The sequence below is a fragment of the Engystomops pustulosus genome, chromosome 6 (genome assembly GCF_040894005.1).
Source record: "Engystomops pustulosus chromosome 6, aEngPut4.maternal, whole genome shotgun sequence".
Taxonomy (NCBI): domain Eukaryota; kingdom Metazoa; phylum Chordata; class Amphibia; order Anura; family Leptodactylidae; genus Engystomops; species Engystomops pustulosus.
Window position 1 is genome coordinate 175,345,568 of NC_092416.1, and position 123,948 is coordinate 175,469,515.

General features: G+C 46.6%; 5 protein-coding genes, 1 long non-coding RNA gene, 2 other non-coding genes and 1 pseudogene across 12 annotated transcripts; 4 read left to right on the forward strand and 5 right to left on the reverse strand.

Moving 5' to 3' along the window:
* The first annotated feature begins 796 nt into the window (after window positions 1-796).
* On the forward strand, window positions 797-27,132 carry CDC42EP4 (CDC42 effector protein 4). Its single transcript, XM_072112543.1, has 2 exons — window positions 797-946; window positions 25,053-27,132. The coding sequence occupies exon 2, from the start codon at window positions 25,265-25,267 to the stop codon at window positions 26,195-26,197; it is 933 nt and encodes a 310-aa protein (XP_071968644.1). The 5' UTR covers window positions 797-946; window positions 25,053-25,264; the 3' UTR covers window positions 26,198-27,132.
* An 8,516-nt stretch (window positions 27,133-35,648) lies between these two features.
* Window positions 35,649-44,257, forward strand: CPSF4L (cleavage and polyadenylation specific factor 4 like). Of its 2 annotated transcripts, none has more exons than XM_072112544.1 (9): window positions 35,649-36,540; window positions 36,644-36,785; window positions 37,704-37,814; window positions 37,975-38,127; window positions 40,998-41,093; window positions 42,861-42,954; window positions 43,407-43,449; window positions 43,711-43,911; window positions 44,031-44,257. In XM_072112544.1, the coding sequence occupies exons 2-9, from the start codon at window positions 36,683-36,685 to the stop codon at window positions 44,097-44,099; spliced, it is 870 nt and encodes a 289-aa protein (XP_071968645.1). In that variant the 5' UTR covers window positions 35,649-36,540; window positions 36,644-36,682; the 3' UTR covers window positions 44,100-44,257. The 2 variants fall into 2 exon arrangements, with proteins under 2 accessions (XP_071968645.1, XP_071968646.1); XM_072112545.1 differs by having other exon boundaries at window positions 35,665-36,540; window positions 37,764-37,814.
* Window positions 44,258-47,058: 2,801 nt separating this feature from the next.
* On the reverse strand, window positions 47,059-56,633 carry MTNAP1 (mitochondrial nucleoid associated protein 1). Of its 2 annotated transcripts, XM_072112550.1 has the most exons (6): window positions 56,335-56,630; window positions 56,156-56,224; window positions 51,670-52,605; window positions 51,429-51,575; window positions 50,831-50,947; window positions 47,059-47,352 (listed from the first exon to the last, which is right to left on the reverse strand). In XM_072112550.1, exons 3-6 carry the CDS (start codon window positions 52,580-52,582, stop codon window positions 47,324-47,326), a joined length of 1,206 nt encoding a protein of 401 aa, XP_071968651.1. In that variant the 5' UTR covers window positions 52,583-52,605; window positions 56,156-56,224; window positions 56,335-56,630; the 3' UTR covers window positions 47,059-47,323. The 2 variants fall into 2 exon arrangements, with proteins under 2 accessions (XP_071968651.1, XP_071968652.1); XM_072112551.1 differs by lacking the exon at window positions 50,831-50,947 and having other exon boundaries at window positions 56,335-56,633.
* A 57-nt stretch (window positions 56,634-56,690) lies between these two features.
* On the forward strand, window positions 56,691-61,970 carry VCF1 (VCP nuclear cofactor family member 1). The gene is made up of 4 exons (XM_072112552.1): window positions 56,691-56,775; window positions 59,042-59,189; window positions 60,456-60,549; window positions 61,526-61,970. Exons 1-4 carry the CDS (start codon window positions 56,706-56,708, stop codon window positions 61,721-61,723), a joined length of 510 nt encoding a protein of 169 aa, XP_071968653.1. The 5' UTR covers window positions 56,691-56,705; the 3' UTR covers window positions 61,724-61,970.
* A 2,033-nt stretch (window positions 61,971-64,003) lies between these two features.
* On the reverse strand, window positions 64,004-76,139 carry COG1 (component of oligomeric golgi complex 1). Of its 3 annotated transcripts, XM_072112548.1 has the most exons (15): window positions 75,571-76,139; window positions 75,012-75,244; window positions 74,596-74,777; window positions 73,119-73,289; window positions 72,878-73,034; window positions 71,975-72,185; window positions 70,171-70,941; window positions 68,376-68,522; window positions 68,127-68,288; window positions 67,815-67,939; window positions 67,629-67,737; window positions 67,420-67,529; window positions 66,680-66,755; window positions 66,253-66,304; window positions 64,004-64,203 (listed from the first exon to the last, which is right to left on the reverse strand). In XM_072112548.1, exons 1-14 carry the CDS (start codon window positions 75,871-75,873, stop codon window positions 66,278-66,280), a joined length of 2,784 nt encoding a protein of 927 aa, XP_071968649.1. In that variant the 5' UTR covers window positions 75,874-76,139; the 3' UTR covers window positions 64,004-64,203; window positions 66,253-66,277. The 3 variants fall into 3 exon arrangements, with proteins under 3 accessions (XP_071968649.1, XP_071968648.1, XP_071968650.1); XM_072112547.1 differs by lacking the exon at window positions 66,253-66,304; XM_072112549.1 differs by lacking the exons at window positions 66,253-66,304; window positions 75,571-76,139 and adding an exon at window positions 75,387-75,407.
* Window positions 76,140-79,133: 2,994 nt separating this feature from the next.
* Window positions 79,134-96,769, forward strand: LOC140066185 (uncharacterized). The gene is made up of 3 exons (XR_011848147.1): window positions 79,134-79,550; window positions 89,403-89,525; window positions 96,548-96,769. It is a non-coding gene; the product is annotated as an uncharacterized lncRNA (long non-coding RNA).
* On the reverse strand, window positions 94,694-94,843 carry LOC140066414 (U5 spliceosomal RNA; annotated as a pseudogene).
* A 1,115-nt stretch (window positions 96,770-97,884) lies between the features above and the next one.
* Window positions 97,885-97,999, reverse strand: LOC140066406 (U5 spliceosomal RNA). The gene has a single exon (XR_011848252.1). It is a non-coding gene; the product is annotated as a U5 spliceosomal RNA (small nuclear RNA).
* Window positions 98,000-101,318: 3,319 nt separating this feature from the next.
* On the reverse strand, window positions 101,319-101,433 carry LOC140066412 (U5 spliceosomal RNA). The gene has a single exon (XR_011848257.1). It is a non-coding gene; the product is annotated as a U5 spliceosomal RNA (small nuclear RNA).
* Between the last annotated feature and the right edge of the window lie 22,515 nt (window positions 101,434-123,948).

Sequence of the window (123,948 nt, forward strand, 5' to 3'; positions counted from 1 at the left end):
GCAGTCTGCATGGGCAACGCTGCTGACAGGTGCTTTTTAAAGAGGTCTCTGGACTTTATTATTGACGGTTTATCTACCAATGAATAGTGGGGGTCCGAGCACCCGGACCAAAATCGGCAAAATGAAATGGATAAGCTACAGCACGAGGATGGGACTGCGGAATTATGGAATATTCAGGATTATATAGAGCAATTTGGCAAACTCTGCGTAATCTGTGTGCGCTATATAAATCAAGAATAATTATTATTAAATTATTATTATTGTGTAATCACGGAAATATCGCAAGATTTTAACTCATTATTGTAATGTTCTGTTTCCAATCTTGCAAGAAATTCCAAATGTGAAAATATAGAATGTAATTGTATAATTGTTCACTTCCGATGATAGAATTCTAGAACATATTGTAATATGGACCAGTCTAATGACCGCAGCTCCGGAACCAGATAACTAGGGGGGGATCTGATGCCAAATTTCATTAGCCTAGTGCTTATTTCATTAACTCTTTCCATATTACGGGGTAGCATATAATCTATTTAACCCATTATACAACAGGGGATAATGGAGAGTGCGGCTTCGAGGCATATCCACGCTCTCTGCTAATCATCGGCTAATCCGATACTTTCTGATCTTTTGTTCTAAATCCTAAGTGTCTATTGTCAGCGGGTAAATAGTATTTGTCTATATGGAGACAACTCCTCTAACTCCACTACCAGGTCCTTGTCCAGAAGGGGCGTGGTTCTGCATGGAGTGGGAGTGGTTTTTGAGGGGTGGGTGTGGCCTGCATTGTACTGCAGCCCTTTATGTGAGTGCTGGTACAGTCAGACATACACTGGGGATTTGTGCAGAGACCTGGACTATACGAGCGCTCAGCGCCGGGGCTATACAGTCGTTGGCTTTGGATCTTACATCTCTTTGGGATTAGGAGTGGGATTAGGGATTTTAGAAGGTGAGTGCATGGCATGGACGTCGTCTCGGTCTTGTCTATTGTTCCGGATTTCCCTTTTCTTTGGACTGTAAGCTCTTACGGCTCTCTTTTATCGTGTCCTGGTTGTACGGTGCTGCGGAATATGATGGTGCTATATAAATAAGAATATAATAAGAGGTTTTTGGCCGTGATTAGGGTGCAGTTCTCCGCACACAGCTATGGTCATGGCAGCACCCAGCCCTGCAGTGGTTACTAGTATGGGAGACGTTGGGTGGTACGGCACCGCTTGGATCCCGTCCCAATGCCTCTCTGTGCTTTGGGCTGTGTATGTGTGTGTTCAGAGGGACACAAAGGCCCTGCATCCAAATGACTGCCCCTCATTGTTGGGGGGAGGGGGGTGGTCTCTGTGCCCATTCACTAGGATGAGCTCTCACAGGGCCTTTGTGGTGGGTACCGCATTTACTCCTTACAATGTGGCTGTCACCAGAAACCGGTCGGAGGGGTTAAAGTTCCTCTTGGCACAATAAGGCGGGCTCCCTGACTGTTATGCAGATCCTTACAGAGCCCTTCATTGCATTAGTCTCACACACGTGCTGCTATGTAAAGATGGAAAGAATAGGTCGTTCCATGTCTGGCTGCAGGGGTCTGTGCTTACAGTAGCTAAAAATGGCAAAAAATGCAAGTTTTTGGAGTTTTGGCTGTCTGTCAAGTCCTGGGAAAGCTGAGTGGCTGAAAGTACAGTTCACACACAAACAATTCTCATTGTCCTAACTAATTTCTAGGTATTGTAAGTGAGGCATCGGTCTGGACTGCTCCGCTGCATGACCAGTCAGGAATCTGGAAAAGCTGGATGACTAAAGACCAGAATTTTTACTAGGCTCCTATTTACTTGCTGAATAAGTAGCTAAAAAAGGCCAAAAAATGCAAGTTTTTGGAGTTTTGGCTGTCTGTCAAGTCCTGGGAAAGCTGAGTGACAACCAACATGGCTGAAAGTACAGTTCACACACCAAAAATTCTCATTGTCCTAACATTTGTATAGATATTGTAAGTGAGGCAACGGTCTGGACTGTTCCGCTGCATGACCAGTCAAGAATCTGGAAAAGCTGGGTGACTAAAGACCAGGATTTTACTAGGCTCATATTTACTTGCTGAATAGTGTTATGTACATTGTATGCACATGAGCCACATGTGTATGTAGCCTAACTGTTTGCTGTGCATTGTATCCCAGCTGCGGCTTATGTCTAGAAACAGCTCCACACTTGTCCATAGGTCATATCTGGTATTGCAATATGACTGGAATTATTTTGCTTGTCAGTTTAGGGATTGGGACTCTTTCCAGAGTATATGTAACCCTGAAAACAAAGTGTACAATCCTGATGATTGTTTGGTATTGCAGCCCAGCTCCATTAATGTGTATACAACTAATCTGCAATACCAGGCACGGCCTCTGTGCAATAGAGGAGCTATTTCTGCAAGAAAGTGGCATTGCAAATTGCGTATAATCCCTTTAAGAGAGGGTGTTTACATTGGATTTCATGCTAATAACATAGTGCCCCATATTGGTCCATGTGCCCCCTCCTGCTTTGTGTGTGTACCCCCGATCTCAGATATGATATTAGTTTACATGTAGTATGTCTATGCCAGTAAGTGAGCGTTATGTCCTAGATGTCACGGCTATCACATGTCCTGGGGATGAAATTCCAGTTTTGGCTTCACCCTGCCTCCAATAATTACAAGATCTGTATCTTGTTTCATAGTGTAAGAGATCTCTGCTTGCTGTCAGTGTAGGGAAACATTTTTGTTTACATTCAGAGGTGTGTAAACTATTACTTCTCACAGTTGATACAATTGTATCCAGTCTGGACTTGAGAGTCATACATTGTAGCAATATTACCTGGATAGGGGTTGTCTCAAATTTCCATGTTATCCCCTAGTCACCGGATAGAGAATAACAAGCTGATCATTGGGAAAGGGGGGTCTTAGCCCTAGGAGAACAGGGGTCTCATTCTTCTGAATGAATGGAGCAGCAAGTTGAGCATGCACCCTGCTGCTTCATTCTCTGTCTATGGGAAAGCTGGAGTTAGTGGGTCCCTCTGTTCATATAGCAGAACAGAACCCCTATTACCATAACTGTATCTCAGATATCTGTCAATCAGCAGATTATTCCCAATTTTGAGATGAAATATCAGACAACCCAATCAAAGGAACCTTTATTTTACCCCCCTTAAACTACCAGACCCTCAAGTAGGTATAAAGGTATATGTCCTTTCTAGAATTTCCTCTATTTCCACTTCATGTGAAAATGAGCAGAGAAGAGTCATATTTGGCGTAGATGAGTCACTTTTAGAGGCTGTAGGGAAAGTACCACTTCAGATGGTTCAACTTTCACTTCAATAGGACCTAGAAACATGCTTCCAATGTCATATTAAAGATAAGAATCTCTTCTTTCAGATGAAATCAGGCTTGTTGTGAACTACAGAACTGGAGATACAGATAGTTAAAGAAATACAGTAACTGGATATTTATCTGCAGCTCACATTTCCAACTATTTTTTAACTGTTTTGTAGTTCATACTGAGGTTCTGATCTTTGATGTGGGATCATGTGCATGTATTTAGGTGCTATAGAAGATCTGGGCATCGAAAGTGACATTAACGTATCCGCGTCTGAAAGGCAAAATGTGACTCTTCTCTGCAAATTTTCATAAGATTTTGTTATAGATAAACGGGTGAGATTTCACATATAAGCGGGAATTCTAGAAAGTACATTTCATCCTCTACCTAAAGGGGGCTGTTAGTTTAATGAGGTCAAATCTGATGACAGGTTCGCTCTAAAACTTATGTCTTCTGTTGTATAAAAGTTGTACTTTTATAAGTGTCCCCTGCCTGGAGATGAGCAACCCTCACCCCAGGGGTCATTCCTATTCTCCTATTCATATGCAGCAAGAAGATTAACCCCTAAAGCAGCTGCTCCGGCCCTGCACTGACCTCCTTAGTATGCTAATGGCAAAGCAGGGGACTCCTTGTTCTTCCATTCAGAGTGACTTATGCACTAGGGGGGTCCCTGTATGCCGCAGTACACATAGGTGGGGATGTTGGGGTGCTCTTGCTGAGCTGAGACCAGATGTCTATGGCGAGTTGAACATTGCTCATTGTGCCTCGTATAGGACATAAGTCCTTGTAGCTGGCGGTTGGGTCCCATCTGGGGATCTGCCATCTGTCACCACAGATTATATCTTCTCCTTGTGATGAGAGGAAACAGGATCTGTAACGGCACTTAACAGCACATATGGATGAGGAGCCACATGCTGCTCAAAACTGTACAGATACCCTGTCCCATAGGACCCCCATCATCTATGGACTACGGAGCAATCACGTAAACCCCCAAATAATCGCGCCAAGAATCCATTAAACGGTAACATTCCCATAATCAGGGAACTCTATGGTGTTAGATAATGGGAATATTGGAAAATTCTACATATCAAGATATGAGGGAATTGTCATCTAAGCAATTTTAGATGAAGGATTTCATATATAGAGCGTGTGATTGGCACCACTGGTGAACAGGGTGTATCGTGACTTGTGGTACACTGAAGTGAACCTTGTAACTGGACGGCCTCAGGGCTGCAACGTGTTCACTTTTTTACTCCTTGGCAGGAGATTGCGGGATAAATTGGTTCTATGCAAGAGCGAGCATGATTTCTATTATGTAAATATCACGTGGCGTTACTTAGGGTGATGTCATGTGACCTGTGGAAACCCTTACGGGAAGGGCAAGGAAACGACACTTAAACGCTTAATGTGATGATAGAGAGGGAAACATCAATCCGGGAATTGCTATCGTGCAATTGTCCATGGGTTTTCACTAGAGGGAGATTCACCATGTTCTTCTAGAAGTATTGGTGACACCTCTGATAGAACTTAGAGGGTTAAACATTTCCCAAAAAGTGCCCTGACAATGGTCTTGTTGCAGCTCTGCTGTATAGAGATTAATGGAACTCAGCTGCAATACCAGGCACTACCCATGGTCAGAAATGGCGCTGTTCTGGATGGAAAAAAGTTGTCATATTTTTCAAACTTTGGACAACTCTATTAATACAAAAATCATCCTATAGCACAGAGTTTGTGGGTTGGCTCCACTGATTTCTGGGCCCCCAAAAAAGTAGAAACATGTGAACTCCCATCACAAAAGATGCAAAAAAATCGGAGCTGACCACATTGTAAAAAATCACAAATTCATCTTTTAAGTCTTGGCTAAAATTAGTTCCCAAATGATGACTCTGCTGCTGATGTACCGTCAGGGGAGTTCTCTAAAAATCCAAAATAGTGCGGCTTCCTCAGCGAAAGTCTGGTGGCAATTCACTGTATGAACACCCTATAGGTACCTAGCCTAAAGGATCAGCAGAAGAATCTACCCTACTCTTACTATCCTAATTTAAGTCCTCTGCTTGCTGTCAGTGAATGGGAAGATTCCCATTCCTAGAGTCAAAGAAACAGGTATTGTATCTGGAGATCTGTGTAATCGTACCTTTGTGTATGTTATTAGTAGCAGCAGGACTGTGAAAAAAAATGGATTTTTAGTACAGGATTGTAGCTTTTGGGGACATGACCTCTCACCACTGCTGTGCTCTTATTTCTATGATTTGAGATGTTCCATAGTATGTCCACTCTGATCTGAGTAGGAGCTGTATATGGTTTCTGAATACAAGAGCAGTTACTCAGAGCAGGAGAAAGGCGCCATGAAGAACTAAAATGCAGAGCTAAGAGCACAGCAGTGTGAGGGCTTGCACCAATGCACTACAGAAAAACTACATCCCTGGAATATAAATCTACTTCTCAGTCCTTCTGATCCTAACAAAATACTCAAAGGTATTATTACACGGTTCTGCACAGCTTCTACCAAACACTGGCTGCAGAGAGCACAGCAGTGTGAGGACATACCCCCATTCCTGAAATAAAAGTCCATGTTTTACAGTCCTGCTTCTACTAGCAACACACATAAAAGTATGACTACGGATCTCTCCAGGCTGCAATCTTGGAATATAAATCCATAGATGTCTCTCCAAGCTACAGTCTTGGAATATAAATCCATATTTCACAGTCCTACTGCCACTAACAACATACACAGCAGTATGATTACACCCCCCCCCCCCCCAGGGGCAATACCGAACACTTGCTGCATAGAGCACAGAGCACAGCAGTGTGAGGACCCACCAACTAGTGCTACAATCCTGGAATATTAATCCTTATATCACAGTCCTGATGCTACTAAGAACATACACACAAAGGCATGATTACACATCTCACCAGGGACAATATCTGACACTGTTGACAGAATCCCTTTAAATCATGACCTGAACGTAGAAAAGAATGTTCTCTCTTTTTGGGGCTGATCATGTGTTTTTACTGTTTTCACCCAAATCAACCCCCCTGTCATACTCACAGCTGATAGTTTGCCACAGTTGTATCCAGTCCAGACCAGACCTATGTGACCAAATGCTGGTACATAGTAACATTTGTAGGGCCGATATACTGAGTCTATACATTCTACAGTAAATACAACTGTAGCAAACCCTCAGCTGTGAGTAGTAATAAGTGTCCAGGTTTGTAGTCTCTGGACGTAGGGTGGGGGGTTCAATTCAATGACAATGACATGTTGAAATTTCGATTTTCGGACGTTCCCCAATCTTTCAGGGACTTTCTGATGTGCTTTTCGTGTGAGCCTATGACTCAGTATTAATTCCCCTCTCTACAGAAACTCCCAGGAGCAGCAATTCTAAGTATTACTCTGAGGAGGGACACGGCTGCAGCGACTGCTACTCCCATCGGATACATCTCTAGTAACAGAAAGATAGAAAGCAGCAGGTTCTAAATTTAAGCTCAATTAAAGGAAATGTGTCAATAGTTCTGACTATGTAGACTGCAGCCAGGGTTATGTAGTGTCCCTGGAGATAATCTTAGCTTTATGTATATAGTTAGTAGCAGCAGGACTGTGACATTTAGATTTATATTCCAGCATTGTAGCTTCTCCAAGTCCAGTTGTGGCCTTGCACACTGCTGTGCTCTTTTCTCTCAGTGTTAGGTATTGTACCTGGAGAGATGTGTGATCAGACCTTTATGAATGTTGTTAGTAGCAGCAGGTCTGTGAAATATAGGGGGTTCATTTACTAAGGGCTCTGCGGCTGCACTTTAGTCGGGGTTTCCCGAATTTTTCCACTTTGCGGCAAATTCTGCCGGGATTCTGGTGCAGGCTATCAAATTTTGACGCAATTGCACCAGCTTTCACGCGACAGAAATCGGGGGCGTGGCCATCGGACAACCCGACGAATTCGGAAAAACCACAGAATTTAAAAAACCTCGGTTCTTGTGTTGCAAGATAAAGCACTTACATGCATCCGGAAGAAGCAGGTGAACTCCGACGGACCTCGGCGCAGCAGCGGCACCTACTGGATATCGGGCGCACGACCTTAGTAAATCTAGGCAGAACCCGAATCCACATTGGACAATGCGCCGCGGGATCACGACAGGACCGGGTGAGTAAATGAGCCCCATATAATTATATTCCGGGATTGTAGCTGTGCTCTATGCAGTCAGTGTTAGGTATTGTCCATGGACAGGTCTCCAGGGACAATATCAAAATACTGGCTTCAGAGAGTTGGAACACAGCAGTGTGAGGAAACCGCCACCCTCCCTCCCATCCATATATCACAGTCTCCAAGTGCACTGGGATGAGTCCTCACACTGCTGTGCTCTGAACTGCTTCAAGTCCCTTCACTCCAAATAGTTGGAGAAGTTGGAGAAGCTACAATCATGTAATATGAATCGATATATCACAGTCCTGCTTCTACTAACAACATCCACAAAGGTCTGACTACACATCTCTCCAGGGAAAATACCTCTAATGAGAGAATGCTGTTCCATATCCATTATCACCACCCCCCAGCAGGACTGATGGATTCTTAGCATAGCATTGCTTGTATATGGGGGTCGTCGTACACTGTAGTATGGAACGACACAGCAGCAGCTGTAAGCTCTGTTTTATCGGTTTAATCAAAAATAGAGAAAATTTGGCAAGAAATCTGCAAATTAGTAGACAGTGAATCACTTAGCAACTAAATGTAAAGTCTATTAACCCCTTACTATACGCTGTATAGTATTCCTTATTGCACAAAGTTAACACTTTAGTGTAGAAAAACTTGGGCACCTCGTCCTTTGGTGACGGTGATTACCGGCAGAACTGTGATTGCAGCTCTGGAGCACAGCACGGGGATAAGTGCTACACTGTTACCACTCAAACAAAGAGGCAGGCGTGTAGAACAGCAACAAGAGTGACAACTTTTTAACATTTTTTGTGGCTGTAGTCATAGCCCAGGATGTAGGTGATCCGGTAAGAGGGAGCACAGCACATGGCCAGGGCGTGGGCTCCTCCTTTCCCTTAAATTCGTGTAGCATGAGGTAACATGTCCTCCCAGTAATTACTCCGTGCCCATAAATCTCTCCACACATAACATGTTTACTTTCTGTGCAGCGTACTGGTGACGTGTGAAAGGAACCAGAAGACGCGTTTACCCGTACACACGCCATACACACACATGACACATGGCCCTCACTGAGGAACTCCACATCCCGCTCTGAGATGGAACAAATGAGACTTAGTTGCAAAAAAAATGTAAGATCGCTCTTGTAAAATTCATTATGATCACTGAAAGTGGTTGGCTACTTTCAAGACATGTACATGTACCTGTGTCTCATCCTCCTTTGTTCTCTCCATGCTGCTCTCTGTATATACACAGCTTCCTCTCTCTATATGCTCCAGGCCGTCCTCATGGCGTCTCCCACTGTGTCTCCCTCCTCACTGTCCCTTCTATTCCTCACAGCTCAGACATGTACATGTACCTGTGTCTCTGCCTCCTTTGTTCTCTCCATGCTGCTCTCTGTATATACACAGCTTCCTCTCCCTCACTGCTCTAGGCCGTCCTCATGGCGTCTCCCACTGTGTCTCTCTCCTCGCTGTCCATTCTATTCCTCACAGCTCAGACATGTACATGTACCTGTGCCTCTGCCTCCTTTGTTCTCTCCATGCTGCTCTCTGTATATACACAGCTTCCTCTCTCTATATGCTCTAGGCCGTCCTCATGGCATCTCCCACTGTGTCTCTCCTCACTGTCCCTTCTATTCCTCACAGCTCAGACATGTACATGTACCTGTGTCTCTGCCTTCTATGTTCTCTCCATGCTGCTCTCTGTATATACACAGCTTCCTCTCTCTATATGCTCTAGGCCGTCCTCATGGCGTCTCTCACTGTGTCTCTCCTCACTGTCCCTTCTATTCCTCACAGCTCAGACATGTACATGTACCTGTGTCTCCTCCTCCTTTGTTCTCTCCATGCTGCTCTCTGTATATACACGGCTTCCTCTCTCTATATGCTCTAGGCCGTCCTCATGGCATCTCCCACTGTGTCTCTCCTCACTGTCCCTTCTATTCCTCACAGCTCAGACATGTACATGTACCTGTGTCTCTGCCTCCTTTGTTCTCTCCATGCTGCTCTCTGTATATACACGGCTTCCTCTCTCTATATGCTCTAGGCCAGTGATGGCGAACCTTTTAGAGACCGAGTGGCCAAACTCCAAACCAAAGTCCATGTAATCATTGCAAAGTGCCAACACGTCTATTTAGCCTAAAATCACACCATGCCACTCTATAAAGGACATATAATACTGCTACATGATGACCATTACCAGTACAACAAGATAAATACCACCATACTGATAATAAACAGACCACTAAAGAAAGACCAACATCACCAATTATATCACAAAGCAGGAGCAAATACAGCGGAGAATACTACCCCCATTCAGTGAGGATCACTACCCCCATCCAGTGAGGAACACTACCCCCATCCAGTGAGGATCACTACCCCCATCCAGTGAGGATCACTACCCCCATCCAGTGAGGATCACTACCCCCATCCAGTGAGGAACACTACCCCCATCCAGTGAGGATCACTACCCCCATCCAGTGCGGAACACTACCCCCATCCAGTGAGGATCACTACCCCCATCCAGTGAGGATCACTACCCCCATCCAGTAAGCATCAATACCCCCATCCACTGAGGATCACTACCCCCATCCAGTGAGGATCACTACCCCCATCCAGTGAGGAACACTACCCCCATCCACTGAGGATCACTACCCCCATCCACTGAGGATCACTACCCCCATCCACTGAGGATCACTACCCCCATCCAGTGGCAATATGAAGGATTTTTGAATTCGGGAGGGGGTGTGTAGGGTAATGTGTATGTTGTAGGGTGGGTGCACCGAACAGCAAATCTACATGGAATCAGGCAGGTGAATTTACCATCAAATCACCACATGACATGTCTGTGGCCACACACACATACATACATATATACAATGCCCTTGGTCTGGAGCTCTGGGCACCTGTGCCATGCTGTCAGTGAGGGCAGTGTAGTGCACCCTAGGGTCACTGGCAGCATGGCACAGTGACAGGAGATAAGTGACTGGATAAGGGGCAGTATACATGTGGCCACAGACATGTGTCATACAGGGCAGTTTGGGACACTAAACAATAAGCACCTACAGTTGTTCAGTGTCCCAAAGCTGCCTGCCTGCTGCCTGTGTAATGCACACAGAGCAGCTCCTGCCCTCCTGCTGCACTCCTCTGTACTCACTGTGCGCTGATAATGTAAGCTCCGGCAGTTCCCTCTCACTCTCCTCCTGTTCCCGGGCTGAAGGGGGAGGGGGAGGGAGTGGAGGGGCGGGCACTGACCTGCTGCTGTGTCTCTAGGCAGCACTAATGAGCACAGAGCAGGTCAGACGCAGCCTTCAGTGAAAGAGATCACTGGAGCTCTCGGCGATCGGCAGCTTTTCCTGCCTGCCGGGAGTTCTAATGATTTATATATAGACAGCAGGGGAGATGGTCCGCATGCCCACAGAGAGGGCTCAGCGTGCCCTCTCTGGCACACGTGCCATAGGTTCGCCACCACTGCTCTAGGCCGTCCTCATGGCGTCTCCCACTGTGTCTCTCTCCTCACTGTCCATTCTATTCCTCACAGCTCAGACATGTACATGTATCTGTGTCTCATCCTCCTTTGTTCTCTCCATGCTGCTCTCTGTATATACACAGCTTCCTCTCTCTATATGCTCCAGGCCGTCCTCATGGCGTCTCTCACTGTGTCTCTCCTCACTGTCCCTTCTATTCCTCACAGCTCAGACATGTACATGTACCTGTGTCTCCTCCTCCTTTGTTCTCTCCATGCTGCTCTCTGTATATACACAGCTTCCTCTCCCTCACTGCTCTAGGCCGTCCTCATGGCGTCTCCCACTGTGTCTCTCTCCTCGCTGTCCATTCTATTCCTCACAGCTCAGACATGTACATGTACCTGTGCCTCTGCCTCCTTTGTTCTCTCCATGCTGCTCTCTGTATATACACAGCTTCCTCTCTCTATATGCTCTAGGCCGTCCTCATGGCATCTCCCACTGTGTCTCTCCTCACTGTCCCTTCTATTCCTCACAGCTCAGACATGTACATGTACCTGTGTCTCTGCCTTCTATGTTCTCTCCATGCTGCTCTCTGTATATACACAGCTTCCTCTCTCTATATGCTCCAGGCCGTCCTCATGGCGTCTCCCACTGTGTCTCTCTCCTCACTGTCCCTTCTATTCCTCACAGCTCAGACATGTACATGTACCTGTGTCTCCTCCTCCTTTGTTCTCTCCATGCTGCTCTCTGTATATACACGGCTTCCTCTCTCTATATGCTCTAGGCCAGTGATGGCGAACCTTTTAGAGACCGAGTGGCCAAACTCCAAACCAAAGTCCATGTAATCATTGCAAAGTGCCAACACGTCTATTTAGCCTAAAATCACACCATGCCACTCTATAAAGGACATATAATACTGCTACATGATGACCATTACCAGTACAACAAGATAAATACCACCATACTGATAATAAACAGACCACTAAAGAAAGACCAACATCACCAATTATATCACAAAGCAGGAGCAAATACAGCGGAGAATACTACCCCCATTCAGTGAGGATCACTACCCCCATCCAGTGAGGAACACTACCCCCATCCAGTGAGGATCACTACCCCCATCCAGTGAGGATCACTACCCCCATCCAGTGAGGATCACTACCCCCATCCAGTGAGGAACACTACCCCCATCCAGTGAGGATCACTACCCCCATCCAGTGCGGAACACTACCCCCATCCAGTGAGGATCACTACCCCCATCCAGTGAGGATCACTACCCCCATCCAGTAAGCATCAATACCCCCATCCACTGAGGATCACTACCCCCATCCAGTGAGGATCACTACCCCCATCCAGTGAGGAACACTACCCCCATCCACTGAGGATCACTACCCCCATCCACTGAGGATCACTACCCCCATCCACTGAGGATCACTACCCCCATCCAGTGGCAATATGAAGGATTTTTGAATTCGGGAGGGGGTGTGTAGGGTAATGTGTATGTTGTAGGGTGGGTGCACCGAACAGCAAATCTACATGGAATCAGGCAGGTGAATTTACCATCAAATCACCACATGACATGTCTGTGGCCACACACACATACACATATATACATATACATATATATACTGCCCTTGGTCCTGAGCTCTGGGCACCTGTGCCATGCTGTCAGTGAGGGCAGTGTAGTGCACCCTAGGGTCACTGGCAGCATGGCACAGTGACAGGAGATAAGTGACTGGATAAGGGGCAGTATACATGTGGCCACAGACATGTGTCATACAGGGCAGTTTGGGACACTAAACAATAAGCACCTACAGTTGTTCAGTGTCCCAAAGCTGCCTGCCTGCTGCCTGTGTAATGCACACAGAGCAGCTCCTGCCCTCCTGCTGCACTCCTCTGTACTCACTGTGCGCTGATAATGTAAGCTCCGGCAGTTCCCTCTCACTCTCCTCCTGTTCCCGGGCTGAAGGGGGAGGGGGAGGGAGTGGAGGGGCGGGCACTGACCTGCTGCTGTGTCTCTAGGCAGCACTAATGAGCACAGAGCAGGTCAGACGCAGCCTTCAGTGAAAGAGATCACTGGAGCTCTCGGCGATCGGCAGCTTTTCCTGCCTGCCGGGAGTTCTAATGATTTATATATAGACAGCAGGGGAGATGGTCCGCATGCCCACAGAGAGGGCTCAGCGTGCCCTCTCTGGCACACGTGCCATAGGTTCGCCACCACTGCTCTAGGCCGTCCTCATGGCGTCTCCCACTGTGTCTCTCTCCTCACTGTCCATTCTATTCCTCACAGCTCAGACATGTACATGTATCTGTGTCTCTGCCTCCTTTGTTCTCTCCATGCTGCTCTCTGTATATACACAGCTTCCTCTCTCTATATGCTCTAGGCTGTCCTCATGGCGTCTCCCACTGTGTCTCTCTCCTCACTGTCCATTCTATTCCTCACAGCTCAGACATGTACACGTACCTGTGTCTCTGCCTCCTTTGTTCTCTCCATGCTGCTCTCTGCATATACACAGCTTCCTCTCTCTATATGCTCTAGGCCAGTGATGGCAAACCTTTTGGAGACAGAGTGCCCAAGCTACGACCAAAATCCACTTATATGTTGTAAAGTGCCAACATGACAATTTAAGCAGCAACTTATTGATCCTGCTGTATCACAGGTTTTAATTGTATTGGCATCCTGAGTTCACCAATACAATAGAAGATGACATTTGGATTGTAGCTTCCCTCCAGGGTCCCCTGAAGAGGAAGAATCAGGGGATCCAGACCAGGAGCTCCAATGACAATCCATCTCTATCCACACCTTCTCGCTTCTGTAGTCCAGGCAGCCAAGGATGTGGCTTTAAAATAGTGCTGAGCATGGCACATCCTGGGCTGTATTTGATCACAGGAGAAAGCCTTGAGTACTAACTGGCAAACTCTGTGTTGGGGTGAAGGCCTGGGTGCCCACAGAAAGGGCTCTGAGTGCCACCTCTGGCACCCGTGCCATAGGTTCGCCACCACTGCTCTAGGCCGTCCTCATGGCGTCTCCCACTGTGTCTCTCTCCTCGCTGTCCATTCTATTCCTCACAGCTCAGACATGTACATGTATCTGTGTCTGCCTCCTTTGTTCTCTCCATGCTGCTCTCTGCATATACACAGCTTCCTCTCTCTATATGCTCTAGGCCGTCCTCATGGCGTCTCCCACTGTGTCTCTCTCCTCACTGTCCCTTCTATTCCTCACAGCTCAGACATGTACATGCACCTGTGTCTGCCTCCTTTGTTCTCTCCATGCTGCTCTCTGCATATACACAGCTTCCTCTCTCTATATGCTCTAGGTCATGGCTTCTCCCACTGTTTCTCTCTCCTCACTGTCCATTCTATTCCTTAGAACTCAGCCATGTAAATAAAGAATCATGAAGAGTCCGCACACAGTAGCCAGACTACTGAAACACTTGATGAACATTCTATACTAGCCACAGATTTTTGAGACCATAGATATAGGTGGAGGAGTGCAAGAATATGTCCCAATCTCTATATTTTAGGGGGTTTTCCTGGTTTTTATGCAAAAGACTTGTAAGAGGTGACAGTGGGAAATCCATAAGATGCAGGAGGCACCAGAGACAGGATGAAAATACATGACATAGGAATCACTGTGATTCAGCAGTGTAAATTAGGAGATAAAATGAGTGATATAGAATATAGAATTGCTATTACTTACTGCTGTGAGATAGGACTAGAAGAGTGAGTGCAGAAATGAGACTCCATTTCTCTGTCTAAGCACCATGGGTAAAACTTTTTGCAGGAGTGTTCTGTTAAAGGGATTGTCCATAATTTTTTTTTATTAATAAATGATCAATATCAGATCAGTGGGGGGGACAATATAGAGCAGTCTGCTGATCTGGAGCTATACATGGTCTATACTAGTCACAGGTTTCCAAGAACATAGATCTAGGAAGAGAATAGCATAATTAAAGGAGAAGAATATGTTCTATCCCTATCTTAAAGAGGTTTTCCTGGTTTTTTTTACTGAAAACCTATCCTTCATATACCATTGGAGGGGAGTTAGTGACATTTCTGTTGCCCCAGTAAAGGTCCTCAATGAAAACCATCTGAGAGGCCCTGAAATCCCCTTTAACCCCTTAACGACTTGGTTTTTGTGTTTCCGTATTTTGCTCCCCACCGTTATAAATACATACATTCATGATTTTTCGATGTACAGACTGTTTCAGGGCCTGTATTCTGCATACCAAATTGTATTTTCCAGTGATGGTTTTTAATATTCCATTGCAGTGTACTGGGAAGTGGGAAAAAAAATTCCTTCATTTCACCAGATACCAATAAAATCTCGTTAGTTGCGGAATGAGATGACGTTTTCATTGCTACCATTTTACGTAATGTACAAACTTTTGATCACTTTGAAATGGGGAAAAAGTGTAGTTTCGGACATTTGGGCGCTGTTTTACGTTACGCGGTTCACTGCTGGAAATAACCGGTTTTATATTTTGATAGATCAGGACTTTTGGGACACGGGGATACCTAACATGTTTATGATTTTTTTTTTTTTACATTTTTTATCAGTTCTAGTGAAACTTTTAGTTTTTTTTTTAATTTTTAACTTTTTTTTTTAGGGTTACCGGTTGTTTTTAGACCTCCAAGGGTAATTTAACTCTTGGGGGGTGGTCTTATCATAGCTACCATATACTACACTAGCAAAATGGGCATATACTGCAATACTGCTGTATTGATCTCTAAGCGTCTGCCTCCTTCGGATGCTTGGAAGATGAGGCTGAATGATCGATCTGCACCCCCGATGACCTCATGGGGGGTTGACGATTGAATCAAAGATGGCGGCACACGTTCACTGCCAGGATTTAAATGCCTCTGGTGATTGGTGCCAGCAGGTGTTACCGATGAGTCCTCTCCATACACCCGGACCAACACTGCGCTAAAATAGTAGGACGAGCATCGGGAAAGGGTTATCGGGGTTCACCGGAGATTGAAAAACATGGCAGATTTTTTACAAAAATGTCTCCTCTCCTGACCATGGGTGGTGCAAGGTAAGTCCTATTCATCTCTATACAGCGGAGCTGCAATGCCAGCACAAACCATGGTTAGGTGTGGCGCTGTTTTTGGAAGAAAGCACCCGGAAAGCACCCGGACAACCGCTTTTAACGTCCCTCAATTCCCAGAATATTATAGTGAAAAGATTGGAGTTCTCAGTTTGGGTACATTTTAAGGACAGTCCAAAGTTTTTGGCAAGTTTTAGAATTGTTGGCAAGTCAGAATGTTTTTTTTTTTTAATAAGTGTGGATGGTGGTAATTCAAGACTTTTCGTCACTATAAACTTGACACGAGGGGACGGGAAGTCGCACCCAATTTTTGCTGTGTAATCACAGATACTTTGTATGTTCTCCTAGTCTGATACATGATACATTCCAAATACATGTGATATATTCCGAGGCCTCTTCATCAAACTTTATTTACACAGTGTCAGGCGTGTTACACACTAGCTCCTTGTGATGACGGGCCGTCATTAGGAGTCAGTGGCCTCGGTGGTTTGGGAGATGACTGAAGAGTATAAAGGAGACCATTGACCTCAATCCTAAATATTGAGGCTCCTTCGGAGAGAGTTTGGGTGTGACGTGTGATGTTATTGCTCTGGGGTATTTGACGGACAGGGCTGCAGCACATAGCCCCACTGTATGAAGAACAGAGGCCTCTTATATAAGGCACGGGCCTTCCGAGGACACAGGACGGTACATGAGCCCCGGCAATGTGTTTACCTTTTGCATTTTGATATTTTTGTACCTATGGATGGAAAATAACTTTTTTAGGTCAATTATACTTGTCATAAGTGGAGTTTTAATTTCTAGCATTTTTGCATAATTCAAGAGAATAATATTATATATTTTTTAATTTTAATATTTGAATAAGTTATAATATTTTTAGGTATATTCTTTCCTGCTGCCTCCTGCTTGTAAGAGGTGACAAGGAGGAACCCATAAGCAGCAGGGGAGACATGATGTAATGTAATGTAGAATTGCTATCACTCTGCTGTTAGATAAAACTCAAAGCCGAGCGAGTGCAGGACTTAACTTCTCTGTCTCTGCAATGGCAGAGGCACTATGGAGTTTTCTGTTAAAGGGGACTAAAGAGGACTAAAACCTAACACAGTCTAAAGTTCGGTACACAGAGCTAAGAGCACAGCAGTGTGAGGGTATACTCTCAGTGCACTTGGACAAGCTACAATTCTGGAATTCAAATCCATATTTCACAGTTCTGCTGCTACTAAGAACATTGACAAAGGTATGATCACATACCTTTTCAGGGACCATAACTAATACTGGCTGCAGAGAGAGCTCAGAACACAGAAGTGTGAGAACACGCCTAGTGCACGTGAAGAAGCTACAATCCTGGAATATAAATCCATATTTCACAGGCCTTCTGCTACTAAAGTGATACCCAAAGCTATGATTACGCATCACTACAGAGATAGTACCTAACGCTAGCTGAGGAGAGCACAGAAGTGTGAGCACACACCTCTAGTGCACTTGGAGAAGCTACAATCCTAGAATATAAATCCATATTTCACAGTCCTGCAGCTACTACAGTGATACCCAAAGCTATGATTACGCATCACTACAGAGACAGTACCTCTAGTGCACTTGGAGAAGCTACAATCCTAGAATATGAATCCATATTTCACAGTCCTGCTGCTACTAACGTGATACCCCACGCAATGTTAACACATCTCTCCAGAGACCGTACCTACCACTGGCCGAGGAGAGCACAGAAGTGGACATGCCCCCTAGTGTACTAGGAGAACACCAACATAGGCTGCAGTCTACATGACCACACTTGCTGACAGGTTCCCTTTAAGTTCCATGCACATATCCTTAGTAAATATCTTTTATTATATCAGTTTCTGGCAAAGATTTAATATGACTTCCATTGTTGCTCCTTTAAGATTTTCTGCCCATTTTTTCCTAAAATCCAGGCCAATTTTTCAAAATAGGATAAGACGGAGTGAAAAGATAGTAAAGGGTGGAATGGGCCAGGGTGCCCTGTGTATTACTTTCTATGTTAGTGTTTACCCAGCTTTCCCATCAGCACATATGGATACTATATGGTAAATTAGGTTAAGATGTGTTGGATAGTCTTGGACTGCTGTATGTGTATTGGCTGCAGATGACAGAACTGTCTCTTTAGGAAGGTCTATTTCTGTGTCTGTGAGTCAGGAGAATACTATGCCTTGTTAGGCCGCTCCGCTCCGCTGGAGGAATAGCAGAGCCCGCTGCGTCCTGGAGACAGGAGAATTTTATATGTAATTGCTTGAAGAGTGGCACAAGAGTGTTAAGACTCACGATAGAAGAATTATGCCCAAAGCCAAAATATACTGGATTGGCTGTACAGTGTTCTGATACTTTATCATATTCAGTTGCTCTCCATAATCAAGAACTCTGCTTGCTGTCATTGATGGAAACTTTCCTATTTACTGCAGAATATCAACATCCTTATGAGACAATCGGGATCATTTACTAAGGGTCCGTCGGACGCATTTTTGTCGGGTTTCCTGGCGATTTCCTTTTTTGCCGAATTGCCCAGGGATTTTGGCGCACGCGATCGGATTGTGTCGCATCTGCGCCGGCTTGCACGCAATAGAAATCGGGGGTCGGGCCATCAGACAAACTGCGGAATTTAAAAACGCAATTGAGTCGCAAGATCAAGCACTCACATGCACCGGGAAGAAGAAGGTGAACTCCAGCGGACTTCGGCGGGGAAGCGACACATGCAGGAACTTGGGCGCACGATCTTAGTAAATTGCGCCGTACCCGAATCCTCGTCGGACAACGCACCGCAGGATCGCGACAGGACCGGGTAAGTAAATCTGCCCCAAAATTGTAACCTGGATCTATAATCTACAAGTGGTTATTCATTGTGTGCAAGCAGAGATTTTAGAAAAACAAGAGGAAATTTGCTGAATTTTTTAGTATTTTGTTACTAAGCTGAATTTAATTTGTTTCCGGCACAATTTATACTGTCACTTTACGCTCCGAAACGTTGAGGTTTTTTATAACAGGTAGTGAGTTATAAAAATATTGTCATATCTATGTTACATTTTAATACTATGTTAATAAGTTATAAGGTTCCCTTATTACATGGGACTAGGTTATCTATGACTGGTCAGTGATTAGGATTTCCACCTTTCTGGATCAAAAATTCTACCCATAATAGTAGATAGAACTCTAAAATACCACAGAAGATAGAAGGTCGGACTCTAGAAAGAACAGGGGGTGAAACACAGGACAAATGGCCACATGAGAGGGTTGGACTAAAAACTAGCAGCCGCAATAAGAGACTCAAAAATACCAACCACAAAAGGGGTGGAAAACAAAATAGCCAGAATCAAAAGGTACCATCCCAAATAGAAGTTAAATGAAAGGTACCAGCCCCAATTGGAGGGGACTCAAAGGTCCCCAATAAAAGGGTTTTTTAGGGATTACATTAATAATGACCATAGGACCATAGGCTTCTTCGGATTTGCAGGCCAGTGGCATCACTTTCTCATGGCCAGTTTGTAGTTTGGTCCCATCCAAGTAAATGGGACTGAACTGCAATACCAAGTGGAGCCACTATACAATGTAAGGCTCTTAGTAAACATTGAGGACAAGGTGGTTCAGTGGAGGTGACCATGTCGAACCCCCACTCCTCTGATACCTGCCTCAATGGGAGTAGACTCAAAAATACCAGCCCCAATAGTCGTGGACTCGAAAATACCAGCCCCAATACAGGCCCCAGAAGAAGGACTCAAAATACTGGCCATAATTGGGGGATGAGAAAAATACTAGTCACAAAAGGGAAGGGACCACAACAGACGGTGAGATTAAAATAATCTGGTTAAAAACAGTATGTAAAATAGAGGTGAGACTAGAATCTACTGACATGATAGGGGGTGGAATGCAAAAATACTGATAACAATAGGTCAATAATAAAAATATTGGCTACTTGTAGAAATACCGGCCGGGTGTCAATCTTATATTAGAGATGAGGATGAGCAGAAGGGACAATGACACAGATTAAGGCTACATTCACACGATGTATGCCCGCCGTACCGTAGTATGGCGGGCATACATCGGCGCTGTGGAGAGGAGCAGGGGATGAGCGCAGCTCACCCCCGCCGCTCTCCATAGGAAGTAATGGCGCACGGCGCCGTACTACGGGTAAAGATAGGACAGGTCCTATCTTTTTCTCGGGTACGGAGCGGTACGGTCCCGCACGTGTGCTGCACCGTACCGCTCCCGTAGGGCGCCGTGCACCCATTGCCGTCTATGGAGGACGTATATCGGCCGTATATACGTTCTCCATACGTTAGTGTGAATATAGCCTAAGTCTGAATACGAGCCTACTGCTAAAACAACCGCGCTCACACAGAATGTTCTACAACTAATCTGCCATGTGTGAACTCATCCTGAAAGCGTCTGTGGCCGAGCCTTCTCTACATGTGGCGGTGTATGATGGGATGGTTATTCCGGGTGATGGATTGTGTTCCCTGTGATACTTCCAGTTAGGGAGATGCAGGTAGTGAGTCACTGGTGGGGAATCTCTAGTATAATGTTCTGTGGTGAAGAGTCATCGTCTCCGGCACATCACGTCTCTGCACACGTCATGCATCTAGACTGATCATATTGCAAAGATCATTAATAGTAATAATTCTTTATTTATATAGCGCACACAGATTACGCAGCGCTGCACTAAGTTTGCCAAATCTGTCCCTGTCCCCATGGGGCTCACAATCTAATCAACCTACCAGTGTATTTTGGAGTGTGGGAGGAAACCGGAGGACCCAGAGGAAACCCACACAAACACGGAGCACCTTTGTGCACTAGGGGGCACAATGGCCGCTTTACTACCTTCAAAGACATGGTAGAGGGGGACGGCTAGGAACATCCCTGCAACCCTTAATTTCCATATAAAGGGAACCTATCATGCTGTACAGAAGACAGTGTTTAGGTATCGTCCCTGGAGATATGTGTAATCATACGCTGTGTATAGTGTTAGTAGTAGATTGTAGCAAATGAGGCCTGTCCTCACACTGCTGTGCTCTGTTCTCTCTGCAGCCAGTGTTAGGTATTGTCCCTAGGGAGATGAATAATCATAATTTTGTGTAGGTTGTTAGTAGAAGCAGGACTGTGATATTCCAGTATTGTAGAAAAGGAGTCATGTCCTCACACTGCTGTGCTCGAAGCTCTCTGCAGCCAGTGGTTGAAACATACAGCTAGCTGTTTTTATGGAGCTGGATGTTTCAACCCTTTCAACCCCACATGGCCAATTGGGTGAGCTGGAGAGACCATTTTTACAGTGAATATTAGGGATTGTCCCTGGAGAGATGTGTAATCACACCGTTTTGTATGTTGTTAGTAAAAGCAGGACTGTGATATATGGATTCATATTACATGATTGTAGCTTCTCCAACTGCACTGGGGGCGTGACTGTTGTAGTTTTTACCCAGACTATTTGGAGTGAAGGTACTTGAAGCAGTTCAGAGCACAGCAGTGTGAGGACACATCCCAGTACACCTGGAGAAGCTACAATCCTGGAATATAAATCCATATATCACAGTCCTGCTGCTAATTATAAAATACATAGAGGTCTGATTACACATTTCTCCAGGGACAATGCCTAACACTGGCTGCAGAAAGTACAGAGCACAGAAGTGTGAGGACACACCCCCAGTAGAATCCTGGAATAGAACGCCATATTTCACAGTCCTGCTGCTATTAACAACATACAAAGGCATGATTGCACATCTCTTCAAGGACAATATCCAACACTGGTGGTAGAGAGAACAGAGCACAGCAGTGTGAGGACATGACCCATTTGCTACAATACATACACTGAGCAGGAAGTCTTATTTATTCTGCTTATGTGTTATGTAAATAATTCAGCCTTTTCCCTTTAATCATAATAGATATTTCTATATCTCTTATATAAAGTGCCATGACCCTAGGACAGGTGATTCAGACCCAGTCAGAGCTTCTTCTGATTTACAGGCCAGTGACATCACTTCCTCATGGCCAGTTTGTAGATTTACCCCATCCAAGTAAATGGGACTGAGCTGCAATACCAAGTAGAGCCACTGTACATTGTAAGGCGCTGTGCTTAGTAAACATTGAGGACGAGGCAGTTTGGTGGATCAGTGGAAGTGCCTGTGTAGGACCCCCGCTCCTCTGATATCCATATAACATATATGTGGCTGGTATTAGGACAAGAATAAGCAGCTCAATTTAGGGTTAGCGTCCCTTTAAATCTTGTCCCTGGCGTTTGATATGTAGAATGCACAGTCAGGGTTTCCGAGCAGCTGATATGTAACCAGGTTGGAGGATTGTGCAGGGCAGGCAGATTCCCTCCAGCACTGGACTTCTCCTGCCTAAAAGCCTCGGGTTTAGATATTGGACTTTCCGCTGACAGACCCTTTCGGTTTGTATCACATTATTATGTCCCATTCTTGTGCATAAATCTCTACTTTATGTTAGGGTTTTAGGAAATTTTTATAATCTTTTCAGTTCATCTTCAATATATTATATAATAAAACTTTTCTTAAAGGGAATGATGGAAGATTTCAGCTCTGGAGCTTGCAGAATTGTGTCCACCTAGCAGATACTTACATTGGGGATTACAGTTGTTATGGCGCTTTCTCTTACTAGGCCTGTAATGACTTGTCCTATTATCACAGGTAACTCCAATTCTAGTGAACGGGGTTGAGCTGCAATACCAAGTCCAGCCACTATACAATGTATGGCGCTGTGTTTGGTAGGAAGTGAGCCGATTAGTGTTGTTGCCAATCTGATATTTGGTCGGCATCTGTCACAATAGCTCAGGCTGTTTAGAAGTGTAATTCCTATATTAGGGAGTTGTTATTTAAGCCATCACCTAGTGTAGTTTGCATGTTTCTATGACTATAAGCGCTCCGCTGTAACTGGAGCCCGGGTACAGGTGATCCATTATCTGGACGGCACATCACTGGGGAGGACAGCTTTGTAGGGGATCAGCATTATTGGAGCGATACAAAGCAGTCGCTCAGTGACCCAGCATTTCTATTTACAGCAGCCAAAATGCTTTGTGTGTGAGCGGCAGTGATATTACTGGCATCTACATGACGGGAGGCCGCCCTGGAGAGTCACCTACGGTAATACCTCCATTACTGTCCTCAGGAGGACACAGTCACAGGAGTGGCCCTAGACAGCAGTCTCCTACAGTCAATAATGTGATGGGTGCTACGGATCTGGCTCTGCATTTAGTAATCCTGGAAACAATCCATAATCCGGATGATTCCCTGGTAACGGAAAACTACAGGGTGGATGTCCTGGGCAGCTAATCCTCACGTCCCTGCTATCTTTTTAAAATCTTTATTGCCTTAATATGTAAATATTGTAAAGCGCCTACTGGGGTGTGGGTGTGGCTACTAGGGTGTAACGTTGCGGCTATTCCACGCCCCAGTAGCCTCTTTGCTCCTCCTACCCTGAGATCTTTGGTGCATAGCTCCTCTTAGCTGCGCGCCCTCGTCCGAGAAGCTGGCATTCTGCGCACGTTCAGAAAGCAGGCCAGCGGCCATGCAGCCACTGCGCATACGCAGAACTCCGGCTACTCGGACGAGGGCGTGCCCCCCTTTTGTGTTGCATGAAAGCCGGTGCATAATCTGATCCTGTGTGCCACGAAACCCTTTTAAATACGGTGCAAATCTGTAATCGTGCGAATAGCTGATGTTTGTGTGGTCCGCGGACCCTTAGTAAATGAGTCCCAATGCATTTTGTGAATAGTTTCCGACAAATTTTTTTTGTGTGTGTGGCAAAAAAGAATTCTGTTCGGAAAAAAATGGCAAGATAATTCTGTGTGATAAAATGGATTTTGTAAGTTTTGTGAGTCAAGAAGAATTCTCTGTGACGAAATGTATTTTGTGACTTCTGTTAACTAATATTAAATTAATATTTTGTGACAAAATAAATTCTGTTTGACACAAATCATATTTTGTGCCACGGAATGACATTTTGTCATTAAACATTGATATTTTGTGACACAAAATACATTCTGCACACACACGATTATTTTTGTGTGTTCTGTAAAAATCTAATTGATTTTGTAGACACAAAATAATTGTTTGTGCGATGACAAGGTGCATTTTGTGTGGCCAAATCTTACTTTTTGCGAGCACAAAATTAGATTCAGTGATGACAATTCTGTGTCCATAGGATCACTTCCGTGATCACTAAATTAAGTTTGCGTAACAGAAAGCATTTTGTGCCACAAATTGCACTGTGAACAGACGGCACCCCATGGTTTTGGGGTTATAATATGGCTTGTATAACACGGATACATCATTGCCATCTGAAAAATCCCTTATGTGCCGCAATAAAATCTAAATATTGCAGTAGCGGCAGATAGGAGACACTAGGCTCAGGTTTCACACATCCCCGGTATAGCGCCATGGTGCCGTCACCCACCTCTCCTGTCACTTCCCTCTCTTATAACTAATCAGCGGTGGCTTTGTTTTCTGCACGGTTACCTCTGCTCTCTCTTCTTGTATTAGTTGTGACGGCTGTCACCATTCATTCCCAGATCTGTCTCTAGTGACACACTATAGATAGGAAGCGTTCCCAGTAGCCGCCAAAATCGTATGAGCGCCTGTTCTAGAAAGTGCATGTCATACGGTCACCAAACAACCATAGTAGATGGAGAGATCTCTCTGGCTACTTTTTCTCCGACCCCCCCACGATCAGCAGAAGCAATGATTGAGGTGGAATGGTAGATGCTTTCCAGAAGGGGCTATGGCTATTATTATTTTATTTCTTATTCACATTCTCCAGATCCCCTCCCTCCCCACCACCCGGTCATAACATTCCTTGCCCCCTCCTTATTCTCCAGTCACAACATTCCTTGTTCCCATGTACCAGTCACTTCTATCATTCTTCAGCCTATTGCCCTGCTACCATCTAACCATATAAGACCTTAAAGCCTGAACCAAGCCTGAGTATGTGGAAAATCAATATACATAGAGTTTACGACTATTCCTTGTGAGGAGCATTGCTGTCGTCTTGTGAGAATACATCACAATCTTACATGTTATCTCCTCTTTTGTCTCCTCAGGATCTAATGGATGCTTGAAATCCCCAGTAAGATCACCGCTACGTCTTCAGTTTATTGGTATTGATTGTCAGTCCTCATAAAGTTGCCTTTGGACACCTATAGCCTTGATATTGTAGCATAAAGTTTCCTTTGGACACCTTTACCCTTCATATTGTAGCATCGATCTGTGCAGAACATTGTGAGGAAAGGGTTCTTCTCCAAGATCAGCCAAGATGCCAATCCTGAAGCAGCTAGTCACCAACCCAAATGCATCCAAGAGACGCTCCCGTGCGGACCTCACTGCAGAAATGATAAGCGCCCCACTTGGCGACTTCCGTCATACAATGCACATAGGACGCTCTGGAGATGCTTTTGGGGACACATCATTTCTGAGCAAAGATGAGCAACCAGAACCAGAAGAATCTACCTCCAAGCCAGGTCTATTGTCCCGAACCTTCAGAAGCAGCAAACGTTCCCTATCAGTAACTAGAGGGGATAGGAGAGACATGTTGGGGTCTTTGAGGGACTCAGCCCTTTTTGTGAAGAACGCTGTCTCGTTGCCACAGTTAACTGAAAAAGATTCCGAAAAAGGATCATCGAGCAAAAAGATGCCCAAGAGCCTGTCATCTAGTCCTGTAAAGAAGACGCCGGAAGAGCAGCAACTCATCAATGGGGCCTCTGCGAGAAACCCAATACCAAGCCCTGTACCCCTTTCAGACATCAGCTTGGCGGAGAAAGAATTTGGAGAATTAACAGACCTGCCAGACACAGCCCCGAAAAGCAGCTATGGCATGAAACATGCCGAATCCATCATGTCGTTCCATATCGACCTGGGCCCTTCCATGTTAGGAGATATACTGAGCGTGATGGAAAAGAGTCAATGGGAACAGGATCTTGAGCGGAGCCTTGATGAGCCAGAAGGAAAGAAGACAACCCATCACCAAAGTTCTACATCTACCAGACCAACAAGTTCTTCCTCGTCTATCCCATCCATCCAAGTCCATGATCATGGAAACCTGTCTACATCCAGCAGGAACCACAAGACGCACCCCACCAAAGAGTCCCACACGAAAGCTTCTTCAGGCCTCACAGAGGAGAAACCAAGACGAGGAAGAGACTTTTCATTTATGGATGAAGAGGAGGACGAGGATGAAATAAGGGTGTAGGAAGGACAGGCGGACTATTCATGCATAGAGCAGACTTGATAATCCCTGTTTTGATTTGAGCTTGGTACCACAGGGTTATTCTGGCAATAACCCTATTACCTATGTGCTCTACATCTGCTTCCCATGGAGCCATGAATGGAGTTTATAAGCTATACAAGGCAATAGGCACTCCAGTAACGACTTCACACCAAGGTTATCCATGACCCAAGGGCAGAGTGTGGTGGATCTAAGGATGGGTGGCTGCCCTGAAAGATGCTGCAAGACAAACACAGTGAAGGAGATGTACACTTTCAGACCGAACTCGAAGCATCACTACAAAACCCTGATCCTTTTTTTTTACCCTGGATATGTTCTTATAAGCTTCCACATACCCATCTATCCCAATTTCACAGGTTTTGTATCTCCCGAATCTCCTCTGCTTTGTTGCCTTGTAAGTGGAACCCTAAAACCCAATAGGCGTCTACTGGTCCCATTACAGAGACTAGAGGTCCAGGACATCTGTTTGTGCCTGTAAATTATATTCCAAGTGATATTTGCAGTTATTACACTTCCACAGACTCGCGTGTGGCTGTATATGGTGTCCATGTATATAGACAATCAGATTTATGATGGTTTCCAGCTGCAGGAAGATCTGATTCCAGAATGACTCCGTAATAATAATGCCAAAACACTAGAACTCGATAGTACGATGATCACCGGCCCTAGGATTTACTCCTAGAATTCTTTGCCAATGATTAACCATAATTTTGCCAGTTAAAATGTACAGAAGGAACATCTCCTTAAGTCAGCAGAGATTACTTTTTTTTTCCTGTGGGAATTATTACTAATCTTTAGAGGAACTTCTATCCCTAAAAACTTCTTGTGTATGAGAAGGTATTTTTTTGTATTGTTATTATTTATGGTGCTTGGAGTAAAATAAAACAACACTATGCATCCTCCCGTGTACTTCCACTATGTCTGCCATGCTCCTGATACGTCTATATAGTACAGGCGGTCCCCTACTTAAGGACACCCGACTTAAAGATGGACCCCTCTGCCCCCTGTGACCTCTGGTGACCTCTCTGAATGTTACTATAGTCCCAGGCTGCAATGATCAGCTGTAAGGTGTCTGTAATGAAGCTTTATTCATAATCCTTGGTCCCATTACAGCAAAAAATTTTGAAACTCCAATTGTCACCGGGGCAAAAAAATTTTTTGTCTGGATCTACAATTATAAAATTTACAATTTTGACTTACATACAAATTCAACTTAAGAACAAAACTATGGAACCTATCTTGTATGTAACCCGGGGACTGCCTGTATTGTATATGTACTGTATGTATTACAGGGTTAGGGATGGACAGCAGCCCTGGATGTTGCATGCCTGTGAATTTGGTTGCGTTGTCACACACAAGTTGTCAGAAATCCAATCCGGATGACTAACTTTTTGGAATTTGGCAGGGTAGTCCCTAATTTGCAAACATAGTCCTGGAAATATGGGTAAGGGCTTACAAAAAGTCATGTCAAAGTAGCTGGCTCCATGAAGATTGTGTATAGGGTCAGATGGCTCTGTGTCTGTGCCTATGGCAAAGTTCATGGTTCAGGTGCAACCAAGGATGTAACTTAGGGGGTTGCAGTCATCCCCAGCCCAGGGGCCTTAGCAGGCCGTATTAGGTTTATTTTCAATACAAAGAGAGCAGTAATATGTATGTAATACATTATAATTGAGGGATCTGGTATTAGTAGGACCCAGTAGCTTGAGGCTGCACTTCACACGCTCCGGTTCACTTGCATTTAGAAATGTAAATTGAGCAGTACTGGAAGGGGTTTGGTCCAATCGCATATTTGTTTCAATTGAAATACATGTGACTGGTAACAAGCAGCGCGTGTTTTGCCATGTTTATGTGCAAAACACATGGTGCTCATTACCTATTGCATACAGTTTAATTGAAACACATATAGGATTGGGCCTAACCCCTTCCTGCCCTGGTTGACTTGCTTTTCTAAATGCCCCTATCTAGTCCATCGCCTCTATGTTGTAACCAGCTTTAATATAGTACAACACCACCAATATCTCAAGTAAGATTCATCAGCTCTTCTACATCAACTTCACAACAGCAATCAGTGTGTAGATCACATCACCATATCAAGACAAGAGACCCAGAATCCCAGACTGAGCTTGGATTGCACAGTCTGGAATGTTCTGAGCCTGTCAGCCAATCAATCATCCAGCTTCACCTCAGGATAGATACATTCATCTGTCAAGCACTGCAGAATTAGATGGCACATAAAAAGACATTGCACACAGTATTGCCACTCAGGGTATTAGGTGGCAGCAGATGATTCCGCAGGATAGTTCGGCTAACCAAAAATGAGGATGTTGAATCCTAAAGGGGCACTAAAGAGTAAGTAAGGACCTAGCTGTGGGTCATTACATAAGCAATTGTAGCTTTTTTAAAGTTTGTCTCATTACTCACAACATCAAAGCAAAGGATCCCACTGAATAAATCATCCCAGCCCTCTAAGGGTGATGCTACACATGGCGTTTTTGGTCCATTTTAACGCATGCGCTTTTAAAACCCATCAGTTTTTGCCTGTTTACCATGCGTCAAAAACACATGCGTTAAAACGGACCAAAAAAAAAAAATGCAGTGTAATGGATGTTGTAATATTAGAAGCTGATGCAATGTCAGTATAATTATCACACTTGGATAGATCTGCTCCTGGCTGGTAAGTGCTTGAACATTAGTCAGAAGTGGCCATCATCCTGCGCCATGTGCTCTGTCCGATTCTCTTGCACCGCACTTATCTCCTCCTTCCATCACGTGTTACCATGATACATAGGGGATAACTCTGAGGAGAATGAGTACAAGCCAAAGCAATCCCAGGATAATGAGACCTCATGTTTCTTATAGGAATCTATACTTCTCCTATCAAGGTCTAGCACTTAAAAGGGACATCACACGTTGCTGAGTTTAGTGCAATTCATTGGTGTAACATGAAGCCTCAATGCAAAATTTTGCACTAAGCCCATAAGTAAAATTTGATGTACTGTCTATAGCAGAGGTCTTTATATATGGTAAGGAAAGCTGAGGCCAGTTGTACACAAACCACTATGTTCCATCTCACTTGCTGTGTGTTTCGGGTGTTTACAGGTCGGACCGCAGAACTGCTCAGTGTATCAGTTCTGTTCATTAGTTCTACATTCAGACCTGTAAATCTAGTAGGCACATAGAGCAAGTGTGGATGAACAATTTTCCAACCGGCCTAAGATTTCTGGTCCTGAGGTAACTGCACTTCAAGTGCACCGCTGCTAACCAGTGCTGGCTGTAAGTGCACCGCTGCTATCCAGTGCTAGCTGTAAGTGCACCGCTGCTAACCAGTGCTGGCTGTAAGTGCACCGCTGCTATCCAGTGCTAGCTGTAAGTGCACCGCTGCTAACCAGTGCTGGCTGTAAGTGCACCGCTGCTATCCAGTGCTAGCTGTAAGTGCACCGCTGCTATCCAGTGCTAGCTGTAAGTGCACCGCTGCTAACCAGTGCTGGCTGTAAGTGCACCGCTACTATCCAGTGCTAGCTGTAAGTGCACCGCTGCTAACCAGTGCTAGCTGTAAGCGCTCCCCTGCAAACCAGTGCTAGCTGTAAGTGCTCCCCTGCAAACCAGTGCTAGCTGTAAGTGCTCCCCTGCAAACCAGTGCTAGCTGTAAGTGCTCCCCTGCAAACCAGTGCTAGCTGTAAGTGCTCCCCTGCAAACCAGTGCTAGCTGTAAGTGCTCCCCTGCAAACCAGTGCTAGCTGTAAGTGCTCCCCTGCAAACCAGTGCTAGCTGTAAGTGCTCCCCTGCAAACCAGTGCTAGCTGTAAGTGCTCCCCTGCAAACCAGTGCTAGCTGTAATTGCACCCCTGCTATCCATTGCTAGTTGTGTGTAAGTGCACCCCTGCTAATCAGTGCTAGCTGTAAGTGCTCCCCTGTTATCCAATGCTAGCTGTGAGTAAGTGCACCCCTGCTAACCAGTGCTAGCTGTGAGTAAGTGCACCCCTGCTAACCAGTGCTAGCTGTGAGTAAGTGCACCCCTGCTAACCAGTGCTAGCTGTGAGTAAGTGCACCCCTGCAATCCAATTCTAGCTGTGAGTAAGTGCACCCCTGCTATCCAGTGCTAGCTGTGAGTAAGTGCACCCCTGCTATCCAGTGCTAGCTGTGAGTAAGTGCACCCCTGCTATCCAATGCTAGCTGTGAGTAAGTGCACCCCTGCTAACCAGTGCTAGCTGTGAGTAAATGCACCCCTGCTATCTAGTGCTAGCTGTGAGTAAGTGCACCCCTGCTATCCAGTGCTAGCTGTGAGTAAGTGCACCCCTGCTATCCAGTGCTAGCTGTGAGTAAGTGCACCCCTGCTATCCAGTGCTAGCTGTGAGTAAGTGCACCCCTGCTATCCAGTGCTAGCTGTGAGTAAGTGCACCCCTGCTATCCAGTGCTGGCTGTGAGTAAGTGCACCCCTGCTATCCAGTGCTAGCTGTGAGTAAGTGCACCCCTGCTAACCAGTGCTAGCTGTGAGTAAATTCACCCCTGCTATCTAGTGCTAGCTGTGAGTAAGTGCACCCCTGCTAACCAGTGCTAGCTGTGAGTAAGTGCACCCCTGCTATCCAGGGCTAGCTGTGAGTAAGTGCACCCCTGCTATCCAATGCTAGCTGTGAGTAAGTGCACCCCTGCTATCCAGGGCTAGCTGTGAGTAAGTGCACCCCTGCTATCCAGTGCTAGCTGTGAGTAGGTGCACCCCTGCTATCCAGTGCTAGCTGTGAGTAGGTGCACCCCTGCTATCCAGTGCTAGCTGTGAGTAAGTGCACCCCTGCTATCCAGGGCTAGCTGTGAGTAAGTGCACCCCTGCTATCCAGTGCTAGCTGTGAGTAAGTGCACCCCTGCTATCCAGGGCTAGCTGTGAGTAAGTGCACCCCTGCTATCCAGTGCTAGCTGTGAGTAAGTGCACCCCTGCTATCCAGTGCTAGCTGTGAGTAGGTGCAGCCCTGCTATCCAGTGCTAGCTGTGAGTAGGTGCACCCCTGCTATCCAGTGCTAGCTGTGAGTAGGTACACCCCTGCTATCCAGTGATAGCTGTGAGTAGGTGCACCCCTGCTATCCAGTGCTAGCTGTGAGTAGGTACACCCCTGCTATCCAGTGATAGCTGTGAGTAGGTGCAGACTGAGTAACAGTGAAGACTGAAGTCTCTTCATTGCCTTAGTCAGATCATAATTTGAAGAACTTTCAAAGGGGTTTTCTGGGTTAAAGTTATTGATTACTAATCCTGAGGATAGGTCATCAATATCAGATGGAACCGGTCCCAGAACTAACGCAGAGAAAAGCTTATCGATATGGAAGCTGGATGTCACAACCCCACCAATCTCATATTCATGATATTGATTACCTATTATTAGATCAATGGTGTGCATTTACCAAGACTTACCCCTCACCGCTGTGTAACATGCGCCTAACCTATCACATATTTGGTGCGCAGCTCCCCACAACTGACTCCAGTAGGGGGCAGTAGGGGATCGGAGTCCATTGTAACGAGTTTTCACATAAGAATACTCAATGGATCCACCTTCTCCCCAACCTCCCTCTGCCCCTTTTCTGGAAGTGGAGAGGTTGGTAAAAACTTTTTGAGAAATGGAGTAAAAAAGACACAAAGTTGGGGGATTTGACCTTTTTGTATTCTTTTTTTCTAATCTGAAAGACCCCTATAAGGAGAACAAATGTTCTAGATTAATACCAAATTATAGTTTTTGCTAAAGGGCCCTCCAGATAGATGGTAGGGATAGATAGAGAGATATGAGATAGCGTTAGATATAGGGGCACATTAATCATAGGCTGGCGCTACGTGCGCCACCGTAGGATGGTGCCCCCCACCAAGTGCCAGATGGTGGCTCCGATAAATCCCAACTTGGGACAAGACAGGTCTGACCTGGCATAGAATTACTCCAGGGACTGGGATGGCAGCAACAGGGTTGCCATCAGGGGGGGTTAGTGTGACTGTGTTCAGGGGGCCCCAAGGAGCAGAAGGGGCCCCTAGTCACAGGTGCAGGGAACTCACTGTGCACATAGGGCCAGATCATCCTTCTGTGGGGGGGCCCACAAAATTTACCAGGGAGGGGCACAAGAAATTCATAGAGGCAGCCCTTTGCAACCACCCTGCCCAACCAGCGTAGAGCTTGTGCTCCTGTTTTTAGGTGACAAATCCTCCCCATAAATAGAAGGTACATAGATAGATCAAGTTTTGTGAATCTATGATCTACAATCTATGAAGACTGGAACAAATAAATCCCAAGACGTCATGGCCCTCATTTCTTGATGTAATTGGATTTCCTGGTCGGTTTTACCACAGTATTGCCACATTTCCTGGACACGGGCGCCAGTCCTTCCACTTACCAGTTATTTTTGTTTGTCGAAACATATTTTAGGGTTTTTCTTCTAAATTTATCCTAACAAGGGTCTTAGAAATGTTCAGCAAGGGACAGAGGCCAGCGAGGGTTAACGTGCCAGGCTTGCGTGCCCATTCTTTGCCCTGGGGTAAAGCCTTCTCTTATGTTACTAACACTCTCTGATTTCTCATCGGGCATGAACGGTTACAGGTGGCACGCAGAGCAGCAGAGGTCGGCTCGTCCAATTGTGATTTATTCCTACCTCTCCATACATAATCTGTTAATAGGAGACAGATATCGTTCTATAAGAATCACCGTCTGCTAATTTGATGGTTTTCACCACAGCCAGACCCTCAATAATGACACATGATTGATGGGAGCCAAGAGTCAATCACTGGAAACCCCCTTTAAGTGGGTAAAATGGGATAAAATTATGCTGCTATTCAATCTAATGGTAATTCTCTCTTCTAGACTTTGATACAATGTGTCCTCACAGAGCGCAGAGGGACAGATGTGATCCCGGCTCCTGTCACATGCCGCCCCATACAGGCTACTCTATGGCGGTTATACACTAGGGCTTTGTCTGCCTCCAGGATCATGAGTTGTAGGGGGGAGGAGGAACGGCAGGCCGTGATCCAAACTACCATCACTTCTTCGCAACCAAAAGATGGAAGCAGAGCACCCCCATTTTTTTAAGATAGGAGAGACCTGCACCTATTAGTTATTTATGGCATATCCTGTTGATAACCTATATCTAACTATAGTAACACATAGGTACAGTGGTGATGCTGATGGGACATACCTTCCAGCAACTGGAACAGACCGAAGCAATTAGTAAGGGATCAATGTAGGGATGAAGGACTAGACTACACATGGCTTGTTGGTAGTCTGTTACAATGGAGATGCAGCATATACAAAGAAGCTGGGTTTGTTGAGGCCATATTCACACTTGGCCAGAACGCATTTACATTTAAAAGGACTTAAAACGGACTAAAAATTCCACGTGTGGCATCACCCTGAGGCTACGGTCACATGTTGCTCTATGTTTGCGTTTAACCAGCCTGGTAGTAGGTGCAGGCTGGGAGGTAGCTGTGTCCAATGCTGGAAGCTGCAGCTTTAATCCTAGAAGGCAGCTCTGTGTCAGACACTGAAGGTGAATCTCACACTGTCTATGGTCACTCTATGGCAGTGGTGGCAAACCTTTTAGACGCAGAGTGCCCAAACTACATCCAAAACCCACATATTTTGTCGCAAAGAGACGATGTGACAATTCAAACAGTAACTTATTACTCCCTGCTCTGACACAGGATTAAATTGTATAGGCACCTGAGGACACCAATACAGTAGAAAGAAGGAGAAAAAGCTTTGCTTATCATTGTAGCTTCCTACTAGGGTCCTTGGCTGCCTGGGACTGAAAGAGGCCTTAAGTCCTGTCTGGCAAACTCTGCGCTGGGGTGATGGCGTGGGTGCCCATAGAGAGGGCTCTGAGTGCCACCTCTGGCACCCGTGCCATAGGTTCGCCACCACTGCTCTATGGTGTTCTAGAAGATGTCTGCTCTGGAAGAGAGCTAGACTCCAAGAGGTGTGCTCCTGTCTCAGGAGTTGGGGCCTAAGGGTGAAGACACACGTGGCGTTTTTAGGCCGTTTTTGGGCCGTTTTTACTAAGTGAGTTTTCAGATCGTAAAAAACGCATGCCTTAAAAAACGCACCCGTTTTATTTTAAGAACGCACGTGTTTTTGAAAACACACGCGTTTTTGTCCGATTTTCCGAATTTGCACAATTAAAAACGGACAAAAACGCATGCGTTTTTAGCGCATGTTTTTTTTACGATCTGAAAACGCACTTAGTAAAAACGGCCCAAAAACGGCCTAAAAATGCCACGTGTGTCTTCACCCTAAGAGCTCCTCATGCGGTGGGAGCCAGCACTAAAAAGAGCTTGCCCCTTCCTGTCCAGGGGTTTTGTTATCCTCTGGTCAGATGTTCTTACTCTCCAATCACACTCCAGTTACAAAGGTGGAACATCATTGGATAATAAACATTAAATAGCTTTAACCCTTCCCTGTCCAGGCAGAAACTACAGCTCCTAATTACCTCTAGATGTACCGAATGATACAGGGGGATTATTTGCAAACACTCCTCTGCCATGCACATTGGCAGGGGTGTTGCGTAGGCAAAAAGTGTATTTGGGACAACTCATAGCAATTGACACCAATTTTGTCTTGTCGGCTTTCAACCACTTTCGGCCACGGTTACACAATCCGCTAGGTGTCCGTTCATAACGCGACGCTAGAGCACAGGGGGTGTCCTCGGCCCGAGCGCACATGCGTTACCAGGGAAATGCATGCGATTGATAAGCCGATCGCATGCGTTTCCCTGGAAACGCATGTGCGTTCAGGCCGAGGAGCGCCCCCTGTGTGCTAGCGTAGCATTATGAACGGACGCCTAGCGGATCGTGTGACCGTGGCCTTCCTTACAGATTAATAAGATTACAAAAATAGCACCAAAAACAACAAAACCCACAATAATAGCTATCAACAATAAATTTACCTCACAACATGTACCTCATTTTAGTGAAGCAATTTTTCACGGAAATTCAAGTGCATTTCACACAGAAAATATTGTTTATCTGTCGTCCACTGTCTACTAGGCAGCACAACATGTAGGCCTCATTTATGAGATGTGTTTCAAATCAGCTAATCAGGGATCTGCTTTTATTCTGTAAACTGCAATGGAAATATTAAACAAAATTTATGATTGGTTGCTATGGACAACATGGCCTAGTCAGCTCTGAGGGAACTCTTTTACTTGAGGCATACAAGTCTCAGAGCGGAACTGTTCTGGTTGCCCATGGCAACCAATCAGAGCTCAGCTTTCATTTTCCCACAGCTGTTAATAAAAATAAAGCTGAGCTCTGATTGGTTTCCATGGGTAACTAGAACAGTTTTACCTCAGAAACTTGATGCATTCCACTGGCTTCAGCCTTGATTACATGCTAAGGTTACATTGGGGGACATTTACTTAAAGTGTCGGTGTCTGCATTGGCTTTGTTACCGACCTGCTCTCGGTAAGAAGACACACATTTAATATTGTAGAGCTGTGCAGAGACATTTCTGTCCCCGAGACCATTTTCTGTCCCTGGGACCAAAATCTGTCCCGAGCACCAGAAATGTGTCCAACAGTCCCTGCTAGACCAGTTTTCTTTTGGTCTACTTTCCGCCAGTTTACAGCGCCCAAAAATGGCTGTGACACATATTAATTCTGTCTGAGTTTCCACTCCGCCAAAGCCACGCCCCTTTTCGGAGAAGAGTCGGAGCAGACGGAAAAAGTCATTTTTTCTGGCGCCACCAGCTAATAAATAGGTCTCAGAGCAGAACATGTGGTGAGAGCGCCACAAAACTGGCGGAAACGCCATAGTAAATGTCCCCCATTGCGTTTTAGCAGATGCAGTGGAAAGGCAATGTAACCTTAGCATGTAATCAAGGCTGAAGCCAGTGGAAACGCAACACACAATGCAACGCATCGTGTGAATGCGGCCTGAGAGTAGAAAAAGGTTCAAACCATTGACTGTGCCTATTTCTAAAAGGCATTGATCAGTGCCCCTTTATAGAATTAGAGGGACATCACACGGATGCAATTTTCACAGTCGCATTAAAATGTAATAAATAATACAAAACAGAAACAGCGCCACACCTCTCTGCAGGTTGTGTTTGGTATTGCATCTTAGCTCCATTAAATCACACATAACCCATGGACACGGGTGGCGGAGCAAGCAGCAATGTTTATGTTATCGTGAAACAGCCCATAGCAGGGCATAGGTTCTCCCCAGGCTGGTCAATCAATGGCTGCACATGTGCGGTCACAGGTGTCTATTAGTCATGGAGGGTCAGGCTTGGATACCTGGCTTTCCTTCACCTTCCTCCAGGCATGACCCAATCTTCTTCCAGGGTTGAGGAGAGGTACAGCTTTTCCGTGGGGCTCATTATACACATATAGCACCAATGCCACTAATACGGTGACGTCTCTTCCAGTATTTATACAGATTTTTATGCCGTATTTCAGGACATTATTGGGATTTCCTGTGGTCAGCGAGCTGCAGTCATGCAGGAGGTAATCGCTGGGCTTGAAAAATTCAGTTTTGACTTTGAAAAGGATGTGGAAGGTCAGCGGGGGTCCCAGGTCCTGCCCTTCCAAGGCATGGACAGTAAGTATGACTTACAGCATGGTCAATGCAATGACAACGTGGCTGCTGTGAGGACGTAATGCAGGATGCTCATGAAATATGCAGAAGGAGGGGAAAGCTCTGGTCACAATGTTGTGTATTATTAATAGACCTAAATATGGGAAACACAAGGGGTTAATCTACTGCTAAGTACTTAAAATTACAGGTCACTGCTAAATTGCTTAATACATCTAGAAAGGTTGCACTGGACTACAAAAAGATAGATGCATCTCAGAAAAAAACAGCGCCACCTCTGACTAAAGGTTGTATGTGGTATTGCAGCTTGGCTATAGGGCTGATATATTGCAGTAGATCAGCTGTGCCACTGCCAAAATTATTCTAGAAGTGAAGAAATCAATTGAGATGAAGTAGTCCCCGTCCTGCCCTACATACACTGACAGCTCCTTGGATACCAGGCTTTGTTACTTTACATACCCTGTAGCGGCCCCAAAGTAAAGAATCACTGCCAGAAAAAACCCGCACACATTGACCTATATCTGTCTGGTATCTGTCTATTTAAGATCTGTGAGATCTTCACATCCTACATCTTTATTGCACCGAGTCTCTTATTACAAAATGCTTGTCGTTTTGCGTACACAGCTCCTGTGCAAAATATGTAGGTTAAAGTGGTTTTCCAAGATTAGAAAAGCATTGCTATTTTTCTCTACAAATGACGCCGCATCCGTCCACAGGTGGTGTGTGGTATTGCAGTTCTCTCCTATTTAAAGGAAATCTCCCATCATAATAAACTAGTCGTTTACTCATAGATCCAGGCACATTGACTGTGGGAATCTTCTTATATTTGTTATCCATGGCCTCTTTCCTTCTAAAATCAACTTTTATAATTATGCTAATGATCCTGAGGGGCTACCCTAACCCCTATGTGATCTGGCTTTACAGGCTGTTACACTGTCTCACCCTTTCCTGTATCCAAAAATCCCTCTCTCATGTGTTATGCAGAGTCCGGGGCAGCTGTTTGTGACTTCTTCATACGGGGCATATGCAGGAAAGGTAAGACCGCGCCATGAACCACCCGCTATGTATGATGCAGGTTCATCCCTTGTGCTTGCGCCATATTGGATTAGTGCACCATCTGTACTGATGCCCAGGTCCTCATTATATAAACCGTTTTTTCCATTTCTCGCGTGTCCTGTGTTGTATTTTATCGTAGGTGCCATGTGCCCCTTCCGTCACCTGACCGGGGAGAAGACTGTCGTCTGCAAGCACTGGCTCCGGGGACTGTGCAAGAAAGGCGACCAGTGCGAGTTCCTCCATGAGTATGACATGGGACGGATGCCTGAGTGTTACTTCTATTCAAAATTTGGTGAGGGAATGTGCCGGGCAGTGGCGCAACTAGAAGCTGATGGGCCCCAGTGCAAAGTCTGTGCCAGGCCCCCGTCTATAATGTATGGTTTATAGTAATAGTCTTCTCATATGGGAAAGTGACACCATAAGGGCCCCCTAAGCCTCTTGGGCCAGGGTGCAATCCTCTGCACCCCCTCAAGGTACGCCCCTGGTGCTGGGTCTATTCAAGTGTTTGCTGTATGGAGTCCATTCACTACGTGTTTCAGCAGGGCCACAGCCGTGGCGTCTTGGCAGGAGATAACCATTTAATTAGTAGGCATGTGGCACATACTGCATGACATCCTGTGCATGTATAGCTCAAGGCACCATCAGCAGTGGTTGTACACTAAAATATAACTCATATAGTGCAATAAGCTGTAATGGAATATAATAAAGGCAGTGCCAGCAGAAGCCCGGAATCCAAACCTATCCAAGCCCATGGCCACCCAAACCATCCACCAAATTTTATACTGAGAAGGACGTATACCAATGATATCCTCCTACATCTGTCCCTACTCTCATTACGTATGTACACAAGAGCCATTTCAGGACCTTTGAAGGTCCTCCAGAGGTCCTGAAAGCAGCAGAAGGGACATATCCTCCATTCTCTAAGAAGCTGACTCTAGTATGTGATGTAGTGAGTGACTCTGGACTATAATATTCATACAGCGTGGGACCCATGGCAGTCTTATTTCGACACTTCCAATATAGTATATACCGATTCAGGTTTTTTTAACCCCTTAAGTGCCAAGGCCAATATTGTTTACGCCATCTAAGTGGTTTATTGCAGGGAGGTGACTTTTCTGATGTTACAATGCCTATGAACCTAAAAGGCAGAGTAGAATATAGAGTGTATATAGGTTTTATATGTGTCTATATGTAGCCTGAATTGCATATAGCTGGATTGTGATGAAAGCTTTGCAGGTCTAGGCTTTATACTGGCATTGAGATTCACCAGCTGTATAATGTACGGTATAGTTGGAGCTCTTGAATCTTGTGGCAAATATCAGTCTTATTCCTGGCGTTCCCTAGTTCCCCATGGTCAGGATTGTGTAACTTGCGCTTGGCGGACTAATGTGGCGTCACTATAAACAGATGAATGCCGCCCTCCAGCTAGTAGGGGTTAGTGCCATCCGCCCTGTTCCCCCTGCTGTGTTTGTCTTCGGTTCCACATGGCTGCTCGTATAAGTCCTCTACAATGGAATGTGTCTGTGATGGTAAAACACACCTGGATATATGGTGATGTCACAAGGACAGCTGGAGGAAAGGAGCTGGAAGGTTCACACAATACAATGTATCCCAAAGACACAATGCACTTACCCCAGTAGTAGACTATAATACAGGCGGTATGGGCGGTAGCCCGGGGCCCAAGCCTTATAGGGGGCCCATGGCCACCCACTAAATTTTATACTGAGAAGGACTGAAACCCATGAAATCCTTGTAGGTCCTCCAAAGGTCCTGAAACGGCAGATTGAAATCAGCCAGAAAGGGCACATCCCCGATTCCCGAAGAATCTGATTCTAGTACCAGGTGTAGGAAGTAAATTTCAGACTTGTAGGGGCTATAATATTCCTACAAGCCAGGGCCCATGGTTGTCTTAATCCACCCCTGACTTCACTCCCCCAGGTATAATATGCCCCAACAACAAACCTGCAGCCTTTGCCTTTTGCATTGCAAATTCTGGAACTGATGTCAAGGCAACTTGTAACAAACCTGGTGAAAAGAGGCTGTGATTAACTCATTGTGAATAACTGTAGCATCAAATGGATGAGATTTATTTTCCAAAATTGAATTCCATATGCTCAGATCGGTCCACAGCACACACTGATCTGCACACAGGCTTAGTAATATTAGTAATGTTATCTTCTATGCTGGAGCATACGGTCTGGCTCCACCTATCTGATAGTAGACTTCAGGGCTCTGTCCATCTGACAGTAAAGAGCCATACACAACCATATTTCTTCAGGAATGGCAGGGGATAGAAAGAAAATTCTAACTGCACTAGAATTGGATGAATGGCACCTATTAAATGGGTTAATGGGGAAACTAGACCGTGATTGGGAGTGCCGAAGATACCTGGTGCTGTTTTGGGCACAGTCCGACACTCCCATAATACTGAATGCAGTGTCAGGACAAATGCTCAACCTGCTGCTCCACCCATTAGTGAAACTGGACCACATTCTCTGGATTGCTGGGCGCTCCTGCAGGTCGGCCCCTCACCGATCAGACCCCTGTGGATAGGGGAAAACGTGCAAGGCGCTGGAGTTGATGAAGGTGGCGAAAGGTCCTGTTTAAAATACCCTAATCCTGAAATTTTGCAGCATTTTACTGACAGGGCAATGTAAAGTAGACCTCTGCAAAGAGTTTGTATGCTCTCTTCGTGTTTGTGTGGTTTTCCTCTGGGTCCTCAGGTTTCCTCCCACACTCCAAAACACACTGGTAGGATGATTAGATTGTGAGCCCCAATGGGGACAGGGACCGATTTGGCAAACTCGGTGTTGCGCTATGTAATCTGTGTGTGCTATATAAATAAAGGAATTATTACTATTTGTTATTATTTTTATCTAGATTCCTACTGATCCTTAGAAGATCTTATGAAAAAGAGATTCTCTTTCATATAGGTGGGATTCATTTGTCTTTGTTGCATATATTTCTGCAAACCCCTTTTAGATGAATAGAGCAGTCACAGAAATTTGTGCAAGAAATTCACCAAGACCTTGTTTTCCATGGAAAATCCATGATGTACAAAAGTTAAGGACCCTGAATCCCTCTAGTGGTGGATTGTGTTATAACTTGTAACAAAAATGTCATGAAAAATTTCCTTTGTGACCCTTATTTTGTCCCTACTAGGCGAATGTAGCAATAAGGACTGCCCCTTCCTGCACATTGATCCGGCATCTAAGATTAAGGATTGTCCATGGTACGACCGAGGATTCTGCAAACACGGTAATATGCTGTATTACACTGCTGTGCTCTTAGCTTTCAAGCCTTTCCTCCCTGCTCTGAGTAACAGCTGTAGCATTTAATTAGTGGCCTCTTACAGCTTTACCCAAACCACATAAGACATATTTAAATCCTGGATCGAGGTATCTGCAGTTACTGCAGATGAGAATGCAGGATTTTTGGCATAGATAAGCGGATAACCAAAATATATCTTTGTGTATCTGCAGTTTTGGGAGCTTCATTGAGCTTCTTATTCAAGTCTTGGATTTTGGCAGTATAGAATTTTAAGTAAGATGACTTTTAAAGGATCCATCATCACAATATCCTGGGGGGTCAAAGCTGTCCTATACAGATTGTAAGGTGGAGCATAGAAAAGTATTACTATACATTATCCAGTTTCTCTCCCAGGAACGCCCTACATAAGCTTTCAGCTGTACATGGATGACAGGTTTATATTGCTTTCGTGTTATTGTTGTGACTTTAGCAAAAGTTATGGAAAGATACATTGTTTGATGGGTGGAGATTAATCCCAGTTATAGACCAAGGGCTCAGTCATTGTCACAATGTATCCACCTGAGTTGTTACAAAATAGCTCTCCTGTAATATGGCTCTACATGTTAGTGATAGCTGCTGTACCCCAGCCCTAGTGCCCACAGTAGCCCCAAAATACCCTCTGCCATATAATAATACACTAGAATTATAATTATACATGTGCAGTTTATGAAGCCATAATCAAGTGTAGATCATAACGGAGCAGAGAAGAGCCTCCCTATGTTTTTCACTCCTCTCCTGATTCGAACGTCAAAAGCTGAAAGTGTGAACGCACCCTTATAACATTTTAGGTTCCTTACACGCAATCCATATTTGCGGTAGATTTTCTGTATGGCTTTACATATGGGAAAATATCTGCAGATGACTGTAATTTAGATTCACTAAGATTTAAATTTTACTTTGTAGAGTGTAGAGAAAGTTTGAAAAATTACAGGTTATGTTAATCTTCTGCTGCGGTTCAGCAGATTTCTGCCCCCTTGATTGAAAGTCCTCTATAAATCCATACAGACAGGGCTGTCGCTAGCACTGGGCATACCTGGTCAAATGCTGGGGCCCAGAGCTGCTGGGGTTGCGGGGGCCCACATAAGGCATCCATGGGGATGAGTGGGGCTGTATTTTAAGAATCCATAAGGTTTCAAGGGGCTTATATAAAATAACCATGAGGGGGCTATGTGGTATGATAACTGAGGGAATATTTTGGGGAACAGGAGACTGTTTTAGTTTCTGAATGTTTAATGCCGCCACAGGAGTTCACTGCAAAGGGGCCCACTGAGGCTCTGTCACCCAGGGGCCTACTGAAAACTGAGCCAATCCTGTATATAGATATTACTTTAAAACTTTCCGCTGCAGAACTTGTAGCACAAATTTGTTGCAGATAATCCTCGCCCCATGTGCCCCTAAAAGAACACTCTCGACAAATCTTATACATAAAGGAAGCAATCTTGCGATGGGTAAAACCAGTGAGCTGTCTTTAAGACCTTTTAAAACCTTTATTTGCCAGTGTGGACCGGATTGGTTGCTTTTAGTAAGAAAACTGCCTGGGAGCCCAAAAACACATTTAAGTGGGCACCAAAAAGCAGTCCTGTTCCCTGCAACCCTCCCCCTTGGGTCCTGTCCTAAACATAACAGTGTATCCATTTTCCCCAGTACGTTCCTGTAAAACAAATACTATGCCCATGAATTTTACTTATCATTGTTTGCCTGTCAATGTCTAACCAGGTCCAGCATGCAAACACCGACACACCCGCAGAGTGATGTGCCCAAACTACCTGGTCGGCTTCTGTCCAGAAGGTCCCAAGTGTAAATATGTCCAGTAAGTTCCTAAAGAGTCCATTTCTATCGATCTATGTGTCTGTCTGCATTCATCTTAGGGAAATATGGAGGAAAACCTTTTGTTGCCTTGTATAGCAGTTCCCTTAACATCAAGCATGACTTCTTAGGAAGCCTAATGACATGCTTGATGTAAAGAAATACAGAATAAGGTTCCTTAATCTGATACAATGTCAACACATGTATCTAGCATTTACCATTCCTGAAGAAGGGTGAAAACACCCAAAGTTATAAGTAGGCAGTTTATTAGATAAAGGTGGTGCTGTCTCTGATTCTTGACTTCAGTCTTTCGATCTACAACGTGTACCTATAGGTTGTATGGGTTCAATAATTTATAATAACAATTGTGATACCTCCATAATATGCATTTATTACAGACAGAGTGTTTTTATTTCATGGTGTTCTAAGTAACAATTACTTTTTCTGTTTTTGCAGCCCAAAAGTAGATTTGGTTCTCTGCAGTCCAGACCACATAAAGGTAGGGATTCTGGAAAATTAAACAAATTGAGACTACACAGGATGTAACTCTGTACATACATGACATTACTTATCTTGTAGTGATCCTCCGTTACTGCACCACCATCAGAATAGTGAGTGCAGCTCTGGAGTATAATACAGGATGTAACTTAGGATCAGTACAGGATAAGTAATGTCATGTATGTACACCGTGACTGCACCAGCAGAATTGTGAGCGAAGCTCATAATCCTATTTTATGTGGATATATTCTACTTCCCACAGAATGCTGCTGCACCTCAAAGGCTCTTAGTCCCTTCGCTCCCCTCTGATCCTGAGCCCCTGTCTAAGCACCCTGCCCTCCTTATGGACCTGCCTCATCTATCACACCTGACTGTTCTCACCATGATGCATGAACGCTTTAGGAAGATGCAAGAAAACGTCTGTGGGGGGATGAGACCCCTGGAACTAGTCACATGTTTCAAAGTAAGTAACAGATACAAAGTAGCATTATATTATATTAATATTCTGTGTATTGTTTTAACGTTGCTATTTATTTTCCATGTTTCTAATGAGTTTTATTCTTTGTGACTTGGATGTTGCAGTGCGGAGACCGTGGCCACTACGCCAACAAATGCAGCAAGAGCCGTTACGCCTTTCTGATGAGGAAGTGATGGGCCTGGTGGGGGGGGAGGCACCACGTCCTCATCCGTGCCCATTCACACTGTGAGCGATTCCTTCATTGCACTTGGTGGAATTTTTGGCTCCGAGATTGAGAATTTCTCCTACAAAACCAAGACCTTGAATATTGCTAAATTATTAAATTAAATGAATAAATTTATATTTTCATAAAAAAACTTGTCCTAGCTGGTTGGTTCCCAGCTTCAAAGCCGAGGTAGGTAAATACTGTAAGAAAAGTACACTGGGTGGGTGCCCAACCCCGTCCACCTTATGAAGCTTAGAGAAAAGTACAAATGGTGGAGGTCTAGTTTTGTCAATAAGTGGTGTTTATTTGTAATGAATAATAGGAGAAGTTAGTGGAAACAAATACAGTAGTAGCGTACAAGCTGACGGTCAAAGGACCTGAGGAGCACACCGGCAGCTGTGCCTGTTGAGAAGGATGCGGGAGCATCGGCCGTGTTGTCAGCAGAGGTGGATGCGATGCTCCGTAGTCAATCTGCGTAGTTGCTTCGAGAGTAGGTGTATCACGGGCTGGACAGGAGGAGCCAAGTGTGGTGTCTGTGTCCAGGCGGTGGTGTACACTCAATAGTGTATGTACGCAGTGTGTGAGGGGGGGGGGGTTGCACTCGTGGGTGGCAGAGTGCGAGGGGTCCCTAGTAGGCCCTAATAGGGGCTGAGTGGGAGCCCTAGAAGTCCCTGGTTGGTCCTAAATTCGGGGCGGCAGCCCTAGGTGGCCGTCGTCCCGACTGGAACCTGCCCCTGTCCTCGGCCGAGTAACCCTAGTTACGGCGGGGAGGGAAAAGGGGATATGTGCAGGTTAGGACAAAGGCTGTGGGGATCACAGTAATCTGTAGCAGGTAAGAGACAAGTGCAAAAGGTAGAAGAGTAGGGTGAAGAGGAAAATTCAAATACAAGTTTAAGGTACGAATCCCTTAATGTAGTATATGACTGTGCGTGGTGCGAGTCGTGCGACAAGTTACACCATGCGTTAATGAGGTCAATCTTCCCTACATGCCATGTTTCACCTATTGAATATAGGCTCATCAGGGGAAATAAGACCCTTGTAGTGTGGAAGTTAGCAACATGCCTAGAAGGATTGGGTTGGGGTGCACCGGAGGCGAGTCTGGGGTCTAGGTATAGGTCAAAGAAGTTCTCCAGAGGTAGGTGCACTGGCAATGGAAGCGACAGTATAGGGATGCTGTCTGCGTGAGCGCTGGGACACTGTGTCGGTCGAGCAGCTCCACCGACACACAGTGTCCCAGCGCTCACGCAGACAGCATCACTATACTGTCGCTTCCATTGCCAGTGCACCTACCTCTGGAGAACTTCTTTGACCTATACCTAGACCCCAGACTCGCCTCCGGTGCACCCCAACCCAATCCTTCTAGGCATGTTGCTAACTTCCACACTACAAGGGTCTTATTTCCCCTGATGAGCCTATATTCAATAGGTGAAACATGGCATGTAGGGAAGATTGACCTCATTAACGCATGGTGTAACTTGTCGCACGACTCGCACCACGCACAGTCATATACTACATTAAGGGATTCGTACCTTAAACTTGTATTTGAATTTTCCTCTTCACCCTACTCTTCTACCTTTTGCACTTGTCTCTTACCTGCTACAGATTACTGTGATCCCCACAGCCTTTGTCCTAACCTGCACATATCCCCTTTTCCCTCCCCGCCGTAACTAGGGTTACTCGGCCGAGGACAGGGGCAGGTTCCAGTCGGGACGACGGCCACCTAGGGCTGCCGCCCCGAATTTAGGACCAACCAGGGACTTCTAGGGCTCCCACTCAGCCCCTATTAGGGCCTACTAGGGACCCCTCGCACTCTGCCACCCACGAGTGCAACCCCCCCCCCCCCCCTCACACACTGCGTACATACACTATTGAGTGTACACCACCGCCTGGACACAGACACCACACTTGGCTCCTCCTGTCCAGCCCGTGATACACCTACTCTCGAAGCAACTACGCAGATTGACTACGGAGCATCGCATCCACCTCTGCTGACAACACGGCCGATGCTCCCGCATCCTTCTCAACAGGCACAGCTGCCGGTGTGCTCCTCAGGTCCTTTGACCGTCAGCTTGTACGCTACTACTGTATTTGTTTCCACTAACTTCTCCTATTATTCATTACAAATAAACACCACTTATTGACAAAACTAGACCTCCACCATTTGTACTTTTCTCTAAGGTAAATACTGTAAGTCTGAGAACGGGATCCTAATTAAGACCCCAAATGTGTTCCTGTTGTAGCTTATGTAAAAGGTCGATCATGCGATTGGCTCCACTACTGTGGCCGCAGCAAGTAAAGCGTTTCCCTACAGTGGCCTCTACAGGTCAACTATGGTATTACATTAAGACAATTTAGATTAATGTCCATTGAGGCCTTCAGTCCTCCAAGATGTGGGGTCACATGGCATATAGAGCAGGAATGACCCCCTACTATGTCCATACAATCTTTAAATGGAAAGATGGGGGCTTGGTTTAATTAGACAAGTACTGTATGTTTTATCCCTGGAGATATGTATGATCATACCGGTGTGTATGTTTTTAGTAGCAGCAGAACTGTGAATGTGTATTTATTTTGCAGGATTGTAGCGATTACAAGTGCACTGAAGATCTATTCTAACCCTGCTGTGCTCTAGGATCACTGCAGCCAGTTCCTTGAGAGTTGTGTAGTAGCAGCAGGACTGTGGACTATAAATATGGATTTATATTCCAGGATTGTAGCTTCTCCAAGTGAATTAGGAGCATGTCCTTAAATTTACGCATCTCGTCAGGGACAGAGAGCACAGTAATCAGACCTCTGTGTATGTTGATAGTAGCAGCAGGACTGTGAAATATGGATATGTCTTCACTGAGCTGCCCCACGCTCCCTACGCTCTGCTATTGTATTGTATCAGAAGCCAGCTACAGCTTTTACTTGCAGTACACAGGTCATACACTGTCAGTAAATGGATTTATTAATGACATGGTTAGGCCTTGATCTCCTTCATAGAACTCTGATACTTGAAAGAAACTTTTTCAACACTTATAAATATTAATAACACAACATAAATAGTTAACTTTTAACTTAAAACCAAAAGCTCAGTACAAATCTTCATAAGGCACTTGGTGAACACCGGTTGTTTCTCCAAGACGTTTGCTGGAGTCGAGATGCATCATTCAGCGTATAAATGGTTAAGGAGTCTTCAAGGAAAAGTCCTCAATGATATTTTCTCCAGCGCTCCTGCTCTGTAAGAGAAGATGAGATTTACATCCACATTAAAGGGGCAGGTGTGCCCTCTACTGGTCAAAGCTGATAGATGCAGCACTAAAGACTCAAGCAGGGATTTGATATGGGATAAGTGGCAGCCACAGCCAGTGACTACCTACCATCACAATCCATCATGACAAACCAGGGGCACTTACTCATAGATCCAGGCATCGTGACTATGGTAATCTTCTTATATGTATTATCCATGGCCTCCTTCCTTCTAAAATCAACTTTAAAATGATGCCAGTGCGTTTCAGCTTCACAGACTGTTACACTGTACATGAGCACCCCCACTCCACTGTGTGCAATTACAGCAGACACTGGGAGGGAGATTTGCTGGTAACTCATAGGCATAATTCTATTTGTTATCCATGGCCTCCTTGATTCTAAAGTCAACTCTTATAAGAATATTACCGCAGTCACGGTGCCTGGATCCATGAGCAAGTGCCCCTTAAATGTGATTCAATGTGCAATCTCAGCTGCCAATGTACAGGAAGAAGATGGGCATCCCGGTCAACAAAGGATATTTGATTACTACTATGTCCAGACAGCGCCACCCATGTCTACAAGCTATGGACGGTACTGCGGCCCATCCCTATCAACTTCAATTAATAACTCCAAATTACAATACCGTACACAGACGTGTACCAATTAACTGTGTAATGGCCATACGTGTTTTGGTAGACTTTATTGTTGCAAAAAAATGCCACTACAACCGCCACCCGCCCCCCCAAATAGCTTTAATTTATAGTGCTTTTATATATTTTTTATTATTTTATTTATTTATTAATTTATTATATTTCAGCACAGCAGCAATTTGCTGTAATGTGATTTGTCATTTAGATATACATTACAGGCGGTCCCCTACTTAAGGACACCCGACTTACAGACAACCCATAGTTACAGACGGACCCCTCTGCCCACTGTGACCTCTGGTGAAGCTCTCTCGGGAACCGCAGTCACACGTACGGCTAGGCACCCGTTCATATCGCGACGCTAGCAAACAGGGGGGGTCCTCGGCCCGAACGCGCATACGTTTCCCTGGATGATTTACTATAGTCCCAGACTGCAATAATCAGCTGTAAGGTGTCTGTAATGAAGCTTTATTCATAATCCTTGGTCCAATTACAGCAAAAATTGTGAAACTCCATTTGTCACAGGGACAAAAGAAAAAGATTTGTCTAGAACTTCAATTATAAAATATACAGTTTCGACTTGCATACAAATTCAACTTAAGAACAAACCTCCGGACCCTATGCTGTATGTAACCCGGGGACTGCCTGTATATTATGTATCGTCTTGGCATGATTTGCATTAGTTTGGAACCAAATTTTTTCTTAGATCTTTTAAACATAGTATGTCCTCCTGTATCTGGATGATTATATAATTTTATTTCCAGTCTTTCACTATTCCTGAGGTTTCTTTAAGTTATTTTTAATAAGATCATAAAACAACCCCTATGGGGACATGAGGAACGCCCGGAGCTGTATCGGCTCTGCTACATACTGAGTCATGTGATCGACGTGTTCCATAGAAGCCGCTGTGCTACATAGTAGCAATTCATTGATAGTATGAACAGAAGACAGAATGTTCTATTCCATAGGGTCCTTTACCAGACATTCACCCCCTAGGTCAGTGGTGGCGAACCTATGGCACGGGTGCCAGAGGCGGCACTCAGAACCCTTTCTGTGGGCACTCGGGCCATCACCCCAGCGCACCAGCCAGGACTCAAAGAATCTTCCTGCAGTTCCAAGCAACTTAAAAGATGCTGCTTTCACTCATATAGTGAATACTTACTTCGCTACTTGGGAGTGTAGGAAGAGGGAAAATGAGTTGACAGGGACGAATTATCTTTGGAAGACCTTCTGCTGGCCTCACGATTCTCTGTGTACAGAGGGACACTGGAAAGAAGCTTAAAATTATGCAAATTTTCCATCATCCTCAGGAGGCCAATATGATCGAATGTTGTTGAAGAACAGGGAGCAATAAGTTACTGCTTTAACTTTTGGTTGGCACCTCCCAATAAATAAGGGGGGTTTTGGGTTGCAGTTTGGGCACTCAGCCGCTAAAAGGTTCGCCATCACTGGCCTAGGTGAATGTCTAGGACGATGTCCCTGCAGACTATGGACCTGCATCATCCACTCTCAATATACAGCAGGAGCTCAGTCCTATAAGTGCGGGGTATTAACTTTGTGGATACCAAATCTAATTCACATTCTGCAGAAATAATTGCCCCTTCCTCCATCTAATCCAATGGCTCGGGGTGCAGGGCACCAGCCCCATCTCTGTCCTAGAGGCCGATACGTCTTACTTGTGAGCGCCCTGCAGTCTAAGATCTATAACCTTTATGGCATTCAGAATCCATTGCTGTTAATGTTCCCCTTCCAGCTGCTGCAGGATAATGTTCTGCTGTGAGACCTGATTTACCGGGGGCGTCAAGTGCTCTCTATGTTAATGTGGGTTGTAAAGCAAATATCCTCCAAGAGAATTAATCTCCCAATCGCTGTACTCTCTGCCTCCTGCCATTGTGTGGTTATTGCTGGCGGTGAACATAAACCTCATGTATGAGGCCGAACTCCACCGACAAGTACCAATACTGAATAATATGGACATTACATTGTGTCCTGAGGCCCAATGACTGAACAATTACTAAATCTCCATCTGGGAAAATCTGCGCATGTCCTGCTGTTCTAAGAATTCTCTGACAACTGACTAAGTTACAATCCGATGTCAATCGTGATGGAACTTAATGACCGGGCGTAACAATGTGGCCATTGATGAGAGGAATGGTAACACCCAGTGGTCAAATTATCCCTAAAGTTCTAGGAGGAGAAATGATGTTTTGATTGCGGAGGTCAGAGGTGACTGATCTTCCTTTATAAGATATCAAACTCCATCATGATAAACCAAGGACACTTAGTGCAGGTGATGGAGCAATAGGCTGTCTCAGCCCCCAAAGAGTTTAAGGGATTCCCAAAAAGAAGTTTTTGGGGATGCTTAGAGGTATTGAGCAATCTGACAATTGTTAAAAAGTGTTTTCCTATGAAACAGAACCTTCAAAAATCTGCACCATGTGAATGGGGATGAGCTGTAATACCAGGCACAACCCAGGTAAACAAGGGTGGCGCTGTTTCTAGAAGAAGGCAATCATCAAATTCTTATCCAGAACACGGTTCTTGTGAAAACCAACCCCACACCTAGGAGTGGGTCCTGCTTGTTAATGCAGTTCAGCTCCATTAATGTAAGTGGGAAAAATCACAGATGCGTTTTACTAACCCTCTTACTATTGATGACCTCTTACAGTTTTGTGCACGACACAAAACCATAAGAGATTTTTAACCAAGACAATTTGCAATTTGTTTCCCCATTGTTTTGGATGGGCTGTAGTTACCAGATTTTCTAATGTACAGGTGGATCAAAGGCCGTATGGGGGTCATTTATAAGGGCAAATCTTACTTATATGATGGTAGTTCCAGGAGTAGCTGAGAACGCAGTAACCAACAAGGAGCATGGCGAGACCCCCTACCCCGCCCTTCTTCACATTGATGTACTTGTTGTAGTATCGGCCCCAAGCTGAAAAATAAATGTAAGGACTTAAAATTTCAGAAAGAACTACAGTACCAATGGTGTGATTTAGGGGCCACCACTAACTTTAAAGGGGTTTTCCCATGAACAAAAGTTAGGCCCTATCTACAGGGCCTGCTGAGACCCCAACATATCATGAAAACGAGGAGTCAGATGGGGGTCCCATGTACCTCCGTCAGACCCCTCGTCGCTCCCTCAGTCTAATGGAGCAGATGGCTGCGCATGACCGTTCTGCTCCATTAATCTCTATGGAGTTGATGGAGATCGGCGAGCACGGCGCTAGGCAATTTCCCCTGCTGATAAGCATGCTAGGCCCTATCCTGTGAATAGGGCCTAACTTTTGATTGTGGGAACACCCCTTTAAGGATTTACCTGACAACCTGATCAGAATATCTCACTGGTGGGACCCCCAGCTTTTGGTAGCAATCTGTGATAGACTCCTATAGGTCTCCTAAATTAACCATCTCACCATTCTCAATCCCCCCTGGAATCCTCTTTGGTGAATATCTCTGGCTGGCCAACCACCCAGGAAGCTCCCCAAGCCTGATGTCCAGCAATCGCTTGGGTGTAGACTGGTTTTCAACAACAGACTCCGTACGTCCAGACCTGCTAAGTTCTAGAGATGGAGAGAAAGAAAAATGTATCAAAGTTTTATGAAGGATTAGAGAAGAAACATGGAAGGATCCTTGTGGAAATCCAAACCATCTAACCATGAAGTGATGCTTCGGTTCCTCTTCCAGGTGGATGCCATTGATCTTGTCTTCCAGGAACAATGCACAGCTGGACATAACTAGAATACAACGGAGGAAGCCACTGGAGACCTAAGGGACCCTCTGCTATCTGCAGCGTCTTGGGAGGAGACACCACGTCCATCTTGAGCTCCGTAGACTTCTCAGTGCTCCTGGTTTCTTCATTGCCCACATCAGTTGGGTTGCCTGATATTCTAGTTCTAGCCCTTTCCTGGGTCAAGCTGGTAGATCTACTATTGAGCATGGAAGGCTTGGTAGACCCAGGAGGAGACATTGGCAATGAGCTCTGGCGCAGGTAGACCTGCTCATTGAACTGCCCTGGAAAATGATCCTCTACCTGTTCGGGCCGGGATAGTCCTAACCAATCTCCTATAGTCTCAGTACTAACTTGGTCCCTTACAGTCTGCAGAGCAGGACTTTCCTTGGTTACCGATACTGTCCTCTCCAGACCGGACCTTAATATAACAGCCTGCTGGATGGGTACATTGAGAACAGGCAACGCAATCTGGTCTTTGACCCGCTCTTTTGGTGATGTTATTATGTGTGTGGTCATTATCGTAGGACCTTCTTTAGTGGTTGCAGTCCCTGACGAGGCTTTTCTGGCTTTCATTATCGGGGGTAAGGATGCCGTCTTCTCTTGCCGGACTTGATTTTTGGGTCCGACTGACTTGGTTTTCCCTTGAATTTTTGTATCCGGCTGTTCCATTACTGGTAACGTTGTGCCCTTTACCTTCTTAGGCACCAGACTGGCAGTGACACTTTTGACTCCATGGTCAGTCTTAGGTGTTGCATTCTTGGTATCTGCCAGTTTACAATGCGGTAAATGGGATTTCAGTCTCTTAAAGGCCTTCCCGCAGAACGGGCACAGGTCCATTTGTGAGGTTGGACCGTTCACACCTAAAGGGAATAAAGTTTAGTAATCATAATGTATAAAGGTTTAATAGTAAAAATCCCCCCTCCCCCAACTAATATTTTGGTCCACTATACCATAATCCACCTGCATACTAAATAAAGAGGGCACCATTCCTACACTCTTCCCTTTAAGAGGAAAAGTCCATGATCCCTCAGGACTAGAGATGAGCAAACCCGATGTTCGGGTTCGGCCGTGTGACCCGGAAATAATGCAGGATTGGAATGACTGGCCAAGAGGTGTCGTCCCTGGCCAATCATAGCCATGGCTAGTTGCAAGGGCATCAATTTGCCAGATAGGGCTTTTATTCTGGGGTCAGCCAAACATAAAAACAGGGGTCCTCCCACTTTGAATGAGTGCTGTCCTTAGTCGTGTTTAGTAGTCCAGTCTCAAAAAGTTATTCCCTATCCACAAGATAACGGATAACTTGCTGATAAGTGAAAGAACCCCCACAGATCACAAATTAACATACATGTGGGCTTCCTCTACACCCCTTATGTTAGTACACCACTTGGCCATCTCCTTCAGCACCATAGAGATGAATAGAGCAGCCGGTGATTGAGCTACCAGCTACTCTGTTCATCTGGGGTACAAAAGACCCCCATTATCATGATCAATAGGGCCCTTATCTATCAGCAAGTTACCCCCTATACCAGTGATGGCGAACCTTTTAGAGGCCGAGTGCCCAAAATGCAACCCAAACCCTTCTGACTTGAAGTGAAGTGCCAACACAAAAATTTAACTAGAATAACAAGGTTTTAATTGAGAAAACGAGCCATAGAAAGACACCCCCCCCATATACGTAATATAGTATAAAATGCATACAGCTTGTCGCCATGTAGTATAAAATGCATACAGCTTGTCGCCATGTAGTATAAAATGCATACAGAATGCCGCCATGTAGTATAAAATGCATACAGAATGCCGCCAAGTAGTATAAAATGCATACAGAATGCCGCCAAGTAGTATAAAATGCATACAGAATGCCGCCAAGTAGTATAAAATGCATACAGAATGCCGCCAAGTAGTATAAAATGCATACAGAATGCCGCCAAGTAGTATAAAATGCATACAGAATGCCGCCAAGTAGTATAAAATGCATACAGAATGCCGCCAAGTAGTATAAAATGCATACAGAATGCCGCCAAGTAGTATAAAATGCATACAGAATGCCGCCAAGTAGTATAAAATGCATACAGAATGCCGCCAAGTAGTATAAAATGCATACAGAATGCCGCCAAGTAGTATAAAATGCATACAGAATGCCGCCAAGTAGTATAAAATGCATACAGAATTCCGCCATGTAGTATAAAATGCATACAGAATGCCGCCAAGTAGTATAAAATGCATACAGAATGCCGCCAAGTAGTATAAAATGCATACAGAATGCCGCCAAGTAGTATAAAATGCATACAGAATGTCGCCATGTAGTATAAAATGCATACAGAATTCCGCCAAGTAGTATAAAATGCATACAGAATTCCGCCAAGTAGTATAAAATGCATACAGAATTCCGCCAAGTAGTATAAAATGCATACAGAATTCCGCCAAGTAGTATAAAATGCATACAGAATTCCGCCATGTAGTATAAAATGCATACAGAATTCCGCCATGTAGTATAAAATGCATACAGAATGCCGCCATGTAGTATAAAATGCATACAGAATGCCGCCATGTAGTATAAAATGCATACAGAATGCCGCCAAGTAGTATAAAATGCATACAGAATGCCGCCAAGTAGTATAAAATGCATATAGAATGCCGCCATGTAGTATAAAATGCATACAGCATATATATATATATATATATATATATATATATATATATATATATATATATATATACACACATATAAACACCTACATATACACATAACATACATATACACCCACATATGCACATCACATACATATACACCCACATATGCACATCACATACATATACACATACATATACATATACACATACATATGCACATCACATACATATACACATCACATACATATACACATCACATACATATACACATCACATACATATACACATCACATACATATACACATCACATACATATACACATCACATACATATACACATCACATATGCACATCACATACATATACACATTACATACATATACACATTACATACATATACACATACATATACACATACACATTACATACATATACACATACATATACACATACATATACACATACATATACACATACATATACACATACATATACATATTACATACATATACACAGATAAACTTACTTTATTTTCTTTTATTCTACAGGAAGGTTCTCCAGGAATGCATACAGGTTACGCTGTATGCATTCTCCACTCCCACCTGGAGCGGAGGAGAGGGGGGCCACGGAGCGGAGGAGAGGGGGGCCACGGAGCGGAGGAGAGGGGGGCCACGGAGCGGAGGAGAGGGGGGCCACGGAGCGGAGGAGAGGGGGGCCACGGAGCGGAGGAGAGGGGGGCCACGGAGCGGAGGAGAGGGGGGCCACGGAGCGGAGGAGAGGGGGGCCACGGAGCGGAGGAGAGGGGGGCCACGGAGCGGAGGAGAGGGGGGCCACGGAGCGGAGGAGAGGGGGGCCACGGAGCGGAGGAGAGGGGGGCCACGGAGCGGAGGAGAGGGGGGCCACGGAGCGGAGGAGAGGGGGGCCACGGAGCGGAAGAGAGGGGGCTACGGAGCGGTAGAGAGGGGGGCTACGGAGCGGTAGAGAGGGGGGCTACGGAGCGGTAGAGAGGGGGGCTACGGAGCGGTAGAGAGGGGGGCTACGGAGCGGTAGAGAGGGGGGCTACGGAGCGGAGGAGAGGGGGGCTACGGAGCGGAGGAGAGGGGGGCTACGGAGCGGAGGAGAGGGGGGCTACGGAGCGGAGGAGAGGGAGCAAAGCAGTGCGGAGCGGACCGGACAGAGTAGAGCGGACAGGGAGGGTGCAGAGCAGAGCGGAGCGGCCCGGGATAATTAATGCGCATGCGTGGTTTCTATGGGAGCGACTGAAACTTTCAGCGCTTCCCAAGTTTCCCGCGCATGCGCAAAAACTCTGTCTATGGAGCGGCGCGTAGTTCCGCCGCTCGCATAGACCAAATTTTTACGGGCAGAGGCTTACTGGCGACGGTACGCGTGCCAACAGAAACGGCTTCGCGTGCCGTCTGTGGCACGCGTGCCATAGGTTCGCCATCGCTGCCCTATACTGTTGCTTCGGGATAACATGTTATGACTGGACACCCCCTTTAAATGGAGTGGCTGAGCACATGTGACAATGGCAACACTAGAGACCCCCCTCATCATGATCATGGGAGACCCCAGGAGCCTCTAGCAATCAAAACGTGTATGCAAAAGCACCTGGGAGTGATCGTATAAAGATGACAATCTGAACTGGGTTACTTATAACAGGGTCTGTACGGGGTGGGGGGGGGGGTGTCTGTAAAACAGGGGGTACATAAATTTGGGGTGGGGATACTATATAAAAATAAGGGGATTATTACTAAAATAAAAGTTATAACTTTGTACACACCTTTTCAGATCCTCCAAGATTTTAGTTCTCCAAAGCTGATAAGTTCAGTGTTAATCATGGTTCCAGTCACTGACAGCAAGCAGAGGGTTTGGATAGAGTGAAGAAAGAAAACACAAAGTCAATTAGAAAGCTGCAAAAGGAGGAAAAAGAAAAAACTGTAATTAAATTTCTTGAAATACTTGTATTTCTTTGTATAAGAGACAGACAGGTCCTTGCTGTACATGTGCTGAGGTCTCATCACTTCCACATGCAGCTTTCAGCCCTGTGCAGGACCGGTGACGTCACTTGACATGTGAGGGTCACATGGCCACGCCTTTCCCTCTCTGATTGGCTGACATTCGGCATTCAGACGCCGCCATGTTGGTAGAGGCAAATATTTTCAATGTTTCCCGCTTTGTTAATGCCAACAATCGCTAGATATCAAAGCCTGATATAAAACAAGAAAAACGCATCACATAGTACACGAAAAGAAATGGCAGCAGGCGACCTCGAACTAGGGACACATTGGCTGATGACGTCAGCGATCACGTGATCAAACTTCCGCCTGGGAATGGCTGTCCGGAGATCTGCGCCACGTCGCCATGTTGGTAGAGGCAGGATACATACGACAACCTACTCCAGTAAGTAACGCTTGACTCGTATCTCGTTAACAACCAATCGAAATTTTTCTCTGAACGTCAAATCCTTTTTTTGGAAAAACAGAAAGCTGGATTCTGATTGGGTTTTTGATGAAATGCTTATTTGTGTTCGGTTCATTGTGTTCCGACCACGAATTGAACTTCCGCTGATTCCAGATGGTTAACAATAATATTCGCTTTGGGGTTTTCTTTCTGGGAGTTTTTTTTTGTTTAACAACCAATAAAATGGCCGCCGCATCCGTGCCGGCGACACCTGTGAACTCGCGTTCTCATTGGGCCGTAAGGGACGAGCGATGACGTCAGTAGGCCTGTATCCGGCTGTAGCTACGGTTAGGAGCATGGAGCCCGGCGGGGCTAGAGAGCCTCAGCCTGTGTAGGTGGAGTATGAGCTGCACGGGGAGAGGCCGGGGCAGGAGCCTCGGGGAGACTGAGACAAGCAGAGGCCGGAGGTGAGACTGCACCATGGCCGGGGGTCACCAGGAGGAGGAGGGGGCTGCCCATTGTATCCGCCTCAGTGTATAGACACTACAAGTCACAGCATGCCCAGCCTCACGTCCAGCTATAGCCCTCCCCCTGGCTGCAAAACTGGCACCCTGGGGTTGTGAAGGGGTTAAATGCCTATAGGTCACGACCTGCGCCCTGGAGGACCATATATAGTGATGACCTCATATGGATTTGTCACCCCAGGGCAGAACAGGTGGCATCCGAGCGGGCACACAAGGCCTTGATACTTCTGTGTTGTACTGAGTACCTAAAGGGTTAAATAAGGGTTACGCACGGACGTAGGGGGTGAGATTTAGTCCTGGGAGGGTCCTGGCAACGTTTTGTGACGTTGGAATGGGCCGATGGATACTTATGTAGTGGATTTACTGGGTGACAATCCTTAAACTACAACATTTTGATACATTTTTGTTGTTGCGTAGGGGGCGGGACTTACGGAATAACCGCTGTGGCAGTCACATGGGGGGGGCAGGAAAATGAGTTTTCTGTAGGGTCATCATTAGTGCCTGACCCCCCCAAAGACCTGAAAGGGAAGGGGGGGGGATGCTTTAGAACTTTTTGGGGCAAATGGTGGTTTAAGTGCCCCAAATTTATTTGCTTCATCGCTTAGAAGGCGAAGGCCTGAATGAGGAAAACGTGACTGCCGAGGCGTGTGATTGGCTCGCTTGTCACATGCTCAATTTACAGGACTACAAGACACTACTGTAGTCATGAGGGGGGGGGGGGGTGGAAATAAAAGTGGGTTTAGATTCCCGTATTGTAGAAACGGTGGGTCTGTTCTCACACTGCTGTGCTCTTCGCTCTCTGCAGTGAACCAAATCCATCGCCCCATTCTTCTGCGCTTTGTAAACACTGATGCAGAATCCAGCTTGAATACTGAGCAGTGGAGAAGTGCAATGCACAGAGCACAGCAGTGTTAGGACTTGCCTCCAGCGCAATCCTAGAATATAAATCCATATTTCACAGCACTGCTGCTACTAACAACACACACAAAGGTCTGATTATACATCTCTCCTGGGACAATACCTGACACTGTCAGCAGTATTTACGGTCACCGCTGCTGACAGCTTCCTGTTAACCCTTTGCGAACAGCTGTAACTTTAATGCAAGTTTTGGCATTGACTGATTTATTGTGTGACTAATTGTTTAAAAGGTTTACCTTCATTAGGGAGCTGCGTCCTTTCTGATGTTTCACGGGGTTAATTTGGGAAAATCCTCCAGTTTTGTGTCTGGACTGGTTCCACAGGTTTCTTCTATACTTTGTATTTCAGCTCAGGAAACCTCAAACTCTATTAATACCTACTACAGCTGAGGGTTTGTTACAGTTGTATCCAGTCTGGATCCTGGAGGTGGATACAATTTACCTGCACTGATACATTGTATCTAACTATTGGAACCCAGAAAGGGGATTTTCCTATTCACTAAGAGCAAGCAGAGATCTTACAGAATTTTCTGCACATTAGCCTTCAATGTGAGGAGGAAACCTATCCAAGATTCCTATAAATGGTCCCTGTTTTCTATAGGTCCATTTGTGGGGTTCTCCATAGTAGCAGGGCCTGCGCTGGAGTCTCCCTCTATAAATTTATCCTTAGAGGGGATTGAGGATGTCCACATGATCCTCCCCTTTAAATTCTCATTTCCATGAAATTTTTTTAATTTTAATTATATTTTGCTTCTAATTTGTAGGCCGGTTTATTTGTCCACATTTATCGGGTTTAACAAATTTTGGTTGTGTTCTAATTTGTAGCCTGGACTAAGCAGCAGAGACGTCTTACTGGACCCCAGCGCAATCGCAGTCCCGCGGTTTTTACCTGTTGGGACCCAACTTCCTCCTACTGTCAGACCAGGAGCCCGGCAGAGCCGGAGGCCAGCGGCCAGATGTTGCCTGATAGCAGGTAAGAAATTATGTATTTTGTATCTAAATATAGAAAGAATTCTACAAATGGAACAAAAAGATCCAAAAATTGTAATATACAGTCATGGGGTGTAAGGGAATAGGGCTATGATAGCCTTCCGCTGTAGTATCTGGGAAGCAGTTTAATGCAGAGAGCTAAGAGCACAGCAGTGTGAGGACACGCCCCCTTTGTACACCACTGGAATATAAATTCATATTTCACAGTCCTGCTGCTACTAACAACATACACAGAGGTCTGATTACACATCTCTCCAGGGACAGTACATAACACTGGCTGCAGAGAGCACAGCAGTGTGAGGACATACATGGCGCATAACATTTGGAGAAGCTACAATGCTGGTATATAAATTCATATATCACAGTCCTGCTGCTGCAACTAAAAACATACACAAAGGTCCACCATGATGAAAGACTGTATGCAAATGAGCCAGAGGGGCTCCAGTAACGCCTATGGAGCTTGGAGCCCCTCAGGCTCATTTGCATACAGTCCTTCATCCTGGTGGTAGTTGCCCTTTAAGTGAATGAGATCTGACATGTATTATATGTGAGAAGGTTATTTTGCCTGGAATTTCCCTTCCGGCTCTTCAGCACTTGCATTGGTGTAAACAGCGATACTTTGGTGTTTCACTTTCATTTTGAGTCAGGGTCCCGTGCAGTGACTGATGTCCTGGAGCCCAGGAGCCCTTGTAATGGAACCTAAAATGCATAGTTTTGCACAGGGGCTGGATACCTCTTAAATGAAGGTTGTGCTATGACGTGTTCAAACCCTTTATACTATTGCCTATATAAATCTTTGTATTGGTCTATGGGGGTAAGTAATCTGTATCAACACGTGGTGCCATACGATGTATAGTGGCCGTGCTTGGTATTGCAGCTTAGCCCCATTTACTTGACTTGTGATTATAATTGAACACTTTAACTGTCTGATGACAGAGAGCGATAGCTTACAGTCTTCCCATCCATCACCAGGTGTCTTTGTGTAATGACATATTAGGGTTAGGTGCCCCCTGGGACCGGAGTCAGATTGGCGCAGATAATGGCAGAGAGCAGGTGGTACGTAAATCTCATAAACCCACGAGAATTTTGAATCCCCACAGTGTCCGACGTGACGACTAAATCTGGAAACTGCAGGTTTTCTCAATGAGGCTTTACCTAGAGTATAGACGTAGTATATCGCCTGCATAGGTAGTGGGGGTGCACGTAATCTCATGTGATGGATATTACGGACGGATCTTTGCGTTTGCAGGAAGAGACGGCGAAACAACGATGTCTCCCAGCTCCCGCAGTCCAAACGGAGCAACAGGAACGCCACATTCCAGGACTGGGAGGCCGAGACAGAGGTAGGTGCCCCCCACCCTGCACTGCGCACACGTGTTCAGCTCTGCTATGTCACACAATGCACCTACTGTATGTCACTTCCTGGAAAATAAGCTCAGCGCGTGATTAACCTCCCGGTGCCCAGCATGGAGCGGGTGTATTCAGCTTATGTCTTATGCGACTCTTATGTCAATATGCGACCCTTTGGAGAGCCTGGGTCTGGTTCCCTGTGGCTGTGTATCAACCATTGTCTACAGGGGGCGCTAATCAACGTTTCTTCCTTCTATAGAAATTACGTTGCATGTTGTTTCCCAGAATGCATTGCTCATGATAAGTGATTAGCATTGGGCAGTGTCTGGATACTGTGGAGGTATAACTAAAGGAAATCTACTACTCATAGATCCAGGCACCGGGACTGTGGTATCTTCTTATATTTGTCATCCATGGCCTCCTTTCTTCTAAAATCAACTTTTAAAGTTATGCGTATAAGCCTGAAGGCCTATGGAGGCGTTACCAGCGTCCTTTAATGCTGTTGCTTCACAAGCTGTTACACTGTTTACCTCCCACCGCCTGCCACAGTGTGAGGGGATGTGTGCTCCTATACAGTGTAACAGCCTTTGAAGCTACTGCATGGAGAGGCTCTGGTAACGCCCCACAGGCCTTTAGGCTGATAAGCATCATTATAAAATATGATTTTTAGAAGGAAGGAGGCCATAAATAACAAATGTGAGAAGATTACCACAGTAGTAAGTGACTCTGGTTGATTATGATTGATTTTACATTTTCTTTAAAGGGGTGGTCCGGAGGTTGAAAAACATGGTTGTTTTGTTTTATAAACGGCGCCACATCTGACCATGGTTGGTGCTGGTATTGCATCTCAGCTGTATAGAGACACTACCCACCATTAGGAGAAAAGATGTTGTGTAAGAGAGCAGCCATGTTTTACAACCCCTTTAAGTCGTTGAGTAGCGCAGTAAATAACGCACTTTTTTTTTGCAGTCTTCAGGGAGCGACAGCAGTAACTTCAGTCTGGAGAATCTACAGACTGTGTCCGGATCGGGGCCCGCCACGCCGCAGCCAGTGTCCGTCCCGGAGCAGTCGGCACTAAATCAGGGACCGTACGTTCACATCAACCAGATCTTAAAGGAAGCGCACTTCTCCAGTCTCCAGCAGCGCGGGTGCCCGTCCTCCTCCTGACCTGCCCACCCGCCAGCCATGGAGCCCACCCAGACTCTGCGTCTTATGCCAATATTACAGCCCTCAGGCGGCTTCCACAGCAGTTTCCTGGCGGCTTTATTATCCGATCATCTCCAGTCCATGACCCGAGGTAACACAACAGGCGACACACAGACTCCATATTTGTTGTATCTCTCCTCCGGACGGGGGCTGAGATGCCATCCTGCCGTGTGCATTTAGTTGTTGTGAAAATCTCATTTGTACATTTTATTTTTTTTTCCTTTTTTTGGAGGGTGACCTCACTTAGCACTTTTTGGGGGGTCTGTATATACACTTGCTTGGTTCCACCTCCATTTTTCAGAATGCAAAAAGCGACGGGACGAAGGGTTTGTTGTCTTGGAGCAGCTTCTCTTACTGTCTTGCTTTGGTATAAGGGTCACCATGCTGTACCCTGCTGCACGTCATGAAGCTTGTAGAAGAAATCTGTGGTACCTAGACCTGACGGGACAACCTGGACCTTCAGACCAAAGGTCTCATCCATCTCCACCACCAGCTCCCAGTACACACACTCTCCTGCTGCCAGACAAGAGTCACATTACCAAAAACTGATGACACAAAGCCAAGGCTGCTCTTTAAAGGGATCCTGCCGGGGCAATTTGGGACATTAAAGCGCTTGCAGGTCTTTATGGACTGGCACTAGTGTCCCAAATCGCTCTGTATGTTTTTTTTTTTGTTTGTGGCAAGTGAAGCCGACGTAGTACACACCGGATTCACTGCGCAATGAAGCCGAGGTATTATCTCAGCTTCACTTGCCGCAACGCGCGAGATCTGCAGATGTGAGTCCGATGTACCTCGCTCACATCCAGGTGAGTACAAATGTTTTTTTGTTTTTTTTAATTAGGGTCCCAAATCGATGTGATGTGTCTTCTTTAAGGCTGCGTTCACACAGCACATGTTGATTCTCTGCAGTGAAAAGTTGCAATTCAACTTACATTCCCCCCAAAGGCAAGAACAATCCTTGAGCGGATACATGGCAGAAATCTTATATATTTACAAGTCTGGTGACCCAAAGCACTTGTCTTGGTGCACTATGAGGCTGTAATCCGACCCAAATAACTTCCTTGGCCATAGGACGTAACCAGTCAGGACGAGTCCCAGCGTCAGTCATGTTCTGTATCCATGATATCAGTTATCACAGGGTGAATTACACATGACCCATACCGGGAGTCCGGGTGCAGTCTAGGAAATGCTGGTCTTGGTACTGCCCATGTTTCTGTATTGGATACAGTTGCGTTGGATTTTCGCCGCAGCTCTGGCAGTAAGATACACGTTGGATTTGTAATACGCAGTAGCACGTATATAATAACCGAAGGGGAAGGCACAGATTGAGGTCAGTCTGGCTCTCGATTGCTGGGGTTGGGTAAGAGACAGAATGAAGCGTCTAATACTCATTCACTAGAAGGGGTTGTTTGGGTTTTACCACTTTTCGGGTTGCTAAATCCATCACGTCTCTGGTGGTCTTGCACTGTGCAGTGATGACCATAGACAATCACTGACCCTGAGGTGGTCTTCAGGGGGTGTGCAGGGGGAGGGTCACGCATGTGGATGAGTATAAGGGACCTGGCACACATTATCAGCGACTCACTTCTCCTCTTTGGTGCTACATTGGTATGAAGCCATTTAACGCCTCCATTTATACTGAATACAACTTTGGAGCAAAGTTTTTCTTGTTTTTTTTTTTTTTTGGTTCGCTTGTGTGACTGCACAGGATTTAGGTCTATGGATCTGACTTTTCATGGCAGATACGCCTAGTGCATAGATATCCGATTAGGAGGGAAAATCTGAAATGGGAGGTCATAAAGTCGGTGCCCACATCCTCAGACTTGTATATGATATGGAGATGCCCTATAGGTGGTGCCCTGGCAGGTCCAAGCTCATAGCACATGGACAAGACTCTGGACGTCTACCTGCAGTCTAGAACAAGTCCGAGATACGGCGGGCGGATAGAAAGCCACATCCTCGCCCTTGATATGACGTGACTGTCCACATGCAGAGACAGTCATCGCACAGAGTTTAGTAAAAGGTCGCAGGAGGGCGCATGTGTTAAGCAAGAAACTTAAAAATCGTCCCCGAGTTTTGTAAGTTTTTCAGTGAAGTTATAAGAGCAGGAATGGATTCCAATTCCCATGGCGCCAAGTCTGCAACAATTCAAGGAGGATTCTAGTACCTGGACTTCTGGCGCCGCCTCTTATACCTGAATTTTGAGGTGGAAATGTAAGGCAATATAAAGTGGGATGGATGCACAATAAAGTTATTTAATTTGCTCAAAATGACAGTTTGTTACAGTGTGTCAGTTCTTTGGGGGGTCACTTGGTCATGCTGGAGAGCCAGCCCAGTTTGAAGAGGGACGGGGCCTGGGTATCCTCCTCCTGGGTCGCTAGTTGTCTGAACAAGGAGCCCGGGGTGAAGACGTCTTCTGGTTGAGGGGCAGTCAGGGGCATCTGCACGGAAGAGGAAAATTGGACGAAATGAGAACAAGAACAAAAGGTGCCCCAATATCTAACCACACAACACACGCCATGCAGCAGTGCAAGGAGCCGCGGCCACCTACCATTAGAGGCTGTACAGAATAGGATGGTGTTACTGCGCCTCCGCTGCCTACAGGTTGTGTGGTGTATTACAGCTGAATTACTATTCCACCTCCAGTTTGTTGAAGCAGTTTTAAAGGACACCTACCACCAGAATGAAGGACTGTATGCAAATGAGCCTAAGGGACTCCAGGCTCCATTAATGCCTAAGGAGCCTGCAGCCCCTCAGGCTCATTTGCATACAGTCCTTCATCCTGGTGGTAGACTCCCCTACAAGTCCACAGATTGTAAAATGATCTAATGAAAATAAGAGCATTAAAGGATATGGTATTCATTACCTTGGTTTAGTAATTGTCTCCATGTTTCTGTATCAGGTAGGAATGATAATCTTTATATAGCGGCATCACATTCCATAGCGCTTTACAAATCAGAAGCTGTAATCTCATTTACTGATATCAGTGCAAGGTGTCAGCCCAAAACAACCAAACTGAATCTGAGTTACATGCTGTATTATACTCCAGAGCTGCACTCACTATTCTGCTGCTGGTGCAGTCACTGTGTACATACATGACATTACTTATCCTGTACTGACCCTGAGTTACATCCTGTATTATACTCCAGAGCTGCACTCACTATTCTGCTGCTGGTGCAGTCACTGTGTACATACATGACATTACTTATCCTGTACTGAATCTGAGTTACATGCTGTATTATACTCCAGAGCTGCACTCACTATTCTGCTGCTGGTGCAGTCACTGTGTACATACATGACATTACTTATCCTGTACTGACCCTGAGTTACATCCTGTATTATACCCCAGAGCTGCACTCACTATTCTGCTGCTGGTGCAGTCACTGTGTACATACATGACATTACTTATCCTGTACTGATCCTGAGTTACATCCTGTATTATACTGCAGAGCTGCACTCACTATTCTGCTGCTGGTGCAGTCACTGTGTACATACATGACATTACTTATCCTGTACTGATCCTGAGTTACATCCTGTATTATACTGCAGAGCTGCACTCACTATTCTGCTGCTGGTGCAGTCACTGTGTACATACATGACATTACTTATCCTGTACTGATCCTGAGTTACATCCTGTATTATACTCCAGAGCTGCACTCACTATTCTGCTGCTGGTGCAGGCACTGTGTACATACATGACATCACTTATCCTGTACTGATCCTGAGTTACATCCTGTATTATACCCCAGAGCTGCACTCACTATTCTGCTGGTGCAGTCACTGTGTACATACATGACATTACTTATCCTGTACTGATCCTGAGTTACATCCTGTATTATACTCCAGAGCTGCACTCACTATTCTGCTACTGGTGCAGTCACTGTCTACATACATGACATTACTTATCCCGAGTTACATCCTGTATTATACTCGAGAGCTGCACTCACTATTCTGCTGCTGGTGCAGTCACTGTGTACATACATGACATTACTTATCCTGTACTGATCCTGAGTTACATCCTGTATTATACCCCAGAGCTGCACTCACTATTCTGCTGCTGGTGCAGTCACTGTGTACATACATGACATTACTTATCCTGTACTGATCCTGAGTTACATCCTGTATTATACCCCAGAGCTGCACTCACTATTCTGCTGCTGGTGCAGTCACTGTGTACATACATGACATTACTTATCCTGTACTGATCCTGAGTTACATCCTGTATTATACTCCAGAGCTGCACTCATTACATATAGGATATAACTCTGGTCAGATCAGGTAAGGAGTCTCTTACATATGTTTAGTCTGCACTTAGAATAAAGGGTCATTATACTAGACCTATCTAAAATCTGGCCCAATCCAGAGGATGCCCCCTGTGCACCCCACTCCTCGTGGTATATGGAGACACATTGGGTTGAAAAACGCCAAAACAAACAAATAAGATTCACTGCAAGACACATCAAAAGCAAAGCCATCAGCATCTTACGTACGGCGGTCCCCGGGGTGCGGAGGCTTCTAGAACAGGATGTGACTCGCTAACAGCTAGAAGTCAATTTACAATTACAGGAATTAAAAGGTGCGGAGGAGCAAGATCTATAATGGACTGTATGCACTGCTCCAGCAATAATCACTGCAGCACTACAACTCTCAGCACTCCTGGCCGGGTAGGGAATGATGGAGTTGTCATTTTGCAGCACCTTCAGATTTTAGCATTTACATCAGGATCATCAGTGTTGGAGGAAGCAATGGGGGGGGGGGGGAGGGTCTAATGACTGGAACTAAGTGTGTCATAGGAATCTTATCATGAAAGTCTGTGTACACACACACATAATATATATACACACACATAATATATATACACATATACACTCATACATTATATTCACGTTACAGAATCGGCACTGCTGCTGCACCCACCTGCATCTTCACATCTTCTGCAGTCCGACTCGTTGGTTTCCTTGAGCTCGACATACTAAGAGGAAGCAGCCCGAACCTGTAGATGAGAGTGATCAAATTTTATAAAAATGATTCTCAGAATGTATCTACCAGTAAATCCATTGCCAAATCTCCCCTGTGCTCAATATTAAAACTGTCTGCCTTCCACCACCACTAGAGGGTGCTCACAGCACAGTGACGAATACAGCTTTCATACAGCTTTAGTGATGTCTGCAAACTCTCTGTGGATCCTTCTTTACATGTCTGAGCTCTGCTGAATAGAAGGAGCTGCAGCAGGAGAGTTATGACTCATCCTGCTCCCTCCCCCTCCCCTATTCCTGTCTTTGTCAGTGAGGAAGGGCAGTGAGAAAGAGAGACACAATGGGAGACAGGAAAATATGTGGAAGGACACACCAGTGACACCAGCCTTCATTATCTGACAATCTTGGAGGCGGATTGTGATGCTCTGCAGATCGGAGGCGGATTGTGATGCTCTGCAGAGACTCTCCTTTAGGTCAGTGATGAAGTACACAGAGCAGTAGTCGCCATGCTCGGCCGTGCATGTGGGGTGCCAGCAGTGGGACCTCCCTGTTATTATACATTGACCCTACTACTTTACACTCTGATACATACACAGAGCAAGCTGTGCATTGTGGGGCTCATCCACTAATCCTGGAACAATCCCTTATCCATATTTCCCATAGACAGAGGACGGATCATACCGGATCTGGCTGGAAGCCAATGGCAGGACGTTGTGCGTCTCCTGCATCCCCAGTGTAGAACTTCTACTGGCGAACTGGTTCTCGGCGCCGGTCAGTAACCCAAACAGAACCTGCATGGAACACACACCGGAGTCACTACTAAGACCACCATCAGTTAATTCGGAATGTGACGCACCGGATTAAAGGGATCTGATATGTGACCCACTCACCGAGGTCCTCTGTGCCAGCCGATTCAGACTGACGTTCAGGTGGGGGGTGAAGACGTCCAAATCAAAGGGATCGATGCAGCTCTCCAGCTGATCCGCCACCTGCTGGATCCTGCAACGACAAACCCATGAGATGCGCCCGGAATGACGGAAATCCTATGACAACCCTTCCGGTCACCAGTCACATACCTGGCGTCTGGCTTAGTCTTGATGCTTTTGCCGTCATCTGCCCGGGAGGTGAGGATTAGGCAGAGGTAGCGGAGGTCAAAGAGCAGCTGCAACGCCCGGGTCTGTGTGATGGGATTGGCAGATTTCTGCAAAAATAACGGATTTTGCTGCAATACCAGGCACGGCCACTGTGTGCACTAGTGGCGCCATACATGAGCACCCACTCTATTTATTACAAGATTAAAGATTCACAGGATAATTTGACACATCTAGAATATCCCTTTGAGATCCAATTCATAATTCCACAAGAATAATGCCCCTGGCAGAGGTTACCTTTCCCACGCCCTCCTGGCACAGCTTCTCGTAAGCCCCGAGCACATCCTCCAGGCAGCTCCTCAGCAGGTCCTGCAGGGTGACCCTGGGCAGCGCGTGCCCTCCGACCCCGTTCACTGCCTGGCACAGGCTGAAGAGAAGGGACTGCACGTACCAGGAACACTGCCATCCAGAACACACACACAATCCATCAGACGCCGTGAGATACCAACCCAAACGTCTTACAGCATCAATGTATACACAGCGAACCTGTCCTGGGAGTCGGATCTTGGACGTTACGCTGCTCCCGGCCTCGGTTTCTTCCTGTATTTCTATTTCGTCCCACTGGGTGGCGGTAGCGAGCGCTGTTCCGGGTGTGTTCTGCAGCAAGGGATTGGTGAAGGAGAATACAAGATGCTGGGGAACAAGGGGTTAAAGCCATAAAGTTACAAAACAAACTTCCAGGATGTCCCCAATCCAGCATCCGGAATACAACTTACACTGCGCTCCCGTCCTCATAGCTTCTACAGCAACACAATGTATTATCTATCCTGACTTATATATCCTGTATTATACCCCAGAGCTGCACTCACTATTCTGCTGCTGGTGCAGTCACTGTGTACATACATGACATTACTTATCCTGTACTGACCCTGAGTTACATCCTGTATTATACTCCAGAGCTGCACTCACTATTCTGCTGCTGGTGCAGTCACTGTGTACATACATGACATTACTTATCCTGTACTGATCCTGAGTTACATCCTGTATTATACTCCAGAGCTGCACTCACTATTCTGCTGCTGGTGCAGTCACTGTGTACATACATGACATTACTTATCCTGTACTGATCCTGAGTTACATCCTGTATTATACCCCAGAGCTGCACTCACTATTCTGCTGCTGGTGCAGTCACTGTGTACATACATGACATTACTTATCCTGTACTGATCCTGAGTTATATCCTGTATTATACCCCAGAGCTGCACTCACTATTCTGCTGCTGGTGCAGTCACTGTGTACATACATGACATTACTTATCCTGTACTGATCCTGAGTTACATCCTGTATTATACCCCAGAGCTGCACTCACTATTCTGCTGGTGCAGTCACTGTGTACATACATGACATTACTTATCCTGTACTGATCCTGAGTTACATCCTGTATTATACCCCAGAGCTGCACTCACTATTCTGCTGCTGGTGCAGTCACTGTGTACATACATGACATTACTTATCCTGCACTGATCCTGAGTTACATCCTGTATTATACCCCAGAGCTGCACTCACTATTCTGCTGGTGCAGTCACTGTGTACATACATGACATTACTTATCCTGTACTGATCCTGAGTTACATCCTGTATTATACCCCAGAGCTGCACTCACTATTCTGCTGCTGGTGCAGTCACTGTGTACATACATGACATTACTTATCCTGTACTGATCCTGAGTTACATCCTGTATTATACTCCAGAGCTGCACTCACTATTCTGCTGCTGGTACAGTCACTGTGTACATACATGACATTACTTATCCTGTACTGATCCTGAGTTACATCCTGTATTATACCCCAGAGCTGCACTCACTATTCTGCTGCTGGTGCAGTCACTGTGTACATACATGACATTACTTATCCTGTACTGATCCTGAGTTATATCCTGTATTATACCCCAGAGCTGCACTCACTATTCTGCTGCTGGTGCAGTCACTGTGTACATACATGACATTACTTATCCTGTACTGATCCTGAGTTACATCCTGTATTATACCCCAGAGCTGCACTCACTATTCTGCTGCTGGTGCAGTCACTGTGTACATACATGACATTACTTATCCTATACTGTTCCTGAGTTACATCCTGTATTATACCCCAGAGCTGCACTCACTATTCTGCTGCTGGTGCAGTCACTGTGTACATACATGACATTACTTATCCTGTACTGATCCTGAGTTACATCCTGTATTATACTCCAGAGCTGCACTCACTATTCTGCTGCTGGTGCAGTCACTGTGTACATACATGACATTACTTATCCTGTATACCACTAAGCCGGTGGCACTCACTTTGACCACGGTGGAGCTCCAGATGGAGTAGGCTTGCAGGGACTGTTTTACAAGTTTGTCTTTCAGTTCTTGCCACTTGCAGGTGACTTGGGGCTTGTCCGCTCCCCTCCCTTTACCAGACTTCTTGGTGGTCTTAGTCTCTCGTATAGTCTGGTCGATGCCACCAGACTTCCCCAGGATGCATTGCTTTAGATGAGGGCATAGTTCGCTCAGTGATTGGCACAGCCGCGCCAGGAAGAGAACCTTGCAGAGGGTTTGGGTGTTCTGGAGTCCGGTCTCTGCAGCAGTATTAAGCTGCGCCCCGACCGAGCCCTGGATGTGCTGCATACACGAGAGGCAGTGGTGGCACAACATCTCCCGCACCGTGCCCGCATCTCCGTACCGATCAAACGCAGAGGGTTTACCCCCCGTAAGAGCGTCGCTGTGCTGCCCCGGCCCGGACGCCTCTATGGGCAGGTAGCAGAGGAGGTCCTCCAGCTTCACCCTCAGTCTGGAGTCCAGGGCCTGGCAGAAGCTCTGGATGCAGGGAGTCACCGCCTGCGCCTTCAGGGAGAGGCCGCTCCTGCTCTGGGGGCCGCGATTCGCCACCGTGATCCAGGCGGCGTCTGCCGGGAGGTCGCTCTGACTCTCAGACCACAGGAAGGAACAGACGTTACTCTCGTGCTGGATGTGCTTGAGGGAGTCGGGGTCCTTCTCCAGGTCCTGCAGGGTGGAGGCCAGGAGCTGCACAGAGTCGCTGGATATGGACTCCAGACCCTCCTTTATCAAAGTCTGCGGAGATACAACACGATTGTCATAAGGTTTATGTCTGGACGGTGCCCGCTGTACAGAGAGAGAGGGGCCGGAAGTTCCCAAAATCTTATGGGAACACTTTCATATTGTTGAGATGACCCTCATCCCCTATCCAGTGGTTCATGCATTTTATAACACATCCCCTTTAAATGAGGCCTTGAATGCAATGTAGCGAATGAAAAGTCAAGAAATCCCTCCTTTATGTCAAACCTCACCCATTTACCTTTAAATAATCTCATCAAAAGTCATCAGAAAATTAGCAGAGAAGAGTCATATTTTACCCGAGATGAGTCAATTTGCAGTGGGGAAAGTCAATTCTTATGGTCTATAGCACCCAGAAACATACTGCTGGTGTTATTTTAAAGAAAACAAGCACATCCTTTATAACTCATCAGACTTGTGGTTCTGTGATCTACATAACTGGAGGGACACGCAGTTAAAGGGGTTGTTAAGCAAAAACATATAAACAACTGGGAGGGGGAGGGGGGGGATTGGGGTGTTAAAAAAAAAAGCTTATACTTACCTGCCGCTCCTGTTGTCCTGTGCTGTCTCTCTCTGTTTGGTTACAGAAACAGAGACCCGACTACTGCCCCGCGCCGGACACAGCATTAGATTCAATACAGTAGTTGGCGACCACAAGTTGCACTTTCGTAGTTCACTAAAGACCTAAGTCTTGGGTTTGTTACAATGTATCAGTGCATATTTCTCCAGTCTTCAGTCCCGGACTGGGGAAGAGGCTTCTGCTACAAACTGTGTACATTGTAACAAACCCTCAGCTGCTTCTAGAGCAGAACTGGGAGAACAGCTCCACTCTGTGTGTAGTGGCCGGGATGGGTAACTGCCACCCGACCTCCATCCAAACCTGTACGTAGAGCTGGAATCGGCCGATTTTGCGGCCCCAAAACTTTGATACATAAAGGAAGGAGTTCTAGAAAGGACATTTCACCCCCTACCTGAGGGGCTGGGAGTTAAATGGGTTAAAAATCTCCCCTTTAAGGAGGCGAGTGCTCACCTGGAGCCGGTCCAGGAACAGCCCCTGCATCATGTCCTCCCAGAAGCGGATGGGGCGCTCCAGGAGGCGCTGACAGACCTTCTCCCAGTTCTGGCTCATGGAGTCGCTGGTCAGGAGCTCCCACGTGGCGTCCCGGATCCCGGCCAGGCCCTTCAGGGTCTTCACGTAGACGAGCAGGGACGAAATCCCCGATTTTATGTCCTCGTTACACCTGCGGGAAGTGACATGGTAACAGATCTACAGGGCGTACGGGTCCTTTCATTTGTCTTAAAGGGATTCTCCAGCCTTAAAGGGGGAGGAGTCTAGTTGTCTGAGATCTGACTTAGTAGTCCAAACTTTTTCCAAGCCCCCCCCCCCTTAGAAAAACCAGCGATCACTTATCCCCCTATAACTATCTGTAATGACCCAACCCCTTTAAGTAACTCAACCCTGTAATGCAACTATGTCTCAGTGAAGGATCTCTGCTCGCTCTTGTTGAATAGAAACATTCCTCTACACGTTAGTGGGGTTGTTACAATGTATCAGTTCATATTTCACCATGAAAGAGGCTTCTGCTGCTGCCAACTGTGCAAATTGTAACAAAGACCTCAGCTCTGCGAAGGTTTCCCATCTCTATCTCTATACCAGAGTACATCTGATTGTTGGGGGGGTTGGGACCCCCATATATCAGATGCTTATAGAGCAGAACTAGAAGAACAGCTCCACTCTGTGTATAGTGGCCAGGTTGGGTAACTGCACCTTGACCCTCATTGCAACCAGTACATAGAGCTGTAATCAGTCGATTTTGGGGTTACCAAATATTGACCCCCCCACCAATCCCATATATAGGTCACCAGATCTTCATAGTATTGAAAACCCCCTTTAAATAGTGAGTGACGTCACGGCCCCCCACCAGTCTCTTACAGGCTAATCCACTGCTGCAGGGTCTCCCGCAGATAATCCTGGCTTATAGGGTGGGCGAGGGTCCGCAGGGTGGGCTGGAAATCCACGACGGATGGGGGCAGGTGCTTGTACCAGCTGACGGACTGCATCTCCTCCCGTAAGACTTTCATGCCTTTCCCTGGAATGTAAGAGATGGCTGGAGACACTCGCCGGGAGCAGGTAGGTGGGCATCATGGGATTGACAGCCGCTGTCGTGTCTTACCTCCAGCCTGCTGGGCCGTCACCGTCTCTAACATAGAGAATAAGAGGCCGCAGCTGAGCGCGGGGTCAGTGGGCGCATCCTCTGGCTGGGTATAGAACAGGGCATGCGCCTGGTACAGGGTATTCGCCAGCAGCTCCACCAGGGAACACACCTGGGACTTTATACTGGATCCTGCAAGACACAAAGTGACTGATAGTTTAGATCAGCAATACAGGTAAAGCAGCACAGAGGATTTCAGGAGAGTACGGAGAGTACATTACACCGGACGCTGAAACACTCTGTGCTGCTGTGTGGTCACCACTACATGACCGGACGCTGAAACACTCTGTGCTGCTGTGTGATCACCACTACATGACTGGATGCTGAAACACTCTGTGCTGCTGTGCGGTCAGTAATACATGACCGGACGCTGAAACACTCTGTGCTGCTGTGTGGTCACCACTACATGACCGGACGCTGAAACACTCTGTGCTGCTGTGTGATCACCACTACATGACCGGACGCTGAAACACTCTGTGCTGCTGTGTGGTCACCACTACATGACCGGACGCTGAAACACTCTGTGCTGCTGTGTGGTCACCACTACATGACTGGACACTGAAACACTCTGTGCTGCTGTGTGGTCAGTACTACATGACTGGACGCTGAAACACTCTGTGCTGCTGTGTGGTCAGTACTACATGACCGGACGCTGAAACACTCTGTGCTGCTGTGTGATCACCACTACATGACTGGACGCTGAAACACTCTGTGCTGCTGTGTGATCACCACTACATGACTGGACGCTGAAACACTCTGTGCTGCTGTGTGGTCACCACTACATGACCGGAGGCTGAAACACTCTGTGCTGCTGTGTGGTCACCGCTACATGACCGGACGCTGAAACACTCTGTGCTGCTGTGTGGTCACCACTACATGACCGGACGCTGAAACACTCTGTGCTGCTGTGTGGTCACCACTACATGACTGGACGCTGAAACACTCTGTGCTGCTGTGTGGTCACCACTACATGACTAGATGCTGAAACACTCTGTGCTGCTGTGTGGTCACCACTACATGACTAGATGCTGAAACACTCTGTGCTGCTGTGTGGTCACCACTACATGACTGGACGCTGAAACACTCTGTGCTGCTGTGTGGTCACCACTACATGACTGGACACTGAAACACTCTGTGCTGCTGTGTGATCACCACTACATGACTGGACGCTGAAACACTCTGTGCTGCTGTGTGGTCACCGCTACATGACTGGACGCTGAAACACTCTGTGCTGCTGTGTGATCACCACTACATGACTAGACGCTGAAACAATCTGCGCTGCTGTGTGGTCAGTACTACATGACCGGACGCTGAAACACTCTGTGCTGCTGTGTGGTCACCACTACATGACCGGACGCTGAAACACTCTGTGCTGCTGTGTGGTCACCACTACATGACTAGATGCTAAAACACTCTGTGCTGCTGAGAGGTCACCCACCATGATGCGGCTGGTTGAGCAGTTGCTGGATCCCGGCTTTTCTGGCGAGCAGGAAATCGGCGAGGGCCTGGCGCGGGGAGCTGTCCTCCAGGAGCATGATGGAGCAGAGGGCCTCCGCCACGGACTGGTCAGAGGCCGAGGAACATCTCAGGAGGGTCTTGCTCTCCTGCAGGATGGTGGAGCTATGGAAAGAGAGATTATACACTACATCACTCTGCAGAGAACAGCGCCACACCTGTCTACAGGCCGTACGCGGTACTGCAGATGATATCTATTCACTACGGTAAATCTGTGCTGCAATACCAGTCACAACCTAAGTAGAGGGGTGGCGCTGTTTCTGGAAAGTATAACCAGCTGCATGGGAACAGATGGTTATAGAGCATCGAGCACCTAGGCTCAGGTCCAAGGACACTTACCGGAAGGTGCCGGCAGCCGCCACCTGGCGAATGAGAATGGGGAAGCGGGCGAGGACAGGGCTGTAGCGGGAGGTGGAGGAGTCCAGCTGCAGGAGGGCGTGCAGGTGGCAGCACAGCAGGTAGAGCTGGGTGGCGCGCAGGTACTGGCAGGACTCCATGGCGCTCCAGATCTTCTCCGGGATCTCCAGCAGCAGCTTGATCTGGGCGGCCGTGCTGTAAAACTTCTCCTGCGACTAAAGACATAAAAATAACAACCCTCTCGCATCAGATTTCTTTCAGCAATATTTTCCGGACCTCTGCTTGCTGTCAGTGAATTGATTATTCTGATCTGACCTGTACATCACAATCCATCCTGATAAACCAGTGGACACTTACTCATTAACTGTGGGATCTTCTTATATTTGACATCCATGGCCTCCTTCCTTCTAAAAAATTACTTTTATAATTATGCTAATGAGTCAGAAGGGCTCTGGGGGTGTTACCAGAGCCCTCCCGTGCTGTAGCTTCACAGGCTGTTACACTGTCTCCCCTCTCCCGTAGATTCAGATGCTGTTGTCACCTGTGCAGCGCCGCCTCCCCGCGGTCCTAGTGCCGGGCCAGCCTTGCTCTTCAGGGCCCCGCAGTAGCGCTCCATGTCCCGCACCGAGTCCACCACCAGCCCCGCGCTCCTCCTCATCTCTCCTATGGTGTCCGCCGCCTCGATCAGATCCCGGTAGCGCTCCCCCACCATCTGCCGCAGCTCTTCCTTCTTCTGCTCAATCTCCGCCCGCACCTTCCTCTCCAGTCCCCGGATCTCCTCGGCGCTGTGCACCTCGAACAGGGCGCTGGGGTCCCGCACTTCACTCAGCTTACCCGCCGCCATGTTCACTGCCAGCGCAGCCAGGAAGCCAGCTGTCACTTGACACGGACTACACTTCCCGAAATGCCTTGCGACGCAAACAAACGATAAAGACGACAAGAAGCGTCGAGGGGGCTGATGGGATTTGTAGTTGATGGATTGCTAAAATGGGATGGTACGGAAGCCCGGAACTTGTGTGTCATTGGATTGGTGGATATATGCTGGACTACAACTCCCGGCATGCGTTTCGCACCAGATCAATTGTGTAGACGCCAAGGACTGAGCAGGGGACGGTTAAACGGGTAGTCTGTAAAAGATTATGATGACGTAGACCAGAGTTACGGGGGTAACTTCAGGGTCATGTGACTGCTCAATATCTGGTCACGTGACCTAAAGATATCGGACGCTGCTGTACAGGTGTGAATAGGCACTGAGAGATGTTGTAGTTGTTATTCATTTTTTTTTTTTTTTCATTTTAAAAGCCACATATTTTTTCTTTTGACATGGGTGTATGAGGTCTTAGCTTTTGTTGTTTTTCGATGGCAACATATTGGGGCTAAGTGTAATGTTACGTTTAAAGGGTTTTTACAGGAATCTCGGAGGAAGGTAAAAAAAACACATTGAAATCGATCTTTTTTTTGTTTGTTTTTGGAAACTTTGTTAAATTTGCGTTGCAGTCATCTTAGTACACCCGGCCTCTATAAGGTGGACCAAGATGGCAGCACTGGAAGTGATCCATAGAGCCTTATGTTTGAGTTATCCTCAGCATCACCATCATCCGGCAAACCCAAGACCTCTCATGTTCTTATGAGAAGAGCTTGTTTTTTAGCAGGATGGGTTGTATTTTTGTAAAGGCGACATTTTCCTGTGCATAAAGGGGCCCATATGTCACGTCTCGTGTTCCAGGGCTACCAGTGATGTGCCAGCCTTAGTAAATCGGCTGCGTAATGTCATTTTTTGGGGTGTATACAAACCGAAAACAAAGCAGGAATCGTTTTTTCGTTCTTGTTTCTTGCCCTTCACTGCTTGTTGATACTTTGGAAGAGTTATAGTAATACCAATTATTTTATAGTTTTATAACTTATTTAGAATTCAAACACTTTTGCTTTTTTTAATGGCATTACACTATTACACTTTTAGCTTACCATCACTAAAGTTGGTTGAGGGCTTGTTTTTTGTTGAAGGACTTCACACTTTCTTCTGTAGCCCATTGCAGAACATACCACTTTTTGACTACTTATACTATATTCTTCCATTGATAAATGGCAAGATGATTCCATTGTGGGAGAGCTTGTTTTTTGTTAATAATAATCCCTTTATTTATATAGCGCACACAGATTACGCCTACCAGTATGTTTTGGAGTGTGGGAGGAAACCGGAGAAAACACAGAGAAAACATACAAACTCTTTGCAGATGTTGACCCTGGGACTTGTGTGAGTACTTGTTTTTTTGCGGGATAAGTTCACTATTTTGTCTGTAGCATGTTGCAGTACATACAACTTTTTGATTAATAATAGTGTAGTTTTACCATTTTCCATTGATAGAGCTGTATGAGGACTTGTTTTTTGCCGGATAAGTTTACTCTTTCCTCTGTAGCATGTTGCAGTACATACAAATTTTTGATCATTTATACTGTGCTTTTACCCTTTTCCATTGATAGAGCTTTGGTTTTGAGGACTTGTTTTTTGCTGGATAAGTTCACGTTTTCTGCTGTACCATTTTGAATTATATATAACTTTTTGATTGGTTCATGAGACGCATCTGCCAGGATCTTTATTGTTCTGTATGTGATACAGGAATGTCCCAAAAAAGAGTCACCTTTTATACACCAGTATTAGTGATACTTAATAGTTAGGGGCCGTGGAGCCTACTCTGTAGGTGACAGCGACATGTCATAATCTACTTGAAAATGGATCTGGGTGAACTGGATGACAATGAGCGCTGCTCTGAAGGGGACATACTGCTGTATAAGTGCTGCAGTCTAGTCGGTGCAGAGGTTGTCACCCACATGTTATAATCACAGAGTGGTAATTTGGCGCTGGATAAGCCGCGGTGTAACAATACAAGGTCACAGAGAGCTTCATTATTCCGGCTGCAGCGTGCGGGTCCCACAGGTATCCGGGCCGGATGACTCGATAATATCTTCAGATACAATAAGAATCTCTATTAAGAAAATGTAGATAATGGAAATGATGACTTGAAATAACTGGGGCCCCTTTCCTTCTCCTGAGCGGCAGCGCAGAGCAGCGCCGGTCACAGGGACACATCATAAGCAATTACTGTGGAGAATGAACACAGGGACAGGGACCGGCTTCATCATGGAGAATGCGCTGAAGTCACCGCCGCTCAGTATCACTCGCCGCCTCTTACTCCGGGTCTCTGACTTCTATGACTGTGGCTGTTTATTTAATTTGTTGGCACAAAATTCTATAATATCTGCACCGAATATTAAGTCACCTGACTTATGGCATCAGTACATTGTAAATATTTAAAGGGTAATTGTATATTCCGCTGTAAGTTATGTTCTTCTGCTTGTTCTAATTAATTATGTTGTGATTTGCATAATTACATCTTGTCTTTCATATTCATAACTTCATGAAGACATTAAGAGCAAATAATGAGATTAATACTCAAATGTGTATTATCTCTGTACTGTGACAGCACTGTGTGTATTATCCCTGTACTGTGACATCACTGTGTGTATTATCCCTGTACTGTGACATCACTGTGTGTATTATCCCTGTACTGTGACATCACTGTGTGTATTATCCCTGTACTGTGACATCACTGTGTGTATTATCCCTGTACTGTGACATCACTGTGTGCATTATCCCTTTACTGTGACATCACTGTGTGTATTATATCTGTACTGTGACATCACTGTGTGTATTATCCCTGTACTGTGACATCACTGTGTGTATTATCCCTGTACTGTGACATCACTGTGTGTATTATCCCTGTAGTGTGACATCACTGTGTGTATTATCCCTGTACTGTGACATCACTGTGTGTATTATATCTGTACTGTGACATCACTGTGTGTATTATCCCTGTACTGTAACATCACTGTGTGTATTATCTCTGTACTGTGACATCACTGTGTGTATTATCCCTGTACTGTGACATCACTGTGTGTGTTATCCCTGTACTGTGACATCACTGTGTGTATTATCCCTGTACTGTGACATCTCTGTGTGTATATTTCATGTGTTGATGTAAGAAATGCAGGTCTCAGTATATGAAAACCTTCTAATCTGTTATATTTTATATATTGCAGGTTGTTATATTTGTGTGACCTACAGACGGGTCGGTGACTTCTCTTATCAGTATTTGGGTCTTCCATTGTTTCCTCTGAGTGTAACCTCATTATAACGTCTGAGATGCTAATTACTGGTGTGAACAATGGTCTAGCCTCAGGGTCACCTGTGCACATGAAGGGTCAGACATTGGCTGATAGGACGTGACACCAGATCCTTCATCTACATCTCACATCAGAGTCTGTGTCCTCATAGCACAAGACCCAGGGAGTAATGTCTCCAGGAGGAGGAAGACCAAGGGGAAGAGAGGTCCAGGGAGAGGAGCCTGGAGGAGGAGGATGGTGCCTGAAGGAGGAAGATGGAGCCGGGAGGAGGAAGACCAAGGGGAAGAGACATCCAGGGAGAGGAGCCTGGAGGAGAAAGGGAACTAATAAAGAGTAAAGGTAATGTGGTGTAATAGACTGTAAGCTCTTGTGTCACCCCCTCATCCTCATAGACTGTAAGCTCTTGTGTCCCCCTTCATCCTCATAGACTGTAAGCTCTTGTGTCACCCCCTCATCCTCATAGATTGTAAGCTCTTGTGTCAACCCCCATCCTCATAGACTGTAAGCTCTTGTGTCACACCCTCATCCTCATAGACTGTAAGCTCTTGTGTCACTCCCTCATCCTCATAGACTGTAAGCTCTTGTGTCCCCCTTCATCCTCATAGACTGTAAGCTCTTGTGTCACCCCCTCATCCTCATAGACTGTAAGCTCTTGTGTCAACCCCCATCCTCATAGACTGTAAGCTCTTGTGTCACACCCTCATCCTCATAGACTGTAAATTCTTGTATCACCCCCTCATCCTCATAGACTGTAAGCTCTTGTGTCACCCCCTCATCCTCATAGACTGTAAGCTCTTGTGTCACCCCCTCATCCTAATAGACTGTAAGCTCTTGTGTCACCCCCACATCCTTATAGACTGTAAGCTCCTGTTCTCCCCTCATCCTCATAGACTGTAATCTCTTGTGTCACCCCTTCATCCTCATAGACTGTAAGCTCTTGTGTCACCCCCCTCATCCTCCTAGACTGTAAGCTCTTGTGTTGTTCTCCCCTCATCCTCATAGACTGTAAGTTCTTGTGTCACCCCCTCATCCTCATTGACTGTAAGCTCTTGTGTCACCCCCTCATCCTCATAGACTGTAAGCTCTTGTGTCACCCCCTCATCCTTATAGACTGTAAGCTCCTGTTCTCCCCTCATCCTCATAGACTGTAAGTTCTTTTGTCACCCCCTCATCCTCATAGACTGTAAGCTCTTGTGTCACCCTCTCATCCTCATAGACTGTAAGCTCTTGTATCACCCTCTCATCCTCATAGACTGTAAGCTCTTGTGTCCCCCTAATCCTCATAGACTGTAAGCTCTTGTGTCACCCCTAATCCTCATAGACTGTAAGCTCTTGTGTCCCCCTAATCCTCATTGACTGTAAGCTCTTGTGTCACTCCCTCATCCTCATAGACTGTAAGCTGTTGTGTCACCCCCTCATCCTCATAGACTGTAAGCTGTTGTGTCACCCCCTCATCCTCATAGACTGTAAGCTCTTGTGTCACCCCCTCATCCTCATAGACTGTAAGCTCTTGTGTCACCCCCTCATCCTCATAGACTGTAAGCTCTTGTGTCACCCCCCTCATCCTCATAGACTGCAAGCTCTTATATCACCCCCTCATCCGCATAGACTGTAAGCTCTTGTTTCACCCCCTCATCCTCATAGACTGTAAGCTCTTGTGTCACCCCCTCATCCTCATAGACTGTAAGCTCTTGTGTCACCCCCTCATCCTCATGGACTGTAAGCTCTTGTGTCACCCCCTCATCCTCATAGACTGTAAGCTCCTGTTCTCCCCTCATCCTCATAGACTGTAAGCTCCTGTTCTCCCCTCATCCTCATAGACTGTAAGCTCTTGTGTCACCCCCTCATCCTCATAGACTGTAAGCTCTTGTGTCACCCTCTCATCCTCATAGACTGTAAGCTCTTGTATCACCCTCTCATCCTCATAGACTGTAAGCTCTTGTATCACCCTCTCATCCTCATAGACTGTAAGCTCTTGTGTCCCCCTAACCCTCATAGACTGTAAGCTCTTGTGTCCCCCTAACCCTCATAGACTGTAAGCTCTTGTGTCACCCCTAATCCTCATAGACTGTAAGCTCGTGTCACCCCTAATCCTCATAGACTGTAAGCTCTTGTGTCACCCCGCATCCTCAAAGACTGTAAGCTCTTGTGCCCCCCTCATCCTCATAGACTGTAAGCTCTTGTGTCACCCCCTCATCCTCATAGACTGTAAGCTCTTGTGTCACCCCCTCATCCTCATAGACTGTAAGCTCTTGTGTCACCCCCCTCATCCTCATAGACTGCAAGCTCTTATATCACCCCCTCATCCGCATAGACTGTAAGCTCTTGTGTCACCCCCTCATCCTCACAGACTGTAAGCCCTTGTGTCACCCTTCATCCTCATAGACTGTAAGCTCTTGTGTCACCCCCTCATCCTCACAGACTGTAAGCTCTTGTGTCACCCCCTCATCCTCATAGACTGTAAGCTCTTGTGTCACCCCCTCATCCTCATAGACTGTAAGCTCTTGTGTCACCCCCTCATCCTCATAGACTGTAAGCTCTTGTGTCACCCCCTCATCCTCATAGACTGTAAGCCCTTGTGTCACCTCCTCATCCTCATAGACTGTAAGCTCTTGTGTCCCCCCTCATCCTCATAGACTGTAAGCTCTTGTATCACCCCCTCATCCTCATAGACTGTAAGCTCTTGTGTCATCCCCTCATCCTCATAGACTGTAAGCTCTTGTGTCACCCCCTCATCCTCATAGACTGTAAGCTCTTGTGTCACCCCCTCATCCTCATAGACTGTAAGCTCTTGTGTCACCCCCCTCATCCTCATAGACTGCAAGCTCTTATATCACCCCCTCATCCGCATAGACTGTAAGCTCTTGTGTCACCCCCTCATCCTCACAGACTGTAAGCCCTTGTGTCACCCTTCATCCTCATAGACTGTAAGCTCTTGTGTCACCCCCTCATCCTCATAGACTGTAAGCTCTTGTGTCACTCCCTCATCCTCATAGACTGTAAGCTCTCGTCACCCCCTCATCCTCATAGACTGTAAGCTCTTGTGTCACCCCCTCATCCTCATAGACTGTAAGCTCTTGTGTCATCCTCATAGACTGTATGCTCTTGTGTCACCCCCTCATCCTCATAGACTGTAAGCTCTTGTGTCACCCCCTCATCCTCATAGACTGTAAGCTCTTGTGTCACCCCCTCATCCTCATAGACTGTAAGCTCTTGTGTCACCCCCTCATCCTCATAGACTGTAAGCTGTTGTGTCACCCCCTCATCCTCATAGACTGTAAGCTCTTGTGTCACCTCCTCATCCTCATAGACTGTAAGCTCTTGAGTCACCCCCTCATCCTCATAGACTGTAAGCTCTTGTGTCACCCCCTCATCCTCATAGACTGTAAGCTCTTGTGTCACCCCCTCATCCTCATAGACTGTAAGATCTTGTGTCACCTCCTCATCCTCATAGACTGTAAGCTCTTGTGTCACCCCCTCATCCTCATAGACTGTAAGCTCTTGTGTCACCCCCTCATCCTCATAGACTGTTAGCTCTTGTGTCTCCCCTCATCCTCATAGACTGTAAGCTCTTGTGTCACCCCCTCATCCTCATAGACTGTAAGCTCTTGTGTCACCCCCTCATCCTCATAGACTGTAAGCTCTTGTGTCACCCCCTCATCCTCATAGACTGTAAGTCCTTGTGTCACCTCCTCATCCTCATAGACTGTAAGCTCTTGTGTCCCCCCTCATCCTCATAGACTGTAAGCTCTTGTATCACCCCCTCATCCTCATAGACTGTAAGCTCTTGTGTCATCCCCTCATCCTCATAGACTGTAAGCTCTTGTGTCACCCCCTCATCCTCATAGACTGTAAGCTCTTGTGTCACCCCCTCATCCTCATAGACTGTAAGCTCTTGTGTCACCCCCCTCATCCTCATAGACTGCAAGCTCTTATATCACCCCCTCATCCGCATAGACTGTAAGCTCTTGTGTCACCCCCTCATCCTCACAGACTGTAAGCCCTTGTGTCACCCTTCATCCTCATAGACTGTAAGCTCTTGTGTCACCCCCTCATCCTCATAGACTGTAAGCTCTTGTGTCACTCCCTCATCCTCATAGACTGTAAGCTCTCGTCACCCCCTCATCCTCATAGACTGTAAGCTCTTGTGTCACCCCCTCATTCTCATAGACTGTAAGCTCTTGTGTCATCCTCATAGACTGTATGCTCTTGTGTCACCCCCTCATCCTCATAGACTGTAAGCTCTTGTGTCACCCCCTCATCCTCATAGACTGTAAGCTCTTGTGTCACCCCCTCATCCTCATAGACTGTAAGCTCTTGTGTCACCCCCTCATCCTCATAGACTGTAAGCTGTTGTGTCACCCCCTCATCCTCATAGACTGTAAGCTCTTGTGTCACCTCCTCATCCTCATAGACTGTAAGCTCTTGAGTCACCCCCTCATCCTCATAGACTGTAAGCTCTTGTGTCACCCCCTCATCCTCATAGACTGTAAGCTCTTGTGTCACCCCCTCATCCTCATAGACTGTAAGATCTTGTGTCACCTCCTCATCCTCATAGACTGTAAGCTCTTGTGTCACCTCCTCATCCTCATAGACTGTAAGCTCTTGAGTCACCCCCTCATCCTCATAGACTGTAAGCTCTTGTGTCACCCCCTCATCCTCATAGACTGTAAGCTCTTGTGTCACCCCCTCATCCTCATAGACTGTAAGCTCTTGTGTCACCCCCTCATCCTCATAGACTGTTAGCTCTTGTGTCTCCCCTCATCCTCATAGACTGTAAGCTCTTGTGTCACCCCCTCATCCTCATAGACTGTTAGCTTAGCAGATGTGTGTGTTGGGTGCTGTTTGTTCTGTCTTTGACCAGGGTGGGGGGCCCAGCCTGCGCTGGGCATCAAAAAATTATTTGGAACTCATAATTGTTCCTCTCCACGGAAATCTTTAGTAAAAGGCTTTATTGAATGAGCATAAGTCAAAGTTACATACATTTGCACAGACATACAGCGTATACTGTGTCACAGCACAGACTATGACACTACATATACAATAAATTAAGATTCATACGTAGTGTTGACAGCACACAGGAGTATAATCCTCAACCATGGCATGAAAACACTATACTTGCACACTGCTCTCTCAATTGACCTAACTAAACACGCATTGCATTTCAATTATGGCGACGACAAAGTGTAAAAACGGAAAAGGGTGCGGGGTGGAAGGGGAAGGGGTGGGGGTAACACTTGCCCGAAGCTTTATTGAAAGACAGACACAGAAGGGGGAAAAACAAGGAAGGGAACCTAGCAAAAGTCCACTTCCTGGTTTGGGCCATTTGCATAATGTATGCGTGACCCAGAATCCCCTGTAAAAGTCCAAATCCAGTGGAAAGTGAGTGTTTTCTTTAGTAAAAGGCGAAAGATTTTTGCGTTCTGAAGAGAAACCAGAGTATAACTATGAGCCGGCGCTGACATTGTGTGGGGTCTCTGCTCCCCCCATTACACTCATGGAGAGGACGCGCTCTGTGTATAGGAGGAGCCGGTGACACGTCCCGCGTCCTGGGGACGCATTTATCTCATCCGTTACTCAAGCTCCATGAGATAAACCACAAACACCACGGGAGAGAGAACAGGAAGTTACATCTGTGAAGAGGCCTCCTGGGTAATATGCAAATCAGAACAGTAAGTGGTCACACGAAGGCCCCTCCCCCATGTAATAAGCACAGAGAGGTGTAATGTAATAATACAAGGACACGGATAACGTCATTATGTCGCCTGCGGGTCCCACAAGTATCCGGCCCGGATCATACAATAATCTCCTCCGATCCGAGCAGTGTGTAGACGCCAAGGACTGACGTAGACCATAGCTATGGGTAACGTCAGGGTCATGTGACTGCTCAATATCTAGTCACGTGACCTGGAGATATCGGACGCTGCTGTACAGGTGTGAACAGGCGCTTAGAGATGTTGTAGTTATTATTCAGTTCTTTTGCATTTGAAAAGCCACACATTTTCCTATTGACACGGCTGTACGAGGTCTTGGTTTTTGTTATTTTTGGATGCCAACATAATGGGGCAGATTTACTTACCCGGTCCTGTCGCGATCCAGCGGCGCGTTCTCCGACGAGGATTCGGGTCTTCCCGCGATTCACTAAGGTAGTGTGCCCGATATCCAGCAGGTGTCGCTGCTGCGCCGAGGTCCGCCGGAGTTCACCTTCCTATTCCTGGTGCATGTAAGTGCGTGCCAAGCGACACTTTTTTTGTTTTTGTTTTTAAATACCGCAATTTTTCCAAATCCGTCGGGTTTTCCGACGGCCACGCCCCTTGTTTTTCATTGCATGCGCCAAAAATCCGGGGCCATTCGGCGCAAAGCGGCAAAATTCGGAAAACGCGGCGGAAATATGCGCTTCGGACCCTTAGTAAATGTAAGTGTAAGTGTAATGTCACGTTGAAGGGGTTATACGGGAATTTTAGAGGAACAAGGTTAAAAAAAAAAAAGAAAATACATGAATATTTTTTGTATTGTTTTTAGAAACTTTATTAAACAGCAAAAAATAAAAAACGTTCTAGTCCTTGAAGGGACTTGAACAAGGGGTTACTTGTGTTGCAGCCATCTTATTACACCCGGCCTCTATGAGGTGGACCAAAATGGCAGTACTGGAAGCGATCCATAGGGCGAGCATCTTGGTACAGAATGGTTGGATATGGAGACAGAGCCTTTATGTATGAGTTATCCTCAGATCACCATCATCCGGCAAACCCAAGACGTCTCGTGTTCTTATGAGAAGAGCTTGTTTTTAGCAGGATGGGTTGTATTTTTTAGAGGCAACATTTTCCTGTGTATATAGGAGCCGATATGTCACGTCTCGTGCTCCAGTTTTTATGAAGATTTCATTTCAGGCCTACGAGTGCCGTGCCAGCCTTAAAGGGAACCTACCACCACAAATCTACCTATAAAGGTAGATTGGGTGGTAGGTGGATCATTGGGACGTGAGGATAGCGCTTTTAAGGGCTAATCCTCATGTCCCCACACTTTTTTGATAACTTTTATTAGATATATATTCAAATTTACTTATGCGGCTACAGGGGCGTGGAGTAGCCGCATCTGAGGTTACACGAGGCGGCTACTCCACGCCCCGGTAGCATCTTTTCCCCTCCTACTCACCCATCTTCGGCGCGCAGCTCCGCGCCCTCGTCCGGCGATCCTGCCGTCTGCGCATGCGCAGAAGAGCAGGCCCGCGCGGTCACTGCTCCGAAACAGGCGCGGGCCTGCTCTTCTGCGCATGCGCAGACGGCAGGATCGCCGGACGAGGGCTTGCAGCTACGCGGAGCTGCGCGCCGAACATGGGTGAGTAGGAGGGGAAAAGAGGCTACCGGGGCGTGGAGTAGCCGCCTTGTGTAACCTCAGATGCGGCTACTCCACGCCCCTGTAGCCGCATAAGTAAATTTGAATATATATCTAATAAAAGTTAGCAAAAAAGTGTGGGGACATGAGGATTAGCCCTTAAAAGCGCTATCCTCACGTCCCAATGATCCACCTACCACCCAATCTACCTTTATAGGTAGATTTGTGGTGGTAGGTGCCCTTTAAAAGATCTCTACCACCAGGATGAAGGATTGTAAACCAGGTACATTGACATGCTGGTGTGAGCCCCCTCTGGCAAGATCTTCTCTACTTATATCTTCTTATGCCCTTGTTGTTAAGAAAAAAAGGCTTTAAAAATTGTGCAAATGAGCCATAGGTGCTCCAGGCTCCATAAACACCTATGGAACCTGGAGCTCCTTAGGTTCATTTGCATAATTTTAGAAGCCTTTTTTTGTAAAAAAACAAAACAAAACAGGGAATTAGAGGATTAAAGAAGAGTAGATCGTCCTGGGGTGGGGATTCACACACCAGTATGTCAGTGTACCTGGTTTACAATCATTTATCCTGGTGGTACATGTTCTTTAATACATCGGCTGCATAATGTATTATAATGTAATTTTTTTTGGGGGGGGGGGGGGGGGGGGTTCTTATTTCTTGCCTTTCAGTGCTTGGCTATACACGGAAGAGTTATAGCAATACCAAAACTTTTATAGTTTTATAACATCACTGTGTATTATCCCTGTACTGTGACATCACTGTGTGTATTATCTCTGTACTGTGACATCACTGTGTGTATTATCCCTGTACTGTGACATCACTGTGTGTATTATCCCTGTACTGTGACATCACTGTGTGTATTATCTCTGTACTGTGACATCACTGTGTGTATTATTCCTGTACTGTGACATCACTGTGTGTACTATCCCTGTACTGTGACATCGCTGTGTGTATTATCCCTGTAGTGTGACATCACTGTGTGTATTATCCCTGCACTGTGACATCACTGTGTGTATTATCCCTGTACTGTGACATCACTGTGTGTATTATCCCTGTACTGTGACATCACTGTGTGTAATATCCCTGTACTGTGACATCACTGTGTGTAATATCCCTGTACTGTGACATCACTGTGTGCATTATCCCTGTACTGTGACATCACTGTGTGTATTATCCCTGTACTGTGACATCACTGTGTGTAATATCCCTGTACTGTGACATCACTGTGTGTAATATCCCTGTACTGTGACATCACTGTGTGTATTATCCCTGTACTGTGACATCACTGTGTGTATTATCTCTGTACTGTGACATCACTGTGTGTATTATCCCTGTACTGTGACATCACTGTGTGTATTATCCCTGTAGTGTGACATCACTGTGTGTATTATCCCTGCACTGTAACATCACTGTGTGTATTATCCCTGCACTGTGACATCACTGTGTGTATTATCCCTGTACTGTGACATTACTGTGTGTATTATCTCTGTACGGTGACATCACTGTGTGTATTATCCCTGTACTGTGACATCACTGTGTGTATTATCCCTGTACTGTGACATCACTGTGTGTATTATCCCTGTACTGTGACATCGCTGTGTGTATTATCCCTGTACTGTGACATCACTGTGTGTATTATCCCTGTACGGTGACATCACTGTGTGTATTATCTCTGTACGGTGACATCACTGTGTGTATTATCTCTGTACTGTGACATCACTGTGTGTATTATCCCTGTACTGTGACATCACTGTGTGTATTATCCCTGTACTGTGACATCACTGTGTGTAATATCCCTGTACTGTGACATCGCTGTGTGTATTATCCCTGTACTGTGACATCACTGTGTGTATTATCCCTGTACTGTGACATCACTGTGTGTATTATCCCTGTACTATGACATCACTGTGTGTATTATCTCTGTACTGTGACATCACTGTGTGTATTATCTCTGTACGGTGACATCACTGTGTGTATTATCCCTGTACTGTGACATCACTGTGTGTATTATCCCTGTACTGTGACATCACTGTGTGTAATATCCCTGTACTGTGACATCACTGTGTGTATTATCCCTGTACTGTGACATCGCTGTGTGTATTATCCCTGTACTGTGACATCACTGTGTGTATTATCCCTGTACGGTGACATCACTGTGTGTATTATCTCTGTACGGTGACATCACTGTGTGTATTATCTCTGTACTGTGACATCACTGTGTGTATTATCCCTGTACTGTGACATCACTGTGTGTATTATCCCTGTACTGTGACATCGCTGTGTGTAATATCCCTGTACTGTGACATCGCTGTGTGTATTATCCCTGTACTGTGACATCACTGTGTGTATTATCCCTGTACTGTGACATCACTGTGTGTATTATCCCTGTACTGTGACATCACTGTGTGTATTATCTCTGTACTGTGACATCACTGTGTGTATTATCTCTGTACGGTGACATCACTGTGTGTATTATCCCTGTACTGTGACATCACTGTGTGTATTATCCCTGTACTGTGACATCACTGTGTGTATATTTCATGTATTGATGTAAGAAATGCAGGTTTCAGTTTATGAAAATCTTCTAATCTGTTATATTTGTGTGACCTGTAGACGGGTCGGTGACTTGTCTGGATGGACATAATCTTATCAGTATTTGGGTCTTCCATTGTTTCCTCTGAGTGTAACCTCATTATAACGTCTGAGATGCTAATTACTGGTGTGAACAATGGTCTAGTCTCAGGGTCACCTGTGCACATGAAGGGTCAGACATTGGCTGATAGGACATGACACCAGATCCTTCATCTACATCTCACATCAGAGTCTGTGTCCTCATAGCACAAGACCCAGAGAGTAACATCTCCAGGAGGAGGAAGACCAAGGGGAAGATAGATCCAGGGAGAGGAGCCTGGAGGAGGAGGATGGTGCCTGGAGAAGAAGGGGAACTAATAAGAAGTAAAGGTAATGTAGTGTAATAGACTGTAAGCTCTTGTGTCCCCCCTCATCCTCATAGACTGTAAGCTCTTGTGTCACCCCCTCATCCTCATAGACTGTAAGCTCTTGTGTCACCCCTTATCCTGATAGACTGTAAGCTCTTGTGTCACCCCCTCATCCTCATAGACTGTAAGTTCTTGTGTCACTCCTCATACTCATAGACTGTAAGCTCTTGTGTCACCCCTCATCCTCATAGACTGTAAGCTCTTGTGTCACCCCCTCATCCTCATAGATTGTAAGCTCTTGTGCCACCCCCTCATCCTCATAGTCTGTAAGCTCTTGTGTCACCCCCTCATCCTCATAGACTGTAAGCTCTTGTGTCACCCCCTCATCCTCATAGACTGTAAGCTCTTGTGTCACCCCTCATAGACTATAAGCTCTTGTGTCACCGCCTCATCCTCATAGACTGTAAGCTCTTGTGTCAACCCTCATGCTCATAGACTGTAAGCTCTTGTGTCAACCCTCATGCTCATAGACTGTAAGCTCTTGTGTCACCCCCTCATCCTCATAGACTGTAAGCTCTTGTGTCACCCCCTCATCCTCATAGACTGTAAGCTCTTGTGTCACGCCCTCATCCTCATAGACTGTAAGCTCTTGTGTCCTCCTCATCCTCATAGACTGTAAGCTCTTGTGTCACCTCCTCATCCTCATAGACTGTAAGCTTTTGTGTCTCCCCCTCCTCATCCTCATAGACTGTAAGCTCTTGTGTCACCCCTCATCCTCATAGACTGTAAGCTCTTGTGTCACCCCCTCATCCTCATAGACTGTAAGCTCTTATGTCACCCCGTCATCCTCATAGACTGTAAGCTCTTGTGTCACCCCCTCATCCTCATAGACTGTAAGCTCTTCTGTCACGCCCTCATCCTCATAGACTGTAAGCTCTTGTGTCACCCCTCATCCTCATAGACTGTAAGCTCTTGTGTCACCCCCTCATCCTCATAGACTGTAAGCTCTTGTGTCACCCCCTCATCCTCATAGACTGTAAGCTCTTGTGTCACCCCTCATAGACTATAAGCTCTTGTGTCACCCCCTCATCCTCATAGACTGTAAGCTCTTGTGTCACCCCCTCCTCATCCTCAAAGACTGTAAGCTCTTGTGTCACCCCCTCATCCTCATAGACTGTAAGCTTTTGTGTCTTCCCCTCCTCATCGACTGTAAGCTCTTGTGTCACCCTCTCATCCTCATAGACTGTAAGCTGTTGTGTCACCCTCTCATCCTCATAGACTGTAAGTTCTTGTGTCACCCCCTCATCCTCATAGACTGTAAGCTCTTGTGTCACCCCTCATCCTCATAGACTGCAAGCTCTTGTGTCACCCCCTCATCCTTATAGACTGTAAGCTCTTGTGTCACCCCTCATCCTCATAGACTGTAAGCTCTTGTGTCACCCCCACATCCTCATTGACTGTAAGCTTTTGTGTCACCCCCTCATCCTCATAGACTGTAAGCTCTTGTGTCACCCCTCATCCTCATAGACTGTAAGCTCTTGTGTCACCCCCTCATCCTCATAGAATGTAAGCTCTTGTGTCACCCCCTCCTCATCCTCATAGACTGTAAGCTCTTGTGTCACCGCCTCATCCTCATAGACTGTAAGCTCTTGTGTCACCCCCTCATCCTCATTGACTGTAAGCTCTTGTGTCTCCCCTCATCCTCATAGACTGTAAGCTCTTGTGTACTCCCTCATCCTCATAGACTGTAAGTTCTTGTGTCACCCCCTCATCCTCATAGACTGTAAGCTCTTGTGTCACCCCTCATCCTCATAGACTGCAAGCTCTTGTGTCACCCCCTCATCCTTATAGACTGTAAGCTCTTGTGTCCCCCCTCATCCTCATAGACTGTAAGCTCTTGTGTCACCCCCTCATCCTCATTGACTGTAAACCCTTGTGTCACCCCTCATCCTCATAGACTGTAAGCTCTTGTGTCACCCCCTCATCCTCATAGACTGTACGCTCTTTTGTTACCTCCTCATCCTCATAGACTGTAAGCTCTTGTGTCACCCCCTCATCCTCATAGACTGTAAGCTCTTGTGTCACCCCCTCATCCTCATAGACTGTAAACCCTTGTGTCACCCCTCATCCTCATAGACTGTAAGCTCTTGTGTCACCCTCTCATCCTCATAGACTGTAAGCTCTTGCGTCTCCACTTCCTCATCCTCATAGACGGTAAGCTCTTGTATCACCCCCTCATCCTCATAGACTGTAAGCTCATGTGTGTCACCCCCTCATCCTCATAGACTGTAAGCTCTAGTGTCACCCCCTCATCCTCATAGACTGTAAGCTCTTGTGTCACCCCTCATCCTCATAGACTGTAAGCTCTTGTGTGACCCCCTCATCCTAATAGACTGTAAGCTCTTGTGTCATCCCCTCATCCTAATAGACTGTAAGCTCTTGGGTCACCCCCTAATCCTCATAGACTGTATGCTCTTGTGTCACCCCTTATCCTCATAGACTGTAAGATCTTGTGTCCCCCCTCATCCTCATAGACTGTAAGCCCTTGTGTCACCCCTCATCCTCATAGACTGTAAGCTCTTGTGTCACCCTCTCATCCTCATAGACTGTAAGCTCTTGTGTCACCCTCTCATCCTCATAGACTGTAAGCTCTTGTGTCACCCCTCATCCTCAAAGACTGCAAGCTCTTGTGTCACCCCCTCATCCTTATAGACTGTAAGCTCTTGTGTCACCCCTCATCCTCATAGACTGTAAGCTCTTGTGTCACCCCTCATCCTCATAGACTGTAAGCTCTTGTGCCTCCCCCTCATCCTCATAGACTGTAAGCTCTTGTGTCACCCCCTCATCCTCATAGACTGTAAGCTCTTGTGTCACCTCCTCATCCTCATAGACTGTAAGTTCTTGTGTCACCCCCTCATCCTCATAGACTGTAAGCTCTTGTGTCACCCCCTCACCCTCATAGACTATAAGCTCGTGTGTCACCCCCTCATCCTCATAGACTGTAAGCTCTTGAGTCACCCCCTAATCCTCATAGACTGTAAGCTCTTGTGTCACCCGCTCATCCTCATAGACTGTAAGCTCTTGTGTCACCCCTTCATCCTCATAGACTGTAAGTTCTTGTATCACCTCCTCATCCTCATAGACTGTAAGCTCTTGTGTCACCTACTCATCCTTATAGACGCTAAGTTCTTGTGTCACCCCCTCATCCTCATAGACTGTAAACTCTTGTGTCACCCCCTCATCCTCATAGACTGTAAGCTCTTGTGTCACCCCCTCATCCTCATAGACTGTAAGCTCTTGTGTCACCCCCTCATCCTCATAGACTATAAGCTCTTGTGTCACCCTCTCATCCTCATAGACTGTAAGCTCTTGTGTCACCCCCTCATCCTCATAGACTGTAAGCTCTTGTGTCACCCCTCATGCTTATAGACCGTAAGCTCTTGTGCCCCCCCTCATCCTCATAGACTGTAAGCTATTGTGTCACCCCCTCATCCTCATAGACTGTAAGCTCTTGTGTCACCCCCCTCATCCTCATAGACTGCAAGCTCTTGTGTTACCCCTCATCCTCACAGACTGTAAGCTCTTGTGTCACCCCCTCATCCTCATAAACTGTAAGCTCTTGTGTCACTCCCTCATCCTCATAGACTGTAAGCTCTTGTGTCACTCCCTCATCCTCATAGACTGTAAGCTCTTGTGTCACCCCTCATCCTCATAGACTGTAAGCTCCTGTGTCACCCCCTCATGCTCGATGACCGTAAGCTCTTGTGCCCCCCCCTCATCCTCTTAGACTGTAAGCTCTTTTGTCACCCCCCTCATCCTCATAGACTGTAAGCTCTTGTATCACCCCCCTCATCCTCATAGACTGCAAGCTTTTGTGTTACCCCTCATCCTCATAAACTGTAAGCTCTTGTGTTACCCCCTCATCCTCATAAACTGTAAGCTCTTGTATCACTTCCTCATCCTCATAGACTGTAAGCTCTTGTGTCACCCCTTCATCCTCATAGATTTTAAGCTCTTGTGTCCCCCCTCATCCTCATAGACTGTAAGCTCTTGTATCACCTCCTCATCCTCATAGACTGTAAGCTCTTGTATCACCCCCTCATCCTCATAGACTGTAAGCTCTTGTGTCACCCCTCATCCTTATAGACGCTAAGCTCTTGTGTCACCCCCTCATCCTCATAGACTGTAAGCTTATGTGTCACCCCTCATCCTCATAGACTAAGCTCTTGTGTCACCCCCTCATCCTCATAGACTGTAAGCTCTTGTGTCACCCCCTCATCCTCATAGACTAAGCTCTTGTGTCACCCCTCATCCTCATAGACTGTAAGCTCTTGTGTCACACCTTCATCCTCATAGACTGTAAGCTCTTGTATCACTTCCTCATCCTCATAGACTGTAAGCTCTTGTGTCACCCCTTCATCCTCATAGACTGTAAGCTCTTGTGTCCCCCCTCATCCTCATAGACTGTAAGCTCTTGTATCACCTCCTCATCCTCATAGACTGTAAGCTCTTGTATCACCCCCTCATCCTCATAGACTAAGCTATTGTGTCACCCCTCATCCTCATAGACTGTAAGCCCTTGTGTCACCCCCTCATCCTCATAGACTGTAAGCTCTTGTGTCACCCCTCATCCTCATAGACTAAGCTCTTGTGTCACCCCTCATCCTCATAGACTGTAAGCTCTTGTGTCACCCCTCATCCTCATAGACTAAGCTCTTGTGTCACCCCCTCATCCTCATAGACTAAGCTCTTGTGTCACCCCCTCATCCTCATAGACTGTAAGCTCTTGTGTCATCCCCTCATCCTCATAGACTAAGCTTTTGTGTCACCCCTCATCCTCATAGACTGTAAGCCCTTGTGTCACCACCTCATCCTCATAGACTGTAGGCTCTTGTGTCACCCCTCATCCTCATAGACTGTAAGCTCTTGTGTCACCCCTCATCCTCATAGACTGTAAGCTCTTGTGTCACCCCCTCATCCTCATAGACTGTAAGCTCTTGTGTCACCACCTCATCCTCATAGACTGTAGGCTCTTGTGTCACCCCTCATCCTCATAGACTGTAAGCTCTTGTGTCACCCCTCATCCTCATAGACTGTAAGCTCTTGTGTCACCACCTCATCCTCATAGACTGTAGGCATAGCACATGGATGAGTTGGGTGTTGTTTGTTCTGTCTTTGACCAGGGTGGGGGGCCCAGCCTGCACCGGGCATCATAAAATTATTTGGAACTCATAATTGTTCCTCTCCACGGAAATCTTTAGTAAAAGGCTTTATTGAATGAGCATAAGTCAGAGTTACATACCCGAAAGATTTTTGCGTTCTGAAGAGAAACCAGAGTATAACTATGAGCTGGCGCTGATATTGTGTGGGGTCTCTGCTCCCCCCATTACACTCATGGAGAGGACGCGCTCTGTGTATAGGAGGAGTCGGTGACACGTCCCGCGTCCTGGGGACGCATTTATCTCATCCGTTACTCATCCTCCATGAGATAAACCACAAACACCACGGGAGAGAGAACAGGAAGTTACATCTGTGAAGAGGCCTCCTGGGTAATATGCAAATCAGGACAGGAAGTGGTTACAGGAAGGCCCCTCCCCCATGTAATAAGCACAGAGAGGTGTAATGTAATAATACAAGGACACGGATAACGTCATTATGTCGCCTGCGGGTCCCACAAGTATCCGGCCCGGATCATACAATAATCTCCTCCGATCCGAGAAGAATCTCCAGTACTATAATGTGGATAATGGGAGTAACTGGGAGCGCGATCCGTCTCCTGAGCGGCCGCACAGAACCGGCATTGTGTGACCTATAGTCGGGTCGGTGACTTCTCTGGGTGGACATAATCTTATCAGTATTTGGGTCTTCCATTGTTTCCTCTGAGTGTAACCTCATTATAACGTCTGAGATGCTAATTACTGGTGTGAACAATGGTCTAGTCTCAGGGTCACCTGTGCACATGAAGGGTCAGACATTGGCTGATAGGACGTGACACCAGATCCTTCATCTACATCTCACATCAGAGTCTGTGTCCTCATAGCACAAGACCCAGAGAGTAATGTCTCCAGGAGGAGGAGGACCAAGGGGAAGAGACATCCAGGGAGAGGAGCCTGGAGGAGGAAGGTGGTGCCTGGAGGAGGAAGATGGCGACTGGAGGAGGAAGATGGCGACTGGAGGAGGAAGCTGGCGACTGGAGGAGGAAGATGGCGACTGGAGGAGGAAGATGGAGCCTGGAGGAAGATGGATCCTAGAGGAGGATGGAGCCTGGAGGAGGAAGATGGAGCCTGGAGGAGGAAGACCAAGGGGAAGAGACATCCAGGGAGAACCAAGAGGAGCCTGGAAGAGGTTTGAGAGTGGAGGAGGAAGATGGTGATTGATGGAGAAGGATGGAGCCTGGAGGAGGAAGATGGTTTCCTGGAGGAGGAGGATATAGCCTGGAGGAGGAGAATATAGCCTGGAGGAGGAGAATATAGCCTGGAGGAGGAGAATATAGCCTGGAGGAGGAAGATGGAGCCTGGAGGAGGAAGACCAAGGTGAAGAGAGATCCAGGGAGGACCAAGAGGAGCCTGGAGGAGGAAGATGGTTTCTTGGAGGAAGAAGATGGAGCCTGGAGGAGGAGGATCGAGCCTGGAGGAGGAAAATGGTGACTGGAGGAGAAAGATGGAGATGCAACTAGAGGAGGAAGATGGTGACTGGATGAGTATGATGGAGCCTGGAGGAGGAGGATGAAGCCTGATGATGTCTCCAGGAGGAGGAAGACCAAGGGGAAGAGAGATCCAAGGGGAACCAAGAGGAGCATGGAGGAGGAAGATGGAGCCTGGAGGTGGAAGATGGTGACTGAAGGAGAAGGACGGATCCTGGAGGTGGAAGATGGTTTCCTGGAGGAGGAAGATGGAGCCTGGAGGAGTAAGATGGTGATTGGAGGAGTTTGATGGAGCCTGGAGGAAGGGGGGGGGGGGGGGAGATGTGACTGGAGAAGAAGAAATGGTAATATGTTGGGGGATTGTTATCATCTATCTCACATCAGAGTCTGTGTCCTCATAGCACAAGACCCAGAGAGTAATGTCTCCAGAGGAGGAAGACCAAGGGGACGAGACATCCAGGGAGAGCCAATAGGAGCCTGGAGGAGGAAGATGGAGCCTGGAGGAGGAAGATGGAGCCTGGAGGAGGAAGATGGAGCCTGGAGGAGCAATATGGTGACTGGAGGAGGAGGATGGAGCCTGGAGGAGAAAGCTGGAGCCTGGAGGAGGAAGTTGGAGACCGGAGGAGGAAGATGGACCCTGGAGGAGGAAGATGGTGACTGGAGGAGGAAGATGGTGCCTGGAGGAGGAAGATGGTGACTGGCGAATGAGTAATGGTAATATGTTGGTGGATTGTTACTAATTATAAATAATTCCTGTTACTTTATGTGTAATAGTTACAAGGTTTCTCCTGAGGTTGAAAAACATGTCTGCATTCTTCCTGAAACAGCGCCACACCTGACCATGGTGTGTGCAGGTATTGCAGCTCAGCTGTAGAGAAATGAATGGAGCTTAGTTGCAATACCAAACACTACCCATGGTCAGGTGTGGCGCTGTTTTGGGAAGAAGTCAGACACGTTTTTACAATCTTGGGTGAACCCCTCTAATGTTTTGGTAATTGTCTCATATATTTCCCTATTGATACAATGTCCATGTTTTCTTCACTCCTGGAATAAGCCCCAGTAATTCTCATCTCACACTGATGTTCCTTCCCTCCATAAAACGTGAAGGTTTAGCGGAGGTTGAACGCATCCGTTACAAATCCCATTGACATTCATAGGAATTTGATGTCATCCGTTATGTTCCGTTTAGGCAGGGATCTGTTTTCCATGAATTTTTTGGATGGAAAAATGACGGAGGCTGCAGGACTTTTCCTCCATTTGCAAAAAAAAACAAAAACGCATGGATCATAGACTGTAAGCTCTTGTGTCACCCCCTCATCCTCATAGACTGTAAGCTCTTGTGTCCCCCCCTCATCCTCATAGACTGTAAGCTCTTGTGTCACCCCCTCATCCTCATAGACTGTAAGCTCTTGTATCACCCCCTCATCCTCATAGACTGTAAGCTCTTGTGTCACATCCTCATAGACTGTAAGCTCTTGTATCACCCCTCATCCTCATAGACTGTAAGCTCTTGTGTCACCCCTCATCCTCATAGACTGTAAGCTCTTGTGTCACCCCCTCATCCTCATAGACTGTAAGCTCTTGTGTCATCCCCTCATCCTCATAGACTGTAAGCTCTTGTGTAAACCTCATCCTCATAGACTGTAAGCTCTTGTGTCACCCCCTCATCCTCATAGACTGTTAGCTTAGCAGATGTGTGTGTTGGGTGCTGTTTGTTCTGTCTTTGACCAGGGTGGGGGGCCCAGCCTGCGCCGGGCTTCAAAAAATTATTTGGAACTCATAATTGTTCCTCTCCACGGAAATCTTTAGTAAAAGGCGAAAGATTTTTGCGTTCTGAAGAGAAACCAGAGTATAACTATGAGCTGGCGCTGACATTGTGTGGGGTCTCTGCTCCCCCCATTACACTCATGGAGAGGACGCGCTCTGTGTATAGGAGGAGCCGGTGACACGTCCCGCGTCCTGGGGACGCATTTATCTCATCCGTTACTCAACCTCCATGAGATAAACCACAAACACCACGGGAGAGAGAACAGGAAGTTACATCTGTGAAGAGGCCTCCTGGGTAATATGCAAATCAGGACAGGAAGTGGTTACAGGAAGGCCCCTCCCCCTTGTTATCAGCACAGAGAGGTGTAATGTAATAATACAAGGACACGGATAACGTCATTATGTCGCCTGCGGGTCCCACAAGTATCCGGCCCGGATCATACAATAATCTCCTCCGATCCGCGAAGAATCTCCAGTACTATAATGTGGATAATGGGAGTAACTGGGAGCGCGATCCGTCTCCTGAGAGGCCGCACAGAACCGGCATTGTGTGACCTACAGACGGGTCGGTGACTTCTCTTATCAGTATTTGGGTCTTCCATTGTTTCCTCTGAGTGTAACCTCATTATAACGTCTGAGATGCTAATTACTGGTGTGAACAATGGTCTAGTCTCAGGGTCACCTGTGCACATGAAGGGTCAGACATCGGCTGATAGGACGTGACACCAGATCCTTCATCTACATCTCACATCAGAGTCTGTGTCCTCATAGCACAAGACCCAGAGAGTAATGTCTCCAGGAGGAGGAGGACCAAGGGGAAGAGAGGTCCAGGGAGAGGAGCCTGGAGGAGGAAGATGGGGCCTGGAGGAGGAAGATGGCGACTGGAGGAGGAAGATGGAGCCTGGAGGAGGAAGATGGAGCCTGGAGGAGGAGGATGGAGTCTGGAGGAGCAAAGTAGACAAGATGTCTACTTTTTTCCCAGAAACAGCGCCACACCTGACCATGGTGTGTGCAGGTATTGCAGCTCAGCTGTAGAGAAATGAATGGAGCTTAGTTGCAATACCAAACACTACCCATGGTCAGGTGTGGCGCTGTTTTGGGAAGAAGTCAGACACGTTTTTACAATCTTGGGTGAACCCCTCTAATGATTTGATAATTGTCTCATTGTATTTCCCTATTGATACAATGTCCATGTTTTCTTCACTCCTGGAATAAGCCCCAGTAATTCTCATCTCACACTGATGTTCCTTCCCTCCATAAAACGTGAAGGTTTAGCGGAGGTTGAACGCATCCGTTACAAATCCCATTGACATCCATAGGAATTTGATGTCATCCGTTATGTTCCGTTTAGGCAGGGATCTGTTTTCCATGAATTTTTTGGATGGAAAAATGACGGAGGCTGCAGGACTTTTCCTCCATTTGCAAAAAAAAACAAAAACGCATGGATCATAGACTGCAAGATCTTATGTCACCCCCTCATCCTTATAGACTGTAAGCTCTTGTGTCACCCCCTCATCCTCATAGACCAGTGGTGGCGAACCTATGGCACGGGTGCCAGAGGTGGCACTCAGAGCCATTTCTGTGGGCACTCAGGTTATCACCCCAGGACAAAGTTCACCAGACAGGTACAAATCCACCAAATCTTTCTGCTGTCCCAGGCAACTTAAGAGATTTTGCTCTCAGCGCTATTTTTAAGTAATACTTCATTGACTGTTGAACTGCTTGAAAAGTGACAGGGCTGCATTATCTTTTTGAGGTCCCCCTGCTGGACCCTTCATTCTTTCTCTACAGTGAGACCCTGAAGAGAAGCTACAATGAGAGTCTGAATTTGCACTCTTTCTTTCAACTGTATTGGTGGCCTCAGGGGGCGGATACGATTGAAAGATGTCGAAGAACAGGTAACAATAAGTTACTGCTTAAAATGCCATATTGGCACTTCACAGTAAATAAGTGGATTTATATTGTAGCTTGGGCACTCGGTCTCTAAAAGGTTCGCCATCACTGTCATAGACTGTAAGCTCTTGTGTCCCCCCTCATCCTCATAGACTGTAAGCTCTTGTGTCACCCCCCTCATCCTCATAGACTGTAAGCTCTTGTGTCACCCCCTCATCCTCATAGACTGTAAGCTCTTGTGTCTCCCCCCTCATCCTCATAGACTGTAAGCTCTTGTGTCACCCCGTCATCCTCATAGACTGTAAGCTCTTGTGTCACCCCTCATCCTCATAGACTGTAAGCTCTTGTGTCACCCCTCATCCTCATAGACTGTAAGCTCTTGTGTCACCCCCTCATCCTCATAGACTGTAAGCTCTTGTGTCACCCCTCATCCTCATAGACTGTAAGCTCTTGTGTCACCCCCTCATCCTCATAGACTGTAAGCTCTTGTCACCCCCTCATCCTCATAGACTGTAAGCTCTTGTGTCACCCCTCATCCTCATAGACTGTAAGCTCTTGTGTCACCCCTCATCCTCATAGACTGTAAGCTCTTGTGTCACCCCCTCATCCTCATAGACTGTAAGCTCTTGTGTCACCCCTCATCCTCATAGACTGTAAGCTCTTGTGTCCTCCCCTCATCCTCATAGACTGTAAGCTCTTGTGTCAGCCCCTCATCCTCATAGACTGTAAGCTCTTGTGTCACCCCTCATCCTCATAGACTGTAAGCTCTTGTGTTACCCCCTCATCCTCATAGACTGTAAGCTCTTGTGTCACCCCCTCATCCTCATAGACTGTAAGCTCTTGTGTCACCCCTCATCCTCATAGACTGTAAGCTCTTGTGTCACCCCCTCATCCTCATAGACTGTAAGCTCTTGTGTCACCCCTCATCCTCATAGACTGTAAGCTCTTGTGTCCTCCCCTCATCCTCATAGACTGTAAGCTCTTGTGTCACCCCTCATCCTCATAGACTGTAAGCTCTTGTGTCACCCTCATCCTCATAGACTGTAAGCTCTTGTGTCCTCCCCTCATCCTCATAGACTGTAAGCTCTTGTGTCCTCCCCTCATCCTCATAGACTGTAAGCTCTTGTGTCACCTCCTCATCCTCATAGACTGTAAGCTCTTGTGTCACCCCCTCATCCTCATAGACAGTAAGCTCTTGTGTCACCCTCATCCTCATAGACTGTAAGCTCTTGTGTCACCCCCTCATCCTCATAGACAGTAAGCTCTTGTGTCACCCCCTCATCCTCATAGACAGTAAGCTCTTGTGTCACCCCCTCATCCTCATAGACTGTAAGCTCTTGTGTCACCCTCATCGACAGTAAGCTCTTGTGTCCCCCCCCTCATCCTCATAGACTGTAAGCTCTTGTGTCACCCCCTCATAGACTGTAAGCTCTTGTGTCACCCCCTCATTCTCATGGACTGTAGGCTTACCAAGTGTTGGGTAAATTAGTTCTGTCTTTGACCAGGGTGGGGGGCCCAGCCTGCGCTGGGCATCAAAAAATTATTTGGAACTCATAGTTGTTCCTCTCCACGGTAATCTTTAGTAAAAGGCGAAAGATTTTTGCGTTCTGAAGAGAAACCAGAGTATAACTATGAGCCGGCGCTGACATTGTGTGGGGTCTCTGCTCCCCCCATTACACTCATGGAGAGGACGCGCTCTGTGTATAGGAGGAGCCGGTGACACGTCCCGCGTCCTGGGGACGCATTTATCTCATCCGTTACTCAACCTCCATGAGATAAATCACAAACACCACGGGAGAGAGAACAGGAAGTTACATCTGTGAAGAGGCCTCCTGGGTAATATGCAAATCAGGACAGGAAGTTGTCACAGGAGCCTGATCACATGACCGGTTCCTGCAGAAAAGGCGGGAGATTCCTCTATTGAGTAGAGAGGGGCGGTAGGTTGGGAAGGAAGAGGGGGATGGGGCGGCCGGTGGGGGAGGAGGGGGATGGCACTGCTATATCAGGTTTTGGCAGAGAGTAGACACAGAGTAAACGCATCGGGGGATGGGACGAGCAGCGGGAGACAATCAGCATGGCAAGAAACAGAGACTCTATTAGTCGTTGTTCACACACATGTTGTGCTGTTCGTCCTGTTCCACTGCTTTCTCTTCTCTCATATTTGTCCTGAGTAATTTATCTTCTAGGTACAAGGTAAGTGATAAACTCTGCCCAAAATGTTTCCGAAAATTGGCTGAACTTTTCAAATAAATGACAATTCCCACGTACATCCCGGACTGGTATGAAATGCCCTTTCTAGAATTCCCTCTTTGATGTGTAATCTCATCCGTTTACCTGAAAGAAAATCACCAAAGTCATGTGACAGTGAGCAGAAAAGAGTCGTATTTACCAGAGATGAGTCAAGTTTAGAATCTGCGGGGAAGTGTTACTTCAAACGTCCCTCTTCACTCAGCCACAATCCAGTATTCTGTTATTTTATGCTTTCACACTCAGAAAAGTCTGGACACATATCGCTGATATTCAGCAAATTTCCCTGGTTCCTGCAGAGCATCACCACATTGATCAGTGCAATCAGGCCCCCCCGGGGCACTGTACCTCTGAGTGATTCGTTGTCCACGGGGTTGGGTAGTGTCTCCGGCCTCATGTACACCACTGAATTTTTGGCCTAGCACCCGGAGGTATCCTATTTTTTTGGCCATATTTGCGGCACGTCACTTCAAGAAGTGACCCGTTTTTAGGCGATGGGTGGTCCTGGAGTCCAGCACATGTTGCAGGACCTACGGCTCCCAGGGGTTTGCAGCACAGAGAAGTTTCTGAGGTCGCTGAAGAATGTATCACCCTGGTCCAGGGGGGTCCCGTGTTATGGGACAAACATGTGGGAGAGTTTTTGGTTCGGGGCAAAAAGGTGGTGCAGGAACGTCCTCACCAGACAGTATCACAGGGTCGGTGATCCCCGACCTCCAATATTTGGTCACCATTTGTGCCAGATCCATGCACTGGACATGTGAGGCCCAGTATTCATGCACCAGGCACAGGGATGGCACTCCCTGCATCACTGTGTTATTGGATGCAAGGATTCCCTTTGTTCTTATTACAAGAAGGGAATCCATGAATGACATATTCGAGTGATGCTTCGTGTGCCATCTGCAGCCGTGTGCCCAACCTATTACCTGTATGGTGCATCTCTCTTCTAACCTCTGCTTGGTACATGTTTCGAGGGTAGTCACCAAAGTTTTGATGGGTCACACCCGGTGGTGGAGGAAGAGGGCACAGGGAGTGATGGAGATGGCTCCCTCGTAGTGATGCGGGAACTGTGCCACAACCGCCATCAAAAAGGAGCACGAAGGGACGCCTGCCGCACCGTCCCCTTAGCTTGTTGGCTGAGAGAGAAATGTTAAACCGACTATGTAACCGCAGAAGACGTGCACTGCCGAGCGCTGATCTCTGGGCTCTCCATGAAGACGAGCGCGTGACGGGTATTCTAAAGCTCATCAAAATTAGAGGCACCTTGAGGGTGCAGTCACCTGTCGCGACTAACGCATGTGTATCAAAACATCCTGGTCTAAACCCAATAGAAAACGGACAAAGAAACCCACAAGAGTCACAGAACTGTGGAAGAGGCTGGAAGAAAAGTGGAGCAGATCCCAGCAGAGCCGAGTGACAGACTAGTGAGGTCCCTGTGGCCGGGGCTGAGGTCCCTGTGGCCGGGGCTGAGGTCCCTGTGGCCGGGGCTGAGGTCCCTGTGCCCGGAGCTGAGGTCCCTGTGCCCGGAGCTGAGGTCCCTGTGGCCGGGGCTGAGGACCTGTGCCCGGAGCTGAGGTCCCTGTGCCCGGAGCTGAGGTCCCTGTGCCCGGAGCTGAGGTCCCTTTGCCCGGAGCTGAGGTCCCTGTGGCCGGAGCTGAGGTCCCTTTGGCCGGGGCGGAGGTCCTGTGCTTTTCCAATTGATTGGTGACTGCTGGAACCTGCAGAAAATGTCATTATTATCTTTCTCTGTGCTCCAGTCATTGCTGTTCCCTAATTATCATCATTACACTGTTTGCAACATAAAGATTTTATGTTAATACTTTGGAAATTGTGTAAAACCCTGTTATAGTGGATGAGGACCCCTCACATATCCATCAAATGTTCATCAATAGAGATGGTTCCTGACTTTTTATCTCCAGTGTGTGTGTATATGAGATGGATAATGGATATGAGAAGGATTTACACACTCCATACACACTGGTAGGTGGATTAGATTGTCAGCCCCATTGGGGACAGGGATTGATGTGACAAGTTTTGTGCAGCGCTGCGTAATCTGTGTGCGCTATATAAATAATAATAATTTTCTCTACATTTTTAAACATGACAGGGAGAGCCATATACTATTTGATATACACCACTAGGTGGCGCCACCATGATATTCCTTACACGTACATATACAGGGGGAATCATTTCTATGGGAAGCAATAACATAATTGTAATAAGTTTCATTGTATCCATATCGCACAGCTATAGAATTATAATAACCAGAGCGGAGGGCGCTGGGATACGGAGAGACGGGCTGTGTCTGCTCGAATCCATCAGAGGATTTCTTTTTGTAGTCAATGGGGGCTGCAGCTTTGCATCCAGCTGCCACTTGGGGGCGCTCACAGCATGTCTATTTATTGCCTCCATGTTTATGACAAATATTTCTATTCCCCGCAAACTAAGACTATTCCATTATCATGTCTTCATCTGTGCATTGTGCTATTCCTCTGTTATCCCTCCTGAAAATATCACAACCGCATATGTTACCAGCAGAGGACGTGACACTGTCCTATCATCTCACAGCGATCGCATTTAAATAGGACACATCTCTTTAGCTGAAGGAGTGTTAATTCCCTGTCTTCATTTCCAGGAGGAATAACAGAGGGATGATATAGAAATGAGCCTAATTGCTGTTTCATGAAAAATACAAGTCAGGAGAGAAATTTTCTATAAATGAATACATATCTAGCTCCCCCTAGTGGTGGCACTGGGTTAATTTTATATCAGTCAGCACAGAGTTTCAGCGCTTGTCCACTATTATCCTCCATTAAAGACAATGTAGATTTTCTCTTCCATTTCTGTGCAGACCCCTGAATGGTCCTTCTAGTACAGGTCCTGAATATAGATAAAATATCATTCTATGGAACTTTTCATTATCGCTACATTTCTGTAGATCTTTATGTAGAAGGCAGAATACAATGTGCATCCAGATCCTATGCATAAGAGAGAAACAACCTGACGCCCTGAATATAAGAATCTACATTATATGTAACACAATGTAATATAATATTATACTCCGGGCTCGGTCCCTGTGGTGTGGAGTATAATAGCCGTATACCATTATATCTCATCACCCGCTAATAATAATATCACATTATTCTCCAGCGTGGAGAGATAAGCGGCAGGTAGCGCCGCGTGGAAGATGGATGGGTGTTTGTTCCAGAGTCTCCTATATTTACCATGTAATATGTGCAGCGCGTCTCCATCCTGCATGTAATTACATTGTGCCTATAGATATCACCTCCCAGGAGACGCCCTCTGACCCCCCCAACACATATATCCCCCCAGTAATAGGGTTATACTCAGAGGAGCCAAGCTCTATATACATCAGGACTGGAGAAGTCACCGGATGGAAAGCGGTGGAATTATATAATCAACAACTGAGAAGATGGATAGGAGATAGATAGATATGGGATAGATAAAAGATAGATAGATAGATGCAGTTGGTGCAGTTTAGGTGCAATGTTAGATTCAGACTCTTACGCGTCACCCTCCTACAAGCTCCTCTCTGCTTCTCTCCCGCAGCACAGCATGAGAATGACCCCCACAGCAGCACCCAGGTGTGTGACACCCTGCACCCAGTGACCACAGCAGTGGCTTCTCCTGGAGGGGATCCCCCAGTGCTGATCTTCTGCTGCCCGCCTCTAATTCTGCAAAGTATCCTCCTCAAACACCAGTGTGGTCATCCTGCTACAAGGGACACTTATCTGTACTTCCTGCAGCTCCTACACACTTCTCTTCTCTCCTGCTACACGGGGACACTTCTCTGTCCTGTCTGCAGCTCCCACTTCTCTTCTCTTCTGCTACACGGGGACACTTCTCTGTCCTGTCTGCAGCTCCTACACACTTCTCTTTTATCCTGCTACATGGGGACACTTCTCTGTCCTGTCTGCAGATCCCACACACTTCTCTTCTATCCAGCTACATAGGGACACTTCTCTGTCCTGTCTGCAGCTCCAACACACTTCTCTTCTATCCTGCTACATGGGACACTTCTCTGTCCTGTCTGCAGCTCCCACACACTTCTCTTCTATCCTGCTACACGGGGACACTTCTGTGTACTGTCTGCAGCTCCCACACACTTCTCTTCTATCCTGCTACACAGGACACTTCTCTGTCCTGTCTGCAGCTCCACACACACTTCTCTTCTATCCTGCTACACGGGGACACTTCTCTGTCCTGTCTGCAGCTCCCACACACTTCTCTTCTATCCTGCTACACGGGACACTTCTCTGTCCTGTCTGCAGCTCCCACACACTTCTCTTCTATCCTGCTACATGGGACACTTCTCTGTCCTGTCTGCAGCTCCCACACACTTCTCTTCTATCCTGCTACACGGGGACACTTCTCTGTCCTGTCTGCAGCTCCCACACACTTCTCTTCTATCCTGCTACACGGGGACACTTCTCTGTCCTGTCTGCAGTGCCTACATACTTTTCTTCTATCCTGCTACACAGGGACACTTCTGTGTACTGTCTGCAGCTCCCACACACTTCTCTTCTATCCTGCTACACAGGACACTTCTCTGTCCTGTCTGCAGCTCCACACACACTTCTCTTCTATCCTGCTACACGGGGACACTTCTCTGTCCTGTCTGCAGCTCCCACACACTTCTCTTCTATCCTGCTACACGGGACACTTCTCTGTCCTGTCTGCAGCTCCCACACACTTCTCTTCTATCCTGCTACACGGGGACACTTCTCTGTCCTGTCTGCAGCTCCCACACACTTCTCTTCTATCCTGCTACACAGGACACTTCTCTGTCCTGTCTGCAGCTCCCACACACTTCTCTTCTATCCTGCTACATGGGACACTTCTCTGTCCTGTCTGCAGCTCCCACACACTTCTCTTCTATCCTGCTACACGGGGACACTTCTCTGTCCTGTCTGCAGCTCCCACACACTTCTCTTCTATCCTGCTACACGGGGCACTTCTCTGTCCTGTCTGCAGCTCCCACACACTTCTCTTCTATCCTGCTACACAGGACACTTCTCTGTCCTGTCTGCAGCTCCCACACACTTCTCTTCTATCCTGCTACATGGGGCACTTCTCTGTCCTGCTCTGAGCTGCAGTTTACGCCACCGTAATGCTGGAGTGTTTTTGTGCCTAAATGAACGAGTTGCTAATGAAAAATGACTATTAGTCGCAGCAAAACATCTGGATTGGTTGGATAAATTAAGGGGAAACATGGCTATTTTTGCTGCGCGGGTAGTTTGGTGTTTAGTCGCAAAACGGGCGCAAAAACAGTGCAACGGTATGACAAGGCGCAAAAACAGCAGAAAAAACAAGTGATAAATCTGTCCCATTGTGTAGACAGCTATGAGACAGATAGATTGATAGATATTTCGGCAAATGACAGTCATTACATGTCAGATTGTAGAGTCCAGGGGTATCAGTGTGTCTCCCCTCCTTCCTCCGGCTTATAATTCGGAGACCTCTTTCCATCAGCCAGTAATCATCCCATAGTCGCTCCCATAGGGAAACCATTTAAAGGGTCATTAGCATCACTGAATGTCTTTAAGGCAATGTGATTGTTACACGTGTCCCAATCCCGGCGAGGGATCAGGATAAATATGTCCGTCCAGTGTAACATTAAGAATCAATTTGTGCCGCGGATAATGGATGAGGCTGGAAAGTCTATTGCGCCCATTATTCCATTATGGGTGACATAGACGGTGGAAAATTCTGCTCTACAACATCCACTATGATGAGACTATACTGGCTGAAGACCCCCCCTGCTATGCCCTAAAGACCCCCCTGCTGTGATAGACCCATCTCAATGTATGTGATCATTTCCAGGAGGAATAACAGAGCACACACGCAATGAGGATGTGAGATAATATCATTCCGAATTATTTATCTTTTGGGAAATAGGTTCTACATGATGTCCACATACACATTGATAATGTTTATCTTACTATTAATGTCTTCAGGTCCCTCCGTTAATCCTCCAGAAAATATAGAAGAACTTGGCAGCTGGGAGTTATCCATTAGTAGTGTGTCCTTACATATTCTGACACTGTACAATTAGTGCTGAGACTAATGGGACTAATAAGTTCATGGACATGTCTCCAACAACCTGTCAATTTATTCTCATATTCCCTAGAGGAATAACAGAGGAATAGCACAATGTAGAGTTATAAGAAAACAAAGATGCAGAATTGTGATTTTATAGGGAGCACATATCAGAGGTAATATAACAGGGCATATCTACCCTAAATCTACATGTTCCTCTGTTATTCCTCCAGATAATATAAGTTAACAGCTGGAAGGTAACAGGGGTGTGACACATTTTTACATTGTCCAATCAGTGCTGACGGTGAGACTGTGAAGTGATGCGCTCCAAATTTGGTAACATCCAGGTGTAAATTTATTAATATATTTTCTGGAAGAATAACAGAGGAGAGGCACCGTGTAGAGTCCTATGGAAAAATGATCCATCCTATTTATACTGTGGTCAGGAGAGGATCCACATGACAGGGGTTTACCTTTAGAGACAACCCTGTTAACCTTATATCGACATGCCCCTCTGTTACTCCTCCAGGAAATGTATGAATAATTTGACAGCTGAGAGGTATCAATCAGGGGCGTGTCCTTCCAAATTTTCAAGTTGTCCAATCAGTGTTGGACGGCTGTGCAGCAACGCACTCCCAACTGGTAACAATGTCAATTGAACCATTAAATTTCCCAGAGGAATAACAGAGGGACGACACAATGTTGCCATAGATGGAAATATGATCCAGAATTTTTATTTTGAGGGTAACATGTATCAGATTAGTGACAGGTCCTCTATGATCAGATCACAGACCTGCAGCGCCCGCGTATCACAGCGCAGTGTTTGTTACGTTGTGGATCACAACAACCCTGCAAATATGGAAAAACCACGGAGGACGCGCAATAAAATTAATTTAACTTTTTATGGTAACCCGTTATGTTTAATGGTGTGCGCTGCTTATTATCACAGTGAATAGTCTCATCCTCATAAACTCGGGACGGCGACATTGCTGAGAGGTGAAATCAGGAGATCTGTGCAAAACGTATATCTGGCTGCAAATATACAGGGGGGGGGGGTCTCCTGTGTTCAGTCATAGGACACATCCCTCTAATAAAGCAGGACAGAGATAGAAAGATGTTTATTTCTTCCATGAACAGCGCCACATGTGCCTTCTGGTTGTGTGCGGTATTGCATCTCAGCTTCACATTAATCTAAACCATAGGCACGTGTTGGTTCTGTTTCTGGGAAGAGCTTCCATGCTGTTCTAATCCTGAACAACCCCTTTAAATCCTATCATTCACTTCATTGTTAACAAAGTGGATATTAATAACTTGAGAGCCCTCAGCCACCACTAGGGGGAGCTGAATTAATATTTATCTCGCTACATTCATTCAATGTAATCTCTATGGGGCAGATTTACTTACCCGGTCCCGGTTGCGATCCAGCGGTGCGTTCTTCGTTGAGGATTCGGGTCTTCCGGCGATTCACTAAGGTAGTGCGCCCAATGTCCACCAGGTGTCGCTGCTGCGCTGAAGTCCGTCGGAGTTCACTGGAGTTCACCATCCATTGCTTGGTGCAGGCCACGCCCCCGATTTCCGTTGCGTGCATGACGGTGCCGATGCGCCACAATCCAATCTCATGCACCAAAAAAAACGGTGCAATTCGGCGCAAAACCGGTAATTTTCAGGAAACGCGACCCCTATGAGTTTGTGTCTAGATGTAAAATCTTAAAGGGACCCCCCACAACTACTAGTAAGGTCTTACATTGATGCCTTAAATAAAAGGAATGTGATCTGTTTTCTGTGGTTAGAATCATAGCCCCCCATTAAAGGGGTTGTCTGGAGGTGAAAAAAATATAACTGCATTTTTCCAAAAACAGCTGATCCTGGTTGGTGCCGGTTTTGCAGCTCAGCTGTATAGAGATGGATGGAGCTTAGCTGCAGTACCAAGCGCTACCCACCGGACAGGTGTGGAGCTGTTTTAAGAGAAAAAAAAACATATTTTTCAACTTCCAGACAACCCCTTTAAAATCCATGTCAACTAGTTTATCGAAGCACATCTGGTTCCATAAACCTCTGACTATCTACCATATACTTATTATATATTACCTCTAATGGGGGATATATGTCACCTATACACCCAAAAATGTCCTCTGTACTGGTGTTGTCCTTCTCAGACCATCCCCATTAAGTTATTTTCCCATGATCCAAACAATCAGATCATTTTGTTAAGAGACGACTCTTCTAGCTGGAGACTTTCCCTACAGCGGCCACTTCAGGTGAAATGTGGTATTACACGTCAGGTTCTTAGCTGAATGGGTCAGGTCCTGCAGAGCTGAAGCTGCTGTTACAGTGTGTTTCTTTATAGTACTCGATACAATGTCCCAATATGACACATAAGGGTTATCTTACTAAGAACTCACTATTACCCTTATATCTACTAGTCACCAGTTTGACTTTTTTACGTATAATCTTAGTCATCGCCGCTTTTATCCGTCTGTTTTTCCCTGCACATCCTTGGATATTTTCCATCCTTGGCATTTCTTACTGTAAAACTGGCAGAGGAGGAGAAAGACATTGAAGGAGAATAGAAAGACATCGAAACCATGATCTCTGTCCCTTCTTTATGAAGATTTATGAGGATTTACAGAGATTGTCCTTATCCGGGCGCCTCCAACATGGAAGTAACAGGAACAGCTAGAGGAGACAACCTACCACAGCAGGGCACCAGAACTAGTGACAGGTATGGACCTAGCACCCACTTCCATATAGACACAACTTCAAGAAGAAATCTTACTGAATCATTCTACATGTTTATTATACACTAGTCCCAAATTACATCCTGTATTATACTCCAGAGCTGCACTCACTATTCTGCTGCTGGTGCAGTCACTGTGTACATACATGACATTACTTATCCTGTACTGATCCTGAGTTACATCCTGTCTTATACTCCAGAGCTGCACTCACTATTCTGCTGGTGCAGTCACTGTGTACATACATGACATTACTTATCCTGTACTGATCCTGAGTTACATCCTGTATTATACTCCAGAGCTGCACTCACTATTCTGCTGCTGGTGCAGTCACTGTGTACATACATGACATTACTTATCCTGTACTGATCCTGAGTTACATCCTGTATTATACCCCAGAGCTGCACTCACTATTCTGCTGCTGGTGCAGTCACTGTGTACATACATGACATTACTTATCCTGTACTGATCCTGAGTTACATCCTGTATTATACTCCAGAGCTGCACTCACTATTCTGCTGCTGGTGCAGTCACTGTGTACATACATGACATTACTTATCCTGTACTGATCCTGAGTTATATCCTGTATTATACTCCAGAGCTGCACTCACTATTCTGCTGCTGGTGCAGTCACTGTGTACATACATGACATTACTTATCCTGTACTGATCCTGAGTTACATCCTGTCTTATACTCCAGACCTGCACTCACTATTCTGCTGCTGGTGCAGTCACTGTGTACATACATGACATTACTTATCCTGTACTGACCCTGAGTTACATCCTGTATTATACCCCAGAGCTGCACTCACTATTCTGCTGCTGGTGCAGTCACTGTGTACATACATGACATTACTTATCCTGTACTGATCCTGAGTTACATCCTGTATTATACTCCAGAGCTGCACTCACTATTCTGCTGCTGGTGCAGTCACTGTGTACATACATGACATTACTTATCCTGTACTGATCCTGAGTTACATCCTGTCTTATACTCCAGAGCTGCACTCACTATTCTGCTGCTGGTGCAGTCACTGTGTACATACATGACATTACTTATCCTGTACTGATCCTGAGTTACATCCTGTATTATACTCCAGAGCTGCACTCACTATTCTGCTGCTGGTGCAGTCACTGTGTACATACATGACATTACTTCTCCTGTACTGATCCTGAGTTACATCCTGTAAATCTTTTATTTTATATATAAAAATGAAAAACATTACAACAATAAACATAAATAAAGCCATAACTTCTGGCAAAACAAAACAATAATACAAACTAAAAGAGACTTACGAAAATCTCCTGGCCCAGCCACACACACACCACACAATCAGCATTATAAAACAAAACCTTCACCCAATCCCACCACCTAATTTTTTTTTTATTTTTTTTTTATACAATTTTTTCTTTTTTTTTTCTCTTTCTTTCTCCCCCCATAAATAACTAAAGAATACACAGCAAAAAAAAAAAAAAAAAAAAAAGACAAACAGGAAATAAAAACATTAAATATAACTAACTAAATCCCACGCCCATCACCCTCCCACCCAGACACTGGTCTAACGTCCAAAGTCCGCGCTATATAGTCCAGACCAGTGCCCAGGATCGTACAGTCCAAGTCCCGTCCACCCCCCTCCCAACCTAACACCCTAACACCAACACCCCAAAACCAACCAAGCTATATACACATTAACTATAACTACATAAATACACACTGTACACAAAATACAAACACATGAAACATATCAACATAACAAATCCAAACCACATAAAGCCCAGGTTCGGCGCCTGCAAGCCGCTACATCACTATAACCTCAGGACACAAAACAAAAATCTACAGTGTCAGCTTCAGCCCAACACCAGGAGAGGAGATGACAGACTAAGGGACACTAAAGGAGAACCCCCTCCAAAGGAGAGAGGCCCTCCCCGTGCCCAGCCTCTCATACTCCAGAGAGCGCACCTTCACCAGGTCACCCAGAATGTTCCTAACCACCTCATCCACCGGGAGGATTTTACGCTGCGTCGAAACTAAACACCGTGCGTTCCACGTGTGGTACCTGACCACTAGACTGACTAGGAATAACGTGCAGCGGTCCCGGCCACCCAGGCCTCTGAATGCTCCATAGGCCCACTCCGCATAGGAGAGACCGGCCAACCCGGGCCAATGGATGGAAGCGCCCACCCGGTTGTACACCTCTGTGTTAAAGGGGCACTGAAGCAGGAAGTGGTCCATGCTCTCCAGCAGGCCACCGCACTCCTCCCGGGGACAACCCCTTTCCTCAGAGCTCCTACACTTCAGATTGTCCCTCACACACAGCTTTCCATGGAAGCAGCGCCAAGTCAAGTCCCAAAACTTCAAGGGGATCCTGATGGAATTCAAAAGACCTAAACCCACCCCCAGATCCCGACTTGGGCAATCCCTGAGGGCCAGAGGCTTCTGGAAATGGGTCAACAGAACCCTTTTGTCAAGGAGTTTCCTCGACATGGTCCTGATCTCCCACATTCCCAGACCCCACCGGCGAATCACCTTCAGAACCAGGGTAGCGTAAGCCGGAAGATGCCCATGTGGTGTACGGAGATCCTTCACTCGCCCTCCTGTCTCCCATTCCTGGAAGAAAGGCCGAAACCATCCCCTGCAGGAGTATACCCACGGAGGAGCCCTCTCTTTCCAGAGGTTTGCTACATTGATCTTAAGAAAGGTATTCACTAGGAACACCACAGGGTTGACCATACACAACCCTCCTTGTCTCCTCGTGCGGTAAGTAACCTCCCTCTTGATTAGGTTCAGCCTATTCCCCCATAACAGCTGGAAGAACAGACTGTAGACCCGAGTCCAGAGGGGTTCTGGCAACATGCACACACTGCCCAGATATATCAGCAATGGGAGCAGGTAAGTTTTAATCAAGTTCACCCTTTCCCTGAGGGTCAAAGACCAACCCTTCCACTGGTCCACCTTCTGGGCGGCGATCTTAAGCCTGCCGTCCCAGTTTTGCATGGGGTAATCCCCCTGGCCAAATTCGATGCCGAGAACTTTGGCAGAGTCTTGGGGCCCTGGAAGAGTGTCCGGGAGATCAAAGCCTGGATCCCCCTCTCCCAGCCAGAGACTCTCACACTTATCCCGGTTGATCTTGGACCCAGAAGCCTCTGAGTAGCGGTCAACCTCTGACATCACCCATTGCGCCTCCCCTCTCGAGGACACAAAAATGGTGACATCATCAGCGTACGCTACCACCCTTAGAGTGGCTTCCGGTGCCGCCTGGTCCATCCCGACTCCCACCAACGGCCCACGATCAACCCTCCTAAGGAATGGGTCAATCGCGAACACGTATAAAAGTGGGCTCAGAGGACAACCCTGGCGAACACCAGACCCGACCTCAAAAGAGCGGCCAATCCAACCGTTCACAAGCGGGAAACTCTCTGCCCCTGCATACAAAACTTTCAGCCAATTGACAAACTCCCCCGGCAGGCCATACCTCAGAAGGACAGACCAGAGGTACTCGTGGTCAACCCGATCAAACGCTTTTGCCTGATCCAAGGACAGCAAGTACCCCTTCCAGTTACCAGCCCTGCCCTGCTCCACTGCCTCCCGAACACAAAGCACAGCACTAAATGTACTGCGGCCTGGAACAGAGCAGTGCTGGGTCCCCGAAAGGAGCTGGGGCGCAAACTGCACTAGCCGATTAAACAGCACCTTTGCCAAAACCTTTCTGTCCGTATTGAGAAGCGCTATGGGACGCCAGTTCTCAATACGAGATCGGTCCTTACCCTTTGACAGAATGATCAGGGCAGACCTCCTCATTGACTTCGGCAGAGTGCCCGAGGAAAGACACTCATTATATACCTCAGTCAAGAGGGGAACCAAGGCGTCCTTAAAGGTCTTATAGAACTCAGATGTTAAGCCATCCGGACCTGGCGATTTCTTGAGGGCGAGCCCTTCAATCGCCAGGCTGACTTCCTCTTCCCTGATCATCTCTGTCAAAACATCAAGAGAGGGGTCTACTCCTGGCTCAGGGACAGTTTCAGCCAGAAAAGCCGATATCACATCCCGATCTAGATCCTTCCTGCCCAAGAGGTGCGAGTAGAAGGATCTGACGACCTCCAGAATCCCTGATCTGGACCTTTTCAGGGATCCCGTACTGTCAACCAGTCCCGTGACAACTTTAACATTCACTGACATCTTGCAGTTTCTGTAAGGGTCGGGCGAGCGGTATTTCCCGTAATCCCTCTCAAAAACCAAAGATGCGTGTCTATCGTACTGACACCTCTTCAGCAAGGATTTCACTCTGGAGATGTCCTCACGACTACCTCCAGTCGAGACGAGATGCTCGAGTTTCCTCCTCAGGCCCTGATACAGGCGGTACCTGTCCAGGCTCCTGAGGCTCGAGAGCTGGCGGAAGAATCTCGCCACCCTTTTCTTGAGCATCTCCCACCACTCTGACTTACTGCTACAAAGGCCCAGCAATGGTACCTGGCTCTGAAGAAAGTCCTCAAAGGATTGTCTTATCTCTGCTTCTTCCAGGAGAGACGAATTGAGCTTCCAGTAGCCTCTTCCCATCCGGGGGGTCTCTGTAACATTCAGAGAAAACAAAATTAGACAGTGGTCGGAGAACTCCACCTCAACAACAGACACTGCTGAAGAAATGGCTCCCTCCTTTAAATAAAACCTGTCTATTCTAGACCTGCAGCTACCCCTATAATAGGTGAACCCTGCGTGGCCTGGGGTGTGCCGGATGTGGACATCCACCAGGCGAGCCTCACTGGCTATGCCAGCGATGGCGAACCTTTTGCAGACCGAGTGCCCAAGCTACAACCAAAATCCACTTATTTACCATGAAGTGCCAGCATGGCATTTTAAGTAGTAACTTGTTGCTACCTGTTCTTCAACATCATTCAATTGTATTGGCCCCCCTGAGGCAACCAATACAGTTGAAAGAAGGAGGATAAATTCAGACCATCATTGTAGCTTCTCTCCAGGAAGAATGGTGGGTCCAGCAGGATGACCTCCAAGACAATGCAGTTCTGTCAACACCTTCTCACTTTTCCTGCAGTTCCAAACAGCCAATGAAGTGTCACTTTAAAATAGCGCTGAGAGCAGCATCTTTTAAGTTGCTTGGGACTGCAGGAAGATTTGGTGGATTTAATCCTGTTTGGTGAAATTGGGGCAATGGCCTGAGTGCCCACAGAGAGGACCCCGAGTGCCACATCTGGCACCCGTGCCATAGGTTCGCCACCACTGGGCTATGCTATTAAGAGCGACGCTATCATAAGTCAGCTTGTCTCTGGAACCTCCCCTATCCTGGGACCTCGTGACAGCATTGAAGTCCCCTCCAAAGACCACCTGCCGACTTGTAAAAAGGTAGGGCTTGATCCTCATAAAGAGACACTTCCTGTCCCACTTGGACTGGGGACCATAGATGTTAATTAGGCGAAGTTCTTGTCCCTTCATGAGGACATCCAGGATCAGGCACCTCCCCATTTCTAACTCAATAACTCGTCGGCATTCTACCGGCGCGGTAAAAAGGACCGCCACTCCGCTATACGGCTCGGCCGCAAGAGACCAATAGGAAGGCCCGTGTCTCCATTCCCTCTTAGCTTTAAACACGGCCGCCAAATCTGGCAGCCTGGTCTCCTGCAAAAATAAAATGTCGGCTTCAACACGGCCGAGAAAATCAAAGGCCGCAAATCTAGCCGCATCAGACTTAATGCTGGCGACATTAATGGACGCCAGCGTCAACGGAGTGGGTGCCGCCATCATGAGTGATTAAGTTAGACGGCTTTTTTCTTACTATTTCCCTTCCCCCGACTCTCCTCTGAAGATGATGCCTTTTCCCTTTTCCCTTCAGAATTGGGGCAACTTCTTTTTAACGAAATTGAGGTGTCCATGTTATTACTGGCCCCCAAGGACCCACCCGGACCACCCTCTCCTTCGTCCTTGTCTCCTGACTCTGAGTCAGTCTCCCACTCTGAGGACCCGGCTTCCCCAGAGGATAGAGACTCGGCGCCCCCTGCAGGCTGCTCCGCCGCCACCTCCAGAACCCCACCCTCAGCCTCTCCTTCCGAGGAGGCGATCTCATCGAGGGTGAGGAACCGGTTGGAAAGCTCAACCAGAGGGGAGGAAGTTTTCCCTTCCTTAGGTACCTTAGATACGCCGCGTTTTTTCTTTTTCTGCTTGCGCTTATTTTCTAGCCAAATCCTGTTATCCTCATCCATACTCTCATAATGGGAGGACGTGGAGGACATGGCACCTTTCTCGCGCTCCATCCTCCTGACCTCCTCATCCAACTCATCATCCCTCAGGGCCTCAGTAGCAAGACCAGCCTCTGAGGAAGGACCAAGGGTCACCCCAGCAACCTGAGGTTTCCCCAGTTCTCTCCCTTTTTGTCTGGCTTCAAGCCGCCTCAACTGAGAAGGTGACTTATTCTTACTTTTCTTCACAGGCCCCTCAGCTCCTCCACCTCTGCTGGTACCTTCCCCAGCAGAAGCAACCTCATGGCTCTCCTCCACTGGGGTCACAACCGCATTGGCAAAGGAGCGAGGACAACGGCTGAAAGGGTGACCCAGCTCACCACACAGGTTACACCTAATGTCCTTACAGGATGCAGCGAGATGACCTAGCCCACCACACAAAGCGCACTTCTGCACTTGGCAGCTGGCGCTAAAGTGTGTGGGGTCACCGCACCTGTGACAGACCTTCGGCTGCCCCTGGTAGAAAATCAGGATTCTGTCCCGCCCAAGAAAGGCTGAAGAGGGAATGTGGGCGACTGTGCCGCCTGAACACTTCAACTTCATCATGAAGGTCCAGGCCCCAGACCAAATGCCAAATTCATCGCGGTTTTTCTGCGGTACCTGTACAACCTCACCATAACGACTTAGCCAAGTCATGATGTCCATGCAAGAAAGTGACTCGTTACGGGTCAAAACGGTCACTTTCTTGACTGCGTTTTGGCGAGACACTGCTTGCACAGCAAAGTCTCGCCATGCGGGCTCGTTCTTTGCCAGCTCATAATTCGACCAGAAGAGCTCTAAGCCCTCCGGCCGGACAAAGCTGACATCGAACTCCGGAGTACCATAAGGATGTATCAGGGCAAAGATGTCACTAGCCCTGAAGTTCATCTTCAGGAGGAGCTCCACCACCCTTGACCTGGGTGGGCATGCGTCACTGCCCCTCCAGCGAAGACGAACCACATTCCTACGGGAAGCTCCGGCCCGGTTGTGGGTAAAGACCATACAGTCTCTCCCCCCCTTTTCTCTTGGAAGGCTGCCAGGCCATGCCTGTCTGTCCAGAAGGACAGATCAACCTCTCTCCCCTCTACATTGATTGACTTTTCCCCTCTCCTGAGAGCCTCCAGAAGACGCTTGCCCCAGCGGTGACACTCGCATAGCTCCTTATGGGAGCGGCCACCACTGGGTGTGCAGATGGATCAGCACAAACCACATGATTAACCCCCTCAGCACCATCCACCACTCCCACACTCACCACACTATGTACATTACTGTCTCGCTTCCCTCGCTTCCTTGCATCACTCACACCAGCTGGGCCAGGAGGACCTGGGGTTGCCTCAGCGTCACTGGGCACTGGGGGTAGAGCCACCTCCATAGCTGATTCAGCCTGAGAAGAGGCAGCTCCAACCCCGATCTTACTTGTGCCCTCTGCCTCATTGGCATTAACCCCTTGTTGTCCCGCAGTTTTTATAAGGTTGGAGCATCGCTGCTCGCTGGATGAAAGAGGCCTCCTGTCTTTATTTACTCCGGACAGTCTCTTTGTGCCATCTCCAGGGTCAGATGAGCCAATACAAAATAAAACCTTTCCTGCGCCCTTTCCCGCAGGCTGCACAGGACGCTTGGGAGGCGCCGCACCACAAGCCCCAGCAGCCCCATCACACTGCCGCCTCTCACCGGACCTAGCAGCAGCCACAGTGCTAGGGACTACAGGAGCCACCGCCACTGCCCCTGGCACCGGGCCACCCCCCCCTCCCACTGGGGGGCAGCGCACAGTACCAGGACCTGCCGGATCGCCCTCACTGTCCGGCCTTTCGGCCGATGCCTTCCCTGCACCATCCTTGCTACTACAAACAAGGCTGGTGCTCTGCGCCATGATAGAACGTGGCTTTGCAATCTCCCCGCACCCTGGCACCGAGTCCACTGCAGGATTCGTGCTGGGCTGGGTAACGGGGCCTACACGACAGGCTGACACTGCTGCCCGCCCAGAGGAAACAGGGAGGGGACGAAACACCAGATTCACCTCCTGAGACGCCTTGATCTTCCTGGCTCTCTTCTTTCTCTTTAGGTCGTCATCTGGCATATCATCGCCGAAGGAAAAGTTCTGGAGGTGAACTGGGGACTCGAGCTGACGGATCTGAGCCATTAGCGCCCCCCCCTGGCCGCTGTCATCACTTTCCTCCTCCAGGTTGGCAGAGCCGCAGCCTGATGGTAATGGCGCTTGCTCTGCAGGCAGCCTGTCGTGCGAGGCCTGCTGGTGTTGGTGCAGGCCACCAGACGGACACGGCTGATCTTCCTCATCCTCCTCATCATCGCCATCATCCGCCTGGATCTCAAGCCCCTTTTGCTTTCTTAACTGCTCCTGGCGCATTTCCTCAAACCGGGCGTCGTTTTCCAACTTTTCGCGGAACGGACCGCTGTGCTCGCGGATTAGATGTCGCTTCTCCTGCAGAGCGGTGACCTCGGCTTTTAGTCTGTCTATGGTGGTAAGAAGATCAGACTTTTTCTTCTTAGTGGCCACCCCCGCTAGGGCCAAGGTCTCCCTTATCTCCTCCTGGAGCCTCCTCAGCGCTTTTCCGGCTTCCTCGTACTCACGGAGGTGCTCAGCAATCCGGGAGCCATAGATGGTAGCAGACTCCCGGGCCTTAAGATCACCCCATGCCTTTTGCACACCTCCGTGAGCACCCAGCTTTTCAGCTGAACCACCCAGCTTTCCCGCACAGTCACTCAGCTTTCCAGGAGGAGCACTCAGGCTGATGTTACTTGCCTTGATCTTCTGTGATCTGGAGACCTTGCAGCTTCCCTGGGTCTTGGGGGTGGCAGCCGAGGTCACATCGCTGCGTCCTTGGCTCCGGGCAGATCTTCTTACCCCCTCCGCTTTGGCCGGCAACTGGCTTCTCCTGCCCCCCGCCGGCCTGGTCCGGGAGGCAGAAGCCTGGGATTTTCCTGGCTCACTCATCCCAGAAACCTACTCCCTCCCTGGGGAGGAGAGAGCAGGCCTGGGTGGATTGGTCTTCCACCAGGTGGTGCAGGAGCTCAGTCACAGACAACCACACCCGTCAGCAGTTCACAGCAGAATGATCCAGCACGAACTATTCTGCTGCTGGTGCAGTCACTGTGTACATACATGACATTACTTATCCTGTACTGATCCTGAGTTACATCCTGTATTATACTCCAGAGCTGCACTCACTATTCTGCTGCTGGTGCAGTCACTGTGTACATACATGACATTACTTATCCTATACTGATCCTGAGTTACATCCTGTATTATACCCCAGAGCTGCACTCACTATTCTGCTGCTGGTGCAGTCACTGTGTACATACATGACATTACTTATCCTGTACTGATCCTGAGTTACATCCTATATTATACTCCAGAGCTGCACTCACTATTCTGCTGCTGGTGCAGTCACTGTGTACATACATGACATTACTTATCCTATACTGATCCTGAGTTACATCCTGTATTATACCCCAGAGCTGCACTCACTATTCTGCTGCTGGTGCAGTCACTGTGTACATACATGACATTACTTATCCTGTACTGATCCTGAGTTACATCCTGTATTATACCCCAGAGCTGCACTCACTATTCTGCTGCTGGTGCAGTCACTGTGTACATACATGACATTACTTATCCTGTACTGATCCTGAGTTACATCCTGTATTATACCCCAGAGCTGCACTCACTATTCTGCTGGTGGTGCAGTCACTGTGTACATACATGACATTACTTATCCTGTACTGATCCTGAGTTACATCCTGTATTATAGACTAGAGCTGCACTCACTATTCTGCTGCTGGTGCAGTCACTGTGTACATACATGACATTACTTATCCTGTACTGATCCTGAGTTACATCCTGTATTATACTCCAGAGCTGCACTCACTATTCTGCTGCTGGTGCAGTCACTGTGTACATACATGACATTACTTATCCTGTACTGATCCTGAGTTACATCCTGTATTATAGACTAGAGCTGCACTCACTATTTTATTTATGTAGATGCTTCAAATGAATAAATAATTCTGTAAAACTAATATTTCCAAGGATGTTTTCCTGTTTTTCCGTGGAAGATTCTGGTAAATGATATTTATTAATACTTTCATATCAGGTATCAGTTTAATATCCGGCAGGCTGTAGGCGTCCTCCTCCTATGTGTTGCAGCATGTACATTATCCTGGTGTTTTCCTCCTGTTTCTTTGGCGGTGCAGTATATCAGATCTGCAGAGCATTACCCTATCTGTGTCTCCATCTGTGCTCCCGATCCCTCTAAATATTTATTATGATCCGCCCTGTGGGGAATGTGCATGGCTGGGATACCTGCGCGCCGCACTATGCAGCTGTATAATCTCCGGCTTTTGGCTGTGTATGATTTTATTAACTGGTTTATGACACAGATTTATAGTTTATAGGACTGCAGAACACAGCGGGCTTTATATGGTAGAACAGCAATGCGCCCCATGTCCCTGCAGCTTCGGGTGTTGTCATCAATACCCAAAAAAAGGAATATGGGGGTCATTAGATCGGGAAGTGACATCGCTGATGGAGGGGTTCTGATCGGTCGATCATTGAGTTATGTAAAAAACCTTATATAAAAATATGTTCCCTATATAAGTGTCTATGGGTATCCTAATGCAATATCTAAAATGGCCACTAGTTGGCAGTGAATGAAACTTAATGGAAATATGTCCGCAAAATGATACATATAACAATTTACTATGCTACGGCATTGTCTATTCATTTAAGGATTTTTGGGATTTAAACAAAAACATTTTGGGAAATGAAAACAATATAGAATAATTTTGAAATAAAAACTACTTTTGGCCACTATAAGGAGCATCATGTAAATACTGTATCACTGCAAGGCATAGATCATAGCAACTTTGCTGTTGCCATGATAGGGAAAATGTCCTGCTCTTGTTCTCCTGAAAGTAGGAGAACAAATTTTGCAAACCAAGGCACAATTGCCACAATTATCTGGATAGTGTGACCTCCTGTTCTTACTCTCCATTAGGTTATGTTCTGTGAGTTGGAGCTCCCTCTAGTGACTGACATTGATTAGATAATTTGTAACGCCCCAAAAATATGAATAAGGTGATCACTAGGATATACAATGGGGCACATGTATCATAAGTCCTGCTTTATTCATCCGATGTATCTTAGCGGTTTTTCCTTATTGATAAATGTGGCATTTGGTCTTTTGTGAATTTGCTACATTTTAAAAACAAAAGTGGCAAAATTCTCCAAATCAGCTCTGCATTCTACGCTTAGTCAGGGTCAGCTGTAGATTTGCGCCAAAATGTGCAACTTTTTTTTTAAACAACTTGCAACTTTCTCATCTGGATTCAAGTGATACCTCAAAAATTAAAGAAAGAGGCAAACCAAAAGTTTGATACATGTGCCCCAATAACTTAACAATCATTGAGAGTCTGACTTTAGAGAAGCAAGTGCTGAGAATACTTGGCTGGGGTCTGACTTCTATGCCCCCCCATTCATCCTGAAATTAAAGCGACCACTAAAATGTGCCATCACTTTATGACCGATGGGGTCCTTAAAAGAGTCGGTGACCATTTGGGTAGTTTGAGTGGTCTTAAAATGTACTGACTCCGCAAATATATAATAAATTATAAAAATTATAAAATGTCCTTTAAGTGTCTGTTCTATTCCTGATCTAAGGATTTACGCCAGGGGTGGGAAATGAAGCAATGTAGAAACACCATATGTGGACAGATGGTGAAATTATCTTGATGACATGGTCCCTGGCCCGACACATCTATTCAAAGGATTCCCCGACCCAACACATCTATTCAAAGGATTCCCCGACCCCAACACATCTATTCAGAGGATTCCCCGACCCGACACATCTATTCAAAGGATTCCCCGACCCCAACACATCTATTCAAAGGATTCCCCAACCCCAACACATCTATTCAAAGGATTCCCCGACCCAACACATCTATTCAGAGGATTCCCCGACCCCACACATCTATTCAAAGGATTCCCCGACCCAACACATCTATTCAAAGGATTCCCCGACCCAACACATCTATTCAAAGGATTCCCCGACCCAACACATCTATTCAAAGGATTCCCCAACCCAACACATCTATTCAAAGGATTCCCCGACCCAATACATCTATTCAAAGATTTCCCCGACCCAACACATCTATTCAAAGGATTCCCCAGCCCAACACATCTATTCAAAGGATTCCCCGACCCCAACACATCTATTCAGAGGATTCCCCGACCCCAACACATCTATTCAGAGGATTCCCCGACCCAACACACAGAGGATTCCCCGACCCAACACATCTATTCAAAGGATTCCCCAACCCAACACATCTATTCAAAGGATTCCCCAACCCAACACATCTATTCAAAGGATTCCCCAACCCAACACATCTATTCAAAGGATTCCCCAACCCAACACATCTATTCAAAGGATTCCCCAACCCCAACACATCTATTCAAAGGATTCCCCGACCCCAACACATCTATTCAGAGGATTCCCCGACCCCAACACATCTATTCAGAGGATTCCCCGACCCGACACATCTATTCAGAGGATTCCCCGACCCCAACACATCTATTCAGAGGATTCCCCGACCCCAACACATCTATTCAGAGGATTCCCCGACCCCAACACATCTATTCAGAGGATTCCCCGACCCCAACACATCTATTCAGAGGATTCCCCGACCCCAACACATCTATTCAGAGGATTCCCCGACCCCAACACATCTATTCAGAAGATTCCCCAGTCCAACACATCTATTCAGAGGATTCCCCGACCCAACACATCTATTCAAAGGATTCCCCGACCCCAACACATCTATTCAAAGGATTCCCCGACCCCAACACATCTATTCAAAGGATTC

What these genes read in the sequence shown, in the direction of transcription:
- CDC42EP4 (XM_072112543.1), top strand. Translation starts at nt 25,265, where the DNA reads ATGCCAATCCTGAAGCAGCTAGTCACCAACCCAAATGCATCCAAGAGA.
- CPSF4L (XM_072112544.1), top strand. Translation starts at nt 36,683, where the DNA reads ATGCAGGAGGTAATCGCTGGGCTTGAAAAATTCAGTTTTGACTTTGAA. An exon ending in ACGGGGCATATGCAGGAAAG is followed by an intron (nt 37,815 to 37,974) that starts GTAAGACCGCGC and finishes ATTTTATCGTAG; the next exon opens with GTGCCATGTGCCCCTTCCGT. An exon ending in CCCAAGTGTAAATATGTCCA is followed by an intron (nt 42,955 to 43,406) that starts GTAAGTTCCTAA and finishes CTGTTTTTGCAG; the next exon opens with CCCAAAAGTAGATTTGGTTC.
- MTNAP1 (XM_072112550.1), bottom strand. Translation starts at nt 52,582, where the DNA reads ATGGACCTGTGCCCGTTCTGCGGGAAGGCCTTTAAGAGACTGAAATCC. An exon ending in AACCGAAGCATCACTTCATG is followed by an intron (nt 51,576 to 51,669) that starts GTTAGATGGTTT and finishes CTCCATCTCTAG; the next exon opens with AACTTAGCAGGTCTGGACGT. An exon ending in CTGGAACTACCATCATATAA is followed by an intron (nt 47,353 to 50,830) that starts GTAAGATTTGCC and finishes CTTCTCTTACAG; the next exon opens with AGCAGGAGCGCTGGAGAAAA.
- VCF1 (XM_072112552.1), top strand. Translation starts at nt 56,706, where the DNA reads ATGGCTGTCCGGAGATCTGCGCCACGTCGCCATGTTGGTAGAGGCAGG. An exon ending in ACATACGACAACCTACTCCA is followed by an intron (nt 56,776 to 59,041) that starts GTAAGTAACGCT and finishes TCTAATTTGTAG; the next exon opens with CCTGGACTAAGCAGCAGAGA. An exon ending in CAGATGTTGCCTGATAGCAG is followed by an intron (nt 59,190 to 60,455) that starts GTAAGAAATTAT and finishes TTGCGTTTGCAG; the next exon opens with GAAGAGACGGCGAAACAACG.
- COG1 (XM_072112547.1), bottom strand. Translation starts at nt 75,873, where the DNA reads ATGGCGGCGGGTAAGCTGAGTGAAGTGCGGGACCCCAGCGCCCTGTTC. An exon ending in GCCAGGAGGGCGTGGGAAAG is followed by an intron (nt 67,940 to 68,126) that starts GTAACCTCTGCC and finishes TTATTTTTGCAG; the next exon opens with AAATCTGCCAATCCCATCAC. An exon ending in TTGGCTTCCAGCCAGATCCG is followed by an intron (nt 66,756 to 67,419) that starts GTATGATCCGTC and finishes TCTCATCTACAG; the next exon opens with GTTCGGGCTGCTTCCTCTTA.